At 33.4% G+C, this 109,975-nt stretch overlaps 1 protein-coding gene across 1 annotated transcript; it reads left to right on the forward strand.

The window, feature by feature from the left end:
- The first annotated feature begins 22,956 nt into the window (after positions 1 to 22,956).
- On the forward strand, positions 22,957 to 96,190 carry LOC114331862 (uncharacterized). Its single transcript, XM_050651467.1, has 6 exons — positions 22,957 to 23,345; positions 64,833 to 64,992; positions 82,156 to 82,258; positions 88,146 to 88,235; positions 91,569 to 91,724; positions 95,574 to 96,190. Exons 1-6 carry the CDS (start codon positions 22,985 to 22,987, stop codon positions 95,622 to 95,624), a joined length of 921 nt encoding a protein of 306 aa, XP_050507424.1. The 5' UTR covers positions 22,957 to 22,984; the 3' UTR covers positions 95,625 to 96,190.
- The last annotated feature ends 13,785 nt before the right edge of the window (positions 96,191 to 109,975 follow it).

Here is a 109,975-nt window from a genome sequence, read left to right on the forward strand (position 1 = left end):
CATGCCATAAGAATGCCATATGTCCATTTTCATTAAAATATCTCTAATAGTTTTCGATATATCGGAAAAAATCTATTTTCATTTTGTAACTTCAAAGGGCTGTAACTTTTTTTGTGTGCATATTTGTACTAAGGTAAGTTAGGTTCAATCGAACTATTTTTGGTCCCAGAATATGTGATTTAATTTATGACCTGTATTTTTGTTACACCCATATCTTAGGTTCAAGGAGAGACAGGAAATCGCAAATGCACCACATCAATAGGGTTGAGTTAAGCTTTTAAATGGTGCCTAAGCGATCAAGGTCAGACATACACACGGCTCAGTATAGCCGAAAAATTGAAAAACTGAACTTTGAAAATTTTGGTTTTTCGACAATTACTCAAAATTTCAACCTACGAATTGCGCCAATAACTGAGCGTTTGTAGAAGGACTCTAGGCGAATCTAACGTTGTTTACCTCATATCCGGGAAAAGTAGAAATTTTAAGTTATACGCTTCATAAGTATGATCAAATCTATTTCCTATGGGGAAAAACGGTTTTTCAAGCTCAATAATTTCTGTAACAGCTTAAGTTTTCATACTTGACCTCAGATGCATCAGATACTACTTGTCAATACGTTTCAAACTCATGTTTAGTGATCAAAATCGGTTAAGCCGTTTAGAAGTTATTAAGCTACAAAAGTATGATCCAGTTAACGATTATTCCCGAAATGGTTTATGTAGTTGTAGTGGTTACGACGCTAAATTTGATCTGCAACGGGCAATCCGAGTTCATTTACCGGCCATCCCAATATTTTATTCAATCTATTTCGACTAGAAAAAAAAATCTAGTGTACATTCGATAGACACTAGATCATTTGGGAGATAATGCGACAAAGGTGACCATTTATAAAGCTTAACGTGTAATCTAGAGAAATAGATTCAACTTCATACATTTAATTTATATATAACTTGAAAACCTCCTGATACAAGAATAAAAAACCGCTAAACGCCGTATAAATGAGTGGCGCATACAATATTCCAGCTACAAAAGATCTGATATGAAAATTACGTGGCGCGAAAATGTGTTTTCATTTTGATGAAAAACAAAATTCTAGTTTTATTTTAAAAGATTTTTCCATAATATTTGCTAAATTTGAAGTAAACGCGCCACAAAAGAGTTTCAAAATTCAAACTGTATCAAATGTACTCTTTTGTGGCGCGTTTACTTCAAATTTAGCAAATATTATGGAAAAATCTTTTAAAATAAAACTATAATTTTGTTTTGCATCAAAATGAAAACAGATTTTCGCGCCACGTAATTTTCATATCAGTTCTTTTGTAGCTGGAATATTGTATGCGCCACTCATTTTTACGGCATTTAGCGGTTTTTTATTCTTGTAATATACATACGTACAAAATTTATTTCGCCGAAGAGATGACGGTCGCGATGACGGTCGCCAAATAAATCCTTCTTCCGCATCCAAAAATAGGTTTTACATTTATTTTAAATTTAAATACTTCTACAACATTTATACAGGGTGTCCCGAAAAGATTGGTCATAAATTATACCACATATTCTGGGGTCAAAAATACTTCGATTGAACCTAACTTACCTTAGTACAAATGTGCTCATAAAAAAAGTTACAGCCCTTTGAAGTTACAAAATGAAAATCGATTTTTTTCAATATATTGAAAATTATTAGAGATTTTTTATTGAAAATGGACATGTATCATTCTTATGGCAGGAACATCTTAAAACAAAATTATAGTGAAATTTTTCCACCCCATAAAAATTTATGGGGATTTAGTTCCCTTAAACCCCCCCAAACTTTTGTGTACGTTCCAATTAATTCATTATTGTAGTACCATTAGTTAAACACAACGTTTTTAAAACTTTTTTGCCTCTTAGTATATTTTCGATAAGCCAGTTTTTATCGAGATGCGGCTTCTTTATCAATATATTTACGTAAACATTTTATGGAGGATGTGTTCCTTTAAACCCCCCAAATGTTTGTGTACGTTCCAATTACTCTTCAATTGTGGTGCCATTAGTTAAACACAGTGTTTTTAAAACTTTTGCCTCTTAGTCTTTTTTTCATAAGTCGCCTGTTATCGAGATGTAGCTTCTTTTTCAAAATATACCTAAAAATGTAAATTATAAATAAATTTTCAGATGATTATTAACAGGTCTATAAATAATCGTACTTAACCATATACAAAATATGTGATGGATTCGACAATTATTCAAAATATCTCGATAAACACTGGCTTTTTGAAAAAGTACTAAGAGGCAAAAAAGTTTTAAAATATTGTGTTTAACTAATGGTGCCACAATAATAATTTAATTGGAACGTACACAAAAGTTTGGTGGGGTTTAAGGGAACAAAAGCCCCATAAAATTTTTATGGGGTGCACAAATTTCACTTTAATTTTTTTTAAGATGTTGCTGCCACAAAAATGTCACACATGACCATTTTCAATAAAAAATCTCTGAGAGTTTTCGATATATGAAAAAAAATCGATTTTCATTTTGTAACTTCAAAGGGCTGTAACTTTTTTTGTGTGCACTATTGTATATAGGTAAGTTAGGTTCAATCAACCTATTTTTGACCTAAGAATCTGTGGTATAATTTATGACCAATCTTTTCGGGACACCCTGTATATTCATACACATAATGTATATACGTACAAAATTTATTTAGCAAAAGAGATGACGGTCGCGAAATAAATATTTTTCCCCATATGAGAATATGTTTTACATTTATTTTAAATTTAAATACCTCTACACAATTTATTATATACATACACATAATATATATAGGATAAGCGATGACGATCGCAATGACGGACGGTCGCAATGACGGTCGCGATGACGATCGCCAATTCAATGCTTTTTCCCCTATCCAAAAAGTGCACAACGTCCCTAAAGAAGTTTTTAGTTCAAAAAATTATAGAAGAAAAGTTGCTTAAAATTAGTGATTCTATCCAATACCGGACTTTTTTTATTCAATTTTATCCAATTTTGAATTTATATTTTTTCACCCCCGAGAAGTAGGCATTTCCCAATTTTAGTAAAATGAATTGGATGTAGAATTGTAAACTTTTTCTTATATAATAATAGACAATTTCAACTACCTATTCCCAAATTTTCATCCTTCCTTTATTTTTGTTTGGGTCAGATTGTTCTTTGATCGGGCTACATCAGTCTCCCATCAGGCCCTCAGTAATGTTATCACAGATAAACAACAAGTTGTTTTGATTTTTGTATTAAACTGAAAGAAAAATATAGATAATTATATGCTTTATTTCATTTAAATTTTATAGATCATCGATGATGATGTATTTCCAATATAAAATTAATAGTTCCTTGGTGCAATATAAGTAAAGCTGCAATCATCTCTGGAATCTTATATTTCATTGCCAGTTTTATTTTCAATAAGACATGGTGAACAATAATAATTTCTTCAACATTAAGTATGACAAAGCGTTTGATGTTTATTATCGATTTCTTTGCACTTTCTGGAATATTCTTCCACAGGATACGGAAGAAGATTTAAAGAGGTATAAGTATCTTTTGCCATTAAGCGTATTTTGCAAAATGGCGACACTTATATTTTTCGCAGGAGGAACTATTTTTCATTTATATATTGTGAAAAGAGGTAAGGAAGCATAGTAATTATAGCCTAATAAAATAAAAAAAAATCAAAATATAATTCCGTATAGGTTGGAACTTTAATATCAAAGTTTAGGTGAACACAAAAGATATTTTCTAGAAAGTATCCAAATCATATAAGGGTATCATTGTTTAAATAATTAAAAGGGGGTCATTTTTGCACAATATTTACATTTTTCACTGCTGCGGCAATTCACGCTTGTTTAAAGGGATTTTTTTCTGCAAAGTAGAACAATAAAACTTTTAGCTAAGGCTTACTAGATTAAATTGGACCACCTATTTATTTAAATAACTATATATAAAACTTAAAAAAACAAATTTGAAAAAAATTATTGTTTGCGTTTTTAATAAGCACTATAAAATATTTTATTTTATAGAAGAATTTGCGCTACGTTAGCAGTATAAGGAAAAAAATTGGTTGAAAAATATTTAATAATTTATTAGATATTGAATTTGTTTAATAAATGTTACTATATTTTCAATTGCAAAAACGCGGTTGTTGCCAAAGGAATATATAGCTGTTTAAGGTCTAATTTTTTATATATTTATGTATATTTTCCATAAATGTATTGATAAATTCAAATTTCAATTAAACTCCCCTCTAAAATGGCATTTGAAAATTGTCCTAATTTGTTTATAAATTGTTTCTGTAATAACGGCGCGGTAATTAAACATTTTTAAATGCTGTTTCGATAATCGGATTCCTGTAGATTTTTCACTAATTATCAATTTTTTTGTTGTTTTCTTTCTTCTTTCCTTTGAGTTATATGACAACGTGTCCTTTAAGGCTCATTCGCCGATACACCATTTTACAATATTTTCCTAAACTTTATATTTCTTATCATACTTATCTTACTTAATTTATTTAAGGATTGACCACTGGTCAGCGGGGAGACTACATTTAATTAGGAAAAACATAGTTTTGCTTATACAGAGAGAGTTTTATGTATCTATAGAAAGCCTCAATTAGCTCAGAACCAATTTAAACTAGTTTAATAAGTTTTGGAGGGGAAAGGGTCTTCTGATTCAAGGGTAGTGTTACAAGGGTAGTGTTATCAAATTTACCGTTTTTCTGAAAATTTAATGAACTTTCGTATTTCAAATAGGGCACCCAGTATATTTTTTGCGTTTTAAAGTCCTTAAAAAATACTGATTATTTTTCATATGATATTCTCTATAACTAAATGTCGTAATTTCGAAGCAATTGCTACATATATTAAAAAAATTAAAAACAATTATAAAAATAAATATTTTCGGCCCAGGCAGACATTATTTTAGGTTCTTTGGATCATTGTGAACAAAGAAGGTTATTTATAATTTTTCTAAAGTTGACCGTTATTGAGTTATAAAAAATTTAAAACTGAAAAAATAAGGAAAAGTGAGGGTTTACAATGCTTAAAACCACAAGTAATTATTTATGATATAAGTGTTAAAAGTACACGTTTAAGGCACGCATGTGAAAGTTTGCAGAATGAGCGAAGCGAGCTCTGCAATTCACATGAGTGCCTTAAAAATGCACTTTTTAACACGCATATCATACAATATTTTTCTACAAACGTAATTACAGGACAATATCTACAAAAACTTTTACTTGAACTTGACTGACATTCCATTTTTATATTTTTTTGACATTACATCAAAATTGCCTATACGGTCAATACGAACTGCAGTGCCAAAAACATTTTAAAGCACTAGTGCCTTAAAGTAGCATTTTTAACGCTCGTATGGAGTGCTAAAAATTGCATTTTTAACACGGTTGTAGAAAAAAAATATTATTTTTGATATTACGAAACGCCTAAATTCAAGTTCGAACTTTACTTTATTAGCCTCCGATAAGTAATTTGGGCTTATTTAACTTTAAAACATTGTTTTTCAGTTGTTAATGCAGCCCGATCGCCCATACTCTCATAAGCGCTTTATTAATAATTAAAAAATAACATTTTAAAATAAAGCATGTTAAAAATTTTTAAGGTGAGCTGATACAAGAAGGTTTGAACTTGAATTTAAGCCCTTCGTAATTTCAAAAATTATATTTGAGCCTTAAAAATCGTCATTTTTCGTTATTTATTTTTTTTTTGTTTTCAATTTTTTATAACTCGACCAACTTTGAAGAAAAATCACACAAAAACTATTTTGTTCCAAATGATCCAAAGAAGATAAAATAATATCTGCCCGTGCCAAAGAAATTGATTTTTATAATTTGTTTTAGTTTTTTTTTTTAATAAAGAATGTAGCAATAACTCCGAAATTACAGCATTTAGTTATAGAGAATATTACACGAAAAATAATCAGTATTTTTTAGTGACTTTAAAAAGCAAAAAATATACAGGCTCTCCTATTTGAAATCAGAAAGTTCATTAGATTTCCAGACAAACGAAAGATATGACAACAATGTCAATACCACTGTAATATCTGCTGAATAAGAAGACGCTTACTCACCAAAATCTAAATATCGTTTAAGCCGGTTCTGAGATAATTGAGGCCTCCCATACATAAAACTATATGAGGCCAATATTAGGGGAAGTCTAGGGTTGACACCAATAGATGCCATAATGAGAGAGTATAGGTTAAGATGGTTTGGTCAAGTTCAACGTCGAGACGTTAGTCACCCAATACGAAGAATTCCTGAACTGCACGTTCCTGGAAGGAGTAAGAGAGGAACACAAAAGAAGACCTGGGGGAGAGGCTTAGGCAGGACATGTCGGTAAAGGGGATTAATATCGATATGCCTCCCATACATAAAACTCATTCTGTAGCAAAACTATGTTTTTCCTAACGTAGTCTCCCCCACTGACCACTGGTCAATGGCGCTTGGTCATTTTTTCTCACAAACTGACGATTTATTTATTGCTTTAAAACCGATTGAGATATGCAAATGAAATTTGGAGGGTTTTAAGACGTAGTTATTGCACATTTTTTGACATACCATTAATAATTTTATATTCACCATTGGCGTGCATACGGGTAATATAATCGGTCATTTTTTTTATTGTAATAAAGTATTTATTACCGAAAAGATCTAATAAGCCAGATATAATTTTATTTTTTTTTTGAAAATTATGAGTAAAAAATTGTTTGTCTACCTGAAAAATATTCTATTAATCGGTATTATTTCATTACAACGTATTCCTATAAGTGGATAAATTTATTAAGGCGTAAATGGAAACGTTTCGGGACGTCAAATTTCTATTCCTTAAACCGGGCTATTCCTATAAACGGTACTCTAATAATAGGTCTGGATCCCGCGTATGAAAAAAAAAGTTGATTAATGGCAAGCTGAACATTTGTTAATGGCTTAAGGGTGTCTATTCGGACAAACTTTGATATATGGGAACACTGGAACAGGGGAAGTTTTAATTGTGGAACAGGTTAAAAATTTGGAACGGTCAGACCACGAAAAAGTCACATGTATTTTGTCCGACAGAACTTCCAATTGATTTGTTACCCTTTCATTAAACTCTCATGCAAAAATCAGGCTGCTATTTATCACCAAATGGGCATTATAATGAGTGGAACACGTAGAAAATGTCACATGACAGGAATTATAACAGGTGATAAATAGCAGTCTGATTTTTGCATGAGAGTTTAATGAAAGGGTAACAAATCAATTGGAAGTTCTGTCGGACAAAATACAAAATACATGTGACGTCTTCGTGGTTTGACCGTTCCAAATTTTTAACCTGTTCCACAATTAAAACTTCCCCTGTTCCAGTATTCCCATATATCAAAGTTTGTCCGACTAGACACCCTTAAGCTATTAACAAATTTTCAGCTTGCTAATAATCAACTTTTTTTTCATACGCGGGTCCATACCTATAAGCGGGTTCGACTGTATAGTAACATTTAATAAACAAATTCAATATCTCATAAATTATTAGATATTTTTTGACCAATTTTTTTTACTTTATGCAACGCTAAATTCAGCTTTGGAAAAGAAAGATAGACGATACGAAGTTAGAATGCAATTTGAAAGAAAGTGAAGAAAGTATAGAATTGAGAAGAAGGAAGGGAAAAAAATAGAATAGAGCACCGTCTAAGTAGCTCGAGAAACAAGAGACTAAAAAGAAGGTGGGATTCGAGGCCCAGAAAAAGGAATACAATTAAAACATATTTCTTTCTAAAATAATTTGGGCGTGAAAAAAGGAGAGCTGGAAGAATAAAACAGAAATTAGATAAATAAAACCAGATAGAGATCCTGAACAAACTAAAATGGAGGGCGCCAGTGTTACTCTTCAGCAAATTAACAAATATATAGGTTAACTAAACTTTCCTAATATAAAATTTATGTTGTTTCATCCCAAACCAACCACACTTTTGAAGTGAAACTGGAAAGAGATATGAAATAAGCAAAAACGAAATCTACTAAATTATTTATTACAAGTTTCACAAATATAGTACAATTTACAAAAGAAAATATACAATGTTACAACAATGTGATACATATAGTCAGTAAATAATTTAAAATAAAATCCTAGTGAGATTTTATGGTTTAAAAATAGAATAACCTATCAGTTTTTATGTTGTACTGTTACAGAAAATATAACATACCGGAATATTTTAGATATATATTTTACCGCTTTTTGTCCAGTAGCGATAGAAAATCCTGGATAAAGTCTCCCTGAAGACTTTAGTTGGCTGAAATTCACATCAGCGATCACCACACCGTGGTAGAGAGAAGTTCAATGGAATGTGACCCATAAATTCACGTCCGATAGAAGGAAACCATTCGATTTTCGGAAACGTCTAACCATAGACCATTCCAGACAGCTTCCAACCAGAAAGTAAACCTTTTTACTTTGACGAAACGGAAAGTTTGCAAGTACGGAAAATATGCAGAAAAACCAAAACCAAAAACCATGAGACCAAACTACAAAGTCCTAAACCAAACTCCAAAATCCGAAATCCAAAACCAAACCCAAAATCCAGACGAAAACCAAACCCTGAAACAATAGAATATTGTTTAGGATTTAGAAAACTAAAGTGACAATTTTTTCCGGTATATAAAAGAAATCAAAGAATTATTACCTTGTACAATGGATCTTCTCACAGCCCACTGCTCGACACGACAACAAACTGAAGACAAATCAGATACATATTAATGGTCTTTCAAAAACCAATTTTACAAAAGCTAAACGACGTATAGAGGTGAGAACGGATATATTTTTGGTAGAGGCTTTGTAACTGTAAAACACCGTCTACACTCTCGCCGAAGTCGATCGAGGTTCAGCAAGTACGAGAGTGTAGACGCCCACCTTGTGTAACTTTGCCTCACTTCGTTCTACTTCCGTTCTCTGTCGGTCTGGCGCGTCCGAGTCAAAGGGATCTTTGTCGGTATCGCACCGCTTGAATGTGTTCATCGCGAAGTAGAACGAGTGTGTAATGAGGTAATTCGGACTTCGGTCAACTTTGGCGAAGTAACTTCGCCGAGAGTGTGGAGCTTGTATTACATTTATACTGGTAACATGGCGCAACTTCTATAAAATAAAATAATTTATAGTGCTTATTTAAAACGCAACTAACAATTTTTGGCAAATTTGCTTTTTAAATTCTATATTTAAATAAATAGGGGGTCAAATTTAATCTAGTAAGCCTTAAGTGAAAGCTTTATTCTTCTACTTGAAGATATACACTGTGTTAACTTGTCGATTAGAGATAGGGACTTGAAATGGCAATACTGCCGGTTTCCCACATACAATAACTTACATATAATAGTTATTTATAATATAAGTGTTAAAAATACAATTTTAAGGCAAGCATGTGAAGGTTTTAAGGCATGTTTAAGGCACATGAGTGCCTTAAAAATGTCATTTTAACACGTATAGCATACAATATTTTTTCTACAAACGTCTTATATATCAACAATTATAATTTATTCATTCTCAATTACAGGACAATACCTACAAAAACTTTTACTTAAACTTGACTGACATTTTCATAATAGTGTTAAAAATTTTGAAAATTGTTATTGCCTTAAACAATGCAGAAATTGACACCCTCAAGAAATGTCACCACAAAGAGTTAAGGAAAGAGAATACCGGGATACACAAATTTGTACTACAATCGACATAGATTCAACATGTTCAAGTAGAAGCGTTGCTCAAGAGTTGTATGTTAGCAATGCTACTGTAACTAAAGTATGGAAAAAGCACGGTTACAAGACTTTAAATATGTTAAAACGCAGCAGCTTTATCCAGACGATTACTTTCGAAGAATGGAGTTTTGTGAAGATCTAATGACGAAGGCTAATGATGATCCAATTTTTATTAAAAACATATTGTTCACTGATGAATCTTCTGTTTCGTTAGTAGGGAGAATAATCCTTCCATTGCGAGGTATTGAGCTCGGGAAAACCAGCATAGAAGTGTTGTCTGCCGAACTCAACGTCCCCAAAAAGTTAACTTCTGGACTTGTATTTTAGGAGACCGCATAATGGGTACATTTTTTATTGAGAGCAACTTGAATAGCAGAAAATACCTCTATTTGTTACAGAATCATGTTCTTCCCGCTATTATCAATCTTCCTGATGTAAATCTGGAGAATGTTTGGTTGTATCAAGATGGATGCAAGACAATGCACGAATAATTCGGGAGTATTTAAACAATACTTTCCCGAATCGAGTTATCAGTGGAACAGGTGATATTAAGTGGCCTGCACGATCTCCAGATTTTACACCCCTGGACTTCTTTTGGGGATATTTAAAAACACCATCTACGATCATCCTGAGGCTAGAGCCCAAAACTTGGATGAACTAAAAACTCGAATAAGAGAAGTCTCCAATACTGTTACAGCAGAGACTCTATCATATATCCGCAGGAGTTTTTATGACAGATTGGAAAATTGTTATAAGCGACTAATGTAGATAACCACTGCCGGTAATTTAACAATCGTATCATGTTACCTACTCCTTGTAAATGAGTAATTTCTAATCTTAAATTATTTGTTTGAATCTGCCGATGGACGATTAAACATCGATACTACAGTGGAATAGTAAGCAATGTTATCGATTTTACTACCTAATTACAAAGTTAACTCTCTGTATGTATGTATTCACCTATCAAAGAGGACACCATGAACATTTGATAAACTTGTTCATGGTGTTCACTTTGACAAGTTGTAAAACATGAATTGTTATTAATGTCATTGAATGTTCATTTTTGTGTAGCAACGAAGGGCATCTGACGTAGTATTTGACGACGGGAAATTATCGAAAAAAATTATCAGTAGTAATTGCACAAGAGCTCTAAAATTATTGAATTTTTCCCGAGTGTCACTTTGGCAGTTTTAATTTCACGAGCCGAAGGCGAGTGAAATTATGTCAAAGTGTCACGAGGGCAAAAATTCTATATTAATTTTAGAGTTCGAGTGCAATTTGTTGCGATTATTTCATGAATAAAACTGTTCAAAACCAAAATTTTATTGTAATTTATATATGTAAGTACCAATTAGTGAAATTAAACACACATTTGTTATAAATATGTATTTGACGGTTGAAAGTCATCACTTTTATAATTTTTAAAACATTTGTCATTAATGTCACTGAATGTATTTTTTCGTAGTAACGAAGGGCATCTGACGTAATATGCTTAACGACGGGAGATTATCAAAAATTATCACCTTAATTTGCATGTCTGTAGCTTTCTATTGGTCAGAATCTCCTATGAATGAAATAATCTCTGTAATTTTTATTCTTGTAGGTTTTTATTGGTCAGAATCTCATGAATCAAATAATCAAGCAAATCGATATATGTATTCTGTAAAAATTGCGCCAGTCTTTACGCTAGTCAATGAGATCAAGAACAGGATATTACCTTCAAATTCTAGCCTACTGCATGGGTTTTAATGATATTTTGGGAATAGCCTCTTCTTCTTCTTCTTGTGCCACTCCTATCGGAGATTGGAAATCATCAAGGCTACCCTGACTTTGTTTACAGCTGACCTAAAAAGTTCATTAGTGGTGCATCCAAACCACTCTCTCAAATTCCGCATCCACGACATTCTTCTACGGCCTGGATTCCGTTTTCCTTCTATTTTTCCTTGCATTATATTTTGAAGTAATGCGTATTTATGACCTCTCATCAGGTGACCCAAATACTCGAGTTTTCTTCGTTTTATCGTTAATAAAATTTCTGGGTCTCTTCCTATCCTTCGTATTACTTCAAGATTTGTGATTCTTTCAACCCAACTTATCTTCAGCATTCGACGGTAGCACAACATCTCGAAACTTTCAATATTTTTTATGTTGTTCTGTTTGAGAGTCCAGGCCTCTACACCGTATAATAGCGTGTTAAATACGTATCCTCTTAGCATTCTTAATCGTAGAGGGATGCTTATATCTCTGTTGCAGAAGAATTTTCTCATCTTTATGAAGGTGGCCCTGGCAATTTCGATACGTCTTTTTATTTTATTGTTTTGGTCTCCAGTTTCGTTTATTAAAGTTCCCAAGTATTTATAACTTGATACTTTTTCAACTTGAATGCCGTTTATACTAATATGTGCTGGTTGTGTCATGATTTTACTGAAGACCATATACTTGGTTTTTTGATATTAATGTTTATGCCATAATTGTTGCAAGCAATATTTATGTTTGTAAGTAATCGTTGTAATTCTTCTACTGTTCTTGCAACTAGTACAGTGTCGTCTGCGTATCGAATATTATTTACAACCTCTCCATTGATTACGATTCCTTCATTTGCTTACAAAAGGGCTTCCTGACAGATGCTTTCACTATATACATTAAATAGCAGTGGTGACAAAATGCATCCCTGTCTTACTCCTCTACGTATTTCTATTGCTTTTGATATCTCGTTTTCTATTTTGATGTTAGCTTTCTGATTCCAATATAAGTTGAAAATTATTCGCAGATCTTTATTATCTATGTCTTTTCTTTCAAGAATGTCTCTTAGCCTATCGTGGCGTACTCTGTCAAACGCTTTTTCAAAATCGATAAAACATGCATGTACTTCTTGATTAACGTCTAGGCATCTTTGTATAAGAACATTCAAACCGAAGAGAGCTTCTCGAGTACCTAGTCCTTTTCTGAACCCCATCTGTGTCTATAGAATAGCCTCTACTTATCTCCTAATTCAAATTCTACCCTATAAACTATGGTGCTTTTATCTTGGGGCCGGTTCCCATCCCTTTTCGTGGGTGGACATTTTTTTAGGTAAAATAACCACAGAAGTGGATTCTTCTTCTTCTTAGCCTTCTATCGTCCACGTTTGGACATAGGCCTCTCCCAACTCCTTCCATCGGTCTCTATCCTGAGCAACATATTTCCAATTCGTTCCGGCTACTCTTTTAATATCATCAACCCATCTCATCTGTGGTCTTCCTCTCGGTCGTTTACTTTGGTAAGGTCTCCAATGTTGTATCGTGGCATTCCAACGTTGGTCTTTTTGTCTAACAGTGTGGCCTGCAAAGCTCCATTTAAGTTTGGCAACTTTTGTTGTTATGTCCTCGACTTTTGTTTTTGATCTTACCCAGTCGCTCCTCTTTTTATCTGACAGTCGTATACCTAACATTGCTCTTTCCATAGCTCTTTCTGTTGTAGCTAGTTTATTCATATTTGCCTTGGTTAGGGTCCAGGTTTGACACCCATATGTCATGATAGGAAGGATGCACTGGTTGAACACTTTGGTCCTCAAATATTGATGTATTTTGCGGTTCTTAAGTATCCAACCAAGTTTTCCAAATCCTGCCCATGCTAGTCTTGCTCTCCTATTAATTTCCGCACTTTGGTTTTCTTTGTCAAGTTTCAGGATTTGGCCTAGGTAGATATATTCCTGGACTTTTTCTATCTCACTGCCATTTATAGTTATGCGTCTGGGGTCATCTGTGTTTGTCATTATTTTTGTTTTCTTCATGTTCATTTTTAGACCGACGTATTGGGAGCTGCCTGCGAGTTCCTCTATCATAATTTGCAGTTCCTCGAATGAGCTCGCTATAATCACAATGTCGTCAGCGAATCTGAGGTGATTTAGCTTCTTGCCATTAACGTTAATGCCATAGGTTGACCAATTTGTCGTTTTGAAGACGTCTTCTAGTGCTAGGTTGAAAAGCTTTGGCGATATTACGTCTCCTTGTCTCACGCCTCTCTTAATAGGGATGGGATTTGTATTTTCGTCTAGAAAAGTGGCTATAGAACCTAATTCTATCTAAGCAAAAACTGTTCTATAATATGTATTTTTTGAAAACTCAATACTTTTTCAATTATTCGTGGTTGAAAATTGACTATTTTCATTGAAGCACAACACCTTTTCAGGCAGATTTTTGCGAATAGGTACCTTAAAAACTATGCATCTGACTAAAAAAACTTTATAAAAAATTTTTATAGCTTATATAAAACAAAGAGATTCATTCCTTCGTGAATCTTCTAGTTATAATGCAAAAAGATATATGGTAGGTGAAAAGAGTTAGTTTTTTTGGTGCATGCTCAAATCGGTGTATTTATTCAACTTGAACTAACAGAGAAACGGTAGATTTTAGGTGTATAATGCTTCCAATACCTTTTATAGTGCTTGAAAAGAATTTTAAAATGAGCAATATTATGTTGATTACATTCAAACTAAGCGAGATATGCTGCAAAAAATATTGAGGATTAATGGATTTTAAGAAAAAATGAGAAGTGTATTTAACCGCTCATCCACCAGAGTTTAAATACATCGTTTTCCTTCTGTAATACCTTCTATTATAGTATTATTTCCATGTTCAAAAAGTTGGACAGGTTTAATATGAATGGTTTTTGAAAAAAATAAGACAAAATTATAGAGCGCCTTTTTAAATTCTCTTAAAAATCTTTCTTTTTCTCCATGTAACTTGAAAATTGTCGATCGAATAGCTCAGTGCGACTAGCGGCTGATCCACACTTCACTTCGCCTTGAGGTTTGTGAGTTCCAGCCCAGCCGAGGCCATCGGAAAAACAAAAAGGCTAACGCGCCAGTATAAAATTCTAAATATGAATCTGGCGCTTAGACTGGAATATACGGGCATCTGATCGACCTATGAGGGAGCAGTACGGCAAGGGATAAGGGCTTGCGGCTCGGTGGTACTCCCCATAGATCCCTACCGAAGGGCGTTGACGCCTAAGAACGGTGTAATACATACATACATAAAACTTGAAAATAATAAGAGATACAGGAATGAAAAGCAAAACTAGAATTTTTATCTAAAAAACCCTACATTTTTGTGTGGTGTCTTTTTTGGTATCTCCTATCATTTTCGAGTTACATGGAGAAAAAGGAAGATTTTTAAGAAAATTTCAAAATAAGCTATATAATTTGATCTTATTTTTTTCAAAAAACATTCACTTTAAACCCATGAAACGCATGAGAAAATACACATGAGAAAATGAAATATTTCTCCCTCACTTGATTTGTGGTACTCGACTCGTGCCTCGGCTCGTGCCAACAAACTTCTGCGCTCGTGAGAAATATGTCTTTTTCTCACTTATTGTACAATATACTATTTTCTATGGATGCTATACAATGTGCAACTTCTCTCACTACTTACACACATTCAAAACGAACAATTTCTCAGGCAGTGAGAAATGTCAGCCATCGCAGTGAGAAATATTTTTTCTCACTGGTTTTCCGCCGGTTTTAATACATAATATTATTATTTCAGTAACTAATATCGAATCAGAACAGACAGCTTCATCAAATTCAATAGTTGAACCAGCTATTAGAACAACCAACATTTTAAAATCACCTACGTTCGATGGCCAAACAGCATGGGAAACGTATCGTTTCCAATTTGAAGCTGCAGCCAGAGCGAATGGATGGACTGAGAAAGAAATGGCTGCTTCTTTGGTAGTGTCACTTAGAGGACAAGCAGCAACCGGTTTACAATTTCTTCCCCAGGATGACATTAGTTATATGTCGCTCGTACAAGCTTTAGAGACAAGATATGGCCAGCAGCATCCTAAGCAGGTTTTCCAGAGTCAACTGAAAGTTAGATATCAAAAACATAACGAAAGCCTGCAAGAGTTCGAAGCTGATATAAAAAGTTTATTGTATTTAGCGTACCCTCAGGCACTTAAAGATTTTCTGTAACAAATTGGGATACAGGCTTTCATAGATGGACTACATGATAAAAAAAAATGCAGGCTCTCCGATTATAACACCACAACACACTAAATGGAACACTAATCTCAGCTCAGGAGTTTGAAGCGGCAAAAAGTATTTCCAGATCTGGCCCAAAATTAAAAGAAATAAGATTTAGAGAAAACGAAGAAATCACAACCTAGATAATCAACAACCTATTTTATCCCAAATTTTAAGCATACTACAAAATATTCAACAAAGACCTCGAAATGAAAACAGAAGATGTTTTGTCTGCGGAAGAATTGGACATTTCCAAAACAATTGCAGAAGCCGATCCCAGCCAACCAAAGAACCAAATACCGAGGTCAGAAGGTCCCTAGATCAACATCCAGAAGCCCATCACATAGTCCTACAAGAAATACTAGTAGAGATAGGTATCTAAAGAATCGATCCCCCACAACTGACCATAAACGTCCAAGCAATGACCAGGGAAACGAATAAAAGTCGACACTAAGGGGCAGGCGTCGGCTGTATCTAACGAAAGCCCCCAAATTCGCAGTTATACTTTTAATAAAAATGAACAGAATTTATTACTTAAGGGCCAAGTTGACAATCAAAAATGCACCTTTATTATTGATACCGGTGCAACAAAATCGTTTATTTGCACCGGACTTCTGAAGAGAAATTACAGCCAACTAAAACAAACCTAGTTCTTGAGACAGCTTCAGGTCACACTATTCCAATTCATGGAGAAATAACGGCAACCATACAGATTGGTAACACCTTGATAAAACACCTGTTTCTTGTAGCAGATATTAAAGATGAATGTGTTCTTGGGATGGATATTATGGAGAACAAATTTATCATAGATCTTCAAAATAAAATTTTGTTTATTAAGAATGAAGAAATTGTCCTGAATTTTAAAGACTAGATACCTCAAGTAAGAGTTATAGTGACCGAAGATACAGAAATTCCTAAAAATTTTGAAAATATTGTCCTGGCGAGGTTGAGTCAAAAACCTGAAGGTCTACATTTTGGCGTTGTGGAAAGCGAGGAACTTGTTAATGACGGAATTTTGATAGCTAGATACCTCGTTAACGTAGCTGAGACGATTTCAGCAATAATTGCTAATTTGTCTAAAAAGCCTTCTAAATTAAAGAAAGAACAACAAATAACATTATGTACGCCAATAGAAAAAGTAATCAAGTGTGAAAAATATTTGAAAATGAATACAGCTTTAAGTTACCAAGTTGACGCTAACCTCGCGAAACAATTAATCAAAAATGTTGATCACTTAACAACTTAAGAATTAGCAAAAGTTAACGAATTTATAATTGAGAACTACGACATTTTTGAATCAGATAAAGCTACAGGGCGTACTAGTTTAGTTCAACATAGAATTGATACTGGAGATGCAAGACCAATTCGTCAAGCCCCACGGAGATTACCGTTTGCTCGACAAAAAGAAGTTGAAAACATAATACAAGATATGATAAACTCCGATATCATCGAAGAAGCTTCGGGCCCCTGGTGTTCACCAGTAGTCTTAGTAGGTAACTAAGAAAGACGGATCTACTCGTTTTTGTGTAGACTACAGAAGATTAAACCAAGTTACACAAAAAGACAGTTATCCATTGCCACGAATAGATGATACACTAAACACTTTATCAAGTGCTAAATGATTTTCAACATTAGATTTAAAAAGCGGCTACTGGCAAGTAGAAGTACATCCTGATGATCGAGACAAAACAGCTTTTCAACTGGACGTGGTCTCTACAGGTTCCAGGTTCTACCATTTGGTCTTTGTAATGCTCCAGCTACGTTTGAACGTCTGATGGAGATGGTTTTAAGGGGACTTACCTGGAAAACATGTCTAGTGTATCTTGATGATATAATGATTATGTCCAAATCATTTGATGACCATCTTAAAAACTTAAACGAGGTATTTGAGAGATTTAGAAATGCCAATTTAAAGCTAAATTATAAGAAATGTTCACTATTTCAAAGAGAGGCGTACTATCTAGGACATATTGTTTCAACAGAAGAAATTAAAACTGACCCAGAGAATATTTCAGTTTGAGAAAATTGGCCCAAACCAGGAAATAAAAAGGAGATCAGACATCAGAAGTTTTCTTGGACTCTGTTCATATTACCGAAAATTTATTAAAGATTTCGGGCGCATCGCTAAGCCCCCTCATTGACTAACCGAAAACAATATTGCATTTGACTGGACACCGGATTGTCAAAATGCCTTCGTAGATTTAAAAAACGACTTACAACAGCACCTCTCCTAGCCTATCCACGAGAAGATGGAAAATTTCTGTTGGATTGTGACGCATCTCAGCATGGTATTGACGCCGTATTATCACAAGAAGAGGAAGGAGAAGAAAAAGTTATTGCATATTTTAGTAAAACAATAGGAAAGGCAGAAAAGAATTATTGCGTTACCAGAAAAGAGCTCTTAGCTATCATAAAAGCCCTAGAACATTATCATACCTTCCTTTATAATAGAAATTTTACAATCGGAACTGACCATAGTGCTTTGCATTGGCTAGTGAATTTTAAAAAGGCAGAAGGACAAGTGGCTCGATGGTTAGAAAGACTCCAACAGTATAACTTCGACATAGTACATCGAAAAGGCCGTCTCCATAACAATGCCGATATTCTTTCTAGACGACCCTGTTTTGAACGACAATGTCAGTACTGTAAAAGACTTGAAGAAAAAGAGAGTGTTTCCGAAGAAGTAAGTCTCTGCATGACTAGGGTTGAACAGGATGAAGATAATGATTAGACTTCCCTGGAAAACATTAAGAAGAGTCAAAAGAAAGATAATGACTTAAGAGGAAACAGTAGCGATCAACAGGTAGAGAAAACGCGTTCCAAGATTGCGGCTGTAATTTTGAATATTTTTTCGAGATATTTGGCACACCTATTCGTAATATAATAAAGAATGGCGGTACAGAGCCCAATTTGAAAAATATATTAATATGTGGAAATTAGTCTGTAATTAAATACAATATTAAAAAAACGAGCCTGTACCGCCATTAAGAAGAACAAAAAAATACACTTTCTTCAAATAAACTTTTTTATCCGATGCCTAGATTTTGTGTCATTTTGGAACTACTAAAATTTTTTATTTCATTAGTAGTTCCAAAATGACACAAAATCTAGGCATCGGATAAAAAAGTTTATTTGAAGAAAGTGTATTTTTTTGTTCTTCTTAATGGCGGTACAGGCTCGTTTTTTTAATATTGTATTTAATTACAGAGTAATTTCCACATATTAATTTTTTTTCAAATTGGGCTCTGTACCGCCATTCTTTATTATATTATGAATACGTGTGCCAAATATCTCGAAAAAATATTCAAAATTACAGCCGCAATCTTGGAACGCGTTTTGGCTACCTGTTGATCGCTACTGTATCACCTTAAGAGTCATAAGAGAATGGGTTAAAAATGGAGTAAGACCTATTTGGCAGGAAACATCCAAATACAGTGGAACTATAAAGGCGTACTGGGCTCAATGGGAATCTCTATATCTTTCGAATGGTGTGGTATATCGGAAGTGGGAAAGTCCCGATGGAGTAAGTATAGTCCAACAAGTGATACTACCAAAATCACACATTAAAAGTGTGTTGCAGGAACTTCATAGCAGCCTGTCTGGAGGACATTTTGGAGTAAAAAGAACACTGGCCAGAATTCGAGACAGATTTTATTGGATAAATTGTCGCCGAGATGTAGAAGCTTGGTGTAAGAAATGCAATTTATGTAACGGTAGAAAAGGACCTAGAACAAGAAGTCGTGGTAAAATGGCACAATATCTATCCGGAGAGCCTTTTGAACGGCTTGCAGTAGATATTCTCGGTATACTCCCGCTAACAGAGAGAGGAAACAAGTACTTAATGGTTGCAATGAATTATTTTTCGAAATGGCCTGAAATTGCACCCCTTCCTAATCAAGAAGCGACTACAGTAGCAGAAGCATTTATAACACACGTCGTATCAAGACATGGAGTCCCTTTAGAGTTGCATTCTGATCAAGGTCGAAATTTTGAATCAGAATTATGGCAAGAATTAATGAAAATCTTGGGTATTAAGAAAATTCGAACTACGCCTCTCCGTCCACAATCAGACGGAATGATCGAAAGACATAATAGAACTATTTGTCAATATCTTTCAATGTTTGTTGCTGATAATCAAAAAGATTGGGATACCCTAATTCCTCTGTTCTTGTTAGCCTACAGAAGTTCCGAACATGAAACAACTGGTTATTCTCCATCGATGATGATCACCGGAAGAGAAATGAAGCTTCCTCAAGATCTTATTTTCGGAAGAATGCCTCCCTGCGAAGAAGAATCTTCATCCTTGACCTACGTTGAAAACTTAAAAGAAAGATTGGAAAAAGCCTACGAATTTGCTCGTAAAAGTTTGAAGCTTCAAAGTGATAGAGCTAAGTCCAGGCTCGATATTCATGCTACTGGGATAATTTTCGAAAGAGGTGACCCAGTATGGTTATACAATTCCACACGCAAGAAAGAACTTTGTCCGAAACTTCAACGAAACTGGGAAGGCCCGTACACCGTCTTGAAGAAAATAAATGTTCTCGTCTACCGCATCTAGTTGTCAGCTAGAAGTAAACCCAAGGTAGTTCATATCGAGAGATTAGCCCCTTATCATGGGACTGATCCACCCTGTTGGCTTCAACCAGAACCTGATAGACCAGTTATTCGAGGCGAATAACTATAAAGTAGGGAGCATTGTCATGACAGTTCCGTAGAAGTAAAAAGTAAAAGAAGAAGTAGTCACGTACGAGAATGTTCTGAATATCATGGAATAACCCAGAAATGTCTGGTGACGTCCAGAACGCCAGAAATCTATATAAACGTATGTGTGTTCTCTCCCCCCAACGTAGTATTTTGTAACCAGAAGATTGGTTGGGTGGATTCAGTCAAATACCTGGGGCTAAATATTCAAAAAAACTTAAAGTGGAATTCATATGTAAACTCAATAGAACTAACAGTAAATCGTGGTCTGAATGTGATGAGAGCTCTTTGTGGGACTTATTGGAGAAGTGATCCAAAAACCTTACAAATTGTACACAATGGTCTGATTCAGAGCCATCTGGACTATGGCTGCCAGGTATTTTTCGATTGCCCAACTTCCTTAATTAAAAGATTGGAGAAACTAAAATACAAAAGTATTCGAATTATAACTGGATGCATGAAATCTACCCCAATCCATGCTCTCTTAAGTGAAAGTGGTCAGATCTCGCTTAAATCTAGATGGGAATGGCTTAGCTCTAAATTTATATTAAAAAATTTAATGTTAATTGGCAACCCAATTATTTCCGCTCTCGACCTGTTAGACTTGGCAATTCAAAGGAACCAAAACCATTGGAAAAACAGAAATATTCCATTTCTAGTGCTTTTAAAAAAACAAATTTAAAACTACTTATCCCAACTTGCCTCAGTTCAACTCCAAAAAATAATTCTAAATAAACCTAGTCACATCAAATTCTTTACGGATGGCTCGGTTGATGGTGAAGGATTAACAGGCTTTGGTGTCTTTAGCCCAGAGATCAACTATTCTTATACCAGTAAACTACCTAAGTATACCCAAATATGTACGGCTGAGATTGTCGCAATTAATCATGCCCTCCAAATTATTTTGAAAAATGGGATTAAACAAGCAATCATCTGCTCGGACTCTAAAAGTGCCATACAGAAAATAGGCAGATCAACCTATTCTATGGAAACAGAACACTCATCGTTCATGACCAAGAGAGGCATCATTGAGGCGAAAGAAAATAACGTTAATATTAGTCTGGCATGGATTCCAGGACACTCGAATATTAAAGGGAACATGGTGGCTGATAAACTAGCTAATATAGGTAGAACCTTAAATATCGCTGCTGGTATCACTCTTCACTATTCCAACTTTCTACCAGACATCAAGCATTCCATCTGGAATCGGTGAAAGCAAGAATGGCAGGGGAAAAATCGAAATAATTCATTTTACTCTAAAATTGTAGGTCAGATAGATAAACTCCCCTGGTACCACAATTTTGCATACCAAGACAGAAGACATATAACCACCATTATTAGAATGAGGACAGGTCATTGTGCTACTCCAGTTCACCTATTCAGGATAGGAGTAAAAGACAACCCATATTGTGACTGTGGCCAAGTTGGGTCCTTAAGTCATCTGATTTTTGAGTGCCCTATAAATATGTCACCCAATTTTGACCTATATAAAGAATTAGCTAAAACAAATATCCCTACCCCCATTGAAATTTGCCTACTTATGTCCAACCTTAATCCACGTAGGATTAACTTGATCCTTAAATTCCTTAACTTATCTAAACTTAACTTATAAATTAATCAATTCCCAACTTTGAATTAAAAAATTAAGAAGATAAAGATATAAAAAGATATTAGACCTCCAAACGATAAAAGTTTTAACCCTTATGTTATAATATTGCCTTTCCTGTAGGGACTGTCTGGCCCTATAAAAAGATGTTCCTACTAATATATATTTAAAAAAATTGAGGCTTTAGCATATATATTTGGAAATATTCGATTGCCCAGAGCAAGACAAGAGTATTTCTCTGGTGTAAGCTGGGCGAATTATCCCGAGGGATATAACCCAATAAAGGAAGAAGAAGAAGAAGAACGTATGTGTGTGACATTTTATAGTTCAGTTGTAATTCAGATTTAGTAGTCGACAGTTGTCAGTTTGTTAAAGTTTGTAATATTGTATTTGAGTTTGAATAAACTTACTTTCAAGAAGCTGTAACAATATGATCGCCGTTTCCATGGTAACATGAACAACACAAACACAATTAATATTTTCAAATAAATGTGTTAAAGCAAAACTTAGCAGGAATTATCTTTCAAACCTGTTTAAAAATAACTGTTAGAATTTTTAAAAATAAGGTATATAAATTTTAAGAATATTACATACCTACACGTGAGAATGATGATGATGATGTATACGTATTTTGTTTCACATTATGCATATAATGTACCTAAAAGCACTTAAATTATTTAATTTTGAAATTTGAACTCTTGAAAAAACCGCATCCATAGAAAAAGTACAGTGTGCAACACATGAGAAAATGACATATTTCTCCCTCACTTCATTTGCGGCACTCGCTTCGTGCGACGGTTCGTGCCAAAAAACTTGTACGCTCGTGAGAAATATGTCTTTTTTTCTCACTTGTTATACAATGTATTATTTTTTAGATAAAATTGACGTGGCTACCAGCGAAGATTTATCTATTATATTCTCAATGATAGGAATATTATCAGTCGATCTGTGTTTTCCGTTTTGCTCAAAAGGTTGGACGAAAATTATACAATTGCTTACAGATTTCAGCGAATTCGGAAAACCTCCTAAGATCGACGAATTAACTGTATTGGGTAATAAGCGTGCCATTGGAATCATCATATTTTATTTTATGTGCGCAGTTTTCTACGAACTTGTCAGTATCCTGCAAGCTCCAGGTTGTTACAAGGACGCTGAAAAAAAAGGTTTAGAGGTGAATTGCCTCACAATGTTTCCTCTGTGGCTACCTTTTGACATTAGCAAAATGACCCAATTAATAATCTCTCTTATTCAATATGTATTATTGGCAATTACTACTATGCCTGGTAAGTATAACAAAATTCGATTATATTATATTAATTAACCCATTATAGGCCAGCGTACTATTTAAAAGCAATAAAATTTTTTATTTTTTTAACCATTAGAATTAGTTTAAATTTTAAGAAAAAATTTACCCTGTATATTTTATGATGTAGTGTAACGGTCTCGAAAACACTGACGTATCACCCTGTATGTATAAATTTATCGGCCCCGGTAAAAAGAAATTCTAATTTTGTCAGTCTATCGGCCAGCAGTTTGAGAACGTAGATTCTCACTCATAAGCGTCGTAGCGATAAGTCACAGCAACTAGTTGTGATGACAAGTTGAAACGCTGTTTAGACGCTGCGATAAGTTGATGTGATTTATCGCGATCTGATTGACCACAACAAGTTGAAGAGGGGAGCATTGTGTACATTTTAAACCCTTCAATAAATTTTAACTAGTTTTCATCCTAAACAAATATATCCTGTTACTTTCTTTATAATATAAAGGTTGGGTATGTTATACAGGGTATTTGCAAAGTTATAACCAATTTTATATGAAAATCGTAACAAGTTCAACTCACTGTATAAATAAAATAAGCACAACGGTAATGGTTTATTGATGCCATATTTTTTTATTTATTATCAAAAATTTTAAAAATGATTGATTTATTGCTAATTTACGTTATATCTAATACAGAGTGAGTTAAAACTCAAGTACATTATTTTATCAGTAAAATTTAAATGAGATACTCTGTATTTTATATCACTATTGAAAAATACCATTACCGTACTTTAATTTGTATACAACATTCCCTATGTCTAAATTTATTAGTTTTCGAGATATTTTCATTTTTCAATGGACCAGTAGCGTGGCTACCCAGATCATCAGAATTTAAGAAACTGGACTGATTTTTTGGGGTTACTTTTAGAATGAAGATTATAAAATGCCTCCAACAACAAGAGATGAAATGAAAAATAGAATAAAAAGTGTATTTCGAATTTTTAATTTACAAATGCTTCGTAGTGTAAGTAATTCATTCAATGACCGTTTTTAGACATGCATAAGACAGGCGGTCATTTTGAACAACTTTGTAATTACAAAAATATTTAAAATATTTAAATTTTTTCAAAAATGTTGTGTTTTGTGTTCATGTCTTTTTTAAAAAAATTTTTGTGATAAATTATTTTTTGTTCTTTATTTGTTACATTGGTACATTTACGTACAAAAGTAGTTTTTATTTGTTTTCACAAAATGTTTGTTTTGTGTTTGTTTTTTTTTGCAAAATTTATAATAAATAAATTATTTTTCTTTCTTTATTTGCTACATTGTTATATTTATTACCAGATTGATAATCAGTACTAAATCGTAAATTGTCAGTTTTAGACAATTCATGGCTTACTCAAAATTTGGAAAGTTTTAGACCCGTAATTAATAATTTGCTCTGAAAAATGAAAATATCTCGAAAACTAATAAATTTAGACGTAGGGAATGTTTTATAAAAATTAAAGTACGGTAATGGTACTTTTCGATAGTGATATAAAATACACGGTGTTCCATTTAAAATTACTGAGAAAATGTAGGTAGTTGCGTTTTGACTCGCCCTGTATTCAATATAAAGAAAATTAGCAATATCAATAATTTATGATATTGATATACGAACGAACTCCTAAAGTACGGAGAACAAGATCTAACTAAACAACTATTAAAACTAATACAAAACATAATAGAACAAAACAGAAGAATTGAGATCAAGCATCCACAACAATGGAGATCAAGCATTCTAATACCTCCCTTCAAAAAAGGAGAAAAATCGTACCCGGAGAATCATAGAGGAATTAACTTATTAAACACGACATTAAAATTAACAACCAAAGTGATAACAAACAAATTGACTGAAATTATACCATTAGCAGAAGAGCGGCTGCGTTGGATGGCACATGTAGAAAGAATGGAAGAAGGCGAAATACCAAACAAAATATTCAAACAGATGCCAGTAGGAAAAAGAACAAGAGGAAGACCGAAGCTGAGATATTTAGAACAAATAGAAAATGATATAATAACCTTAAAAATAAAAAACTGGAGAAAAAAAGCACGAAACAGATCAGAATGGAGAAGAATCCTGGAACAGGCCAAGACCCAGAAAGGGTTGTCGAGCCAATGATGATGATGAGAAGAACAGCAAGGTTTTAGGTCGGGAAGGTCATGCACTGACGCTGTATTTATAATGAGGTAAGTTCAAGAGAATCAAATGGTTGGAATACAACAAACAGGCATATTTATGTTTCGTGGACCTTAAGAAAGCATTTGACATGGTCAAATTAAGGGTATAATTTAATTAAGAGTATAAGGGTATAATTAAGGTAAAGTTATTCATTTGTTATACTCGAGAAAGCTACCTTTAGGAATAATTAAAACGATCGAAAACATCTACCAGAATCACACAATAAAAGTAAAAGTGTAAGATGAACTAACTGACCTAATTGAAGGCGGCAATAGGATAAGACAGTAGGATTCATTGATATCGAAATAATAAAAAAAGTAAGAACTAAAAAAGGATACCAAATGGGAGACAAACAACTCAAAATAATCTGCTATGCATGCATACGATGCAATACCAATCTCTCAAAATGAAGATGATTTACAACGTATTCTGCACCAATTTAACATAACCGCCAGAAAATTTAACATGTTAATTTCCCCAAAAAAGACAAAATGCATGGTTATAACAGCAGATCCAATAAGATTTAAATTGGAGCTGGAAGGTCAGATAATAGAACAAGTAATGGAGTTTAAATACCTAGACATAACACTATCTAGCTACGGAAGTTTCGAAACAGAAGTGGAAGATCAAGTTAATAGAGCAAACAGAGCCGCAGGTTGCCTGAATGACACAATATGGAGAAATAAAAAACAATAATGACATACGCGGCAGAAACACGACCCGACACAGAGAGGACAAAAAGATTGCTCGAAACAGCGGAGATGAAAACCCTTCGAAAAATCGATAGTGAGACTCTATGGGACAGTGCTGGAAGTGCAGATATACGTCAGAAGACAGGGTAAAAACAGAAGAATAGAATGGAATGACCACATAAGCCGAATGACAACAGAGTAGTAGATACGGTTTCCCAATAGGCAGACGATCAGTGGTAAGACCACGAAAACGATTGAACGACAACTTACTAGAGGCACATTGAAAAAACAGACAGTCACGTCTATACAAAAAGAAGAAGATGAATAATAATTTATGAAAATTTTGATAATAAATAAAAAAATATGGCATCAATAATCCATTGCTTTTGTGCTTATTTTTATTTATACAATGAGTTAACTTGTTACAATTTCCGTATAAAATTGGTTATAACTTTGTAAAATACCCTGTATAACATAACAATCCTTTATACATTTGTAATGGCGAAGTTAAGAAGATTTTGAATATAAAATAAAATACAGGGTGTTCCATTTAAAAAAAAAACATAAGTTAGGTCTGCCACTATGTTATCGAACACCCTCTGTAACATTCTAATTAATTTTAAAATGTTAATCTCAAAGTTGGCTACAATTTTTGTTATTAACTTTTATTGGATCTATATACTTATATAATTATTATATCTTATTACTATAACGGATCTACGTAGCTTTACCCCACTAATCAATCACCCTGTACATTTAATTGGATATGTAAATAAATTCTAATTCTGTAAGATTCTCCTAAATTGATGCAACCCATCTCCAATGATAAATCGCTGTACCGTTTAGACACGACGATTCAATCCAAGTTGATTCAATCCGATACCAACTTCAACCCAACTCCAACTTTGATAAGTCGTGCGATGCACCGTTTACACACAATGATAAGTTGCAACACTCGATTGACCTTGATAAGTTGTTTGATTTATCGCTGTGTTTAAACGACCCTTAGGGTCGTTTTTAGACTTAGAAGATCGAGAACGCAATTAGTTTTATTTTCTCAGGCGGTGTAGCATTGATATTCATTTTTTTATCTGAAAGCACCTTAAATTGTTTAGAATACTGAGTCACGCGGTTTTATTTCAAAGACAAATAGGAAATGGTTGAATGCTCGAATATATGAAAAATCAGAAAAATCAGGATAGGGTCTTGGAATCTTGGTAGTCTTACAGGTAAGAGTCTGGAGTTAGTGGATGCGCTCAAACGAAGAAGAGTCCAAATTGCTTGTATTCAAGAAACTAGGTGGAAAGGACAAAGGGCGAAAGAACTAGGTGAAGGATACAAATTGTGGTATGTAGGGAGTAGTAACACTAGAAATGGAGTTGGTATAATTGCTGATAGTGAAATGAAAGATAACGTAGTAGAAGTTGTAAGAACGAGTGATAGAATGATTTCAGTGAAATTTGTAATTGATAAAGAGGTATTGAATGTTGTGTGTGTGTATGCTCCCCAAACAGGTCTGGGTGAGAATGAAAGAAGAGCTTTCTATGATCAATTAGGAGACGTACTGAGTGATATTCCAGCAGAAGAGAAGGTTATAATAGGAGGTGATTTCAATGCACATGTGGGCCAAACCAAGACAGGATATGAAACAATACATGGGGGATTAGGCTTTGGAACTAGAAATGAAGCTGGAGATGACATGCTTGAATTAGCAACAGCATTGGATATGGTGATTGTTAACACATTCTTTAAAAAGAGAGAAACTCAACTTATTACCTACAAAAGTAGACAACATCAATCCCAAATAGACTACTTCATGATAAGGAAAGAAGACATACGTGAATGCAAGGACTGCAAGGTAATAGTGAATGAGACAGTAAGCCAACAACATAAGCTGCTTGTTCTGGACATCGAAGTAAAAAGCGAAACTAAACAAAAATATCGGAGAGGACCACAAAAAATCAAGTGGTGGCTGCTGAAAGATGAGAAAGAAGGTCTATTCAGGAGAAGAATAGTAGAAAAAATATGTTGGAACATGAAAGGAAGCCCTAATACAATTTGGAGAAAAATGGCCAGTAGTATTAGAGAGACTGCTATTGAAATACTTGGGAAAACGTCAGGAAAAAAGTTCGAGGATAAAGAGACTTGGTGGTGGTCAAACGAAGTACAAGGAAAAATAAAAGAGAAGAGAAAATTATATAAAAAGTGGCAAGAAACCAGATCCGACACAGATCTTCAAAACTATATGGTGGCGAAAAAGGAAGCGAAAGTAGCAGTAGCAAAAGCCAAAGCAGAAGCGTATTCAAACCTATACGATCAACTTGATACCAGGGAAGGCGAAACGAAGATATATAAAATAGCCAAACAGAGAGCAAAGAAAGCAAAAGATTTTAATCAGATTAGATGTATCCGAGATGAAAATAATAAAATACTAGTTCACGAAAGGGAAGTCAAAAAGAGATGGAGAAAGTACTTTGACAGCTTATTAAATGAAGAATTTGACAGACAGCCTGTAGAGTCAACGGAGACAGTAGCAGCAATGGTCACCAAAATAACCAACGAGGAAGTGGCTCAAGCGCTTCAAAAAATAAAGAAAGGAAAAGCGGTAGGACCAGATGATATTCCTGGGGAAGTATGGAGAGCATTGGGAGAGACAGGAACAAGATGGCTAGCAGGTCTATTTAATAGAATTATGGAAGTCGGACAAATGCCAGACGAATGGAGAAGCAGTATACTGGTACCTGTTTACAAAAACAAGGGAGATATACAACAATGTACAAACTACAGGGCTATAAAACTGCTTAGCCACACCATGAAAATATGGGAAAGAGTAATTGACAGACGGATACGTGAAGAGACCGAAATATCCGAGAATCAATTTGGCTTTATGCAGGGTAGATCAACAACAGATGCAATTTTCATTATAAGGCAGTTGATGGAAAAATACAGGAGTAAAGAAACAAGCGCTCATATGGTATTCATTGATCTTGAGAAAGCATATGATAGAGTTCCTCGAGAGATTCTGTGGTGGGCACTCAATACGAAAGGAGTCCCTGGTGAATATGTAAAGATTGTGAGGGATATGTATGAGGGAGTTACGACTAGTGTTAGGACAGGTGTGGGAGAGACTGATAAATTTCATGTGAAAGTAGGATTGCACCAAGGCTCGGTGCTTAGTCCGTATTTATTCTCATTAGTTTTGGACCAGATAACAGCGAAACTACAGGGTAACATTCCATGGTGCTTAATGTATGCTGATGATGTCGTGTTAGTAGGAAATAGTGAAAGAGACTTAGAACAAAAACTGGAACAGTGGAGACATGCTCTGGAGGAAAAAGGTTTAAAACTTAGTAGGACAAAAACAGAGTATTTGGAATGTTCATTTAAAGATGGAGCTACTACAAATAAAATGGTATCTTTGGATGGTGAAATGATTGTGAAAAGCAATAGTTTTAAGTACCTAGGATCGGTATTACAGAGTAATGGAGAAATAGATGGAGATGCATGCAGTAGAATTAGGGCTGGATGGATGAAGTGGAAAGAAGCGAGTGGTGTGTTGTGTGACAGAAAAAATCCAATGAAGCTGAAGGGAAAATTCTATAAAACAGCCATAAGACCGGCTATGATGTACGGAACTGAATGTTGGGCAGTGAAAAAGAAAGAGGAACAACGAATGCATGTGGCGGAAATGAGAATGCTTAGATGGATGAGTGGAGTGACAAAGAAGGATAAAATTAGAAATGAGTATATTAGAGGAAGTCTAGGTGTGGCACCAATTGATGCCAAAATGAGAGAGCATAGGTTAAGATGGTTTGGTCATGTTCAACGTCGAGACGTTAATCACCCAATACGAAGAATAGCTGAAGTGCAGATTCCTGGAAGGAGTAGGAGAGGAAGACCAAAGAAGACCTGGGGGGAGGCGATAAGGCAGGACATGTTGGTAAAGGGGATTAACATTGATATGACCCAAGACAGAATTGGGTGGAGAAATGCAATTAGGGAAGCCGACCCCGCATAGGGATAAGGCAAAGAGAATGATGATGACTGAGTCACGCGGTTTTATTTCAAAGACTAATAGGAAATGGTTGAATGCTCGAATATATGAATTTTACAAAGTGAAAGGCAGAAATCGAGCAGTAAATTTAATTTAATCTTCCCCAATTATACTTTCGCTCCTAGAGCATCTTCAGGGGCATCTGAAATAAGTAAAGAAAAAACGCCATTGTAAAGCAAGAAAAAGTTGGAAACTTTTCGACAAAAAATCTAAGATGGTGTGTTAAAAATGTTCGATAACGTTTTAGACTTACTTCGTCAATAAAATTAAGGTTTCCTCGAAAGTCATTTATTATGATATTAATTCTAAGCAACTTTTGTTCTATAAAGTTTTTTCACCAAGTTAATACTTTTCGAATTATTTGCAAGTGAATATGTTAATTTTTCTTCAAAATATCCACGTTTTCAGACGGTTTTTCGCAAATAACTCAAAAAGTAAGTATTTGGTCGAAAAAAAATTCTAATCAAAAATATAGCACATAATAAAGTGAAAAACATGGTGTATATATTAGGCCACTATACGTAGTAGATGCAGAGTTATAGCTAATGAAAAATAGAAAGTGTTTAAAAAATGCTTATTTTTGTTTTTCAAAAAAAATTTATTAGCATCAAAATTAAACAAGTTACGCTCAAAATAAAGTTGGTCCCTTTTTTTAAATTAATTAATTGGAAAAGACTGCAAGACTTGTACACACTTCTAAATAGGTCAAAACGGCAAACAGGTGTATGTTTTCAAAAAACTTTTGATAGTGTGTAAAAAAAACTACCTACACACTATCAAAAGTTTTTTGAAAACATACACCTGTTTGCCGTTTTGACCTTTTTTTAAAGTCACCCCCCGAATTAGCATTTCAAATGAACTTATTTGTTACCGCTTCACAAGTTTTTAATCGCGTATGTATTGATCATATGATCTGTAAGTTTCATCGGTTCAACGTCCTTATTTTTGAAAGAGTTGTAGTTAAAAGGGCTTGAACGAGTCACTTATCACGAGTGTATGCAAATTTAGAAACACCGAATCTTAACCAATGTTTGTCTTACAGAAAAACAAAAAATACAAAATATTCAGAAACGTAGAACCGACTTTTTTTATTGTTTAAGATTTTTGGTATCTCTAACAATTTTTGAGTTATTTAAAAAAAAAGCAATTTTTTCAAAACTAAAATTTTTAAAAATTTTACTTTAAAACCAATTTTTTTCAAAAATAACCACTTTGAATCGATGAAACTTACAGATCATATAAACACAACATAAGTAAAGTAACTTGTGAAGCGGTAACGATTAATTTCATTTAAGTTGCTAATTGGAGGGTGATCTTCCTGATTTTTTTTGCCAAAACAAAAGGGACCAACTTTATTTTGAGCGTAACTTGCTTACATTTGATGCTAGAATTTTTTTTTTATAAAAACAAAAATAAAGATAAATGGTATACAAAATAAAAGAATTATATAAAGAATAAAAATGGTATACATTTTTATTTTACAAAAATAAAGCTTTTTTTTAAACACTTTAAAAAAGTTGTAATGTGTTTTCCCCAAGAATATTTCATTATTTTTATATTTCATATTGAATTATTCTATTTGGAATTTTGTGAATATGAACCTATTTTTCATTAGCTATAACTCTGCTTTTGTTAGGTATAGAGACCTAATATGTACACCGTTTTTTTCACTTTTTTATAGGCTATAGTTTTGATAAGAATATTTTTTTCGACAAAATGCTTACGTTTGGAGTTATTTGCGAAAAACCGTTTAAGAATGTGGTCATTTTGTTGAAAAATGAACATATTCACTTGCAAATAACTCGAAAAGTATGGATTTGGTGAAAAAACTCTATAGAACATAAGTTGCTTAAAATTGGTCAGTTTATCCATTTCGGGACTTATCTTGGACATATATTTTTTCACCCACGAGATGGGGTGAAGCTTACCCTCAGGACAAAAGCACACATCGGCACCATATCACTTTTTTCTTTGACATGTTAGCTATGCTTATGCCAAATTTCACGTCAATCCAAGCGGTTCTCTGAAATTTACAGCAAAAACCGTGAGAGAATGTACTATGACAATGACTATAATACTTGATATTAATTGTATGAAGATTTTATTTAGGTAATTTTTCAAATTGAGAATGAGATAAAGTTAGACAATAAGAAACGGAAGAGAATAAATAAAAGAAAAATAAAAATTGGATCTTGGAACGTGAGGGCACTACTAGAATCAGGAAAAATGCAGGAAATGGCAAATGAGCTACAAAGATACAAAGTAGATATTGCTGGATTACAGGAAGTCAGATGGGGAGGACAAGGCAAAATAGAAAAAAGTGATTATACATTATGGTATGCAGGAAAGGATAAACAAGGGCAAGGAGGGACAGCATTTTACATCAGAGGAAAATTAAGAAAGGAAGTCTTAGAATTTAAAGCAGTCGATGACAGAATATCATATATAAGAATAGATTATAAGCCGCAAAAACTATCTATAATTAACGTTTATGCACCCACCGAAAATAGTGATGAAATAACCAAACAAAACTTTTACGAGAAATTGGAAGAGAGAGGTGGATCAAGTGCCAAAACAGGATATACTAATTATCCTATGGGATTTTAATGCACAGGTTGGAAGAGAAAGTTATAATCAAGAAGTGGCAGGTACACATACATTACATGACAAAACCAATGACAACAGGGATATATTATGTGGCATAGCAGCAGCACTAGAAATGGAAATAAGTAGCACCAAATATCAGCATAAAGATGTACACAAAATAACATGGTTACGACCTGGAACTAATACCGGAAACCAAATCGATCACATTCTGATCAAGAAAAAACAAGCGAAATCAATAAATGATGTACGATCATATAGAGGAGCGAACATAGACTCCGACCACTTCCTGGTGATTGCAAAATGCATAATTAAGGCAAAACCAAAAGAAAGAAGAGTAGCGAAAAAGAAATGAAACATACAAAAACTGGAGGAGGATGAAATAAAAGATGGATACAAAGAAGAACTTAAAAAACGAATACAACACGAAGAACAAGAAATAGAAGAACAATGGAAACGAATTAAACAAACCATAGAAAAGGCAGCGGATACAGAAATTGGCACAATAAGAAACATCAGAAGAAATGAATGGTTTGACCAGGAATGTAGAGAAAAAATGAGAAAGAAAGAATAAAGCCAGATTGAAATGGATAAACTCAGGAACAGCAGAAGATATGGAAACATATAGGAGAGCAAGGACAATAGCAAAGCAAACATGTAAAATGAAAAATAAAAGAAAATTAGAAGAAATAATGATGGGCATCGAAAAAGAAAATATGAGAAATAATTCTAAACCACTATATAATTACTTAAAATTAGGAAAAAAACCAAAACCGATGGTAGCCATAGAAGAAGACATTTGGATAAGACATTTCGAGGAATTATATAAAGCAACAGGTGAGATGCCACAGGAAGGGGACATAATAAGGATAAGAGAGGACGCGGAGGAATACAAGGAACCTACATACGAAGAAGTAGCAGAAAGTATCAAGAAGATCAAGAACAGAAAAGCAGCGGGTTATGACAACATAAACGGAGAACTCATCAAATATGGTGGAGAAGCTCTAACTAGAAAAATATATGAATTAATTGTAACGATTTGGAAAGAGGAAAGTATGCCAGAAGACTGGAAAACGGGAATAATTATAACGATACCCAAAAATGGAGACCAAAAAATATGCAAAAACTATAGAGGAATCACCTTGCTAAATGTGACATATAAGGTCATGACGGGAATAATAAAGAACAGACTAGCAGAGCATACTGAAAAAATCATAGGAAATTACCAATATGGATTCAGAAAAGAAAAATCGACGATAGACGCTATTCACATAATAAGACAAATCATGGAAAAACATATGAACATAACATGGAACTGCATATGCTTTTTGTGGATTCTAAATAGGCCTTCGATAAACTAAAAAGAGGCGAACTAATAGAAGATCTAATACGCATAAAAATACCAGGCAAATTAATACAGTTAATAAAAATCACAATGAAAGAGGCACAAGCAGTAAAGATTTAGATCAAAAGACAACAGAGAAGATCAGGGTCCAAAACGGAGTCAGACAAGGGGATGCCCTGTCAACTGAGTTATTCATTACAGCTCTAGATTGTGCAATAAAAGAAGCAACAAATAACGGAATAATTAATAAAAATGCAGTACAAATAGATGATATCGTTATAATAGCCCAGGACAAAAGATCATTAATTAAGGCATTCTCTGAAATAGAAAAAGGGGCAAAAAGCGAAGGACTAGACATAAATATGGAAAAAACAAAGTACATGAACGCAAGCAGATTTAAGAAAACAAGACTAACACAAATGATAATAGATAATGACAGATTTGAGGAAGTAGATACATTCAAATACTTGGGAACGATGATTAGCAGAGATAATGAAAGAACAGACCTGAAACAGAAACTACAAGCAGGAAATAGAGCTTACCACAAAAATAAAAAAATAATAAAAGATAAAAAATTAAGCAGAAATACAAAGATGCAAATATATAAGGCTACCATAAGGCCAGTGGTAATGTATGCCATAGAAACCAACACCCTAACGTTAAAAGAAGAAGAACAGCTGAAAGTATTTGAAAGAAAAACAATGCGCAACATTCTGGGACCAAAAGTAATAAATAAAAACGAAAGAAGACCCTGGATGAACCACGAAATAGAACAATGGATGGAAGGAGAAAACATAGTGAAAGAAGCAAAAGCACGAAGAATAAGGTGGTATGCTCATATAAGTAGAAAAAGTGAAGATGATCACATCAAAGTTATTACCAACTGGTACCCCCTGAGACAAGAGCACGAGGCAGACCAAAAGCAAGATGGAAACAGCAAGTCGAAAACGACTTATGGGAATTCGTAACTGAAAAAAAAGACTGGGAACCGAAATGAGTGGAGAAAAGTAGTGAAGGAAACGAAGACACACCAGAAGCTTTGAGGAGACAGATTAGAAGAAAAGTGGACTGATCCCCCATGTCTCAACGGATCATTAAAGTGAAAAACAGCTATAACTTCCACGGGAGTATACAGCTTATATACATATACAATTTTTCAAATGCGTAATTTTTGAAAAAGATATATTCAAAATTACGAGTTGGACGTATTCTGCCAAAATAGTCATAAGCCGGACCGCACATCAAAGAAACATGAAACGTAAATTACGTTTCATGGAAATAAACCACTGCTAAACAAATATACGTCCGGCCATTTATGAAACTCTCCGAAAATAAAAATGTGTCATGAGCATGAATCACACTCGTTTCATTGGTAGGCGGACTTTGAGATTTGTTTAGCAGTGTTTTAGTTTCATGAAACATGTTTTTCGTTTCATGTTTCATGTTTTTCGTTTCATGTTTCTTTGGTGTGCGGCTTGGCTAAGAGGAAATGTTTTGATAAAACATTAGTATGTGGGTTGGAAGGTTTTAGATAAGTAAAACTGCTAGTTTTGAATAAAGTATTATAATAACTTGAAATTAACAAAATCATTTTACTCATTTATATTACCAAGATCCATTTCAAAATCTAAGCTCGGAACGTTGCATCAACACCTTCTATCAGATTGACAGCACCAACAAAATTATTTTAAAAAAGTTTAGCGTCATCTGGACTAAGGTGCATATAACTTTCGATGTCTTTCACTTTTGCATCTGCTAACGGTTTACCTTTGGGCCAGAGCTGTACAAGTAATGTCGAAAAATTTTCGATATTTGACCTTCCACGTCCAAACAATACACATTCATCATTAAAATTAGGCATGTATGGTGCAAATGAAAGGAATAAAGTCATTATTTCGTAAACCGGCGACTTTAGGGAAAATCCCGAAACAGGTACATTTTTATTTTTAAATTATGATATTTTGACATATATGTCATACTAGTGACATCATCCATCTGGGCGTGATGACGTTATCGACGATTTTTTTAAATGAGAATAGGGGTCGTGTGCCAGCTCATTTGAAAGGGTACTTAATTATCTATTCAGTAATGTAAACATTTACATAAATATTTATACAGGGTGTCCAAAAGAAAAAAAATTTAAATTACATTTTTTGACAAAGAAGAGAAGAATTTAAGTACATAAGTTGTTTAATTCAAAATACATTTTATTGCTGTCAGAAATCAGAAAAAAAAACATTGAAACACGTCAGAAAAAAACAAAAAATATATCACAAATAAACATTGCTTTTCGCTTAAATTAAATGTTCAAACTTCCAAGATGCAGGTGGTTGGCGGGAGCTGGCATGAACATTGAATTTAATCGAAAAGCGATGTTTATTATTTGTGAAATAATAAACATAATAAAAAACACTTTTTTTTGTTTTTTGGGCAACAGTAAAATGTATTTGGAATTTAATAAATTATGTACATACATTCTTCTTTTTTTGTCAAATAATTTATTTAAAAAATATTTTTTGGACACCCTGTACAAATAATTATATAAATATTTATATTACTAAATAGAGAATTAAATGACCTTTTAAATCAGCTAGCACACAACCCCTATTCCCATTTAAAAATATCATCAATTGTGTCATCACACCCATATGGATACGGCACTAGTATGACATATATGCCAAAATATTATAATTTAAAAATAAAAATCGACCTGTTTCGGGATTTTTCTCTAAAGTTGCTGGTTTACGAAATATCGAATTAATTCCTTTCATTTGCACCATACTGTAGATATAATATGGGTTTTCTTTCTTTCACACTATTTGTCTGGTGTTTAATCAGTTGATTTTTTCTTTGTTAATGCTAATTTTTCTGTTCACTGTAACTTTTTCAAGGTTTTCTGTACTGAAAAACCACTCTTTCTTCATTTCTAAAACCGTAAAAGCACGTTTTATGCTGCATGACCGTATAATATTTATATAGTCTGTAGGAGTATATTATGTTCCTCATGACGTTTTAATTGACATTCTTCAATGTTCCCAACATCTTTATCGTTAGGCAGGAAACTATGTCCGGAAACCAGAAATTTTAGAGTTATAGTTTTTAAGGCAATATTGGTTTGAAGAAAACTGGCCATAAGCAGAGTAAGTTTGATATTGCGATTCTGGCCTTTACAGGAATCAGACTACAATATCAAATGCTCAACAGTATTCGGTATATTTTCTAAATATTTTAAAATACAAGAGCGAACTTCCTGAGCTCCCCTTCCGGCAGTTTCTTCAAGCCACACATGATACATAAGAATACGTTTTCGTGTGTTTACCCTAAAATATTCCAAAATTATCCCAGGCTGTGGGTGAAAAAACGTGATATAATTCAGGAATTTTTGAAACCTATCAGGTGTTGTAAAGGACGATGCCAAGAATAACTTCTACTAAAATGTAACCAAAAATATTGTGCGCTTTTTTTTTAATTGCGATTTTCATTTGTTAAATTTGTAATTTTTATTGATTTTTAATTTTGTAGCTTAGGATATTGATTTTAGAGAAAAACTTTTTAATAGAAAGTTGTATTAAATTTAAAAACCTACAATTTGAGCTATGGTAAGTTTAATTTCGTTAATTGGTTATTGCAAAACAGCCTGCGAAAGGTCCAAAATGGCCGTTTTTTACAATTGCATTATTTATTGTACAAATCATTTTTTTTATTTTTTAAAGATTTAAAATAAAGATCTTTCAATTGCAAACATAAAAAAAATTGTAAAGCCAGATTAACGAATTTGTTGCTTAGATATTATAAATTGTTTATCCCAAGAGGTCAAATTTCGAAGGCTATAACTTTTTGAAAAAAAAATCATAGAAAGTTGGCGAAACATCCAATCTCCTTCTAAAGAGTTATATTTTCATATTCTGATGTAAATAAATGCGTAAAACATTTTTAAACCTCTAATTTTTGGATTTGAAAATAAGGGGGCAATTTCGTTATAAACATTTAGAGCTGAAGCGGCCCTGTACATCCTATGAGTTTTTAACTTACATATTATTGTTGTTGAAGATGAAACGAAGATTTATAAAAAAATAAAAAATTTCTACGACCAACTGAAGCCGAAATAATTTTTGGGATTGAAAATAAGGGGGCAAATTTCGTTATAAAAATTTAGAGCTGAAGCGGCCCTGTATATCCTATGAGTTTCTAACTTACAGATTATTGTTGCTAAAGACGAAACAAAGATTCATAAAAAAATTAAAATTTTCTACAACCAGCTGAAGCCGAGATAATTGTTTTTTTTTTTCTTAAATCATAGTGCCTTTACTTATAACAATTAAGAAATTATTTTACAGTCATTGACTAAAGAATGACTTATATTATCTTAAAATAAAAATTATTATAAAATATAATTACATTTAATTATTAAAAATTATTTTTTAAGTCGGTTCTTTTGCAAGTGGCAGAATTTTGCAATTCGCCCAGTTCGCTTCTAATCCGCGCGCTCGAAAAATTTTTACGTAACTTGTATTAAATTTTGACATAAAACAATTTAATAATATTACCATTAAAATATGCAGTCTATTTACCACTGTATTTGTTTTTCTTGATAAACTTTTATATGTGAAATCCAAACAGAATAGTCACTACAAGAAGAAAAAGTTTTATATTGTATATTATAGTAAGAAGTAACATTATTATTATTATATTTATATAACAATGAAAAAATTAAAAATGTAGTTATATATTTCATATATATATGTATCATTTTTGTAATATTATTTCTTCAGAAATGAAATTTCACATATAAAAGTTTATCAAGAAAAACAAATACAGTGGTAAATAGACTGTATATTATAATGGTAATATTATTAAATTGTTTTCTGTCAAAATTTAACACAAGTTACGTAAAAATTTTACGACCGCGCGGATTTGAAGCGAGCCGGGCGATTTGCAAAATTCAAAAAGGCTCGCAAAAGCACCGATTTTAAAAATAATTTTTAATACTTAAATGTAATTATATTTTATAATAATTTTTATTTTAAGATAATATAAGTCTTTCTTTAGTCAACGACTAAAATAATTTCTTAATTGTTATAAATAAAGGCACTACGACTTAAGAAAAAAAAAACAATTATCTCGGCTTCAGTTGGTTGTAGAAAATTTTTATTTTTTTATAAATCTTCGTTTTGTCTTCAGCAACAATAATCTGTAAGTTAGAAACTCATAGGATGTACAGGGCCGCGTCAGCTCTAAATGTTTATAACGAAATTTGCCCCCTTATTTTCAAACCCAAAAATTATCTCGGCTTCAGTTGGTCGTAGAAATTTTTTATTTTTTTATAAATCTTTGTCTCATCTTCAGCAACAATAATCTGTAAGTTAAAAACTCATAGGATGTACAGGGCCGCTTCAGCTCTAAATGTTTATAACGAAATTTACCCCCTTATTTTCAAACCCAAAAATTAGAAGTTTAAAAATGTTTTACCCATTTATTTACATCAGAATATGAAAACAACTCTTTAAAGGAGATTAGATGTTTCACCAATTCTCTACGATATTTTTCAAAAATTTATAGCCTTCGACATTTGACCTCTTGGGATAAACAATTTATAATATCTAAGCAACAAATTCGTTAATCTGGCTTTACAATTTTTTTTATGTTTGGAATTGAAAAATCTTCATTTTAAAGCTTTAAAAAATAAAAAAAAATTATTTGTACAATAAATAATACAATTGTAAAAAACGGCCATTTTGGACGTTTCGCAGGCTGTTTTGCAATAACCAATTAACGAAATGAAACTTACCATAGCTCAAATTGTAGGTTTTTTTAATTTACTACAACTTTCTATTAAAAAGTTTTTCTCTAAAATCAATATCCTAAGCTACAAAATTAAAAATCAATAAAAATTGCAAATTTAACAAATGAAAATCGCAATTAAAAAAAGCGCACAATATTTTTGGTTACATTTTAGTAGAAGCTATTCCTGGCATCGTCCTTTACAACACCTGATAGGTTTCAAAAATTCCTGAATTATATCCTGAAATCGACCTATTTTTCACCCACAGCCTGGGGTAAATTGTATAAGCATACATTCCTCTTATAAGATATTATAGTTGGAATTCTAGGTAAGGGAAGTTTAAATTATGTGTTCGTTCTATGTTGTTTTCATGTCTAGCTTTATTTAGATCTTCTTTACGCGATTCCGTTGATTTTGGGCCAACTCTTGATGCGTGTTGAAATGTATTTCTAATAACTGTTTGTTATGCTCATCCGATTCACCTTTTATTTTTTTAAACGAATCACAAAACTGACAAGCGTCCTTCTTGGGAACTTTAAACTTGAAATTGAAGAATAAATACATAATTTCGTACTCTGTGATTAACCAGAAAGAAGCGGTATTAATGAAAGAAGCGGGAGTAGATGATAGAGACTTGAGAATCATATATAATTTGTATTACAACCAAACTGCCAATATTAAAGTGGATGACCAATTGACAGAAGCAGTCTTCATAGATAGAGGAGTGAGGCAAGGATGCATCCTGTCCCCTGTGCTGTTTAATATATACTCTGAATGTATCTTCAAGCAAGCGCTGGGAGAACTACAGGAAGGCGTATTAGTCAACGGAGTGCGTCTGAACAACATTAGATATGCCGACGACGCTGTAGTTTTTGCAGACAGTCTAGATGGTTTGCAAAGAATAATGTCGCGCATATCAGATATAAGTAGGGAATACGGACTTGATCTCAATATGAAAAAAACAAAGTACATGGTAGTCAGTAAGCGCGAAATATTAAATACACATCTTTTGGTTAACCAACAATTAATTGACAGGGTCGACAGCTACACATACCTTGGTACCAACATAAACAGTCAGTGGGACCACTCAAGTGAAATAAAACAACGCATAGGAAAAGCGAGATCAGCGTTCAAAATGATGAAGTCTCTTTTCAGAAGCCACGATTTACCTCTTGCTACCAAAATCTCTATCATCAGATGCTATGTATTTTCTACGTTATTATACGGGGTAGAGCCCTGGACACTTTCCGAGGCTTCTTTGATAAAATTTGAGGCATTCGAGATGTGGTGTTACAGGCGCATTTTGAGAATTTCGTGGGTGGATCGTGTGACTAATGTTGAGGTTCTACGTAGAATAGGCAAGGAATGCGAGATTATTAACACAATCAAAGAGCGCAAACTAGAATATCTTGGCAATGTTATGAGGAATGAACAGAGATATGGCTTGTTGCAACTCATTCTTCAAGGAAAGGTATTTGGAAAGAGAGGACCAGGGAGAAGAAGAATATCTTGGCTTCAAAACCTGAGAAAGTGGTTTAATACATCGACAACCGGACTATTCAGAATAGCAGCAAGCAAAGTTAGGATAGCCATGCTGATCGCCAACATCCGGAACGGATAGGCACCTTAAGAAGAAGAAGACAATGGTGATTCACCGATATTACAACGTAATAATATAATATCTTCTGCTAAAAATTGTTTTAACATATTAGCTAAACACAAACTGTAAAATGATACCAAGTGGTTTGGACGGTTTCTGATTGTATTCTTGTTTCTAATACCGGGTGCCCACTTATATTTTCCCCCATTTTAAACGGCTCAAGATAGAAATATGCGGTTTTCGCTGAAATATTTTATTTTAGTAAAAGTTTTGTCTGAATGGATTGAATTTTTTATATCGCTTTCAAATACGAAAAGAAATGGCGGATTTTTGAAAAAAAAAACGTTGTTGACTTTTTTAATGAAACACCCAGTATATTTTTTTATAAATTGAAAGAATGGTCATTTACCTATCCAGCGATATAAAAATTTTTAGAATCAGTTGTCAAATGACTGAGTAATTAATTTTTAAAATGAGAGATGCAATGTGAAAATCACATAACATAATATCAATTTATAAGGGGATGAGGGTTTTAGGGTGTGAGAGTCAGGATATATATAGGGGTTTTGCTCGTACTGGAACTTCAGCTGTAAATAATGGGAAGCACCTTACACATCGGGGTTGAATAATAATAAGCACAAACTTTACTGTGAGCGGTATAATCACCGAAAGAAATAGAAACAAACTACATTATTAAAACTGTAATAGTTCAATGGCTCGGAGCACAATCAGGAACTTCCTCGAGTCAGCCTTCGCCATGTCAGCTGTCAGCCGTTGGGAGAACCTACGTCACTTGGTCGGCAGGGTTGCCAAGTATAATTCTTGTTACATCCTCCCCCTTTGGATCAGACGTAGAGTATGGCTGATACAAAACGGAATAACTGGTTATTAGCGAGGGCTTGGAACAGACCTCGGGCATCATACATGAGCATCTTGATAGCACTTAGGAGGGCGCTTGGAACGTCTGGGTCTCTGTATGGAACAATCACTCTGCGTAGGCAACGAGGTACTGAAACCTCTTTACTCTGGGTATAGAGATTTTTGAAGAGAAGAACTGAATAAAGATGGGTAAAATAAATGATAAGAGATTTAAGACGACAAGAAGAGGGGCTTAGCTCAGGAGAAAAAAAAAATTAAAAGGGCAGAGAGACACTAAATCTCAAGTGAGTATTCGGGCTAGCTTCAATATACCGAATATTGGCTTTGGAGATATGAGAAGAAAATTTGGTAATGAAATGATAGTAACTAGGAAGAAAATGAGACTGTTAATACAAAAATGGAAGGAAAATAGATCAGAATGCTAGAGATAAAATAATATCGAGTTACAACAAAGAAAGAAGAAGAAAAAAGGGCGCCAACTCAAACGAACAACTCGGCTCTCAGAACCAAGAAGTTGGACAGGTTCGAGATTTTGAAGTAACAAACAACAGGAACTCTATGACACTGGTTACAACCACCTGAAATACAAAATACTAAATACTGATCTTGTCTTGCTATGTTATATACTGGTAATACAGACTGAAATAAAACACCAACCTTAATACATACAAATATATTAATAATAAATATTAAATGTTAACACTTTACATATAACGCAACGTAATAACAGTGATAGTGGATGGGGAAAAGATAAAATAGGACCGCAAAGGCCACTCAACAAGCAATTATCCACTATCACTGGCCAAGCAAAAGTATTAAAATCAAAATCCAAATCAAAAGTCCGTCAGAATAGCACTAAGTCCTTACAACTAAAAAGTTAGTAATTATTTCCTAAATTGAACTACGCTAGAGTGAGATCCACAACAAGAACGCTACGGTTACCAAAAATAATAAAGATCTCACCTAGCAAAAACACTAATAAATAAATATATAATGAGTTATATAAATGAGTTATATAAATGAGTGATATAAATGAGTTGTATAAATGAGTTGGTCAGTTACTCTTTATATACAATGTAAAAACCTACAAGACATATTCCCTATTTGAAATCCGCGACAAACCTTTAACGACCCCTTCCCTATCAAATTTTTAAGCTACAATTATTATTTATAATAATTATTGAACAAGACCTAATTTTATTTATTGGAAACTACTACTTCTATTGAATTAAAAAAAAAAACCAACGACCTAAAACCCTATCTATCAAGAAATATGTACCTAGTTTACCTCAATTGTATGCATACAAGAAGTTTACAGTGCAAGCAACTATAGAGTACCCAAAATATGTAAATAATAAGATTAAACAACTTATCTTAACCACAAGTCCTATTTAAAAAGGTCCAGATAGGAATGAATTTCCTCTTGGCACGGCAAAAACTAGTGGGCTGCTGTGGTGATAAATCCCATCCTGGATGTTGTGAAATAGGTACTATCCAATCCAATCAAAAGTAACTCTAGGGGTAACCCATACCCTAGCTGCTTACAGTAACTGGCACATATTTATATGATGGCACATTAACTGATGATACAATCTATATAAATTGACTAGGCTAAGTGTCTATGTGACAAGTAGCTACGGGACGGAATCTAAAATAAATTTTATCAATTTAATTACATTATTTATAACACTATGTGTAGACAGCACAGAGTCACTGCACTGGAAACCAAAACAAAAAAACTCAGGTTAGGTATACAGATGTCATGTCAAACTGAAACTAATCCAAATCATCAAATCAGACATGGCAGGGACATGCGCATGACATGTCTGATATTCGTTAAAACTTTTTTATATTATTACCTCAAAAAAACCTAGAGCAAAAAGTCTAATGAGAAATTGGAATTTAACTTTAGCACTAAAACATATGGCCTTGACTGTTCCTTTACAAATGGAAACGAATATCCTTACCGTAATATAACTTATAATGTGACATTTAAATTATTTCTTAACTGAAATTAATATCTACAGATAACGAACGAGATATCTAGGATGGTGAATTTGATTTTATAATGAAGAAATAAAGAGAAATATATCAATATACTCACTTGAGCAAAGCAACACATCGGCGGTATTATAACCTTTTTCCTTTCTTGTAAATAAGTCTCCAGATATAACTACTGCTTGATTTTTATTAGTATGGGTTATTGGCTGATGTTCGAGGTCTTTTAGTTATATATTTTCCCAATTTTGCCCAAACTCCGTCACCTAAGTAATGACGATGTGTTGCCTCTTTCTGAGTTCGTGACCAACTAAACTAGAAATCGACAATCATCGATTTTCTTTCTATTGGCGCGCCTGTGCACCGAAAAATCGTAGTTGGATCTTCGCGGGCGTCACCCAAGGATTTTGTAGAGGGGTATTTTTTAATCCAATTTTAATTAAAGTAATTTAATTAGTAGCGTGATCGCTACAGTACTACTGGAGTCGCTGGTTGTGGTTACAGGTACACCAGAACCTGTAGATTGCTGCGTTGTCTTAGGATGTCGTTTAGGGATAGCCCCTCTGCTTTTGGTTGCGACATCTTTCTGCAACGTGGTTGAAGGTCGACCTCTACTACGCAACTCATGTAGAGGAGTTACAGGCGAATCGGAATCATCTTCCACAAAAGGATGGAGAGCAGACACGTGGTATTTTCCGATCGATACATCTGGGTGCGTTAGAGTTGCTAACTCGTACGAGGTGGGAGAAAGTTGGTTAAGGATAAGGTATGGGCCATCGCCACGCGGCGCAAATTTAGAAGACAGTCCTGCATCACTTTTACTAAGCATGTGAGTCTTTACTAGAACTTTCTGTCCCTTGTTAAACACAACGGTTTAGCGAAAATGTTTATCTGCATACAATTTCGAAGAGTCTTGGCGTAACTCATTATTTTCTCGCGCACTTAATAAAATGTCAGTATGCCTGCGCAAGTAAGGTGTTATCTCGGGAATAACCGTTTCACTCGCGAAAATAGCTCGTAAGTCTTTATGCACATCTGTGGGCGTACGGTACGTAGCTCACGCGCAAAGTTCAAATAGGCCGGGGAATAACCGGTAGCTAAATTTGGTACGGTATTCATAGAAAAACGTATACTGGGTAGCACTTCATCCCATTTAGTATGGTCTCTTTGAACTAAAATGGAAATCTGAATTTTAAGATCTCGATTTTTACGTTCCTCCGGATTTGAGGCGGGGTGATAAACAGGAATGAGTGATTGCTGAATACCTAGGCAATATGTAAACTGCTGCATTATTTTACTAACGAATTGGGGTCCGTTGTCACTTATTATTCTACGAGGGGTGCCGTATCGTAAACATATTTCACTTATTAGTACCTTTGTGAACTCCTCCGCAGTAGCTTGTTTTAACGGGAATATTTCTATCCATTTCGTGGAAGTATCTTCCACTGCAAAAATGCATATGTTTCCCTTTTCAGTCACAGGTAGTGGACCCACTAAATCAATTGCAACGCATTCAAAGCGTTGTGCCAACACAGGTGTTTGAATTAGACCTGCTGGTTTTAGATTCAAAGGTTTATACCTTTGGAAGTCGATGCATTTCTTTGTATGCTTTACAACATCTCGCCTAATGGTAGGCCAGTAATAACTAAGAGCAATTCTTTGGATTGTCTTTTCAACACCATAATGTCCTGCAATGTGCATGTCATGGCACTCTTTCAAAACCTCAGCTACTTTATTTTGAGGCACTACTAATTGAGCATCCTCACATTCAAGGTCCTGATTATACCGATACAAGACTCCTTGATTCATGACATATCCGCGATCAGTATATCGGTTGATGTCTACTAATTCAGGTTCTTCAGATTCAAGGCAATCAATAATTATTTTAAGCTGTGAATCAGTCAACTGTTCCTCTCTAAGTTTTTCATTGCTTATCGTTGGTACTTACATTGCGATAGTACAGAGGTCACAAATATCTTTCGTGTCTGGACCACAGATAGGCCTTGATAACATATCGGCGATTCGATTCGTCTGTCCAGGAACATATTTGATTCGTAAGTCGTAACTTAGCACTTCTAATGCCCATCTAGCAAGACGGCCAGTAGGAGATTTTAGTGACATCAACCATTTTAGCGGTTGATGATCTGTTTTGACAATAATAGGCGAACTTTATATGTAACCCCGGAATTTATTAATTGCATATACTATAGCTAAAGCTTCTCGCTCTGTCGTACTATAGTTACGTTCAGCCGCTGTGAGTAAGCGACTTGCATACTCTATCGGCTTTTCATTTTCTTCCTCCCCCTGGAGGAGACATGCGCCAAGTGCATATGAACTTGCGTCTGTTTTAATTACAAAAGTATCTGTAAAAGTGGCTTGCTGCAGAATGGGAGCTTGCTTAAGCAATCTCTTAAGAGTTTCATAGGCCTGGTTTTGTGCCGGTCCCCAAACAAATGCTACATTCTTCTTAGTTAGATCCGAAAGAGGTTTGGATATACCTGCGAGGTTTGGCACAAAACGTCGAAACCAACTACACGTTTGCAAAAACGACAAAACATGTTTAGCATTGCATGGAATAGGCATTTCAGCCATTGCTGATATCTTCCCTGGATCAGGAGCGATCCCATTGGGCGTAAGAATTTGCTCGTACCGGAACTTCAGCGGTAAATAATGGGAAGCACCTTACACATCGGGGTTGAATAATAATAAGCACAAATTTTACTGTGAGCGGTATAATCACCGAAAGAAATAGAAACAAACTACATTATTAAAACTGTAATAGTTCAATGGCTCGGAGCACAATCAAGAACTTCCTCGAGTCAGCCTCCGCCATGTCAGCTGTCAGCCGTTGGGAGAACCTACGTCACTTGGTCGGCAGGGTAGCCAAGTATAATTCTTGTTACAAATTTGCTTAGTTATGTTATTTAGGTATGTGATATCCACGTTACACCTCTCATTTTAAAAATTAATTACTCAGTGATGCGACAACCGATTTTGAAAAGCTTTATATCGCTGGATAGGTGAATGACGTTTCTTTCAACTTACAAAAAAATATACTGGGCGTTCCATTAAAAAAAAGTCAACAACGTTTTTTTCAAAAATCCGCCATTTTTTTTTTCGTATTTGAAAGCGATATAAAAAATTCAATCCATTCAGACAAAACTTTTACTAAAGTAAAACATTTCAGCGAAAATCGCATATTTCTATCTTTAGCCGTTTAGAAGTTATGGGCAGTTAAAATGGGGGAAAATATAAGTAGACACCCGGTATTTACATTGAACTTTATAGGTAGAAACCGTAAAAGCCACTTGAACGTTTTTAATCCAAAAAAATACATACCAATTTTAGTCTATCGTGAAGCGTTGAAATGATTCAAACTACTTGGCACGTTTCAACGGTTATTTTAATAAGGTTGTTAAAATAAATTTATGTTTTTTAGAAAACGCTCAAACCACTTGAACTTATTATCCATATTAGAAATCTCAGTTAGGCATGATTGTGGGTTAGATCATTGACGATTTTATTAGAAAGAGGTCGTGTTTTCGCTTGGACGGTTTCTGCACATTACAGAAACAGAAATTTTGTAGTCGCTGGTATTAAAATCTCATTTTTGACAATTTATGGGTTGGACGTTTTCTGCTTAACTACGTCCATTCAAAAGTCAGATATTTTGAATCGTCGTCATGGAAACCAATATCGTCGTCATGGTAACCCATTATATTGAAAGTTTGGTTTTGACAACCTTGTCAAAGAATTAATTTGTGTATTTTCACTTCTAAATAAAAATTGATATAACTCTATTTTTTGTGGCTTTTTTCCAAACGTACGGCCCTAGAAAAAATATTGTTCCTAACTCATGCGGAAATTGTCTGGGTCAACGGCAGTCTCGTGCGTGAAAGTATCACTTTCCGCACTAGTTAGGAAAATAACTACAGTGGAACTTGGTTATAACGTCATTGAAGGGTCCAGTAAAAAAATGACGCTATATCAGAGTGACATTATAAAAGAGGTAGAAAAAAATGAAATTTTAACCAGGCAAAATTTTATTACAGCATTATTCGCACTATTTTATTGCAGCAGAAAAGTTGACTCTTTATGGCACTGACAAATAATAAGAAATCATAAACTGCCAGGGTCACATAACTGTACACAAAAGGATAATGGGCCTTTCTCACATTCTTGGAAGGAGCAATGTCGCAAAGCTGGAAACGCATTGCACTTTATTCTTCATAAAATGAAAAAACAACAACCTACTGTAAAATTTCATGACGCTATAGATGAGGGTTACTTTATTTTTACCGCTAAAACCGGGTTTATAATAATGTTATCGAATAGTTTTTGGCCGGACCTATTAAAAATTGACGTTACAACCGAGGTGACGTAACTACCGAGGCCGTAACCAGGCAACCAAATGACGTCAAGAACGTCGAGGAAACGTCAGTTTTTGGTAGAATATATACACGTGGTTGAACATTACGTTATATCGACGTCTTTTGTAGGTGATTTTAAATATGTAAGATTAATGACGTTAAAATACGTTTAAAAAACGTTTTCATATCAGACAGCCGAAGTATGACGTCACGAAATTGGGAGGAGCTTAAAAGTTAGAAAACACAAAACAAAGGTTATGTTTGTATCGTGCGTCGTTAAAACTTTTGTTTGTCATTTGTGAAATTTATAAATTTACCACAATGCAAATTGATTATTTAAGGAAATTAGAACCGAAATTATTATTGGAAACTCCGCAGATGTTGGAGAAAGGTAGGCGAAACAATTTTTATTTACTATTCATTTTTCCCTGATATTTATCAATAATGATGAATTTTGCAAGAAATAACATTATTTCTTTTATTGTTTTAGATATTCATTGAAGCTGAAAATAATTGGAGATTTAGATCCATATACAATTCAGTCATCACAATTGGATTTTACCAATGTGCATTCTACCAATTACTATTATAATGCTATTATAGATATTTATACATATCTGGTAGAGTCTCACAGTTACTAATTTAAGAAGCAGATGAAAGCATACAAAAGCCTTCAGGCACATAAAAGCCTTCACAACTGGATTTGTTTTGAAAGTTGGAGTAAAAATTGTTAATGATTTCTATATTATTGTTGGAAAGGTAAGCCTTTATTTTATTTATTCACCATTAAGAAATATATGGATGATGATGATGTGTGATGATAAGAAATATATGGATAACCGTATTAGTGTCTTTTGGATAAATTGGTTTTAAATATTAGATTTATTTACGTTTATATATCTGTATGAAACCAGACATATTGTAAACTGTAAATCCTGACATATTGTAAATCCTAATTTGTAAACTGTGTAACTCCATATTTCTCTGAAAATGAGTTATTACTGCCATTTATTTGAAAAAATCCCTACTCGTTTAAAAAAGGATGCACATGCATATTTTTACCAGAAGAGTAAATAGTAACATCTTCGTATACACCGTATCTCCCTTGCAGCAAATTTAGTACGAAAAAATGTAACTCCCCAGTTTGTCATACCACACGACTGACCTCACTGTTTAGAAAGTGATATTTTCAAGAAAAAGTTGGTGGTAAATAATATTAAATACACTCATTAAACAATATAAGTACAAATGTTAGTGATATGTGTACCTATCTATAAAATATTCCATTTTAGCATCCTATCTTTTAAAATGGGAGATACGTAGTATTCACATTAGTCATATTTAGAGAAATAATTTTTTGTGCCTTGAGTTACGCAGTTTACAGATTAGGTTGACGACATGTAATTGCTATGATAGAAAAGAGAATAATAAACAGTCATGAATGTTTGTTCTAAAATTATATTATATGATAACGCAAATTATATGAAGAACGCAAATACTCTAATAAAAATAAATTTTTGTAGTTGAAGCATTCCCACAAAGATAAAATATTTTTTTTTAGGTGAAGCATTCCCAAAAAGCTAATGCTAAACCACTAGATGCTTGGGTGATAGCCAGTTCCAATGGCATAACAAATGCACATTGTATGTGTATGGCCGGTAATAGTGAAGTTTGCAGCCATATTGCAGCAATCTTATTTGCAGCTGAGTATGCCCACAGCAAGACAGAAGAAGAATAACCCAATGCATGTACAGATGTTACAGCTATGTACATTATCTGATGAAAAACTAATGAGTTTTGAAATTGTTCGGTCAGAGTGCTTGTTGCGCTCTCTAAATGAACTGAAATATAAGACGGCTTTGGCTTCATGTTGCAGCGATATGAAAATGGTTAGTCATTTTTAATTATAATGTACTTTTTCATCATGAGTATTTATGTATTAGTCTGTTAAGTGTGTATTATCAGATATCACGTGTAAATTGTTTTTATCATTTTAATTTGGTCATTACAGTCCCTTAATAAAAAAATATATAAAAGACTAAGTTTTTCAACCTAATAAAAATATTTGTAAATTAAATATTTTTAAAAGATTTTTAATTGAAAAACTTTATTGGCCCATTTCCTGGTGACAACCTCCAAGGCTTCTACAATATGCAAGCCAAATGGATGCTGCAGTGAAGACTAAAGGGAAGGAATTCTACACTATGCAATTCACAACCCCCGTCTGCAGCGTGGTAAAGCTCCAACGGAAAATGGACCTAGTTACTCTATAGGAGTAATACTAATATAAAATAAATAAATAAATTTTATTTTATATTATTTCAAAAAATATATTTTTCAGGTGTTTGTATATCTTTTTGTATGCAAAAATTTGTAATAATTATTTGAAATCAATTTAAGGATTATAAGAGTATGGAAATATATGGGAGAACACAGACTATTATAGTTTTGTCCTATTTTTTATCATTCAATCGTCTTCCTTAAAATTTATAAATATAAAGCAGATAGTTTTCATTGAAATTCAATATATTGGGTCTTATTTGTATGTATTCATTTCTGACTAAAGGTACGATTCCGACAACGACTGCAGACGGCAACTGCAAATATCAGTTGCAGTTCTCGGCGTTATGGACGTTACTACTTTGCACTATTCATCTGTATGAGACTGATTCCGACATCTGACTGCAACTGCTGTTCCGGCAGAACGTCAGTTGCTAATAATTATGCAAATTAATAGTGCAAAATAATGACGTCTGTCATGGTGACAACTGTAACTGCCGTCTGCAGTCGTTGTCGGAATCGTACCTGTAAAGTGTGTGGTATAATTATATTAATTATATAACTTAAATGGTTTAAACTTAAGTTTGTTATTAAATTGTGACTTATATGTTTAATTTGTTAATAAATGATTTATTAGTTTATATGTTGTTTCACTTTTGACACAGTAAATACTTATAAAAAGTGAAAATTTTATGTATGTTATATATGTTGCATTGAGGATATTGTAATTCTATGCATTTTAACGAGCCTTCCATTTGGTTTTACTTAAATGGAAAAATTGCAATACTAACAATGCCCATACGAATAATTGAATGGGTCTGTCGAATAACGTTGTAAGCGCCACATGGTTTGTTTTTGAGAAGTCGAAGAAAATGTTTTAATATTGTCATAATGGTAAGTTTATACATTTTAAGGGTTAGTAATACAGTTTTTAAATACAAAATACAAACTGTATTACTCACCTTTAAAATGTATAAACTCACCATTATCACAATATTAAAACTTTTTCTTTGACTTCTCAAAAACAAACCATGTGGCGCTTACAACGTTATTCGGCGGACGCATTCAATTATTGTGTATTTCTAAAACCATAAAATGAAAAATAAATCTAAAAAACGACGCAAAATCGACGTAAAAACTACGTTTTTCGTATTACATATTTAAAACGTGATAAAAATGACGTGAATTATGGTGGGACATATTCACGTGATTTTCGACGTCGAAAAAACGTGATAAATTGACGTATTTTGGTGATATTTATGACGTTTTTTCAACGTTTTGTAAACGTTATTTGGTTGCCTGGGTAATATCCAAGTTCCACTGTATTCCGGCACAGAAATGTCACTTTTCTGCACACTAAAGTCATATATTTTATACTGTGAGAAAATATCAACTTTGTTAACATAAAACTGTGCAGAAAAGTACATTTTGAATAGTGGTTGTAGAAAAACATCTTTATTTCTAAACTATCTTGACTATTTTCCATATCAAAGACATAAAATAATCATAATAGAATTACGATTCAAATTATAGTAAGTATATTCGTGACGTAATCGCCGCTTAATGTTCATTGGTTAAGGGCCGTTTAGACACAGCGATAAATCAAGCAACTTATCGATATCAATCGAGTTGTTGCAATTTATCGTTGTGTGTAAACGGTGCATCGCAGCTACTTATCGAAGTTGGACTTGGATTGAAGTTGGTATCAGATTGCATCAACTTATTCTAACGATCGAGTTGTTTTAATTTATTGTCGTGTCTAAACGGTATAGCGATTTATCGGAATTGGAATTGGGTTGCATCAATTTAGGAGAATCTTACCGAATTAGAATTTATTTACATATCCAATTAAATGGATACCATTTATTTGATAATGCTTAAAATTTGATACTATGTGGCTTTGCCAATTAATCAACAATAATATAATACTTTTATCAACTATAAGAATTATATGTACAGGGTGATTGATTAGTGGGGTAAAGTTCCGTAGATCCGTTATAGTAATAGATAGCAATAAAAGTTATTAACAAAAATTGTAGCCAACTTTGAGATTCACATTTCAAAATTAATTAGAATGTTACAGGGTCTTCGATAACATAGTGGCATCAAACTTATATTTTTTTTAATGGAACACCCTATATTTTATTTTATACTCGAAATCATCTTAACTTCTCCATTACAAAAATATAAAGGTTTGTTAATTGTTATGTTATGCAACGGTTATACATGGTACTTACAAAATTATAACTAATTTTATATGAAAATCGTAACAAGTTCAACTCACTGTATAAATAAAAATAAGCACAAAAGCAATGGTTTATTGATGCCATATTTTTTTATTTATTGTCAAAATTTTAATAAAGGATTGATATTGCTAATTTTCTTTATGTTGTATACAGGGTGAGTCAAAACGCAAGTAAGTACATTATTTTCTCAGTAATTTTAAATGAAACGCCCTGTATTTTATATCACTATCGAAAAGTATCATTACCGTATCTACTTTAATTTTTATAAAACATTCCCTATGTCTAAATTTATTAGTTTTCGAGATATTTTCATTTTTCAGAGCAAATTATTAATTACGGATCTAAAACTTTCCAAATTTTGAGTAAGCCATGACTGGATTGTCTAAAACTGACAATTTACGATTACTAATTATGATGGGGAGCAAAGTATGCTAAATGTGCAGTCACTCGAGCGCTGTGGGGACCTATTGGGTTGTGATTATTAGGTCCTAAAACCAAAAAAAGTTAATTAAAATTTTCCATTTTAGTGGGGACTTGTCATTTTTTAATTCAATTTTCCATTTCCAACTTTTTTAATTCAATTTTCCATTTCCAACAATCGTTTTTTCCGATTATAGCGCACTCTATCGATAATTCGAAAAAATATTTCGAATAAAAGTTGCTGATTTTTACGTAGAGAATCCAAATCTGTAATAAAAATTGGGGACTCCTATTTAAGATTTTAAAGTAACCCCCCATCCCACCTCCGTGGGGGGTCGTGTTTGGTACCTACCATTCGATAGATTTTTTAAAAATATAAAATAAATTTATTTTGCGAAATATCGCGGCATTTGTAATTAAAATTTTAAATATACCCCCCACCCCTCTCAATGGGGGTGTCATGTTTGGTATCATTCGATAAATTTTTGGAAAATATGGAATATGTAGTTTTTAGTTTTTCGATTTGACGTTCATTTCGCGAAATATTCGTTTTTTGTGTGAAACAATTCTCTTTTTTTCGCTCAAATCGTCAGATTTTTGAAATATACACTCTTTTGCATGTACTAACGACGTTCTACACCTTCGGCAAAGAATTAAGGATTTGCATGAAATTTTAGTATGTTACAGTTTACTTCAAAAAACTAAGACTTGATTTTTTTAAAAATTGTTTTACCGTGTCGTTTAATTACTATTAAGGTTCAAAGTTAAGTTTTAACATGGGCTCTTATGGGAATTCTTAAAAAGTTAATAACTTTTGACCCAAATTTACGATTTTTAATTATTTGTGCTTAAACTAAAGGTTTTTTTGTAAGGAATAATATATTAAAAAATGAGGATTGTTTACCGTACCATTATTAAATAAAAGTGAAAATACTGTTTCGAAAATCATGTTTCGCTCTTAAAAAGTTAATAACGTTTGACCCAAATTTACGATTTTTAATTATTTGTGCTTAAATTAAAGGTTTTTTTGTAAGGAATAACATATTAAAAAATGAGGATTGTTTACCGTACCATTATTAAATAAAAGTGAAAATACTGTTTCGACAATACTGTTTCGCTTGCATATAAGTTTCCCCCCTTTCCTCTGAGAGGCATACCCCGCAACGAAGGTGTAGAACGTCGTTAACTTACCTTATATTAATCTGACAACTTCGAGTATTTTTAAAGGTAGATTTTTTTTTCGGGCCCCCTTAACGAACTCCCCTGTGTTAAGAGCCAATATATGATAGAGGTACATCTGGAGGGTACCAGGTTTCTCCCCATATGATAATTTGACGCGCTCGAGTAACTGCAAAAATCTCCGTTTGGGCTCCCTTACCATTATCAATCTGGTAATAAATGTAACAATGTAGCTAAGAAATAAAAATAATTTATTAGTAATAAATTTTACAAAAAAAAACACAACCACAACATACTTACAAAATTTTTGAAACAATTAAAAACTACTTTTTTGTGTAAGTGTAAGAAACAAGAAAGAAAAATAATTTATTAGTTATAAATTTTGTAAAAACAACAAACAAAAAACAAACATTTTGTGAAAACAAATAAAAACTACTTTTGTATGTAAATGTACCAATGTAACAAATAAAGAACGAAAAATAATTTATCAGTAAAAAATTTTACAAAAAAGACATGAACACGTTATTCAAAATGACTGCCTAACACATTATATGCATGCCTAAAAACGGTCATTACACTCAGTGGCGACGCGTGACTTTTTCTAAAGTGTTACCAAAACCAGATGCAAAAAATCTTATTTAAAAAAATGAAGATATTGCTAAATGTATACAGTGCGTCCATAAAGTAACGCATAAATTCATTATTAGCTAAACAAACAACATTATTAGAAATTCCCGAAACAGGCAACAGGTAAATTTTTATTTTTACATTAAGATTTTTTGGCATATATATCATACTAGTGACGTCATCTACCTGGGGGTGATGACGTAATCGATGATGTTTTAAATGACAATAGGGGGTCACGTGATAGCTCATTTGAACGGGTATTAAATTCTCTATTCAGTAATGTAAACAATATTACAGGGTGTCCAAACAAACAAACATAATTATTTATACAGGGTGTCCAACAAACTGTTTTTTTTAATTAATTTAATTGACACAAAAAGAAGAATGTATGTAATTTATTTAATTCTAAATACATTTTACTACTGTCAGAAAACAGAAAAAAAATTTATTTGAAAACTAAACATTGATTTAAATGTTCAAACTACCAAGAGACAGGTGGGTGGCAAATAAACATTTTTTTCCTGTTTCCTGACAACAGTAAAACGTGTTTTGAATTAAATAAATTATGTACATGCAATCATCTTTTTGTCTCAATTAATTTAATTAAAAAAAAATAGTTTTTGGACATCCTGTATAAATAATTATGTTAATGTTTATATTACTGAATATAGAACTGAATAACCTCTCAAATGAGCTATCACATGACCCCTATTCTCATTTAAAAAAATCATCGATTACGCCATCATTCCCAGATGGATGACGTCACTACTATGATATATATGCCAAAAAATTGTAATTTAGAAGTAAAATTCGACCTCTTTTGGTAATTTCTAATAATGCTGTTTGTTTTGCTAATAATGAATTTATGCCTTACTTTATGGACGCACTGTCTTCAATAATATCATTTTGTATATCACTTGAAACTCTCGAAAAAACAGTTGATGTTTCTAGATGTTGGCAAAATTTTTGATCTTTTTTGGCAATTAATGTTAACAATTCCCTGTAATTGCCTCGATTGTCAGAGTCGTCGCCCTCAAAATGACCACGAAACGCCAATTCTTGTTTGGCCAAAAACCTATTTATTTTTTTAACAAACTCATTATGCTTAGCAATATTTGCTTTAAAAGCTCGGTTAAGAGAACTTTCGATTCTTGTTTTGCCAAACTGAATCAAATTGGGTATACATCCTACATGTAGGTAACGGAGAAATTTCATGTCTCCTTTTTAAAACTCTAAAACTATTTAAATCGTGAACCTTTTCCACCATTTTTCTGTAGAAACCAGAAGACATGGAAAACAATACAGTCTATTTTTCTTGTAACCACATAACCAAGGATTTTCACTGTACCAACTAAATTTAAAATATCGAACTACTTTTTTTTGATTCCTTTTTTAAATTGTTTAAAATAGGGTTTTCATTTTCAATAATCTCATTTTTTTCCTAAAAATTATACAAGGAGAATTACTTTTCAAGTAGTTGATCGATTACGCAACGACACTCATCCATAGTTAACTGCACGCACACTTTTTATAGGTACTGTAACCAAATTTAAATCTGGTAACAAGGCTACTGATATACAAAGCGCGCTTACGCCGTCGCTCGTTCAAAATTTTCAGACACTAGCCACTCCCGAGCGACAGCGAGAATATAACCATTGTAACCACAAATGAGACTGGTAACAGAGTATAATGTACAATAAAGTGCAACTGAGTCACATAAACTCGCCAATATTTTCGTGTGTCTACGAGTAGTTGGCTATTTACTGAATTAGGTACTATTAACACATAATATAATAATATATTTCTATTGGTAAAAATATTGGTAAATGGAATTATTCATCGTCATAAAATATTTATTTGCAAGATTTTTAACTGTTACCAATGGTATCAGTGGTTACATGGACGCTTCACCAGTGCTTACACTACGAAGCATTTGTAAATTAACACTTCGAAATACTCTCTTGTTGTTGGAGGCATTTTATAACCTTCATTCTTAAGAGCAAACAGTAGCGATAAACAGATAGCAACAAACGCGTTCCAAGATTGCGGCTCTAATTTTGAATATTTTCTCGAGATATTTGGCACACATATTCGTAATATAATAAAGAATGGCGGTACAGAGCCCAATTTCAGAAATATGTTAGTATGTGGAAGTTACTCTAGAACTAAATAGAATATTGAAAAATGGATCCTGTACCGCCATTAAGAAAGACAAAAAATACATTTTCTTCAAATAAACTTTTTTATCCCGTGACTAGATTTTGTGTCACATTGGAACTACTAAAAATCGATCTTTTTATAACAAGAAATCGAACGTTACTGACTTTTACAACATTTCGCGCCTATATGTATAAAAATTATTGTTTTTGATAGTATAAACGTCACTGTCAGTGTCGAATTACCGACGCACTGTTGCCTCACTTTTGAAAGTTCTCAGAACTTTCGCAATCTTGGACCGCGTTTGTTGCTACCTGTTGATCGCTACTGTGTGCTCTTAAGTAACCCCAAAAAAATAAGTTCAGTTTACTAAATTCTGGTGATATGGGTAGCCACGCTACTGGTCCATTAAAAAATGAAAATATCTCGAAAACTAATAAATTTAGACATAGGGAATGTTGCATACAAATTAAAGTGCGGTAATGGTACTTTTGGTGGGGATGGCCCGTTTCGGCGCCGGCGATTCGGCGCCAGCGATTCGGCGTCGGCGTTTCGGCGCCTGCCGGTTCGGCGCCCGCCGATTCGGCGCCCGCCGATTCGGCGCCGGCTGATTCGGCGACAGATACTTTGGCAAAGTGAGAGAGAAAAAAAATAGTTGTTAATGTATGATAGTCTGAAATTTTCTTTAACAAAAAATGTAGAGTCAGGAGAACAATTTTCGACATTTTAATTTTAGAAGATGTAAAATAATACCCGAAAGTTAGGTTTGGACCGAAGGGTTAGGTCTTCCTCCTTTGAAAATTGTACTGTATAATATATAATATATATAATATATTAATTTTTTAATTAATTATGTGCAATTAAATAGCTTACATTTACAAAAGTTGGAAAAAATAACATTTAATATATTTTTTTAGTGTGGTATAGATATAAATCAAGAGCCTCTTAAATTTCTAAAAAAGTAACGTAGGTATAATCTGGCGCCAAAACAGCCGACGCCGAATCGGCCGGCGCCGAACCGGCCGGCGCCGAACCGGCCGAAGCCGAATCGGCGGCGCCGAACCGGCCGCGCCGAACCGGCGGCGCCGAATAGTACTAGACCCACTTTTGGTACCAATCGACGGAAATTAAGATAAGGATCGAGAAGGCAAGATCAGCTTTCGTCAAAATGAAAAAAATCTTAACAGCCACGATATAAAATTGGAAATAAAAGTTCGTTTACTAAAATGCTACGTACTCTCCGTTCTTTTATATGGCGTGGAGTCATGGACCTTAACTGAAGCATCACTGAAGAGACTCGAAGCATTTGAGATGTGGTGCTATAGACGCATGTTGAGGATTTCCTGGATAGACAGAGTTACCAACGAAGAAGTTCTACATAGAACGGGTAAAGAGCGCGAACTAGTCGTAACCATAAAACGTCGCAAACTGGAATACCTGGGCCATATAATGCGCAATGAACAACGATATGACCTACTTCGGACCATACTTCAAGGTAAAGTGCATGGGAAAAGAGGTCCAGGACGAAGAAGAATATCCTGGCTGCATAACCTGCGAAAATGGTTTAACTTAACCACTACCGGACTTTTCAGGGCAGCAGTCAACAAAGTCAGAATACCCATGTTAGTGTCCAACATCCGTAACGGATAGGCACCATAAGAAGAAGAATGGTACTTTTCAATAGTGATAATACAGGGTATCCCATTTAAATTTTACTGAGAAAATAATGTACCGGGTGTCCCAATAAGAATGGCTCTCGGCCATATCTCAGGAATCGTTTATAGTACAGCTTTGAGAAAAAAATATTTATAACAAAAGTTGCCTCGGGAATAGCCTGGAAATTATTTTCATAATTGTAGATTCACCGCTAGAGGGCGTAATTGAATATCAAAAATTAAAAAATCAAAATTTTACAAAATTTACCTAATGAAAGGGCACTGGAAATCCAATCATCGTATTCCTCATAAAATTCTGCGCATATTTAATTTTACAAGTACAAGTCTACCTTTGCAAATAAGAGGTGGGGGTGAGTGGGAACCTTCTTGTGAAAAAATTGCTGTAAGTCCGGTTCTGCTAAATCGAATTTTGCATACTTGGTCTTGTTGAAAAGAGCTCTTTTTCGTCAATGTAAGTGTCTTATTTTCGAAAGAGCCTAATAAGTAATATGCAAGCTAGGAGGTGTTATTTAATTATTTTCAGAAATCTAATTTTCTTTGGAAAATATTAAATACAAGTATGCATTTAATCGTGTATTACAAAATTAGACCAAATTAGCAACATAATACCGAAAATCGCAAAACTTTAATTTTGAAATTATATTGATTTTTTTTAAGAACTCCGACATTAAAAAACAGGTATTATTAGCTGTTAATTATAAATTATTAAAGCTATTGAATAAACACTCATTTTAAAATTAATCAATACTTATTTAGCACATTGGAATAACCCAATTATTAATCACAAGAAAAATCCAGGTCCGGATTAACAAAAAAACATAAAGTAATTGTGATCTTGAAACAACACCCTGTATATTGAAATTTTCAAAATCCTTTTGCACATAGGTATGAAAAGAGCACAAAAAAGTAAGTTTAATCGGTTGCTTAAATTTTTTGGCCAGACAATTTAATGAATTTAATTTTGAAATTCTGTCGAAATTTTTGTGAAATCAAACACTGTGAAATCAAAGTGAAATCAAAATTAAAAAATTTAAAAATGTCATTTAATTGTCTGCACAAAAAATTAAAGCGGGGCATTAAACTTAGTTTTTCGTGCTTTCTTCAGGTGTGCAAACGTATTTTAAAAATTTCAATATACAGGGTGTTTTTTTAAGGTCACAATTACTTTGTACTGTATTGTTAATACGGACCTGGAATGTTCGAACGCGGTTAGTAAGTGAGTCGTTCTAACGCAGTAAATAATAACTCATTATTTTTAAAATTAGTATTTATTCATTAACTTGAATGATTTATTATTAAAAGTGCTTTAATAACCTGGCTATTAATTTCAGGGTTCTTAAAAATTTGAATATATTTAATTTCGAAATTAAAGTTTTGCACAAAATATCAAAGTGAACCGATAAACTCGGATTTTTGTGGTCTTTTCAAATGTGCAAACAAATTTTGAAAATCTCAATATACAGGGTGTTGTTTCAAGGTCACAATTACTTTATGTTTTTTGTTAATCCGGACCTGGACTTTTCTTGTGATTAATAATTGGGTCTTTACAATGTAGTAAATAAGTATTGATCCATTTTAAAATGAGTATTTACTCAATAACTTAAATAATTTATAATTAAAAGTTAATAATACCTGCTTTTTAATGTTGAGTTCTTAAAAAATTCAATATAATTTCAAAATTAAACTCAAAAAATTGTCTGGCCGAAAAATCGAAGCGAACCATTAGACTTATTTTTGTGCTCTTTTCAAATATGCAAACAGATTTTCAAAATTTCAATAACATTAACAGTTGTTTAAAATTTACACGTTTCTTAAGACATCTCAAGATAGAAAAAAGGTATCGACATCAGGTTTTCGGTATTAATGTTGCTAATTTGTACTAGATTTCTGAAAATAATTAAATAACGCCTCCTAGCTTGCATATTACTTATTAAGCTATTTCGAAAATAAGACACTTACATTGACGAAAAAGAGCTCTTTTCAACAAGACCAAGTATGCAAAATTCGATTTAGCAGAACCGGACTTACAGCCATTTTTTCATAAGAAGGTTCCCACTCAACCCCACCTCTTATTTGCAAAGGTAGACTTAAACTTGTGAAATCAAATATGCGCAGAATTTTATGAAGAATACGATGATTGGATTTCCAGTGCCCTTTCATTAGGTCAATTTTCTAAAATTTTGGTTTTTTAATGTTTGATATTCAATTACGGCCTCTAGCGGTGGACCCACAATTATGAAAATAATTTCCAGGCTTTTCACGAGGCAACTTTTGTTATAAATATTTTTTCTCAAAGCTGTACTATAAACGGTTCTTGAGACATGACCGAGAGCCATTCTTATTGGAACACCCGGTACTTGAGTTTTAACTCACCCTGTATTAGATACATTTTTTGAAAATTTGACAATAAATAAAAAAATATGGCTTCAATAAACCATTGCCGTTCTGATATATATTTATACAGTGAGTTGAACTTGTTACGATTTTCATATAAAGTTGGTTATAAGTTTGTAAATACCCTGTATAACATACCCAACCTTTATATTTTTGTGATGAAGTTAACAGAATCTATTAGCATGAAAACTCGATATAATTTATTGAAAGGTGTAAAGTGTACACCTTTATGTAAAGGTGTAAAGTGGGACCGTACAAGTTCGGAAAAGCGACACCTATTTCTACGCTCTGAACTTTTATTCGCACTTTTAATTATATTGGCCAATCATATGGTCCTGGTTACTGGATAATTGTCAAGGCCATAGTCCAAAAAAAAAATAATAAGAAGAAAAAATAAGATTTAGGTTGTGTTATTCAAACGTAAACAATTGTATGTAGTAAATAAAATTAGTTATTAAAATGCAGTACTGCAAGCAAAATACAATTAATTAAATTTACCTTTATATAATAATTACATATCATATCAATATTGTGAAGCAATATATAATTTTTCTTCTTAAATGACAATAGGTATGAAATGTACGTCAATTTGACAATTTCAGTTGACAATATGAATTATTTAAGAAAGTTGCAATATTTATATTCGCGGTGTGCAAGTACTTGGAAGGGATACGCGAAACGGTCGTGCGCAAATAGCGGAGAAATATTGCAACTTTCTTAAATAATTCATATTGTCAACTGAAATTGTTGTGGTCAATCACATCGCGATAAATCGCATTTGTTTCAATCATCAACAAATCACAGCAATTTTTCATCACAATAAGTTGCTGTGATTTATCGCTGTGTCTAAACGCCGCTTTAGTCGATGTAGAAAACAGTAGTAAATGTCTAAGAACCATGACATTACCCCACCCTACCCTTATACAGGGTGTTTCATTCTGAAACGGAAATACTTTAATTGTGAATAGAGGTCACCGAGCCGGATTTAGATATACTACATTTTTTGCCCTACCGACTTTTATAACCGAGTTACAGGGTGTTTTATCGATTTTGCCCATTTCTTTCCTAAGCCATAACTTTAGAACCACCCTGTATATTTTTTTTATATTTGGTACACATATGTCCCATTCAAAACCCAAACGACCAACATACTAACCATAAGAAAAATCCAGGTCCGGATTAACAAAAAATTATAAATTAATTGTGACCTTAAAACAACACTCTGTATATCGAAATTTTGAAAATCTGTTTGCATATTTGAAAAGACCACAAAAAAGTAAGTTTAGTGGTTCGCTTCAATTTTTCGGTCAGACAATTTTATGACTTTAATTTTGAAATAATATTGAATTTTTTAAGAACTTTGACATTAAAAAGCAGATATTATTAACTTTTAGTTAGATATAAATTATTAAAGTTAATGAACAAATACTCATTTTAAAAATAATCAATACTTATTTACCACATTGGAACGACCCAATTACTAATGACAAGAAAAATCCAGGTCTGGATTAACAAAAAAATATAAATTAATTGTGACCTTGAAACAACACCCTGTATATTGAAATTTTGAAAATTTGTTTGCGTATTTTAAACGGGCATCAAAAACTGCGTTAAAAGGTATATGTCAAATTTTTGAGCAGATAATTTAATTACTTACGGCAATTTTGAAATCATTTTGATAAATTTTGTCAAGGTCACAAGAAGTTGCCAGAAAAATGAAGAACAATCCCAGTGTAATTAGAAAATCGATTCGAAATCTTTTAAAACGAGCAAGGAAATACATCGAACAAAATGGCGGACATTTTGAGCAACTGTAATAGTTCAAATATTTTTAATTTATGTTAAATTGTTGAATTGTTTAAACGAATTTTTTTATTAGATATATGTCGCTGTTTTTTAGTTCTTTACTAAATCATTAAAATATCCCAATTCTCTCAATTCTAATTTTTAATGATGTGCATACAGCTACAAATCCAGAAATAGGAATCCATAAGAATCCATAAAGCCAGCGTAGTAAATAAGTATTAAGTATTTTTAAAATAAGTATTGATTCACTAATATTAAATTATTAAAAGTTAATGATACATAGGTACCTGGTTTTTAATCTCAGAGTTGGATTGAACAAAATTAAACCAACGGTGAAAAAATTAAAATTAACCTTTAATCAGATTTTTATGCTCTTTTAAAAGGTGCAGAAATTTTTTTTAAATTTCAATATACAGGCTGTTGGTTCAAGGTCTCAATTACTTTATATTTTTTTGTTAATCCGGACCTGGATTTTTCTTGTCATTAGTAATTGGGTCGTTCCAGTGTGGTAAATAAGTATTGAATATTTTTAAAATGAGTATTTATTCATTAACTTTAATAATTTCTAACTAAAAGTGAATAATACCTGCTTTTTAATGTCAGAGTTCTTAAAAAATTCAATATAATTTCAAAATAAGAGTCATAAAATTATCTGGCCGAAAAATTTAAGCGAATCATTAAACTTACTTTTTTGTGCTCTTTTCAAATATGCAAACAGATTTTCAAAATTTAAATATACAGGGTGTTGTTTTAAGTTTACAATTACTTTATAATATTTTGTTAATCCGGACCTGGATTTTTTTATGGTTAGTATGTCGGTCGTTTGGGTTTTGGATGAGACATATGTGTACTAAATATCAAAAAAAATATACAGGGTGGTTCTAAAGTTATGGCTTAGGAAAAAATAATCAAAATCGATAAAACACCCTGTAACTCGGTTATAAAAGTAGACATTGCAAAAATTGTAGTATATCTAGAACCGGCTTGGTGGCATCTATTCACCGTTAAAGTATTTCCGTTTCCCAATGAAACACCCTGTATACTAAATAATTTATTTAACTACTTTAACGCTATTCTGATTTAGAAAAAACCAGTTTCAGTTTTCTTATTAACGTAAAATATAATGAACGTAACGATTATATGAGTTAGTATAATTTTTAAAATACTACCATTTCAGCTGGACTTGGCATTCACTTGCCTTGGGAAGTTTCTGAACATACATATTTATATATTCAGCATTTAAACACTTTGTTTCACTATACTTTCGAGACAGATGATAAGGTAGAGCAACGAAGAAGACTAAATAAATGGATTAAATATCACCATAAAGTCGTCTCGTAAGTATAACAGCCCGTTCACACTTGTCGTGAATCGGATTCGTATTTTAACCGGAGGTTAAGCCTGGGTTTCCTCGAAAGCGGCACCGACAAACAGCGATCGTAGCACTGCGATGAATTACGTCAGATTACGGTGAAAAATTCAAGGTTCTTCACTGGGGCAATGGAATGTGCAAGCTCAGCAAGCGGTGGCTTCCAACGCATCCTTGGAAACCAACGCTATTATTTTGCATGGTACAGTTTTTTATGATGTCATTCATCGCAGTGTTACGATCGGAGGTTGTCGGCACCGCTTTCGAGGAAACCAGCGCTTTACAGTGGCAACTCATTTTATAAACAACGCATTTAATTAATCTTTAAAGAAACTTTTACTGATGTAGTTACTATTTTCCATTCAAATCAAATTGTAACAGCTTTGTGTATTCCTTTATATCCAAATGTATAATTAGTTAGAAAAATGGGTGCTACTATGCCGCCTACCGTCGTGTTTCTCTTATAGCTTGCGGTCTACCGAGAGAATTGCTGTATAAGCTGTAATATTACTATGCCGATAACAAATGTCTACAAATCATTTTTGTATGTATTTTTTAAAAACATGTAGAGTTTGTGTAAGGTTTTATAGGTCTAAAGTTAATAATTTTCGAAAAATGGCATATGAAAGTTTTACCAGTAGGTATACTTAGTGTAATTTTTAAATAATTTAATCTTTGACATAAGTATAGATATCAATATAATATACAATGTGATCACTATTTGCAAATACAATTTTTTTCATTTTTTTAAATGGTACACCCTGTATATTAGTATTGCATTTTGTAGTAAATATTACAGACTTTCTTTTAATATCAGGTTCTATGTACCTAGTATGTTTCGTTTTGTAGATATTTAAAAAAGAACTACATATTTTACGTTTTTGTGGATTTCTTATTACTAAAGAGATACATTAAAATATCATATTTTACCATACTAATAAATGTAATTAATATGCGTAAATTAATTATTAAATTAAATAAACAACCAATAATTTTAAAGTCTACCCTAGTAATTTTTCTACCCTAGTAGGTAGTGGCATCGGCAATCCGATCGCTGCCGATACAGTGAACGTAGTATGAAAAATTAAAGCAGAAAACCCATTATGAACGCCCGGCACGGCATAGCCCAGCACGGCAGGGCACGGCACAGGACAGTCCAAATTCATTTGTATAATTTTAAATGCAACGTAACCCATTATGAGCGGCCAGCTCGGCCCGGCACAGGCCGCAAACAGCACGACCAAAATTCTCCGAGGAGAATAAAATCCGTTGAAGTCGAACGGCCAGTCGGCGCCAGTGCGTCATAATTGGTAGGAATCAGATATATTGTTGATTTTTTAATTGAAAGCGCGTTGTTTGTTTTGAAATATGAAAATTTAATTTAAGACATTCAAAAATATTTGAAAAATTTTGGATCATCTTTATGCGGGAACAGATGATGAAAATCGCCATATCCTCTTCTTTTTTTTTAATATTTCGTGAACCCAAAACCGATGTTTCCGTCGTAATTTTGCATTTTCGTCTGTTTCAATCTCAGCACAAATTTCACTTAAGCAAGATACCCATTATGAACGGCCGGCACGGCACAGCCCGGCCCGGCACAGGACAGTCCAAATTCATTTGTATAGTTTTAAATGCAACGTAACCCATTATAAGCGGCCGGCTCGGCCCGGCACAGGCCAGCACGCAAACGGAACGGGCAAAATTCTCCGAGGAGAATAAAATCCGTTGAAGTCGAACGGCCAGTCGGCGCCAGTGCGTCATAATTGTTGGTAATAAGCAGATATATTGTTGATTTTTTAATTGAAAGCGCGTTGTTTCTTTTGAAATAAAATAATATGGAAGAAATTTTCATTGAGAGTGTCAGAGAATACCCATTTTTGTATGATGCATCGGACTCAAGTTATCATGATGGTAAGAAAAAGGACAATACATGGGTACAAATATCCGAAAATTTTGATCATTGGACAGGTACGTACATTATCTTTTAACCATGAATTCGTTTTTTTAACGTGATGCATATTCATTAAAATTGTGTAGTTTGTGTCTTTTAAAAACTTTTATTTTACGATAGTTTTTAAAATATATGATCATTTTTCCGGTGCCGTGCCGTGCCGGTCGTTACAAATGGGTTTTTGGACGTGCCGGCCTGTGGTGTGCCGTGCCGGGCTGTGCCGTGCCGGGCTGTGCCGTGCCGGGCGTTCATAATGGGTTTCTTGCTTTACTCTTCTGACGAGGTCTCCATGGCAAATGATCATTTTTCCGGTGCCGTGCCGTGCCGGCCGTTACAAATGGGTTTTTGGATGTGCCGGCCTGTGCTGTGCCGTGCCGGGCTGTGCCGTGCCGGGCTGTGCCGTGCCGGGCGTTCATAATGGGTTTCTTGCTTAATGCGATGCGTACGATGCGTCCGATGAGTACGATGCGGACCTGGGGACGCTTCCCTTTATATGGAGCTATTCACATTATCCGACACCAATTTTTTGTAGGCGACGACCTTATTAGACCATAAAAACGGAAATTAGTTATAAAAACGGAAATTAGTTTCTATGGTCTAAAGCCGGATTTATGTTACAACGGGGACGTGGACGGGACGGGGCACGTTGAATGATCGTCCGATATGAAAAGCATTAGCTGATTTAAGGCAAGCGTTCACAGGTCCGCATCGTACGTATCGGACGCATCGTACACATCGGATTAATTTTCATCAAAGGCGTAGCTACCGCCGTATCAACCGTATTAATTATACGGGGACCCCGGCATTCAGGGGCCCCAACGCGGCATGTCGAAACAAAATTCCATTCTAAAAATTGAACAAAATATTCTGCAATTATTTCACTATTAAAACGCTTTGAAACAGTGTCCCATTGTTGGGATATCGACATTTTTGTGTAATGGATTCTTTATTACAAACTATATTTATGGACCGTACAAGTAGGTACCTATCTATTTTATAACTTTAACAGACGTTTTTTGTTTTCAAGCTACTTCTTATTGTCTATTCCTTGTTGGCTGTGTGAGACATTGTATAATGTATAATGTGAAATTGCAATATTTGTAATCGCTTTACCTTTGATAATTTGAAACATTGAAACACTGTGTATTGTTTGTGTATATTTTCGTGTAATCTGTTCTTTATCTATAAATTGTATTTAGGTATGTCTTTTTGCCGGTCGCTCGCCGTTAAAGAACAGAGCTTCTTTGTTTACGCTCATTTTCAATGTCTATTCACCCTTGATTTGAAAAAACAATGAGTCTGAATCTGTTTAAAAACAATGAGTCTCAATTAAAATCTGTTTTTTGACTTTGGATTATTAGAGTTTATTAGATTTATTATTATTATCTATATTTGAGTGTTCTTAAGGTTGTATTATGCAATTTGCAATTTAATTAAATTTTGCAATATACAGGGTGTTTCATTAATAACTGGATATAATTTAATTGTAGATTCCTGGGCTCAAAATATGTATTAAGGTTTAACCCAAATCACCTAGTCTGAAAATGCTTGTTACAGAAGCTAGAGCTCTTTGAAAAAGGCATATTGTAATTACTTTTTTTAAATACCTCCAGAACGCTTCTATTCAAAGAAATCAAAACTTGTACGCCTATTTATCCTCCTTTTTTATCTTTAACTTTTAAGCCTTTTTGACACTCGATTATTAAATTGTGAGGCACTCTAGTAATAAAAGGTACTCTTGCTTTAAGTCGGTAGGATACACCGTTTTCTAGAAATGTCGATTTGAAAATTTTGTGTTTTTTTAATTTGAAAAAAATTTTCAAAAAAAAAACTATGAAAACAATAAACGAAAACTGGTACGTATATTCCAAAGATGAATCGATCTCATCAATTGCGAATTTCTAGTACCGGTCATATGCGTGCGTTTTGAGCAGGTCAACGATTATTTTATCGCATTATTTTTTGTGTCTTTAATTTTGAAACATTTTTGAAACTTGATTATTAAATTATGTGGTATTCTAGTACTAAAAGTTACTCTTATCTTAGGTCGGTAAAATACACCGTTCTTTGAAATTTTTTTAAAATTATGATCAAATTAAAAAAACGGAAAGTTCAAATCGATTTTTTTAGAACACGGTGTATCCTACCGACTTAAAGTAAAAGTAACTTTTAGTACTAGGATACCATACAATTTAATAATACAGTGTCAAAATTGCTTAAAATTTAAAGACAAAAAAGTTATGCGATAAAATACCCGTTGCCCTACCCAAAGAGGATGCATATGACCAATACTACAAACTCGCAATTTATGAAATAGATTTATCTCTGGAAGATAAATAGCCATACCAGTTTTAGTTTTTCTAAATAATAATAATGGTAGGGGAGCAAAGTATGCTAAATGTGCAGTCACTCGAGCGTTTTAGCGACCTATTGGATTGTAAACAGTAGGTCCTAAAACCAAAAAAAGTTAAGTAAAGTTTTCCATTTTAGTGGGCGCTTGCCATTTTTTAATTTAGTTTTTCATTTCCAACAATGGTTTTTTCCGATTATAAAGCCATCTATCCATGATTCGAAAAAATGTTTCGAATAAAAGTTACTTATTTTTACGTAAGGAATCCAAATCTGCAATAAAAAATTGGGGCTCCTATTTAAGATTTTAAACTAACCCCCCACCCCACTCCCGTGGGGGGTTTTGTTTGGTGCCATCCGATAGATTTTTCAAAAATATTGAATAAGTGTATTTTACAGTTTTTCAATCTGATGTTCATTTCGCGAAATATCGCGGGATTAGTATTTAAAATATTAAATTTACCCCCCACCCCTCTCCGTGGAAGTCGCGTTTGGTCTCATTTGATTGATTTTTAAAAAAATATTGAGCACATATTTTTTAGTTTTTCGATCTGTCATCAATTTCGCGAAATATTCGCTTTTTTCTTGTGAAATTTTGGGGCTCACCCATTTTCTTACGCCCGCGCCCGGCTCAAATCGTCAGATTTTTAAAATATACACTCTTTTGCATGTACTTAACTTACCTTATCTTATTCTGACAATTTAGAGTTTTTTTAAGGTTAGATTTTTCTTTCGGGCCCCCCTTAACGAACTCCCCTGTGTTAAGAGCCAATATATGGTAAAGGTACATCTGCAGTGTACCAAGTTTCTCCCCATATGATAATCTGACGAGCTCGAGTAACTGCAAAAATCCCCGCTTGGGCTCCCCTACGATAATAATAATAATAATTTATTCAACAATAATAGGTACAATATTTTTAGATATTTACATATAAAGTGAATAAATTAACCCGAAGGTCTCCGAGAGGTGTGGATACACCTGTTTCGGTAAATAGGATATAAAATAATAAATAATAACATACTAACGTAAATAACATAAATAACATAAATAGCAACATAATACAATATAATATAATACAATAAATAGATAGGTACGTTTTTTTAATTGTAAATACACAGTTATGTTTTAGTAAATATGATACGCAGAATAAATAATATAATGAAAACAATAAAATAAATACTTAGTTTAACAATAAAGCACGAATAATTAATTTTTTTTAAACAATTATGTATGGCTCAATTAGTTAGTATGTTATAGTCAAAGCCCGAATTTCAGGCACTCCTAGGTTTGACTAGGCAATCATCAGGTCTGACTAACGGTCTTAGTCAAAGCCCGAAATAAATTACAGTTTCGGCCTTTGACTAGTCAAACCTAGGAGAGACTAAGTTGGTCAGGCAAAGGTCGAAATTAAATTTTATGAAATCGGGGTTTGACTAGTCAAACCCCGATCTAGCTTAAAATGTCGTAATTTTTTAGATTAGGTTTAATAAAACGTCATTTTTTAATTTTAATGTTTATTATTTTATTTTGTCATGATTAAAATAAAAAAAATTAGTGATTATTCTTACATGTTGAGACATTATGATTATGGCATTTAGAGTTGCACAATACGTTAGATCTTTACACCTGCATAATTTTGAAGAGCATTTCTTATTGCAGTAACATTTTATAAAGTCTTGTAATCCAAATTTAGAATATTTTGTACTAATTTCTCTTAGAGACAGCTTAACGTCTGAAACGTTATCTTTGAAATTAAGAAAATTTCCTTTGCAGTCTCTTATTTGATTTCTTGCAAAAACTGTGTTTATTGTTTTTATTTCGCACCAACTCTATATAAACCGTCAATTAATTTATCGTCAACTGTGAAAGAAGATATTGCAATCGTATGATACCCAAAATATTTCGAGCATCTCCTTTGGCTGTATCAAAGCTAGGGATAAGTATTGTTACAGTTTTTCCGATCGAAATTGGAGGAATTTTTTTTCACTTAATCGTTCCATAGCATTAGCTTGAGCATAAAGACCTTCAGTCGCTTTTCCTTTATTTATTTTAATCTTTTCTGTGTGTGCACAACGCATGCATGTAACTTTTCTTTCAAAACCTTCATAGTATGCACCAAGTGTGCTGTCAAAATATGTGTGCGTATACAATATGCACCACCTGACTACAAATTATGCACGTATGTGCGTCAGAGCACTCTTTTTGGTCAATACAACAAACCATATCTAAAGAGGTAATCTGAATTGTTTGACAATTTTCTTCCTCTCCTAGTGACGACGGTCCATGGGCTTCGTTAGTATTATGGTGATCCTTAGTTTTGTCTATGATTGCAATATCTTCTTTCACACTTGACGATAAAACAATTGACTGCTTATTTAGAGTTGGTACGAAATAAGGAAAAATAAAAACACGGTTTTTAGGAAATCAAATAAGAGAATGCAAAGAGAATTTTCGAAGATGTTCCAGACGTTAAGCTGTCTCTAAGAGAAATTAGTACAAAATATTCTAAATTTGGAGGACAAGGCTTTATAAAATCCTACTGCAACAAGAAATGGTCTTCAAAATTATGTGAGGAAAAAGATCTAACGTATTGTGCAAATCTAAATGACATAATGCCTCAACATGTGAGAATAAACACTATATTTTTTTATTTTAATTACGACCATATAAAAATAATAAACATTAAAATTAAAAAATGACGTTTTATTGAACCTAATCTAACAAATTACGACGATTTCATAAAATTAAATTTCGACCTTTGCCTGACCAACTTAGTCTCTCCTAGGTTTGACTAGTCAAAGGCCGAAACTGTAATTTATTTCGGGCTTTGACTGAGACCGTCAGTCAGACCTGAGGATTGCCTAGTCAAACCTAGGAGTGCCTGAAATTCGGGCTTTGACTATAACATATATACGCATGTTTTATTAAATATGATAAAAATAATAAGCAAAATAAATCAGCTTAAAACAATATAAAATTTGAAATATAGGTATAAAAATTGGTAGTGACTCTAGAGTTTCATTTATTTTTTTTTGTTTTTTAATGTATGTAAATTTAAGCTACTATAATGATGTCACAAAAATTTCTTGTTTGTTCCATCAGAAATGATTTTAATTTCTTTTTAAATAGAAGAACATTCTTAGTATTTTTGATATCACTGGGGATATGATTATATATTTTTGGGGCTAGAAATAGAAAACTTCTTTGACAGAAGGACTTTGTCATTTTCGGAATCATATAGTGATGGTAAATTGTTGTCTGTTTTCATGGTGTGATATTTTAAAGGCACACAAAGAAAGTATAACTGTTTCAAGTCAAATATATTACTATCCTTATATAATCTATCTGTAGAGTAGGTGTATGGTTTAGACGTAATAATTTTCAGAAATCTTCTTTGTATGATTTCTAGTGGAAGAATGTGTGTTTTCAGGGCGCTTCCCCAAGCCAGTATACCATAACGGAGATGACTTTCTACTAGTCCGTAATATAGTGTGCGAAGGTATATATTAGGTATGTGTTTTTTAAGATGTTTAATTTTATACAGGATAAACTGTAGCTTTTTAATGATATATTTAATGTGAAAGTCCCATTTTAGATGTGTATCTATAAAAACTCATAGATATTTAACATTTGTTACGGGTTTAATATAAAAATTTTGTTTATTATGTGATATTTGAAGGGGTTTGAATAATAGATGTGTTCTAGAGGTATTTCAAAAAAACTAATTAAAAGGCACCATCAAAGAGCTCCAGTTCCCTTGGAAGCCTTTTCGGAGTAGGTGATTTAGGTTAAACCGTAATATTTTGAGCCCAGAAATCTACAGTTAAAATATTTCCAATTATTAATGAAACACTCTGTATTGTTTGGTTTTATTTCATTTTCTTTTATTTTGTAATAATATTGACGATTTGTGTAATTTCAGTAAACTGTATTTGTTGTTGTTTTTGACTACTATTTGTATCTACGCTTTGTCCATAAAATTGTAAAATTTTCAGTGACAATAAAATATATTTCTATTCTATTCTACAGGGTGTAACAAAAATACAGGTCATAAATTAAACCACATATTCTGGGCCCAAAAATAGTTCGATTGAACTTAACTTACCTTAGTACAAATGTGCAAGTAAAAAAGTTACAGCCCTTTGAAGTTACAAAATGAAAATCGTTTTTTTTCCAATATATCGAAAACTATTAGAGGTTTTTTATTGAAAATGGACATGTGGCATTCTTATGGTGGGAACATCTTAAAGAAAAAATATGGGGGGGTTTTGGGTACATTTGGGTTTTTGGAAAATTTTATGGGGGTTTTGTTCTCTTAACCCCCCCAAAAAAAACTTTTTTGTACGATCCAAATAAATTATTATTGTGGTACCATTAGTTAAATTTAATATTTTAAAACTTTTTGCCTTTTTAGTATTTTTTCGATAATGCAGTTTTTAACGAGTTGCGGCTTCTTTTTTAATATGTTTACATAAACATTTTATGAGGGTTTTGTTCCTTTAAACCCCCCAAATATTCCAAGTTAACCCAATTAAATAGGTTTGTTTCAGCAGACATTTTCTAGCGGTACCATTATTTAAACATAGTGTTTTTAAAACTTTTTTGCCCCTTTGTATTTTTTCGATAAGGCACCTTTTATTGAGATGTGGTTTCATTTTTAATATGTTTCAAAATATACCTAAAAATGTAAATCATAAATAAACGTTTATTACATTATTACAAAGTCTCCATAATCGTACTTAACCATATACAAATATGTGGTGGATTTGATAAATATTTAAAATATCTCGATAAAAACTGACTTTCGAAAAAGTACTAAGAGATAAAAAAGTTTTTAAAACATTGTGCTTAACTAATGGCACTACAATAATAATTAAATTGGAACGTACACAAAAGTTTGGGGGTTTAAAGAAACCAAACCCCCATAAAATTTTTATGGGGTGTCCAAATTTCAGTATAATTTTTTCTTAAAATAATACTGCTATAAGAATGCCACATGCCCATTTTCAATAAAAAATCTAAAAATAGTTTTTGATCTATTGGAAAAAAAAACGATTTTCATTTTGTAATTTCAAAGGGCTGTAACTTATTTTACGTGCACATTTGTACTAAAGTAAGTTAGGTTCAATCGAACTATTTTTGGTCCCCGAATATGTGATTAAATTTATGACCTGTATTTTTGTTACACCCTGTATACACGCGTTTTTGCTGCTTTTGTTGAACATTTTTTTAGCACTATCCCATATCAGTCATGAAAATGGGCCCGGCGACAAATTTTGATAGGGGGCCCCTGTGGGGCTAGCTACGCCACTGGTTTTCATACTGCGTCCACTGTATCGGCAGCGATCGGATTGCCGATGCCACTACCTGCTAGGGTAGAAAAATTACTAAGGTAGACTTTAAAATTGGTTGTTTATTTATTTATTGGTTGTTTATTTAATTTAGTAATTAATTTATGCATATTAGCTACATTTATTAGTATGATATTTTAATGTATCTGTTTAGTAATAAAAATCCACAAAAACGTAAAATGTATAGTTCTTGTTTAAATATCTACAAAACGAAACATGCTAGACACATACAACCTGATATCAAAAGAAAGCCTGTAACATTTACTACAAAATGCAATACTAATATACAATATACAGGGTGTACCATTTAAAAAATGAAAAAAAAGTGTATTTGCAAATAGTGATCACATTGTATTTTATATTGATATATATATGTCAAAGATATTAAATTATTTAAAAATGACACTATACTGGTAAAACTCTCATATGTCATTTTAAATATTTCGAAAATTATTAACTTGAGACCTATAAAACCTTACATTAAAAAAAAAACAAAATAAAAAAAAACAAAAAAAAACAAAAAAAAATCACAAAGAAGGCCTAAACCTCCGCGAGGATGAATCGGGTTTAGGTCTTAGCGCGAAAGAAAAAAAAATTAATATCAATTAGTGGTTTAGTATAAGTATTTAGTAATAGTGTTTTATTAGTATGTATTTTTAATGTAATGTATGTAATATATGTTTGTGATTATTAAAATATAATGTATATCAGTTAAAATTAGGAAATTGTGTCTATGAAAATAAAAAAAAAAATTGAGCTGGCCAATTGGTTCAAACCAAGGTCATAAATCTAAACACACACACACACACACACATAAAACCTTACACAAACTCTACATGTTTTTAAAAAATACATTCAAAAATGATTTGTAAACATTTTTTTATCGGCATAGTAATATTCAGCTCATACACCAATTCTTTCGGTATACCGCAAGCTATAGCAGAAACACGACGGTAGACCACATAATAGCACCCATTTTTCTAAGTAAATACATTTGAATATAAAGGAATACACGAAGCTGTTACAATTTGATTTAAATGGAAAATAGTAACTACATCAGTAGGTATCTAATGCCTGGTTGCACCAAGAGATCTTAAGCTCCAGCTTAGCTAAGCTCTACTTATAGATAGGGCCTCCTTGAGTATCACTTACGTTGCATCATGATTTTAGATTCTTACCTTATTATCAATTATATCTATTAATATATTATGGTATTCTTATATATTATAATTATATTATACTCGTATTAATTCTTATGATATTCTCGACTTAAGCTTAAGATCTGTTGGTGCAACCGGGCATTAATCTTTCTTTAAAGATTAATTTATTAAAGTTGCCTTTCTGAAATCGGTAAAATATTTTCTGTGGTTTTGAACTACTTGTAACACACTTTGCTTGCTTTTTCATCTTTTGTGAGGGTCAATGAAATTTCTTGCATCAATTTTACACTTCTCTCAGTAACATCATTAACAAGTCTAATCTTTTTTTAAAAATTCATTGCTTTAAGATAGAAAAATGTGTTGTTTTTTTTTAACGAGAATAATTTTCATAGTTAGATCGTCTATATATCTTGAAAAAGACCAAAAGACAATAAACACGAAAAATTCGTAATATTTATGATATTTTAATCCATATAATCAACTTATCATGGCCTGTAATATTTGTTTCTGAATATACATATATGTATATAAAATAAAAGTTAAAACTGAGTTTACTTGTTTCATTACGGACAAGACGATCGTCAAATGCAAATAGCCGTAGATTAGCTCCCACTGGACCAAGCGAAAATCCGAACAGAGCGCGTGGGGCGCGTCCACTATCAGCATTCCGAATGATTCATCGGCACGAATCGCAAAAGTTGCCTCTCGAATCTCGAAGCAACCCTTCGGTATTGCCGATGATGCGATCCGTACGATGCGAATTAGTGGACGCAGTTACATAAGTTTTTGTACAAGGCAAACTAAAATCCGTTGCGTACGATGCGTACAATGCGGGTCTGTGGACGCTTGCCTTAACTGAGTTACTCGCGTGCCTAGGACGTGCGATTTCTATTGTTCTGCGCGCCATGCCGTCCACGTTCCGGTGTAACATAAATCAGCCTAAAAATTCGCTAGCTTTATTAGTATGGCATAAATAAAAGCTTTTAGTATAGCTTTTGAGAAACAACCCCCCCTTCAGTAGCTGAAATGCAAGAAGCAGTTACCAGACTGAAAAACAAGAAGTCACCTGGATTAGACAATATTAGCGCAGAATTAATAAAAGAAGGCGGAGACTCCCTATTGAATACAATACACGAAATAATAGCGAACATATAGAATAATAAACAACTGCCACAAGACTGGAATACCGGAGTAATTATTCCACTACATAAAAAAGGAGATCAGCTTGAATGTAAAAATTACTGGGCAATAACGCTACTGACTGTGGCATATAAAATACTGTCAAATATTGTGTATGAGCGATTGAGACCATAATATGCGGAACAAATAGTTGGGGGATATCAATGTGGTTTCTGCAGGCAGAAGTCCACAATAGATCAGATCTTCGTCTTTAGGCAAATCTTGGAAAAGACTAGTGAATTTAATAAAGGTACACACCATCTCTTCATTGATTTTGAGAGTGCTTATGATAGTATCCATCGAGAATTTCTGATCCACGCCCTGAAAGAGTTTAATATTCCAACTCAACTCATTGATATAATAAAAGAAACACTTAAAGTACAGAGCCAAATTCGAATTCAAAACGCACTAACAGATACAATACATGTTAGAACGGGCCTACGACAAGGAGATGCTCTATCCTGTATTCTATTCAACATCACATTAGAGAAAATAATAATGGGGGGTCAAAGGTCAACACCAGAGGAACAATAATAACGAAAAGTGTACAAATATTGGCATTTTCAGCTACATAGCTAGAAGCAAAAGAGAAATGATAGAAGTATTTAATGCGATAGAAAGAGCGGCACAAACAGCGGCCTAAATAGTAATGAAAATGAAGGCCAGCAAATCGACAGGCCAAAGAAACCTACAGAATCTGACAATAGGAGACTATAACATCGAAAACGTAAAAAATTTCACATATCTAGGTTCACTAGTCACCGCAGATAACAATGTCAGCGAGAAGTCAAGAGAAGAATACATATTGCTAATAAAACATATAATGGACTTAAAATACACAAGGAAAAATTCCTGTACTGGCTGTATACCATAAATCACAAAAAATAAAAAACTTATTTTGTAAAAGGTATATGTATTTAAAATCCCTAAAAAGGGCTGTATCACAAAACGTTTTCGGAATCAATATTCCATCATCAGTGTTATCACAGGTTTACATGCTTAAATTGATTTTAAACAGTTGGGGTTACATTATATTATCTGATTTTGCAAATGTTGTACAAAATGTTTAAAATATTTCCAGATTAACCCCTGGCATCACATGACATCAACCATATTGGTTGGAAAATTGATACTACAATTTATGGGTTTTTACCTGGGTATTAAGTTGGATAATGTAACCCCAACTGTTTAAAATCAATTTAAGGGTTTTTACCCGTACATTTTGGTGGCTTAAAGCATGTAAACCTGTGATAACACCGATGATGTAATATTTATTCCGAAAACGTTTTGTGATACAGCCCTTTTTAGGGATTTTAAATACATATACCTTTTACAAAATAAGCTTTTTATTTTTTATATAATGGACTAATTAAACATCTAAGATCTAACAACATCACGAAAAAAACCAAATGCAAAATATACAAAACCCTGATAAAACCGGTCCTCATATATGGATCAGAGACATGGACACTGTCGAAAAGCGATGAGAACTTACTAGGTACGTTTGAACGAAAAATCCTCAGACACATATATAAGGGGGCGAAAGAAAATGACGTATGACGCAGAAGACATAATTTTGAACTATACGCAGCATACAACGAACCCGTCATAACATCCATAAAAATCGGACGTCTGCGCTGGATGGGACATGTTGAACGGATGTTGGAGACCGAAACACCAAAACATATAATGAGGCAAGCAGCAGTAGGGAGAAGGTCAAAGGGAAGACCCAAACTTAGATACATGAAACAAGTGGAACAAGATCTGAAAACACTTGAGATTACCCACTGGAAGAACAAAGCAAGGAACAGAACAGAATGGAGGAAAACCCTAGAACAAGCCAGGACCCAAAAAGGGTTGTCGAGCTCGAGCTACTGATGATGATGATAGCTTTTGTAAATTCGCTACCTGGTCGGTTCCATGGTCGGATCCGTTCGGTTGTAATCCTTGGCGCGGTGCGGACATGCGACAAAACGCTGAAACACTGTTTATAGCTTTGATTAACAATAAAAAAATTAATTTTTAGCAATGCAAATAATCAAAACCGGTATAACTTGACTTCAACTTTCAAATGCTGCAAGCAGAATTGCTATTTTATTTTTTAATCAAAAGTTATTCGGGTTCAAAAATTGCAATTTTTCGATTTTTTTAAGTTTAACTGTGTTTATCTCGAAAACTATGCATTTAGAAAATGAAAGAAAATGTTTTTTGCAAAAAATTGCTTTTTATCTACCCGTAACATGGAAGGAGGGAGGGGGTAACAAGGTACCATCGCACCTTCCGGCAAGATTCAGTTTTTCATTGTTCAAGTATACTCAAGTACTTCCAGGGCCAGGTCTATTAACATACACACACCCAAACTTATATGAAATCATCTGATAATTCTTAATATTTCTTGCGAATTTAAAAAAACGAACACACGAAGTCAAACAATATTTATTTTAAAGCAATTTAATAACAAATACATAACAATTAAATAAAACAATAAATAGGTCTGGATCCCACGTATGAAAAAAGTTGATTAATAGCAAGCTGAAAATTTGTTAATAGCTTAAGGGTGTCTAGTCGAACAAACTTTGATATATAGGAACACTGGAACAGAGGAAGTTTTAATTGTGGAACAGGTTAAAAATTTGGAACGGTCAGACCACGAAAACGGTACAAGTATTTTGTCCGACAGAACAGACTTAAACTCTCCGAACAGAGATTAAACTCTCATGTAAAAATCAGACCGCTATTTATCACCAAATGGGCGTTTTAATGAGTGGAATATGTAGAATATGTTAAATGACAGGAATTATGACAGGTGATAAATAGCAGTCTGATTTTTGCATGAGAGTTTAATCTCTGTTCGGAGAGTTTAAGTCTATTCTGTCGGACAAAATAAATGTGCCGTTTTCTTGGTCTGGTCGTTCCAAATTCTTAACCTGTTCCACAATTAAAACTGCCCCTGTTCCAGTGTTCCCATATATCAACGTTTATCCGACTAGACACCCTTAAGCTATTAACAAATTTTCAGCTTGCCATTAATCAACTTTTTTTTCATACGCGGTATCCAGGCCTAAAGGTATTTAACAAACAGATTGAAAGTAGTTGTTTTAAAGTCAATAGCATACAAAATTTCAATGTAAAACGAATAATGTTTAAATTGTTTTTATTTATTTATTTTGTATTTTGTGATAGTCAATGTTATCACCTCTAGTCCTTATGCAAGCGTCAGTTTGCGTGGACATGCTCCTAATCAAATTATCAACATTTTGTTGTGTTAGGCTGCTCCATCCTAGCAGCTTGTACTAGCCGTGCGGTGTTTTGTGGATTATCCCGGCGAGCTCTAATTTTTCTTTTAAGCATATCCCACAAATACTCTATAGGATTAAGCTCATGTGAGCAAGCAGGCCACTCCAAACAAGGGATGCCTTCTGCTTCAATGATGTCTGTAGTCACTCTAGTGGTATGTAGAGGTGTAGAGGTCCATTATCATGCAATAAAATTAAATTTTCTCCAGTTGCACCTCTCCAGAGCCTGACTACAGGTTATCAACATACCTGTGAGCAGTTAAAGTTCTATATATATAGACCGGTCACTCTAGTATAGAGTATAGGTCGCTCAGGTTCATGAGCTCTTTTAATCCATTTCATGCGGTGGATTGGTCCGCATAATTCCTCTTCATTATCCTTTATAGATTTTCGTGTTTTTTTGCTTTTTCTGTAATCTGTTTCCCGTTAAAGTTGACTGGATGAAAATTAAAGTAGTTTTTTTTACGGATCACAATTCCTCTCCAGAACATTACACTTCCCCTTGTATATTTGTAAACAGATCTGACAGTTTTCGTTCTTGCTTGTCTTCCTTGACCTCTAAGTACACGATTTCGTGGGTCATCTGAATTTACACAAATTCTGACTTTTTTTGAAAATAGCACATTTTGTCAATTCCCAATATTCCAGTTTTGGTGATAAAGACACCAATTTAGGCGATCAATCTTGTGCTGCCTGGATAACTCGGGAACCCATAACTGCCTCGTGCTGTATACTTCTTGATACGAACTCTTCTTCTTATCGTTTTTAACTGAAACAGTTACCTACACCTGTAGCTTTTAAAAGCTACCTTTGGAGCTGCAGGTGAGAAATGGCGGGTGTTTTCCAGCTGATTGGACAATTAAACGAACGTGGAGAGCCGTTATTACTTTTGGCGACTCTCCCTTGCTTTATTTTTGAGTTTCCTAGTTCCTGTTACCTAGCATAGGTTTTGGGCAGAACCCCCCGCCTAGCTCTACAGCTATGTCCCTCTGAGAACATTACTTTCTCCACAAGACCAATAATCTTTCTTTGTTCTAAGTTCTATAACCCCACATGAGGCATATTTTCGTTTTTGGACGCAAAAGTTAGTTTATTTATTTTCGTTAAATTTGCAACTCAAGCAAATAACCTATACCGTACCGATCTGTACTATCCGATTGGCTTATATATTTGCTTATTTTCAATAAAAACCTTTAATCTTCGCAACAATAACAAGTTTTTTCAAAAGAAATAAATATTACTTTGAAATACATGGTGATTCCATATAAGTTTGGGTGTGTGTATTTATAAAGTAACAAAAACGTTTTAGAAAAATATGAGCTTGTTTGATGTTTTCCGAAACAATACAAGTTTTCTATCTACATTGACCCCCCTATATTGTCTGGGTAGCCTTTAGACACCGCGATAAATCCGAGCGATTTATCTATATCGATCGATTTGTTTAAATTTATCGTTGTATGTAAACGGTACATCGCAGCGATTTATCGGATTTTAAGTTTAATTGGAGTTGGTATCGGATTGCATCAATTTATTGTAACGATCGAGTAGGACTTTTCATCGATTGTCATTTGTTTCGAGCTTCTGTCATATATTATATGATCTGTGTATAATATTAATTAATATACACGGATTATACAAAATATGACAAAAGTTCGAAACAAATGACTGTGAATGAAAAGCCCTGTTGTTTCAATTTATAATCCATCGCGACAATCGCAGCGCATAAACAGCTTTAAAAAAAATCAATAAATCGTAGCAATTTGTCGTCACAATAAATCGATCTCATTTATCGCGGCGTTTAAACGCCACTTTAACATAAAATTATTATTTAAAAATTTCAGACTAGTTACTGAATTAAATACACTTACAAAAGGATCTATTGGTGTATTGTCTTTAGTATGTAGCCTGGTTGTAGCCGTAACCGTAAATCAGGTATTGAAAGGGGTACGTATTATATTTTTTTACATTTTACATCTCGTCTTTTACATCTTATTTTTTCTCTAGTTTAGGGTAGTTTACAAATAATGTACCAGACATGTTTTAAAAGTAATTACGACATTTCGACAAGCGAAAGTGGCTTGTTCTGACCGTGAAGAGGAAGAGATCGAGATCCTAACGGGAAATTTACTACAGTGTTGTCAAGTATGTCAATATTTCTTTAAAGAAAGACAGGTACATTTTAGAATTAAAGCGAGAGACGATCAGTGATTCTCCATACCTTATAAGATCTCAAGCACGAGAAATTAATAGTATGATAAGATTGATCCAAAAGATGGCATAACCCAGACATCCAAAGTGAAAGTTCTCCTCCAACACCAAATTGTTCTATATAGTCCACATAATGTCCAGAAAAAAGTCACACCACCAAGTTTCATATTTAACTTCAAATATGTCGAAAACTAATGACTTTATCGTTACCAATGAAGAGTATATTATTTACGTAGAAAGTATTGGGGAATCTAAAAATGGCACTAAAATAGTAATTCCTCCGGTGGCGTAGAATTTGATAAGGGTCAACCATTCACCATCCCCTGTCGTACGCCTCTGGTAGCAGCTAGAAACGTTTGTTTATCATAATTTAGTAGGGTGTCTAGTAGTCGCACTTTCTGTTAAGTATGAAAAGGATACGTCGAAAAGTTTTAAAATGCTGAGCAAAAATAGTTTTTAAATTTTTAGATAAAACACCCTGTAACTCAGTAAGGAACCATATTTTAGTTAAGTGTTTTAGGTTAAATCTTCGTATTTTGTGCTAAGGTTTCTCCAGTTACTATATGGACAATTATTAATGAAACACCCTGTATACCTAATACATTATAAATACAAAAATGCCCGTCACAGTTTGGACGAGAAACTTATATTAGTTATTAACAAATAAGGGTCAAAAATGGCAATTTTTTCGTTTACATCGCTACAGGTAAAAATAGGGTAATTAAATATCTGATTTATAATATTCATCTTTTATTTTGCAAAATAAAACTAAAATTTCGGAAATAAAAAAATTGCTATAACTTTTGCCAAAATGATCTAAGACTTTCATATTGCATGGAAAGATCAATCAAACAGTCCGTATAAAGTACACAAAATTTTAGGACGATTCGTTAATTAGTTTAAATTTTATTCGATTTGTTCATTCCAAAGAGCTTTTTTGGCAATGTTATTGTTTAGAAAATAATAATGATATAGCAATTCTGTGGAAACCACATGAAAGAAGAATAGTTATGTTTTCAAAGTATTGAAAAAAATCATTTAAAATTCGTTTTTTCACTCCAAAACATTTTACTAAAGTAGAGTCATTTTTATCTCATAAACAATTTGGATAGCTTTGTTAATATTGACTGTAGAGTACATCTACTTTGGAAATTCAAAAGCTGGTATTTTTACACGATTTTTCAAAAAAAAAACGTTTGCCTAGGTTAATTAGGGTCAAAGTTAGCCCTAGCCCCTTTTATTATTTAATTCACAGTTACTTCTATTTACATAAAATTCTCCTGTAACAGTGTTAGTTACCATGCTACTCCGAAACGGCTTGGCCAATTTTTATGAAATTTTACATGTATAGCTTATAGGAACAAGAATAAGTTATAATCTATTTTTTATACCGGGTTGCCCCCCTGGCACTTTTTTTAAATTTTTTTGGACAAAATTGTCCATCCTAATTTTATATGATGTAGAATTAAAAATACATACAACCCTTAATTTTCACTCTTCTGTAACTAACCCCTATTTGTTAATAGCCATCTATATATTATCATCTATAAAATTCTCCTATCACAATATTAGTTGCCATATTCCTCTGAGACCGCTTGACCGATTTTTATGAAATTATATATGTATATTTGTAAGGTCTTACAATCGGTAGTAATCTATTTTTCATAACCCTGAGTGATAATGGGGGTTCCCCCTAGCATTTTGTAATGTTACGTGGGGATATGTGTAGTTAACTTTCTCTATAAGACTACGAGTGCATACAAATTTAAAAAATTATGATCAAAATCCATCAACAAGCTCCGGAGATATTAATCGCAGCATATGTTTGAAGAATAAGTTTTATTTTTTGATTCCACGGATTTTAATAATTCCCCTCCTCCGACCACGAGTCGATTTCATTAGGACGTCATTTTTAAAGCTTTATTAACCACTCTGTTGAGGTTCGAAGTTTACTCAAACTTTTACACAGACACTATATACCTTTAACTTCAAAATAGCGCCAGTTAGGTTGCTTAATTATTATAAACAAAGTAGCCAATTAAATAAAAAAAGTGGCTAGCTTTGACCGTAATTAACTTAGGTGAAAATTCGTCTTTTGGAAATTCGTGTAAAAATACCAGCTTTCCAAATCCCATTGTAGTTTTAGCCTACAGTCAATATTAACAAAGTTATTTAAATGGTTTATATAAGCATTTTAAAAAAAATTAAAAGCTTTTTATAAAATGACTGTGCTTTTTTTAAAATGTTTTAGGAGTGATACAAACGAATTGTTAAGGATTTTTTTAAATACATTGAAAATATGACTTCTTTTTTTTCATGTGGTTTCCGAAGAATTGCTATCATTATGGTAGGGGAGCAAAGTATGCTAAATGTGCAGTCACTTGAGCGCTTTGGGGACCTATTGGGTTGTGAAGAGTAGGTCCTAAAACCAAAAAAAGTTAAGTAAAGTTTTCCATTTTAGTGGGCGTTTGCCATTTTTTAATTTAATTTTCGATTTCCAACAATCGTTTTTTCCGATTATAACACAATCTATCCATAATTCGAAAAAATGTTTCGAATAAAAGTTACTTATTCTTACGTAAGGAATCCAAATCTGCAATAAAAAATGAGGGCTCCTATTTAAGATTTTAAAGTAACCCCCCACCCCACATCTATGGGGGGTCGTGTTTGGTGCATTCGATAGATTTTTCAAAAATATTGAATAAGTGTATTTTACAGTTTTTCGATCTGATGTTCATTTCGCGAATTATCGCGGGATTCGTATTTAAAATATTAAATTTATCCCCCACCCCTCTCCGTGGGAAGTCTTGTTTGGTATCATTAGATAGATTTTTAAAAAATATTGAGCATATATTTTTTAGTTTTTCGATCTGTCATTCATTTCGCGAAATATTCGCTTTTTTCTTGTGAATCTTTGGGACTCACCCATTTCCTTACGCCCGGCTCAAATCGTCAGATTTTTGAAATATACACTCTTTTGCATGTACTTAACTTACCTTATCTTAATCTGACAATTTCGAGTTTTTTTAAGAATAGATTTTTTTTTTCGGGCCCCCCTTAACGAACTCCCCTGTGTTAAGAGCCAATCTATGGTAGAGATACATCTGCAGGGTACCAGGTTTCTCCCTATATGCTAATCTGACGCGCTCGAGTAACTGCAAAAATCCCCGCTTGGGCTCCCCTACCATTATTATTTTCTGAACAATAATATTGCGGAAAAAAAAGCTCTTTGGGATAAACAAATTGAATAAAATTTAAACTAATTGATAAATCGCCTAAAAATTTTTTGTACATAATACGGACTGTTTGACTCAACTTTTCGTGCAATTGAAAGTCTTAATTAAGGTCATTTTCGGAAAAGGTATAGCAAATTTTTTATTTGCGAAATTTTAGTCTTATTTTGCAATTTCCGGAGCAATAAATAATCGGATCAAAATTAAATTCAAAAACTGCCGATTTAAGCCTTGGGTCATCTACTAAACGAAGAATACTATAAATAAGATATATTTAATTACCCTATTTTTACCTGTAACGATTTAAACGAAAAAACTGACATTTTTGACCCTTATTTGTTAATAGCTAAAATTCTCGTTCGAACTGTGACGGGCATTTTTGTATTTATAATGTATTAGGTATAATGTACCCAAAAGGTCACTAAAATAACAAACGAGGAAGTGGCTCAAGCGCTTCAAAAAATAAAGAGAGGACAAGCGGTAGGAGCAGATGATATTCCTGGGGAAGTATGGAGAGCATTGGGACAGTCAGGAACAAGGTGGCTAGCAGGTTTCTTTAATAGAATTGTGGAAGTTGGACAAATGCCAGACGAATGGAGAAGCAGTATATTAATACCTGTCTACAAAAACAAGGGAGATATACAACAATGTACAAACTACAGGGCTATAAAACTGCTTATCCACACCATGAAAATATGGGAAAGAGTAATTGATAGACGGATACGTGAAGAGACCGAAATATCCGAGAATCAATTTGGCTTTATGAAGGGCAGAACAACAATAGATGCAATTTTCATTATAAGGCAGCTGATGAAAAAATACAGGAGTAAAGAAACAAACGCTCATATGGTATTCATTGATCTTGAGAAAGCATATGATAGAGTTCCTCGAGAGCTTCTGTGGTGGGCACTCAATAAGAAAGGAGTCCCTGGTGAAACGTAAAGATTGTAAGGGATATGTATGAGGGAGTAACGACTAGTGTTAGGACAGGTGTGGGAGAGACTGATAAATTTCATGTGAAAGTAGGATTGCACCAAGGCTCGGTGCTTAGTCGGTATTTATTCTCATTAGTTTTGGACCAGATAACAGTGAAACTACAGGGTAACATGCCATGGTGCTTAATGCATGCTGATGATGTCGTGTTAGTAGGAAATAGTGAAAGAGACTTAGAACAAAAACTGGAACAGTGGAGACAAGCTCTGGAGGAAAAAGGTTTAAAACTTAGTAGGACAAAGAGAGAGTATTTGCAATGTTTATTTAAAGATGGAGTTACTACAAATAAAATGGTATCTTTGGATGGTGAACTGATTGTAAAAAAGCAATAGTTTTAAGTACCTGGGATCGGTATTACAGAGTAATGGAGAAATAGATGGAGATGCATGCAGTAGAATTAGGGCTGGATGGATGAAGTGTAAGGAAGCGAGTGGTGTGCTGTGTGACAGGAAAATTCTAATGAAGTTCAAGGGAAAATTCTATAAAACAGCCCTGACCGGCTATGATGTATGGAACTGAATGTTGGGCAGTAAAAAAGAAAAAGGAACAACGAATGCATGTGGCGGAAATAAGAATGCTTAGATAGATGAGTGGAGTGACAAAAACGGATAAAATTAAAAATGAGTATATTAGGGGAAGTCTAGGTGTGGCACCAATTGATGCCAAAATGAGAGAGCATAGGTTAAGATGGTTTGGTCATGTTCAACGTTGAGACGTTAATTACCCAATCCGAAGAATAGCTGAAGTGCAGATTCCTGGAAGGAGTAGGAGAGGAAGACCAAAGAAGACGTGGGGGGAGATGATTAGGCAGGACATGTTGGTAAAGGGGATTAATATTGATATGACCCAAGATAGAATTGTAGGGAGAATTGCAATTAGGGAAATCAACCCCGCATAGGGATAAGGCAAAGAGAATGATGATGATGATGATGATGATGATGATGATGATGATGATGATGATGATGATGATGATGATGATGATGATGATGATGATGATGATGATGATGATGATGATGATGATGATGATGATGATGATGATGATGATGAGGATAATGTACCCAAAAAACCCATTTGCAACTTGGCTGCTCAACTGTCCCGAACTTGGTATAATTTTGGCTTATTTCCCTGGCGTAATTTGGGAATTATCTCTTGTGGTCCTTACCAATCACTTATAATTAATTATTGTTATCATTCGGTCTATCTATCCATTGCATTCTACTCTTCCGATTCTTAGCCAGTTAGTACCCTATGGTGTTACAATTTGGGAAGTGAACCTGAATATATTTTCACTTTACTATAACGGCCTAAAAGGTAAATAATTATTATTATTTTAAATCACTTCTTTCTTTGGCGGTTGTTCTAATTATTATACATGTATTTATTTATTTCTATTTTAGGAAAAAACGTTTGCAGCAATAGTGGTTGGGGTTGGATGGTTTTATTCTCTTACTATAAATTGCATTACTGGCCAAGCAATAATCAATCAGGTAAAATAAATTTAATAGCGTGAATACAGAGAAATATTAATATAAACATAAGTGATTATGAGGATATTTCTTGTGGTCTATTATAGCCGGCACGGGAATCGGTTGGAAAAATTACACATATAATTACAAATATAACAAAATTCAGTCTGGCAAATCATGTGAATGTTGATATTAACATATCCCTTCTAAGATAAACAGAACTGTACTCGTGTCCTTATCGTCACATCGAACAAATCTTAGCAAATTTTTGAATTGTTTTAACCCCATGGTAGCTTTAAATATAGTAGGTCCATAAAACTTACTCCAAAGTATATCTACATTATGGATGTTGGCACTCAGTCAGGTGTCCTGCAGTTAGTAGTAGTCCAATAGAGGCATATAGCTCTGTAGAGTCGCAATATTTCCAGTTCTCTATCCCCAGGACTTCTTAGGTTTCTTTATTTGTACACTTCACTATTTCGTTCACAATTTTTTCGTCCACAAACAAACAAAAGGAATCAACAGGATCATCTACACTTTGACCAGGGACTAACATTACTTTGTGCACTTTGCTTTTTATTATGTCGCAGTATCGCATACGTCCTGTCGGTTGTGGTTAACTCTTCCAGTTAATTCCATCCTTAGTTTCAAAAATTACACATTCTGAAATCTGGGAACTTGTAGCTACACATTCTTCTTCATTATCACTCAATACTACTTGCTGATCATCCTCTTCACTTGCTTCCGAAAGATGATCTTCAATTTCAGAGTCACTTTCAATGCCACCTACTTCAGGAGATTCTTTATCATAGGAATTCCATAAATTATTAGCAATATCTTGCAGTTCTGCAGCTGATAATTGTTTTCGGGACATTTTATTAGCACTATCTATGTACTTTCACTGTAATTCAATATAATTTTAGGAGCTTAGTTGTCCACACTAACATCGATATCAAGCGACTGATAGCAGATACATTATTTATTTCAAAATATATATAGGTACCTACCTAACAATATTATTGCATTCCAACAATGATTATCAGTTTTTAAAATTCATTTAGAATAGATATAACACCTATTGTAAGCATCTCTTTGATGTTCACACCAAAGAAATGTTTACATTGTTTTTACACGTTTAGACTTTATTATTGGATTTCCGGAATCATAAAAGTCGTTAAGATAATCCACAAAAACAATACCTGACTGCCAGTTTAACTTATGTAACAAAGACTTAGACTTTAGGTATAAATACAAATAGGGTCCGACGGGCCCGTGTTGCCCCTTTACGTGACAAAATTCTTTCGACGCAATAATTTCAAAAATGATAATGAATATTTTGAATAGCTCATGACTATGTTGAAGGAAACATACTTCTAAACAACTTTAGTGATGCATAAAATTCAATAAAAAATTTTTTATCAGTTTATGATAAAAGAATTTGCGTCTCGGGCCCGTTGGACCCACCTTGCCCGGATAAGGGTTAATAAGGTTATGTTATAAAATGCATCATTTTCCCGCTATTTAAGCTTGAATTGGTACTTAGATTTGGGTACTCGTCGAAAAAAATATACATTCAATTACCTATTATAACTCACTTTTAGTTAACACTAAAAGGGAAAAGGGTAGGTATATAAGGGCTCAAAGTCGCGGTTTTTATTATTTTTTTTTTGTGATGCTCATGATCGAGATAGAGCACCAAAATTTAAGAATAAGTAGGCCATAACATATTTAAGTAATATCTCCAGGGGCGGAACGCTGTGGCCGATAAAGGGGTGGGGGCAGGGCTGAATATAACAATTTTAAGGGATATTTTGTGACGTTCGTGATCGAGATAGTGAACCAAAATTTGGGAGTAAGTAGATCATGACGTAGCTAAGCAAAATCTCAAGGGGCGGAAACCAGAGTTGGGGACGTAGTTTTAAGGGGTTAAAGTCGTAGTTTGTATTATTTTTTTTGTGACGCAGCACAACATTTGTCCCCCACGCAGCGTTACGCTCTTGGAGATTTTACTTAGTAATGTCATGATCTACTTATTCCCAAAATTTGGTGCACTATCTCGTTCATGCGAGTCACAAAAAAATAATAAAAACCGCGAATTTGACCCCTTATAACTACTCTCATTCCCAACTCTGGTTTCCGTCTCTGTTGATTTTACTTAGTTATGTCATGGTCTACTTATTCCCAAATTTTGGTGCACTATCTCGATCAGAAACGTCACAAACAACTTATATTTTTAATTTCACCCCTGCCCCCACACCTTTGTCTGCCACGCAGCGTTCCGCCCCTGGAGATTTTACTTAGTTATGTCATGACCTAGTTATTCAGTTATTCCAAAATTTTGGTACACTATCTCGATCATGAGCGTCACAAAAAAATAATAAAAACCGCGACTTTGGCCCCTTGTAACTACTCTTGTCCCCCACTCTGGTTTCCGCCTCTGAGGATTTTACTTAGTTATGTCATGGTCTACTTATTCCCAAATTTTGGTGCACTATCTCGATCAGAAACGTCACAACCAACTTATATTTTTAAATTCACCCCTGCCCCCACACCTTTGTCTGCCACGCAGCGTTCCGCCCCTGGAGATTTTACTTAGTTATGTCATGACCTAGTTATTCAGTTATTCCCAAATTTTGGTACACTATCTCGATCATGAGCGTCACAAAAAAATAATAAAAACCGCGACTTTGGCCCCTTGTAACTACTCTTGTCCCCCACTCTGGTTTCCGCCTCTGAGGATTTTACTTAGTTATGTCATGGTCTACTTATTCCCAAATTTTGGTGCAGTATCTCGATCAGCAGCGTCACAAAAAACCTTTTATAATTTTTATATTCACCCCCGCCCCACCCCTTTGTCGGCCACCAGCGTTCCGCCCCTGGAGATTTTACTTAGCTACGTCATGAGTAGTCATGACCTACTTATTCCCAAATTTTGGTGCACTGTCTCGATCATGAGCGTCACAAAAAAATAATAAAATCCGCAACTTTGACCCCTTATAACTACCCTCGTCCCCCACTCTGGCTTCCGCCCGTTGGGGAAAGTCATGTACACAACTAGTTCAACATATCCCCGCATAGTTTTTCCATATTACTTATCACGCACAAAGTCCGCTCCCAGCTCTTAGACTATTCGGTGCGTCGTTGATTTTGGATAATCGTATAAGGACACTAGTGTCATCTAACGATAAATACTTGACCCATAGACGTGACACTTTATGAGATAAAAGTTTGTAGTTTTATTAAACTGTTGGTGCAATAAAACCGATTTTAAAATTTTTTTAGTTACGACACTCTTTGAGCGGAGGTGCGATATATAGATTAAAATAATGTTTCTGATTGTGAATTTATTTTCAGACAGCGAGCATAACTACAAATATACAGAGCTCAAAATGGTACAAGGGCGATATCCCTGTTAAAAAAGATATTCTCTTCGCAATAATGTGTTCTCAAAGACCTTTTACGCTTAATGCATTACCACTTGGAACTTTAAACTTGGAACTATTGTTAATGGTACGTACGCAATATACATAATACAAGTTTAATAATCGTTAGAGGTCATGTATTTTTTATAATTAGTATCATATCTCAATTATTAAACACAATGCGCTGCTCGCTATTCATATCGACACGCATCTCTCATCTCGCCAGGACTCATTCTATAATGTTCCCAAAACATTCAAACACTTTTATAGATACATACAACATAATAGAATATTCTGGAGGACATAATTAAAGAAAATTGTTGGACACCCTGTATAAATAATTATGTTAATGTTTATATTACTGACCGGGTATTACTGAACGGGTAGCAAGTAGGAACTCCTTTGGAGTCCCTTGGATTCTATTGGATAGTCATATCAGGGAAAGTGAATCAATCCCTGCCCCCCGCAGATTCCAGGAGCTTCTTGACCCGGGAAGCTAACACCTGCTAAGGGTCCCTTGTTCAGGGTCACGGATGAAGTCCAGAACGGCATCCAAGACGACGAAGAATACTTTCGGTACGGCGAAGATGGCGGAGCTGGCAACCCTTGATTTAAGGGATAGTATAAGACCACAACCGCGGCGTCTGATCCAGAGTGGGCGGCCGAAAACAGCGTCGGACCCAGAATGGGCGGCTGAAACCAAAACTCACCAACACGTTTAGCCAGCGTGGTGTTTTACGGCTAAATACCCCTCATGAAAATGTCAGTTGAAAACAAGCAAATACCCCAGGCAAGTAGGAAATTATTTCCAGAGTATTGCACTGATAAACTATCAGTCTGTCCCATGAATTCGGATTCTAGGGGGGACAAAAGAATTAAAAAAGTAACTGAACTTGAGTGCGAACTAGAAAACATAAAGTGGGACATAGTCGGTCTTAGCGAAGTCAGAAGACGTTGCGAACAATTAATTAAACTAAAATCCGGACCTAGTTATTACCATGTAGGTGACGACAATAATTCCTTAGGAGGAACCTGTTTCATTATACACAAGCGTCTTCAAACAAGTATAGTATCACTAAAGAAATTTTGAACAAGAGTGATTTGTCTCACTCTCAAATTGAATACAAGGTATAATATGAAAATAATACAGGTTTATGCACCAACAACAGGCCATGATGAAGAAGTGGATCTATTCTATGATGATATCGAAGCTGCTCTTAAAGACAACCAAGGACATTTTACTTTTATATGTGGTGATTTTAACGTCAAAATAGAAATGAAATCCAACTCTACAGAAACGCCACTGGGAAACTTTGGCTTGGATGGTAGAAATTAACGTGGTGAAATACTGTTAAGGTTCATGCTGCAACACGAACTATTCCAAATGAACAGTTTTTTCAAAAAGAAACCGCATAGAAGATGAACATGGTAAATTCCTGATAGACAAACTCAAAAGGAAATAAATTTTATTGCTGACGAAGTACAAAAATTAAATAAAGAAATATCCAAAGCTATTAGATAAGACACTCGAAAATACAACCAAGAACAAATCGAATATACCATTGGGAATAATAGAAGTATGAAAGTATTGAGAAAAACACTAAGAACGAGAACAAGACAGATAATAAAGATTAAATATAGAATTGGTCATCTTACAACCAACAGGGAGGAAACCCTTAAAACAGTTGAAGACTTCTATAAATTGCTGTACACAAGCCAACACAAAGTAAATAGCAAAGAAGTACCAAAGTAAATAGCAAAGTACCAGAAATATTAGCAAGGAAAAAGGGCATTGTCAACTAAGTATCAGAACTGTTACCGGAAATCACAATAGACGAAATAAAACTAGCCCTAAGAAAAGCTAAGAATAAAAAATCTCCAGGCGAAGATTGTTTAATTAATGCAATCAAAATCGAAAGCACTTGTTTTCTTAAGAAAATAAAAACCTTTTTAACATGTGCCTTTTGGATAGTAATGTTGAAGTAATTCTATTGTACAAAAAAGGAGATCCCATGAATTAGAAAACTACAGACCTATAAGCCTTCTTAGTCACTTATACAAACTCCTTACAAGAATAGTAACGAATCGTCTTGAGAAAAAACTTGATTTCTACCAGCCAGTGGAGCAAGCGGGATTTCGTACCGGATTTGGAACAAATGATCACCTACAGAGCATTAAAACGGCAATAGAAAAGACTATCGAATACAATCGACCACTCGTTTTGGCTTTTGTAGATTTCCATAAAGCCTTTGACACAATAGAATTTGACAAAATTCTGGAAGCACTACAAGCATACCGCATTGACTACCGATACACAAGGGTAATTTACAATACATACAAGAACGCAGCTATGTCGGTGAAACTACATAAAAACATGGACCATATCCCAATCGGCAGAGAATAAGACAGGGCGATACCTTATCGCCTAAGCCTAAACTGTTTACCGCAGTGCTAGAATATGCTTGTAAAAAACTTAACTGAGAAGAGCGAGGCCTGAATATTGACGGTAGAAGATTAACAAATTTGGAATTCGCAGACGACATAGTTTTATTCTCTGCCAACCTCAAGAGAATATGTACAATATGCTACGTCGGAAAAATGAAAGAATACCCATGAACGAACAGATAAAACATGCTGTATTTTCCTGTCACCATGTCACAAAGAAAATTATCCAGTGCAAGTACATGTAACAATAGTTATTACATGTACTTGCGCTGGCCAATTTTTTATGTGACACGGTAACAGGAAAATACAGCGTGTTTTATATGTTCGTTCATGGGTATTCTTTCATTTTCCTACTGTACATGAACTTCAGTTAGTGTGTGCCAGTGTAGGTCTTAAAATAAACATCTCCAAAACAAAATTCATGACAAAGCTAGTACCTAGCGGAAATATCAATATTGGAGACAACGAAGTAGAGCTAGTGGAAAAATACATATACCTTGGATACATAATATACCTGGATACATAATATACCTGGATACATAATATACCTTGGATACGAAATAAAGATCACAAGAAACAACCAAACATGCGAACTACAAAGAAGAATTTTCCTAGCATGGGCAGCCTATGGAAAACTCAAAAACATCTTTAAAAGCGATATACAAATTTCTTTAAAACGTAAAACATTTGACCAATGTGTGTTGCTTGTAATGACTTATGGTGCCGAAACTTTGACATTGACAGCTACTACTTCTAAAATGCTGCAAATAGCTCAGAGGAAAATGGAAAGGTCAATGATACAAAGTGCTCAAAATAGAGCAAAATGGACAAAAATGAGGGAGGCCTATGTCCAGCAGTGGACGCAAAGGGCTGAATGATGATGAGTATGTCGCTTCGTGACCGAGTTAGAAATGAAGACTTAAGCCGAAGAACAGGAGTTACCGATGTAATTTCCGGAATTGCCACCCTGAAATGGAGCTGGCCGGACACGTCGCCCGAATCAGTGATCGGAGGTGGACGAAGAGATTACTTGAGTGGAGGCCGAGATTAGACAAAAGAAGTAGAGGAAGAGCACCTACTCGTTGGACTGACGATCTCAAGAAAATGTCAAGAAATTGGATACAAAGTGCTCAAAAATAGAGCACAATGGACAAAAATGAGGGAGGCCTATGTTCAGCAGTGGACGCAAAGGGCTGAATGATGATGAGTATATTACTGAATAGTGAATTGAATACCCTTTCAAATGAGCTACCACACGATCCCTATTCCCATTGAAAAATTACCGATTACGTCATCACTCGCAGATGGATGACGTCATTAGTATGAAATATATATCAAAAAATTTTAATTTAAAAATAAAAATCAACCTGTTTCGGCATTTCCTTAAAATCTAACAACTACTGCCAAATATCGAGGTGGACTCTTTTCTTTGGCCCACCCTGTATACCTATGTATATACCTATATATATAATGTATTTATTTGTATTTGTAGGTTGTGCAAACATCGTATTCATATGTAACACTATTGGCGAACACAACCTAGAACTGCAAGATGTTACGGGCTATTTTAGAGATAATTAAATATTTAGCAGAATAATGCACAGAAATTAGCGTTGATTTAAATAAATACACCAAATAATTAGTAGCTGTTAATTAGTCAGTATTTATTTAACACTCCATCGGACAGGCTAAGTCCTAAGCCTATCAGTGCATAAGGTTTTGAAAATTGGCAATAACATTAACTTTTAATATAAAGTACCTACTAGTCAAAAGCCGGTCCCCCCTTCGTATCTTTTAAACGGTTATAATATGTATGTACTTATAATAGTGAAATTTGGAGGGAGAAAATAAACGGGCGTAGGCTTCTCAACTAGTCACAACAGGTGTAGTGACAGATGACGTCGTTACAGCGCCACTGTGACAGTTAATTTTAAAAATAGGATCTTATGGCAGGTGATACCTCGTTTGAAAGGTATTGAAAATACCTATTCGGTCATATAATTTTGTTTGAGTTTAAGCTCATTTTTATGAATAAATTAAATAAATATCATATTTTAGTTTCGCATTTAATTTATAAAAATTCAAACGTCCGCCTTTGGTTACTTGTCAAAAATGTTGACGTTGACGTAAAAACAACTATACTAAATTTATAATCAAGATGCAGTAGAAATAAACAAACCAAGAAACGTTAAATGCTACTGGAAGAACTCCCGAATCATAATTTACAATGTATAAACTTTTTAAATCATGATTTGCGATTTACAATGTATATACATTGTAAATTATGATTCGGGAGTGCTCCTAGTAGCATTTAACGTGTCTTGGTTTGTTTATTTCTACTGCATCTTGATTGAAAATTTAGTATAGAGAATTTAAAAACGTCAACGTTTTTGACAAGTAACTAGCAGGGCCGGCTACAACGGGCCTGCAAGGGATGCACTGCAGGCGGGCGTCCCTGTTTGGGGGGCGCCAAAATGAGCTTTTTCCTGTTGGTGTTATGCAAAATACTAAAATAGAAAAATATATTTTTTTAAATGTGGTTTAAATTCGTCTTAATGCCCTAATCTGTGTTTGTTAGTTTTGCATATCACACAATTAAAATATTAAAAGTAAAATATACAAAAACATGCATGGCTCATGGAATTCTTACCATGTAGTAATATAATTTATTGGTCAAATATATCATATTTCAATCAAACAACTTTGCTCTTAATGAGAATGCTTTGTTTATTTTCTTCAAATTTCTTGCAAGTTGTTAGTTTTGTATCAGCAGTTATGAGAGGAAATGAATGATTTTTAGTAAAATAAATAAGACTGTGATACTGTTGTCTTGCCGCCTGTCTATTTAAGTAATATATACCTATTTATAAGTATTAAGTTAAGTATTAATCCCATAAAAACATAATATTTAAAATAAACATTTGACATTACTTTTAATTTAGATCTCTTTAGATTTAGTATTATTTCATGTGATTATAATACAGAATGTTTGTCAGTTGCACTCTGCAGTTAAACAATCTAGTGTTGCATTCAATTAATATAAAATTATATTATTTGTTAAATACTCATTACTATTATTAAATTATGGTTGCAAATTACTGCAGAAGCATAATTTTGATGTTTAAAGTTATTATCTTTATTTAGTTAAATAAAAATGGATTAAAAAAATAATCAGGGGTACAAATCCAAAAAGAAAAGCCGAAAAAAAAATGACAAAAAAAAAACAATTTTAGTTCTCTTAGCCAATTTCTTAAAAAAATTAAAGTGAAATTGTTTTGTCATATGATGGGTCCAATAAAACTGTAACCGAACTTTATTTACCGGGAATATTTGCGGATAGCGGGACACCGACTTAAGTCGGTTCCTCGCTGCCCAGAACACACTTTTTGAGGACACAAGTTCAAAATCAAATCATTAATAGGGAGAACAGTTCTTCTAGCTACCCCTAAAATCAGGTGGTTTAACCACATAAAGTAATACAGAGGATGTCCCATTACCCAGGGCATCCAAGGTAACATTCAGTACAAAGTCTCCTCATTCGTTATGTACTACGATAAGGAGGGGTGGTGGTATAGCTTGTACTTGGGGGTCAGATAGATACCACTCCAGGTTATGGGCGGTCAGATAGTTACCACTCCAGGTTACGCAATGTGTGACCGGTTTGATCTTCGGACATTGTGGGTCTCACTATTTCATTAGAACAGACATAATGTCCCCGAGGCTGGTGTTGTAAGAAGTATTTGTGTGTATTTGTGTGTGTGTGTGTGGGGGGCGAATTTGTTAGTTTTGCAGGCGGGCACCTTATACCCTAGCGCCGGCACTGGTAACTAGAGGCGGACGTTAGAAATTTTATTAATTAAATAGCAAAATAGAACTGTAGTATTTATTTAATTTATCCATTAAAATCAGCTTAAATCCAAACAAAATTAGTATGGTCATTCAACGAATATACGAGAGTCTTATCATAGCAGCCAAAGAGTAAAGACGTTAAATTCTAATTAATATTCGCTTACAGTTTTTTGCAAAAGTTAAAAACGCGTTTTGTGATTGTGTTATTTTATCGATAAACATTGGTAAGGTGACTCTATTTAAATACATATTATAGACGACCTCAAAAATAGGCCAGTATTTACTGGCCCCAAATAATTGATATTTTGGCATACAAAATATCAATTTCTACATCATGGCATCCTCATCTACGTCAACTCAACTTAGTTCTACACCAGACCACCAATCTCTACAACCTAAAAGCTACTCTTCCGCAACCAGACAACCAACCGCTAATGTATTTCCATCACGTAACCAAGCAATTGTGTTCGACGCAATTGACGACACCAAAATTGAAGATGGAAGTTTAAGCCAAATTATTCGACCAATCAATATTATTTTCTGTTCAAAGCTATCCAACAACAGAATGTGCATTTACTTAGCAAATGAAAAATTAGTGGACGATTTTATTACCAACCACGGAAAAATCAAAGTTAATCAACAACTCTTATAAGCATGTCGACTAATCACACCCAGCCAACGACTAGTACTCTCAGGCGTCTGGCCATCTATTCCACACTCAATCTTAGAATCCGAATTGCAAGCATTTGGTGTCAACCTTTTGTCACCCTTATCATTTCTCCGTATAGGGACTTCCAGTCCTGAGTTCCAGCATATATTAAGCTTCAGGCGACAAACCTATATATCCCCTTTAACCAACCATACCTTACCCGATACTTTTATTATCACCCATGAGGAAACATCATATAAAATATGAATATATTTAGACAACCAGACTTGTCCAATATGCAAAAATACCAAGCATTGGTGGACAGATTGATCCAGACTTCCATACCAAACCAGAAAGCGACACCTCTACGGACACCACATATAAAATAACAATATCATCACTAGTTTAATTCAATGGAATCTGAATGGGTATTACACCCATTTAGAAATGTTGCACATACTAATCTCAAAATACAGACCAATGATTCTATGTTTACAAGAAACTAATTTTAAAAACAACACTGCACATAAACTAAAAAACTAATTGTTTCTTTAAAAATCGACAACATGCTAAAATAGCCAGTGGAGGAGTAGTCATATACATAAATAACGACATTAATAGCACAGCAATACCACTAGAAACAAACATTGAGGCAATTGCAGTCAGAATCAAAGACGTAACTAGTTTTCCTTATGTAACATATACATCCCCCCAATCAAGAACTTGACCACAACGAAATATCGGATCTTTTAGAACAAATACCTATTCCACGATTAATTGTCGGTGACTTTAACGCACGAAGTGCTTTATGGCGTTCAAAAAAATTAACACATCTTGGTAGAAAAATAGAAGTACTACTGGAAAAACTCAGCCTAAATCTACTTAATGATGGACAAGATACCCGTTTCGACATCGCTATCGACTTATCTATATGTGAACCATCAATAACGCATATGCTTTCATGGGATGTATTACCGGAGCCATACGACAGTGACCATTATCTTATTAAAATTCATAACGAAGAAGCATCTACAGCTATACCAGAAGCAAAATAGAACTTAAAAATGCGGATTGGACGAAAATTCAAAATCAAATCGAACGCAACTTGCATGCCATAAGTGAAAATAGTAATGTGAACGAATAGGTAGATTTCATTACAAAACTAATAATAGATTCAGTAGACAAAAATATTGGAAAAATTAACTTCAACAGTAAATTCCATCCAGTTCCTTGGTGGAATCATGAATGTACAAACAATAAAGCAATACAACAATCCAAAAAAGCGTTTAATAAATTCAAACGACAAAAAAATGAACAAAACTCTTTAGAATTAAACGATTAAGAGCTATAGCCAGATTCACTATCAAAAAAGCTAAGCCCGAATCTTGGAAAACATATGTTTCAACAATTGACAGTTCTACTCCAATAACAACTGTGTGGAAAAAAGTAAAAAGAATATCTGGTACAAAATCACACAAGTCAATAAATTTGTTAGAGCAAAACAATATAATATATAAATCCCAAAAGGAAATATCAAATATACTGGCATTCGTTTATGAAAAAAATTCAAGCGACGCAAACTATTCACCAAATTTTTTAAGGAACAAAAGAAATGAAGAAAAATATACCATAGATTATGAAGATCAAAATAATAGTGAAATAAACTTTCCAATATCGATGGATGAATTAGAAGCGGTAATAAAAAACTGTAAGAACTCGTGCCCTGGACCAGATAATATACCCACTATTTTTTTAAAAAACCTCACCTACCCATATAAAGAACATTTACTCGGCATTTTCAACTTAATCTTCTCGAAAAGTTCATTTCCAAAATCGTGGAGAAATTCAATAATAATTCCTATTCCTAAGCAAAGTAAATCAAAATCAGATCCCGAAACATCTAGGCCAATATCTCTTACTTGTGGTATGGGCAAAATACTAGAGAATATAATAAATAACAGACTAATGTGGTATCTGGAATCAAAAAATTTAATTATACCAGAACAGAGTGGCTTCAGAAAACATCGTTCTACTGTAGACATCTGATTGACGTAGAATCGGAAATACATGAGGCTTCTGCAAATAAACAACATTGTATCGGAATATTTTTCCACATTAATTAGTAAAGCCTACGATACAGTGTGGAAATTCTCAATATTAAAAACACTTAGCAAATGGAAAATTAGAGGTAATGTATTCAAATATATATCAAACTTATTAGAAAATAGAGAGTTTCAAGTCAGAGTAGATGACGTATATTCCTCAACAAAAAATCAAGAAAATGGTATACCACAGGGCTCCAACCTTAGCACAACTCTGTTTCTTATAGCTATGAACTCTATTACCGCAAAAATTAAACATCCTGTAAAAGCTAGGTTATATGCAGATTATTTGGTTATACTTTGCAGAGGAAAGAACCCAACAACCATCCATAACCATGTCCAAAAAGCCATAAATCATATTGAAGAAGGGTCATTCAAAAGTGGACTTCAATTTAATTCTCTTAAAACCAAAGCAGTGTGTTTTACGAAAAGTCACCAAATACAACTGAAGAACTTAAACTTCAATGGAGGGCAGGTTAAATATGTAGACGAAGTTAGATTTCTCGGTATGATATTTGATCAAAAACTAACTTGGAAAACACATTTAGAACATTTAAAAAAGACACGTCAGCCTGAAATAAATTTGTTACGACCAATTGCAAACAAAAAATGGGGCGCCGACTCTTCTACATTACTACATATCTACAAGGCCCTAGTACGTTCCAAACTTGACTATGGCTCAATCGTTTACAACTCCTCAAAAAAGACGTACTTAAAAACAATAGATGTGATTCAAAATACAGGTCTTCGAATTTCCTTAGGAGCACACCACACAAGTCCAATACAAACTCTATACTGGAAGACTGGAGAGATCCCACTCACGTTTAGAAGACAATATCTAAGTCTTTCTTATGCCGCTGCAGTATCCTCTAATCAAGATAATCCAGTTAGACATAACGTATTCGCTGACCGCTTTAAAAGTTGTTTCAAAAACTCAAATTGAACTGATCACCCTTTCTATTACCGCATACAAACTTACTTATTAAAAATAGGTATTCATTTTCCAGGCACCTACGATATTTCCGCAATCCAAACCCCTCCTCCTTGGACAATTCGCCTTCCGTCTAGTGATACCAGCTTATTGCGGCTAAACAAATCAGAAACGCCTGCAAGTCAAATCAATCAAGAATTTCTTAAAATATTAAGCAAATATGGTAGCTGCTTCAAAGTTTACACCGATGCCTCCAAAAACGAAGACGGAACTGGCGCAGCAATCTACTCGTCAGATTACACAGCAGCTTATAAATTACCTTCATATACAACAACCTTCTCCGCTGAATTGTTTGCTATTCTAAAAGCATTAGCTCTGATAGTTAACAAAAATAAAAAGAGAAACATCATTATTACAGATTCTCTCAGTTCAGTATTGGTATTAAAACAACTCTATTCTGATCATCCACTACTACTTTTCATTAAAAAGGAACTAAAACAGGCAGAAAATATGAATATTAAATTTAATTTTATTTGGGTACCATCTCATACTGGAATCGAAGGTAACGAGGTTGTAGACAAAATAGGAAAGAATGCACCTAATAATCCAAACGCAGAAGCGAACATGAAAACCCTACACACCGACCTGAAACTATATATTTCAAAGAAAATACTTTTAAAATATGGCAGGATACATGGAGGGACTCCCCAACCAAGTTTTACGAAGTTGACATTAACCACAATCAAATTCCACAATTCAAAAACAGAAGAGAACAAGTAATCTTCACTCGTCTCCGGATTGGCCATACTCGATTAACCCATGACTACATACTCCAACGTGCGGATCAACCTGTGTGTGATTTGTGTAAAAGTGTCCTTACGGTAAAACACTGTTTATTGCAATGTCCGAAGTATAAGTGCAACGAAAAAAGTACAACATACCACCAACTTTAAATAGTGCACTCGGAAAAGACAGTGATACAAAAAGCATCTTCACATTCCTTAAAGACTGCAACCTTTTATCAAGAACATAGTATTTTACTTTACTTTGTATAGATTTAGGACTTTTTATAATTTCCTATTATTGTTATGTCTAAAATCTATTTTTAATTTATAATTTTGTAACACAATCCATACACGCTAATAAATCTGCGTGGTTGATGCGTAATGTAAGGAAAAAAAAGTGAATATACGACTCTATTGGATTATCTTGACAACGAATATTTTACTAACATTTTACTTTGCAAAATATGAAGAACGAAAGTAAATTGAAAATTGTTGTTTATTGGAATAATTATTAGAGCCATTTACTTTCGTACTTCCTATGTTACACAGTAAAATATTAGTTGAAGAGAGTCGTATATTCGTTGAATGACCCATATAATAGAATAGGTATATTAAAACGGTATTTTGCATTGTATTAATAAATATTCAAACGTCCGCCTCTGGTTGTTTGTCTTATTTGTCAAAAAAGTTAACGTTGACATAAAAATTTGAAAAACGTCAACATTTTGACAACTAACAAGAGGCGGACGTTTAAATATTGATTAAATAAGTGCAAAACTACAATTTTAGTATTTATTTAATTTATTCATCAAAATAAATGAGAATAAACTCAAATAGAATTAGTATTAGTGAATAGCTATTTTCAATACCTCTCAAACGAGGTATCGCTTGTCATAAGTTCCCATTTGAAATTATCGGTCAAAGTGGCGCTGTAGCGTCATTTGTCACTATTACGTCACCTGTTATGACTAGTTGAGAAAATGTCCGTTTATTTCCTCCCCCAAATTTCATTATTATAGGTAGGTATAACGGTTTAAAAGATACGAGGGCGGGTCCGGACTTTTGACTAGCACTGTATATTTACTATTTAAAATAAAGTTTATAGCCTCAATTGAGTTCAAAAATGAAATCAATGTTTTGCGTTCTAACGGTGTTTACACTAACGCTCGGTTTCATAATCAGTTAAAGTGGACTTTAAATTTTAAGTTGGTACCTTTATCAATTCATATGGGTAAATGTCAACTTTAAAATGAACTTTAGTTAATGTTCACTTTAAGTTATGAAACCGGGCGTAATAGGCTTAACCCGTTCGAAATAGTTATTTATGAAACAGTTCGTGAAGTATGCTTTTTGCGAACGCACGCGGTGTTTAGAGCACGAGCGACAGCTGTGCTAGTGCTATACATCGCGTATGTTCGCAAAAAGTGCTTCACGCATAGTTTCATACAATATTTTATCTACGATAAACAAATAAAAAAACTGTAATTATTCGTCACTGGAATTCATTTCTATTCTACAATTTTTAGAACTTTGACATTTAAAAATTCTAACTTCTTTCAAACCACAAAACTGTCAAAACGTTTGTTGTAATTTATTGCTCACTTGTCATCACCATGACAACACAAAAGTTATAGTTTTTTTTTTATTTGCATAAAGCCGCATCAACCATGGAAGGTTATTAGCGGATGTTGAACAATTACAATATAATTATTACACTTTATAAAATAAATTTATATCCTCAAGACAATTAATAGCACTGGATAAATTATAATTTAATATATTCTTCAGCTAACTTGGTTCTTCAGAAATGTTGTTGATGCTTCGTTCATACGAGTAAAGTGGACATTCTGTAAGAATGTGCTGGACTGTTATCAGGCATCTACAGTAAGTAAGAGCATTGTGGTGGTAGCTCTTTGGTTATTAAGTACTCATGGGTTAACGTTGTATGCCCAATTCTTAATCGGTTTATTACCACTTGTTCTCTTTTCTTTTCAGGGAGCTGGAGCTGAAGATTGATGTAAGGTTTGATCTCTTTGAGTTTTGAGCTATTCGAATCCCAACAATTCTGCCAAACTTGTATACAATTATACAATATTGCTTGATACTCAAATTGATATCTGCGATTGGAATTCTTTGGATAATATCAATGTGTTCGTTAGTAGTTGCTTTAAGTGCTAGGACATCGACCTTTTCATTACCTGAAATACCTATGTGTGAAGGTACCAAAAAGAAGTGAATGTTTGTTTATATTTCCGCTCTGCAGACAATGTATCATACATTTAATTTTTTGGATAATCGTATGAGATGGATAGATCTGTTTTATGCATTGAAGTACTGATAGTGAATCTGTGATTAATAGAATATTAGGATCTGTATTAGTTTGGCAAAATTCAAGTGCTTTTAAAATTGCAATAGCTTCTCCAGTAACTTCACTGCAATAAATAGGTATTCGTATAGCGTATTCCATAGAGTCTGTTATAAATGCTGCGGCACAGCCATTTTCGGTTTTTGAAGTGTCAGTGAAAATCTTAATATAGTCGTCATATTTTGTTAGAATTTCTTGATAGAAGTGATTAATGAGGGTGGGACTTGTGTCGTTTTTTGGGTGGGCTATTAAAGAAGTATTAATGTATGGAGTATTAATTGTCCAGGGTGGTAGAGTTGGGTCTATAGATAGCAAATATCTAAACAAATTAGTGTTATATCCGTAACTCGCTATAAGTTCTTTAAAGTTTAAATATCTCAATTCCTTTCTACAGTCGTGGGAAATGTAATTTGTGTGTAGGAGCCGGTAGTTAGGATTACGGATATTATTATACAGTTTAGCAGCGTATTTTAAGGAGATATGTTGTCTTCTTAGAAATAGAGGTGGTTCGTTTAGTGCAGCTTGAAGACTTGCCACTGGACTAGAACGAAAAGCACCTAGACAAGTCTTAAAGATGTGCTTTGGATAACATCCAAGATTTGAAGCATATTATTGCTAGCAGTTGAGTAGCATGTTGCACCGTAATCTAATTTACTTCGGATGAGTGACTGATATAAATGTAATAGAGTATTGGTTTCAGCTCCCTTATATCTGTTAGAAAGCATTTTAAGGAGGTTTATTTTCGGCTGACAGGATAATGCAATTTTTTTAATATGATCAGTCCATGTCAGGTGACCATCGAATCGCAATCCCAGAAAATCTGTTGAATCCACTTGTTTTATGTCAATATCATTTAGAGTTAGTATATGTTTGCTATTGATTTTATTTTTACTAAAGATCATAAAGTAGGTCTTGTTGTTAGAAAAGACAAAACCGCTTTTTTGGGACCACATTTGCAATTTATAAAGAAATGACTGTATGATTTTTGTGGCAAGAGGGATACAACAACTTCTAGTGTAAACTATAGTTTTGGTTATGGTTTTGGGGGTTATAACCCCCCTTTTGGATGTACTTTGAGCTCTATACGCTTAACACCATTACTATTCAATACCTCCCAGAGACCATCAACTAGTTGTAACCCCCCCCCCCTTAGGATCATCCTGGTTACACCTCTGTATGCGCCTGTCCGATGGAGTGTTAATTATGTTAAAGTAAATGATGTTAAACTTAAACTAAAGTTATGTATGTGTTTAATTATAGATTAAAGTTGTCTAATAAAGAGAAAATATTATTATTGTCTTTTTATTTAATAAATTCCCGTTCTAAAAAATCTATACCCGTTAAAATATCCAATAACATATTTGGATGTAAAGTATCTCGTAAAGAAAATAAAGGGACTATGACTATATTGTTATATATTGCTCAAATATCGAGAAGCGTATGAAATACTCTTTTTATTGAAGATACTGACAATCTTATCTAAAAAATCACTGAAATATAGATTAGTGGAGAAGGGCAAGGAAATGGAGGCGAAGAAGTAGGTTTGGAGAAGGATGTTGGAGAAGAGGGGGATAAGTTTAGCAGCAAATGGAATACATGTGGTTGAGAGCAACATAAAGGGTTACGAAATCGCCTTGCTTGGAAAAAGACCACGACGAGAAGGTGAATTTAACTACTTTGGCTCTTACATAAAGGAAAATAATATGACAGTAGATTAAAAAATTGAGAGATTGTCCACAATATACATCGAAAAATCGGGTCAGGGGTGTAAGAAAAGGCATACAAGAGTGTAGTAAGGCCTGCGATTGTGAGCTAAAGGTAAAGTGTGGCCTATAAAGAGGATTCAGAAAGAGAGGATGAAGGTAGCAGAATAAAAAATGTTGAGGTGTGTGTTGGGTAAGACTAAAAGAGACAAGATCAGAAACTGCGTGATGAAGGAAGTAGCAGGTATCTAAAACTTCAAAAATAGTTCAAGAACAAAGACTGCAATGTGACTCCGGCCCTGGAACTCGTTATAAAAGTACCGATAAATAAGTACTCCAATTAAACGTGTTTTTGTTGGTTTATACCAAAAATTTAAAAAAAGTTAGTAATAAGAGTGAAGTTTAAAGTGGTTTCTAAGTACAGAGAAGAAAAAAATTGTAAGTACAATTTTCATTTCGACCATATCAAACCATTTAAAGAATATTGCTGAGAACTAACCAACAGAAAATCCATTTTGATTTAAAATAAAAACGCCGAATAGCCGGCTTAATTACATTAAGTCAGGAGCGGCTCTAGAAAATCTCCATCAAATGAAGAAAACAAAAATTAAAAATGGATAGCAATTTAACTCATCCAGCAAGCACCAAACCATTATCAACACCAACCACCTCTTCAATATCTTCAACATTAACTTACTCCAATGCTGTAACCAACTTTAACTTCCCCTCCACAAAACAAGCAATCGTTTTGTCATCTGTACCAGACATAAAAATACATGAATACAGAACAGAAATATGAACCATATTTTAGTACAACCAAAAAATATCATCTTCGCGTCCAGAATTTCAAACAACCGAGTATGCAACTATCTCAGTAACACCACAATCGTAGAAAATTTACTACATAATTACAAATCCGTTTCAATACAAGGAAACGAAATAGAGATCAGAAGATTAATTACTCCTGCAAGCCGACTAGTGATATCAAATGTCTGTCCCAGTATTCCAAATGCTATAATAGAAGAAGAGCTCAAAACATTGGAGCTTACTGCAGTGTCTAAAATAACATTTTTAAAAGTTGGCATGCCTAAATCTGAATTCAGTCATATATTAAGTTTTAGGAGTCAAGTATTTGTTGCTCCAACAATTAATAATCTTATCCCAAATTCACTTCTAATATCCCGACAATACCCCTTATAGAATTTATCTTTCCTTAGATGGTTTAAATTGCTCTAAAAGTAATACCACAGGACATAAAGATGAAAACTGTACTACTGAATCAATTAATATACAAACTCTTGACCAGGTGTCTCAACCTATGAATGTTAATATTTCTGAAACAGAAAGTTATCCAATAAATCAACAATCCATTACATCAGAGCCGCCAACTGCTCATCAATCCAGTACTTCTCCTACCTGTACAACCAGCCCACCACCAAATACGTCCTCCAACTCACAAAACCTATCTGAATCACTATAATATCTAATACTACCAACATAGTAGCACATACTTCTGTCAAAAGACAAATTTCAACATCTCCTGAAATAACAGAGTCAGAAAATCAAAAATAATACTTCCTCCTCCAAAGAAATCTGCACCTAAAAGAATAAAAAAAGTATTTAACGTCGAAACCTCAATGAAACTTATAGAAGCCATTTTATCGTCAGCCACTACTCCTTCCCTACTAAAATATACAGAACTATGTGACTATATTTATTACAAATGCTATAGGATCAAAATTGCCTGAAAACATAGCAAAGGATTATACAAATGACATAGAAGGACTTAGCGCTGAATTGCAAATGGTGCAGGCGAACGCAAACGACCGAGGCGTCGTGACCGTGACGCCTCAAAAACAACATTTCCAGGATTTTAAAAAAGATAAACGGAACAGACAACTTTATTTATTTATTTATTTATTTATTGATTTATTTATTTATTTATTTATTTATTTATAGTAAATGCAAATGACCTTGGCCTCTTGAGACTAATCCAGGTCGTTTCCTGATGGGATTACAATAGTTGATACATATAATATTAATTTGAACAATTTTTTTAATTTAACTAATTAATAATGGCCCTAATCTATAACTAACTCTGAAAATTATAAATTATAAATAATTCTAATAAACAATTTTAATAAACCATTCTAAACAATTTTAATAATAAAAAATAATTTTTAATTAATTTTTTTATTTGTTATTTTAAATTTTATTTATTTCTTTTGTGAAAATAATTTTTATAGTGCTTCCAGTTCTCATTCTCAGATGAGAAATGCCAGCACTATTAATCTAAAAATAGTCAGAAATAATTGTAAGTGTAGATCTACTTGACTTGTATAGTATTCCCAATGGTATTCCGGTGAGCCTCAGACCCGTAGCCGAAAATATCCATTGAATTTTTTATTTTTGATTTATTTTATTTTATATTTAATTTTTAATTTTTAATTTTTAATTTTTAATTTTTAATTTTTAATTTTTAATTTTTAATTTTTAATTTTTAATTTTTAATTTTTAATTTTTAATTTTTAATTTTTAATTTTTAATTTTTAATTTTTAATTTTTAATTTTTAATTTTTAATTTTTAATTTTTAATTTTTAATTTTTAATTTTTAATTTTTAATTTTTAATTTTTAATTTTTAATTTTTAATTTTTAATTTTTAATTTTTAATTTTTAATTTTTAATTTTTAATTTTTAATTTTTAATTTTTAATTTTTAATTTTTAATTTTTAATTTTTAATTTTTAATTTTTAATTTTTAATTTTTAATTTAATTTTTAATTTTTAATTTTTAATTTTTAATTTTTAATTTTAAATTTTAAATTTTAAATTTTAAATTTTAAATTTTAAATTTTAAATTTTAAATTTTAAATTTTAAATTTTTAATTTTTAATTTTTAATTTTTAATTTTTAATTTTTAATTTTTAATTTTTAATTTTTAATTTTAATTTTTAATTTTTAATTTTTAATTTTTTAAATTTTTAATTTTTAATTTTTAATTTTTAATTTTTAATTTTTAATTTTTAATTTTTAATTCTTAATTTTTAATTTTTAATTTTTAATTTTTAATTTTTAATTTTTAATTTTTAATTTTTAATTTTTAATTTTTAATTTTTAATTTTTAATTTTTAATTTTTAATTTTTAATTTTTAATTTTTAATTTTTAATTTTTAATTTTTAATTTTTAATTTTTAATTTTTTATTTTTTATTTTTTATCAGACAACTACTACTATTCTGTTTGCTTTCTACGCGACTTTCTAATAATAATGTTTTAAAAAACTATACATCTTACACTAAATGTAGACCGGTGCAGCAGATAGCTAGCGGTGGTGTAGGTATCTTTGTGAAATCTACAGTCAAGTCCAAAGAAATTCCGATAAACACACATTTAGAAGCGGTTGCAGTGTCAGATTTCATCGTTTAAAAATCAACATTTGCAGTAGGTATACAGGGTGTAACAAAAATACAGGTCATAAATTTAATCACATATTCTGGGACCAAAAATAGT

This window comes from Diabrotica virgifera, chromosome 5 (genome assembly GCF_917563875.1).
Source record: "Diabrotica virgifera virgifera chromosome 5, PGI_DIABVI_V3a".
NCBI lineage: Eukaryota > Metazoa > Arthropoda > Insecta > Coleoptera > Chrysomelidae > Diabrotica > Diabrotica virgifera.

Coding starts and splice junctions, on each gene's coding strand:
- LOC114331862 (XM_050651467.1), top strand. CDS start 22,985: ATGATAGGAATATTATCAGTCGATCTGTGTTTTCCGTTTTGCTCAAAA. Junction 64,993..82,155: donor TATCACCATAAAGTCGTCTC/GTAAGTATAACA, acceptor TAAAAATTTCAG/ACTAGTTACTGAATTAAATA. Junction 91,725..95,573: donor ACTTGGAACTATTGTTAATG/GTACGTACGCAA, acceptor TTGTATTTGTAG/GTTGTGCAAACATCGTATTC.